The 144,179-nt window shown below is 36.2% G+C and overlaps 1 protein-coding gene and 1 long non-coding RNA gene across 13 annotated transcripts; one reads left to right on the top strand and one right to left on the bottom strand.

The window, feature by feature from the left end:
- The first annotated feature begins 63,097 nt into the window (after positions 1-63,097).
- On the top strand, positions 63,098-105,395 carry LOC146401783 (uncharacterized). Of its 12 annotated transcripts, XR_014809298.1 has the most exons (7): positions 63,098-63,353; positions 70,038-70,133; positions 72,259-72,375; positions 83,894-84,865; positions 93,053-93,527; positions 95,524-95,694; positions 101,020-102,399. XR_014809298.1 is itself a non-coding variant. In XM_084967026.1 (5 exons), the coding sequence occupies exons 2-5, from the start codon at positions 70,081-70,083 to the stop codon at positions 101,198-101,200; spliced, it is 477 nt and encodes a 158-aa protein (XP_084823152.1). In that variant the 5' UTR covers positions 63,098-63,353; positions 70,038-70,080; the 3' UTR covers positions 101,201-102,399. The 12 variants fall into 12 exon arrangements, 4 of the variants coding, with proteins under 4 accessions (XP_084823152.1, XP_084823153.1, XP_084823151.1 ...); XR_014809301.1 differs by lacking the exon at positions 70,038-70,133 and having other exon boundaries at positions 101,020-102,265; XR_014809299.1 differs by lacking the exons at positions 93,053-93,527; positions 95,524-95,694.
- LOC110261614 (uncharacterized) lies at positions 72,234-92,048 on the bottom strand. Its single transcript, XR_002345971.2, has 4 exons — positions 91,829-92,048; positions 85,960-86,049; positions 84,339-84,443; positions 72,234-72,357 (listed from the first exon to the last, which is right to left on the bottom strand). It is a non-coding gene; the product is annotated as an uncharacterized LOC110261614 (long non-coding RNA).
- Positions 105,396-144,179: the final 38,784 nt, after the last annotated feature.

The following is a 144,179-nucleotide window of genomic DNA, read 5'->3' as shown; positions in this document are numbered from 1 at the left end:
AGAGGGAGCAGGAAAGGAAAACAAATCCCAAAGCCAGAGTTTTGCAACAGAGAGTAACAATTGTCAGTTTCCACTGGGCACTCAGCTCCCACACAGTCCCTTCCGCTAACGCATGCTGCAAGTCTGCAATCATCTTTCTTCCTCCTATTGAGACTTGCAAGGTCATAAAAGAGGGGTATCACTCACTTTAATCTGGTAATTTCCCTGTTCCTTGAATTCACATCTTTTTTTTTTTTTTTAAGTGAAGCTTTGACACATTAGTATTTAATAGTCTTGCCCTTCCCTTTAGTATGTGGTTTTGTGGCTCCAGTGCAAGTACCCACACTACTCATTTTCTTCATCTCATGCCCCTAATCTTCCAGAACACTTTTATTTAAAACTTGCCGATAGTAACCGCAACTTTATTACAGAGGGAAACAAGTAGCAAGAAATCTGTATGTTGTTCATATTGTATTTCACTGGTGAGTCCATCTCTTCTTTTTTTAATCCTCAAAACATGAGAGGGAGGGAGTTAGCCCCCATTTGACAGAAGCAGTAACTGAGGTTCAGATAAACAGCAAGCTGTCCCAAATGCCACAGCAGTAAACAGAGCCTTTGCCCAAGTCCATGACTCACTGGCATCTAACTAAATTAGGTGCCTATATCCATTATATTACCTTTCAACTGCGTAACAATTTCAAGTTTAAAGGCACTTTTTTTTCCTTTCCTACGTCATGTCCTTTAATAAATAAATTCAAAGAACCCACCCATTTAAAAATAATTTTCAGTTCAGAAGCCCGGGAAGTAATGTTAATTTATTAATGAAGATAAACGAATAATGTAATACCAAGGTGGTTTTCCTTTTCTATAGAGTCTCTTACATATATGGCTATGAAATACACCTCTGAACACATGTTATTTTAATGATTACATGCCGTATCTCCCAATTTGTTCTCTTGAGGGAGAAAATAAACACAGATTTTCTTGAATATAATTACTGGGTTTAAAGCCCACACTTCACATTTTCCTGAATCCCTCAGCTCACTCAGTTTCAAGACCATGTCTCCTAAAGACAAAATAGCCTTTTAGGTAAGTCGTACTGAGGTTTTGTTTGTTTGTTTATTTGTGGGGGTGGGGGCGGAAATCAGTTTCTCTGGAAAGCTGGATTCTGTGTTCTCAAGGGTTATAAAAATGGGAATCATTTTTATTGGCAATCCACTGGAATAGTGCTGAGACAAATGGAAACTTGAAGATAAGGATCCTCAGAGGTGAGAACATACAGCTGTTGGGAATTGCGAGAGAATCTGACCAATAAAGGAAGTCACTATTTTTCCAGGCCTAAAGTGAGTTATAGGGCGAGACGGGTGTTGTATATTTATGTAAGCCAGCAGCAGGGAGTTTAAGCGGCTGTATATTGCTGAAAGAGCATCATTCACATTCAGGCTGAGACAAAACGTGGAAATGAAGTAACATCCTGGCTGAAGAAGGCCTCACGACAGAATAATAACATTTCAGAAAGGGGGGCCGTGTGCGAGGCTGTGGGTAGGCCTCAAAATGAGGAAATGATCAAGATGCCTTGTCAGGCTTTCAAAAACAGTTACACACACACACACACACACACACACACACACACACTCAGGATTAAGGCCTGGCCAAGCGTCCTTGGGAAGGAAGGTCATTTATCTTTCACAGAAACGCGTACACAATTACTTGCAAACTTCATCAGTATACTCAGCAAGATAGGTTTGCCAAAAACACTAAAAATAATATATATCAAAACACATATTACAGTCGGCCCCTGTTTGGTGTTTCTTATTATCATACACTCCTGCATTGGCATGGATACTAATTCAGGACAATATCTGAGGGACTAAAGTGGTTCTGGCTGCTCAGTTTCAAGGGAGAGGTTGAGTGGGGAGGGGGAGAAACTGCCTTATCTCCTGTGTTTATTTATTGTGTCCTTTTGTTTAGAGGAAGTCGCAAGTAGAAGAAAAGGGTCTTGAAATTACATTCCTCTAATGACAAATGGGGGGAAGGAAAGAGAGACCATCCATTGCAGAAAGATGATCAAAAGGAAAGGGAAAAGAAAGAGTTTTAACTTTCAAAAAATATCCACAGCTAGTCTGTGGGACTCTTTGAAATGTTGTGCTTCTGTTTAGTGGAGATGGTCTAGGCTCTGCCCAAATACTAATTAAGATGTCAGAAATGTTAATGGTGGATTGGGGTAAATACTTCAGGAACATTAGTCATTTTAGCAAAAAAAAAACAAAAAGACAAAACACAATGTAAAATAAGAATCGCCAGTCACACACTGAGCTTTTAGTTAGTACTAATTTAGAATGGTTATTAAAATTTGGAATCACTGGAATGAAAATAGTATATCTTGTCCTTGAGATTTGTTTATTTTTGAAACTGATATGACAATTATGATAAACTTGAGTAAAATCACAAGGTTTTCTGTAAAAATGTGCATGTCGTGTGCCGTGGACTAGATTCAAGAGTTTTCCTTATTAGGACAAAGTGCAATGAGATGTCAAAGTGATTTTATTCTAGGAAAACAAAATTTAAAACATAAAACATATATTTAAACTTTAGTTTGCTTAAGTTTTAAGGGAATAGTGGAGTTACAAAATGAATAGACTTGCCTCTTTATCCTCTGCCTTTTTACAACTGATATTAAATTTCCATTAAGAAAAAAAGTGATTGAAGTGATTGAAATGATTTAATTTCCTTCATTGACCAGTCTTTCAAAGTATTACTCCTTATTGTTTCAGTCATACCTGACAAGTTTGCACATTCAAATATTTATCAGGACACAATATTTAGCAAACTTTTCAGGAGCCAAAGGCCAGAGAGAACAAGAATGAGCATAGGGCTCTTCTCCCTATTAAATGATCAATTGCAAACAGTAACAGTTCACAGGATATTTGCAGGTAAACTCACCAGGTGCAGAACTGAAGGCAAAGATTTCTAGGAAAGACAACTTCAGCAAATCTGTATTATGATCCTACTTGCCAATTTCCTATTTTTCTATAGGGTACCTCTTAAGGGCTGGGGTCATGCGAATTCATTCCTGGCTTCTGAAGCATCAGGTAATAGCCACTGCCAAAAACAGGATTCCCAAACCGTCAGCTCACGGGGTCTGATTCTATATGGGAACACTTATATTTTGACCACATCTCCGGCATATTATTTGCCTGCATCTCCTGGCATGGCTGCCTAGTACTAAAAATGTATTGGTGGAGAACATACTGAAATCGGGGATCCCCTGAGCATATCCTACAAGTGCTTTAAGAAAAAAGTGCCATTTTCATAGAATTTGAGCTCCACTGAGAAAAATAGTATCTTAAATACAGATGGTTCAGGGTCTCCATTCCTGTGCTTTATATATATATATGTGTGTGTGTTTGTGTGTTATCTGTACAGAATTTCTTGAACTAAGAATTATTAGTCACACCTGCAGCAGCTCAAATAAAAAGCAATAGTGGCAGGGAAAAAAATTCTTCCTTTCTTCGGTTTCTCCCTTAAATGTTTGAGTAAGAAATCATCAGTACGGTGGCAGGCATCCATGTGTTGTGGTGTGTTGGAAAAAAAAAAAAAAAAAACTCCATTTAAACATGGATTTTAACCTTTCCACCTTAGCCTCTTACATTTTCTTTCCTTCTACTCAAAGCATTTAGGTAAATTAGGATGAGGTCCTCCATAAAAATGCAAGGGGATCAGTTAAACTTTCATCTCTAATTTATTCATGAAGGAGCGAGGTCTTGCCTGGTCGTGCTGTGCATCATCCTGTCAGAATGACTTTCTCTCTTGTTGAGAAGGGAGATGGAAGGACAGGAAAGCAGGGGCTTGGGCCTTGCTAGTAATTGCTGTGAGAATAAAAATGCTGTTGCCTTCTTGCTCGGTGAAGTGAGCTTGAGCCAGAGTTTCAATAAAGAAGACCAGAACTGCATGAGCATCTATATGAGTGTGAGTAGACCAATAAAAACATGTATATAATTAATAAATATTTCTATATTATAAATACATAATAAATGACATATGTATTTTATATAGTACATGTATAATCTAGACTACATCCTATCAGAACCTATTGATGTATCATGATTATATAGGTGCACCATCATTTCAATGTACAAGCGGATGCAAAGTATTCACAGCAATGGAAAATACACCTGAATTAAATTTCCTAAATTTCCTAAATTCCATTCCCTGCTCTTCTGGGTTGTTGTGCTTATAACTTCATTTAATCTTGGTACCGTGGACTGTCCACTTTGACTATTAGGGTTCTTATGCATAAAGATTAAGCTTTCCATTGCCCTCTGTGCGCAGGCAAATCCATGTGTACGTGACCTATGCACACTTGAATGTGTGCAAGTTCTGAAGACTTAGCAGTCTTTTGAGAAGCCTCTCATTTTCTCTTTCAAATTTAACCATAGCTTTAAACATTTAATGTTCTCATTGAAAAATTCATCTTTTTTTTCCTTCTTAAATCATTTCCTGTTTTCCCATTTGCTTGTTTCTTTTCTTTCTTCCACTTTCAAATATATTTCACATTTAGAGGCTTGGAGGAAAGGAGCCGAGTCTTATAATGTGAGAGACTTTATTCGAGTTGATGAATAGGTTTCTTGGCTTTGGCATTCCCACCCCAGCATTCAAAAATTATCATCTTTTATACATGTGAGAAAGGGAGGGGGCGGGATCTGGCATTAGTTCTTTTAGTCGTCAGGAAATTACAAAATGTACACTTGCGAAGTAAGCAATTTTTGCAGTCTGCCTGCACATCCATCTTTTTAATGAGCCTTGTTTATAACCTGACGCCATGTTTCTAGTCACCTACCCTGTTTACGTCTTTGGCCCCTTTAATTAAGAGAAGAACCAGTTAAAAGAAAGTAAGAAGAAATATTAATATGATCTGATTAATTCAGCTAGCAGGAGGTTATGGGGTACCAAGGTTATTATAACCTATAACGGCAATGTGAATAAAGCTGTATTCATTTGTAATTTTATTAGGCGGAGCAAATTAGTGAGTCTGCATAGCAGTGACAAAAGACCCATTCCTATTCTCCCTTACCCCCTACTGCAAGGGCCAGGTGCCCAAAGTTAGGCTCCATATTAGGCAAATGAGATCTGATAAATCTCGGCTGCACATCTAATGAGACCCTCCAGAGCTGGTGCAGTGCTAATTTGGAAAGATTAGCTGGGATGTTTGTGTATGGCTGGTTAAAGTCCAATGGAATAAAAGTAAGCTCAGAGAAGAGGAAGCAAAACCTAGAAAGGGTTAAAGACATTAAGCCAATGGTCCTCTGGAAAAAGTAAGGCCAGAATTGATAATGGACAAACTATTAGAAACAAACTACCAAGGACAGTCTGAGGGGTAACGTGAAAATTCTATCTTGAAAGAAATATCAGTGGTAACAAGTCCCTTTATAATGATAAAAGGCAGTAAGGTCCCCCTGTGTGGGTTGCACCTCACCTCCTGAAACACTCCTACTCCAACTCCTCTGACATCAGGAATTCACCTTTTGTCCACTACTGTGCAGTGAAAGAAAATTTCAGAGTTTGTTTCTGGCAAAGATGTGGGAGCCCTGAGAAGTTAAAGAGAATTCAAAGTAAAAGAAAGTAGGCATGGCTGGAGTTTTTAATTCAAGGTTTTAATTCAGTGCTGAAAAAGATTTCAGTATTCTTCAAAGGAACATTCTCCTAGGCTGGTCTGTGGATTTGGAAAAGAGGTTTAAATATTCTAGAATCCTGACTAGACAAATTTGCTTGGGCCTCCAATATACAAATTACGGTTTCCTTTGTCTTGCTTCACCTCATCAATTCTTCTAAACTCTAATTTCAGACTTGCTGCTAATATGGTGTTTGTTCTGACTTGACTTGGTGTCTCCTGCCCATGGATCTAATCTTTACCTTGGCCTTTGTCTGAGTTCTCTGTTCTGATTTTAACACTGAAAACTATGATCCAGAAATAGATGTCCATTTAGTCATGAGTAAATTTTATTCTATTCCAAAACCTGAAATATAGTGTGAAAAATTTTAGTCTATTATATATATATATATCCTAAAATCCTCAACGGCCCACCTGAGCTGATAACGAACTCCAAGTTAGAAAATTTAGTCTTTTACTATTAGTAGGTCATTCTATTGAGTGTAATCTTATAAGAAGAAAAATCATAAATATGTAGCAATGTAGTCAAAATAGATGATTTTAGAAACCCTATGGAAAAATGAAGAACACACGTCTTAAAAAGGCATTCTGATGGCCAAACTTATTTAAACGTTTTAAATTATATTAGGAACAAGCATAAAATACATTTAAAAATTAAAATAAAATAATAAAAAAATAAACCCTTCCTAGCTCAGGTTAGAAATGACTTCTCAAGATAAATAATAATTCTTATTGGAAATTAATGAGAAGACAAAGCATCATTTTGGACTTAAGTTTTCCCTTACCTCCACATAAAACATAACACTAAAAAATCTTGAAAATATGAAAAAATAAATCATGCATCCCAGCTCTACCACTGAATGCTGTGTGTCCTTAGGCAACTAACATAATCTCTTTTTGCTTTAGTTTCCTCATATGCACAGTAGGGAAAATAATAGCAGTGCTTACCTCTTGGAATTATTTTGCGAATTAAGTGACTTAGTACTTAATTCACTTAGAAAAGCATTTAGCATTTTCTAATGATCAATTTACCTTTTCTTCCAGGTAGGTTTTTATGGCAGTCTATCTCCACACATAAGCCCTTTGAAGGCAGGAATAGTTTTATCCAACTCCATGACACCTCATCACCAAGCACAAAAGCTCTACCTAAAAGAGGGACCACACTGCAACATCTGCACTGGCTGGAGATAGTCATAAGTGAAACAGCTCTGACTAGAACATTCCTTCCATGCGCAACTAAGTACTTTGGCTTTCTCTCTTAATCAACTGTTTTCATTTTCAACGGCAACAAGAAAGCATCAGATAACTATCACACAAAGTCACATGGAAATTTGAATGTTAAGACTCACACATTACAATAATGATAAAATGTTTACTTTATGTCATTATCTATTGGCTCAAATACAAGCCTATGAATATATATGACCTTATTACGTCTATCAAATAAAACATAGTCATGGGTATTAGGATACTCCAAGAAGCAAAGATTTTAGAAAACTGGCTCTGCTACCTTCTAATCTACTTTTTACATCTATTCAATGACAAAACCCACTTTGTAGGATTGTGGTAAGTCCTAGGAAAATAACATATGCAAAGTACCTGGTACTTAGTAAATGTTAGCTGTTGTTATAATCATTATTTGTAGAAAATTTCACCTCAAATTGTTCCCAGGGAAGGAAAGACCTAGAGCAGCCCTCAGTGGGTAATAGCTGTGTTTATAGTTGTTGATAGTGCTTTGATAAGGATTCTAAGTCTGAGCCCACACTTAGGGAAAAGGGTCTGTGATTCATAAGCAAGCCTGCCTTGTGCACTATACAGGGGGGGTTAGCACCATGCTGTGGAGATTCCAAGGCAATGTCTTTCCAAAACTATCTTCCTATGGATTCTTTGGAAAGGTTAGTGACACTTATGAACCTATTTTAGGGAAAAAAATGATCTTAAATATGATATAAAATGTATTTTAAAACAGAATCTTTAAAATGTTAAAAAGAAGGTCATCATAGCATATCCAACCCATCATGACAAACTCATCATACCACAATATATGTGCTTCTTTGTTAAGATCCTAAATAATGAGATCCAGTGACAGGTCTCAAACCTACCATCTACCATTGTTCAAAAATGTGCTGAGCATACATGATATTGTGAGTTATCTATGACACATGCAATGTAATAGGAGCATTTGTGTGACATCCCTTGGTGACAATTCATAGGTATTGTTACTACAGTTATGAGGTTGTCTCCACATTCTTAATGAAAGGGAATGCTACATTTCAATCAGAAATCAGTAAAAATAAAGATGCAACTTTTGTCTAGGCAATTTGTGGCCCCCTTGCTCTAGAACCCCAAATGAAGAGTGACTGTTCTTAGAACCCCGAGTTAAAACCCCTGGTCAAAAACCTAGAAATTTCTTTCACTTAATCAGCTTAGTGCACTGATTTTTTCCATAAATCACCTCCCTGTTTGCCCTTCAGCACATACACATCTATTTTATGAAGTTTATAAAGACCTAAGAATCCAAGTCTTAGGAATGTTTTGGATATTTAAATTGTTCTTTCTACCTAGACACAGGTTGATATAATTATTATAGTGTTTATGTTTCTAGCAGATTGGAGTAACTTTGTATAAATGCTGGGATTTAAATGATTGTGAAGTTTGAATATTTTAAGAAATGGAATGCTTTGAGGACAGTTACAAAACAGGATGTGCCTTACATCTTGAGAAACCTCATATCCAATTACGCAGGATGAAAATATTAAAATAAACTTTGGATAAACATGCAGACTGTGGGATACTTAATTCAACCTAAACCTTAAAGCATTTTGACCTCAACTCATATTCTTAGATAAATGAAATAATTCATTCTTCTAGATATGAAACAATTCTTCATTTTATTGGACTAAAAGCCCAGAGAGCATGCAAGTATATATAGCTGGGTATACCAAAACCATCTGCCACAGGCTGATGTGTATGTGTAAAACGGTGAACACAATCTAGATTAGGAATTCCTTGCAAAGATGGGACACGAGTCTAAATTGCTTTACATATTTACAAATATTTTGCATGTTATCAGGTCCCCGTGAAAGTAACATATGCAAGGGGATGGTATTAAAACATTTTTTTTATTCATTGCCTACACATATTAGTACTAAGGATGCGAGTCTGCTAATTTGACCTTTCATAAGCAGACACACTCTGGCTCTTCTTTGATTGTTTATATTTGTAGTACTAAAAAGATTAATTGATTGTTCAATAAATTATCACTTTACAGATCAGACTAGTCTCTTAAACAAACCACCAATCACCTTGTTAAGATGTAGATATAAATGAACTGTTTTCAATAGGATGAACATTATCCCCTATGTAGGTGTGGCAATTAGATTATTGATTTTAGGTAAATGCCTAGTTAATTATGCAATAGGCTTCATTTCTTCTGTTAATTAAGCCACTGCTCTTTGAAGTCAATAAACCATAGCCTCAGGAGAAATGAGAAGTTTCCCATTAAAAGAGCCCAAGTACTTCCCCCCAAAAGTGACAGAATAGAAACCTCTCTCTTTCCTTCAAAGTAGAGACTCAAATGAAGATCTTTTGAGAGTATATTGTATTTTCAGTTCATTCATGGTCCATTTCTAGAATCAAGGTAAAATGGAAATCTGAATCGAAATACGTGAAGAGAAACCACTAACGTCTTTTTAGTTACTTTTAGAACACTTACTGGAGTTCCTTTAGAGCTCTGCAAAAAGAAAATCAGCTATCTCTGTCTCACTTGGTATCACAGGATCAGCTTTAACCGGCCTTTCCTTTCCGCAATAACCGCCCAGGATCCAGCTCCTCTCAAATGCTGTCATTATCCTTGTCATTTAATTGTTAATCATTAACCTGACCTAGCAGGAAGAAAGGACTATTTCCAAATTATCCCGGGAACAGAGCCTCAGCACAACTCAGAGTATCCTCACCACCACTCCTCACCCTGCTTTCTTTCTTTTGACCAAAGGTTGATCCATAAATGTTGACTTTTGTCCTGCTCTACTTGGGAATTGTTACTTTTTAATCTGTTTTCATTTTGGGGGGAAATTTGGGGAAGTGTGGGAGTGGACCTCTTGCTGCTTTGCTTAGACACTTGGAATCTAAACTTGATCATGTTTTTCACCCTGATTTCATAACTTGGTAAGACTTCTCACAAGTTAATTGACCCCAAACTTTGCTGTGTCTACTCTGGCTTCAGTGTCAATATCACAAAGATGTCCTCTATTACAAATCTGATAATGTTTTGCACATAGTAGAGGTACGATACTAATTGAACAAGTGAATGGGAATGTGGAGATCAAATTGTATATTTGGAAAAAGCCCTGGTTAAATTCTATGCAGGAAAATCACTAGCTTCCAGACAATAATGAAATGATTTTTTTTTTCCTTAGACATTGACCTAACTATAGCCAACAGATATAATAAAGACAATTAAAATCATTAATATTTATTGAGTGCTTACTTATTATGCCTTCAGGACATCATTCTAAGATAAATACCACATATCATCTCAGTTCTCATAAGAGTACTTTTAAATACGTACTTTATGATCCTCATTTTACAGAGGGAGAAACTGAGGCATGGGACACAATGTCATCACTGAGTGAAGGAACCATGATTCAAACCTAGGAAATACAACTACAGGATCTGTATGTTTAACAGCTACCTAGGCACCAGTGATCACTCAGTAGACAAAAATCACTGACCAGAGTCAAAGGTTGAATAGTGTATCCAATGGGTATACTTGACCTGAAATCTCTTTGGTAAAAATAATGGCCAATATTTAATAAGAACTTACTGCATTGGCTCAGTTCCAAAATGACCAAGCTAGCTATCATTTTATCAGTCACAGCTTAACCAGTCAGGGAGGCATTGATGTTATATGAGGTAGATTGGGTGCTGGATGTAGGGACCCTTATGAATTCAAGATTAGCATCCCTCTTTCTGCTCATGGTTTGAGCACCAAATATGTGAAATTTCTTTTCTCCTGACCAAATTGCTTGCTCATAGCATAGAAGAGGCTACAGAGCAAGAACACATCATACTTTAATTTGAATATTCCCCAACTGGTTTACAATAAGGTTGGACTTGGTCCTACTGACCACAGAATGACTCTTGCTCCTTCTTCAAAACTGGGATATTTCCTTTTATGGTAAAAGTTATAATTAGCTGAGGAATCCTAAACTGTTCTTGTTAAAAATAATCCGCATATAAGAAACCTGGTAAAAGTTATGCTGGTGTTTGCACGAAGCCTGTTATACATAATTTTCTGAAGCTGTTTTCAATCATGCAAATGATTTTTTCCTTTGCAATATGCTAATGCAATCTGATTTATTTCAGTTGTAAAAGTTAATTACAATGTGTTTGTGAGTCCCTAAAGATGATGTATTAAATGTTTATAACCAGGATTATTAAAATGTCCTGTCTCGATTACAGAGCTTCTCTTTCAAACACTAGAACTAATTGTAGCCTTAAATCACAACAACCTCACCGTTAAAATTAACACAAGGGCAACATTGCATAATTTTAATTAATTTTAATTTGGCCAAAGCAAATTAATTTTTGTTTTTTAGAAGGACAGCTAAACTCTTTTGTAGCCTGCTTCCACAGAACATGGAGTTCATAAACTTCTTTTCTTCCCAGCATTTTCATTCCTTTGAGGATTGTATCATAGGATTGAATCCTTGTGTATGTTTTGGTTTCAATTTGCATATCTAGTTCTCCCCTTTCCTCTTGGCATTTCAGTAAGGAAAGGAAACCGGGGTAGAATGTATACAGTTCTATGATCAGGAGACACATTTTTCATTCTAAGTTTCAATTTTTTTTTTTTTTTTTTTTGTCTCTTTTTGTCTTTTCTAGGGCTGCACCCGTGGCATATAGAGGTTTCTAGGCTAGGGGTCTAATCAGAGCTGCAGCTGCCAACCTAGCCACAGCCACAGCAACGCGGGTCCGAGCCGCATCTGCGATCTACACTACAGCTCACGGCAACGCCGGATCCTTAACCCACTGAGCAAGGCCAGGAATCGAACCCGCAACCTCATGGTTCCTAGTCAGATTCATTAACCACTGTGCCACAATGGAAACTCCTAAGTTTCGAAATCTTAACCCAGGTTCTTGTAGATAATGACATTACCAGCCCAGGAGAGGTGTACTCTGACACTTCTATCTTTAAGACCTATTAAATAGCTGCCAACACCTCTTTCAAAGTTTGCAAGACAATTTTCTAAGGGATAGCTACTTAGAAGACCTTCTATCTGGATTATTTTCTCCTCTTCTTGTGCTTAATATGCATGCCAAAATCAATTATTTCATATGAATAGCTAAGACTAAAACTTCCATTGTTGTATCAGTCCGCGCTGGACTTGGAGAATAGAAACAACAGGCTAAAATTCTGTTTATTCCTTCCTGGCACAACCTTCCCTGGAAAGTTTCACCTCTAGTGCCCATTTCTTTGACTAGCATGGCCATTCTCGGCATTCGAATGAGAATTGTTTTAAAGTTAAAGATACCCATGATAGAGAACCTTGAAAATATATCTTAGAAAGTTACATGACCTCCTGAAATGTAGAAAATCAGTGATAAGTACTATGTAGGATCCTAGTGCTTTATCTTACTGGTAATAAGTTATAAACATTTTGAAGAAATGGATAAATTATGTCCTGCCTTGATTTACACATAGATATTTTTAATTAATGTGAATTTATAATTCTGCTAATGATCTAAATTTTATACTGTCTGCTCATACTTTTAGGCATTTCAAACACATTTGATAAACTAGAATCTCAGACACAATTATCACTTTATGGCCCCAAATTATAGCCAAAATGAACCATGGTCTTAGTATTAAAGTGTCAATTTATATCATATAAATAAACTCTAAACATATCAAATAATTCTTGTCCTCCAAACCAACACATTCTCTTTAACAGAGAGAGAGGGCACTGTTAGTAAGTATATGAGAATATTATGCCTAAAATTGGAATCTTCTGGGAAAAAGCAAAAGATTTATTTGCCTTCCTTAGAGGGAAATGAAGTTGTCTTTCTAGTTGTGTATTTAATTTATTACAATGTCTCCCCTCTTTTCCCTCTTTATAGGAATGGAACTCTGGCAATCATATCTCTACTGCATGATCCAAACCTGGATGTAGCTGCCTGGAGGGGAGGGCAGGGGCTTGGGCTGTTTGATTAAATTAGATCTACAGAAGTTTGACTTAATTTTATTTATTTATTTATTTATTGCTTTCTAGGGTCTCACCAATGGCATATGGAAGTTCCCAGAATAGGGGTTGAATTGGAGCTGCAGCTGCCAGCCTGTGCCACAACCACAGCAACGTGGCATCTGAGACACCTCTGTGACCTACACCACAGTTCATGGCAACACTGGATCCCCGATCCACTGAGCAAGACCAGGTATCAGATCCACATCCTTATGGATACTAGTCAGATTTGTTTCCTCTGTGCTGCAACACAAAGTTGTTGTGTTGTCTTGTGTTCTGTTGTTTCCAAGTTTGCCTTAATTTTAATTAGGCATGAGAAAATTGAGTTAAACTTCGGGTGTGGCTAAATCAGTCTTAGGCAAAACTGAGAGTTGCGGGGAGTCTTATTTTGGCCCATGTGATGAATACATCTATTGTAAACAATAAAATGTATGTTTCAGTTAAGGATGAGGTCCTAGAATATATGATCATATATGACTAGCTTCAATTTTTTAAAAATAAGATATGTATATAAAAGTAAAATTCTATTCATTAAACTAGGAAAGAAAATTTTAAGTTTTTGCTTGGTTATAAAAATGACCAAAATTATCTTGTTGCAACTTAAAAATATTCAGTACAAAGAATTTTCAGTTTAAATTCAATGACTTTTAAGACATATCTGGCAGAAAATATATAATCTTTTGATAAACAGATTATTTTTAAAATTGTAAATTTGCCAACCAGTAAATTTTATTTTTATCTTGAGTTGAAAGTGCACTGACAACACAGAAAATGTTATTTTTTTCCCTCATAAGTGAACATTTATGGTGAACTGTAGGGCCTTTTGTATTTTTACTTGCTTTTAGAATTATATAAGTGAGTGTGAGAAGGGGAGAATTTTATTGGTGATCCTAAGTGGCTACTTTTCTACTTGGATGTCTCTCATGCCTATTAATTCTGAGGGCAGAGAAATTATTTTATTCATATTTGTGTCTCCAAGTTTTTAACATAAATCTAAGAACATTTTATAGAGTCAACATGTGGATGTGAACAGAAATGACTGAGGAGAGGGTGTGTAGGCTGGAAATGAGATTAGACCAGAGCCATAGTATTCACATTCTAACTGGTAAAACAGGCAAATAAACAAAAGTAAAACAAACCTTAAAGCCTTAACCTAAAACCTAGAAACTCTTAGCTTGTCATTGGGGAAGTTTGTCTGATACTCCTAAATGAAAGCAAATCAGTCAGTAAGCATTAGTATGAGTGAGAGTAATAGAAGATGCTCAGGCCCATAAAAAAGCCTGAGCAGGGTGGTGGTGGGGATCTTTTATTACCTCATTTCTTTAATACCTAGATTTCACCATTTATTCTGAGAATTATGCTGAGAGAGAAAGTATAAATAATATTTTATATTTTTACAACATATCAATTTTATATTTTACTGTGTTTTTTGTTTGAAAACTATCATTTATAGGATGCACATCATATACAAGGAAGGCTTAGGGTATGAAGTGTCTGAGGGAATTTACTCACTAACTTTACAGATCACAGTCATGGGCATATGTGTCCCAAATACTAAATGGTTGCCATTTCTTAGTAAGAGACCTGAGCCTATTTTGAACTGAGTGTCTTTTGCTCTCTCTAGCGAAAGGATATAGGTAAGAAGAATGAATATAAGTCTTGATGCAGATACCTATGGATTGGAGAAATAAATCTCACTTCAGCTAAGTATGACAATAATAAGATAAAATTCTTTAAAATCTGATAGATTACTGAATTTCATCCAAAGGCTTCTGGTGAATGACTGATTTAGATTTTGATGACTTTACAGCATCAAAGGAAAGAATTCGTTGAGACCATAGAATTCGTCTTATCTTAGAAAAATGTTCTGGTTCATGAGAAGATGCCTCTTTAGAAGCAATTGCATTTTATTAGATGAGGTAAATATTTTCCTAATGGTATTTGATAATAGTTGTCAGAAGTTTAGGGTCAAAGACATTTGGTGGCTAAATGGATAGAAAAAAATATATATGACCCATCTACATCCATATACTGCCTACTCGTTTCATTAAGGACACACTGACTGGAAATGAGGAAAAAGATGTTTCATGAAAATGAAAGCCAAAATAAAACTGAGGTAGTTATACTTATTTAAGAAAAAAAAAACAGATTTTAAAACAAAGATTATAAAAAAAAGACAAAAAAGGAGCATCATATAGTGATAAAGGGGATAATCTAACAAGAGAATATAACATTGTAAATAGTTATGCACCCAACATAGAAGCACCTAAATGTATAAAATAAATATTAACAGACCCAAAAGGAAAAAAAAGATATAAGTATAAAAATATTAAGAGATTTTAATACCTCACATCAATGGATAGATCATCCAGACATAAAATCAATTAGGAAACATGTGCCTAACATTATAATAGAGTAACTTAATAGATATATACAGAACATTTCATCCAAAAATATCAGAATACATGTTCTCATGAATGCACATGGAACATTCTTCAAGATAGAACAGACGTTAGGCCGTGAAACAAGTCTTAATACATTTAAATATATCAAAGTCACATCAGGCATTTTTTCCTACAAAAATTGTATGAAACTAGAAATCAATTACAAGAAGAAAATTGGGAAAAATTCTCAAATATATGGAGGTTAAGCAACATGATACTGAACAAGAAGTGGTCAATGAAAATGTCAAACAAGAAATAGAAAATACCTTGATGCAAACAAAAATGGAAATACAATGCATCGATATTTATGGGATGCAGCAAAAGCAGTTCTAAAAGAGAAATTTGTATCAGTAAAAAAGAAATGAGTTAACTTTACACCTAAGGAACTAGAAAAAGAAGAACAACAACAAAAAAACCCAAAGCTAGTAGAAGGAAGGAAATAAAGATGGGAACAGAGACTAACAAGACAATAAAAAATATTGATGAAATTAAAGTTGGCTTTTAAAAAAATAAACAAAATTGACAAACTTTTAGCTAGACTCACAGAGAAAAAAGAGGGCTCAAATAAATAAAATCAGAAATGGAAGAAGAGATATTACGACTGACACCATGGAAGGACTGTCGTGGATCATAATACAAAGGATCATAATCCATGACTATGAACAATTATATGCTAACAAATTGAACAATTTAAAAGAGATGGATGAGTTCAAAGAAACATACAATCTAAGACTGAATCATGAAGAAATACAAAATCTGAATAGACCAATTATTAGTGAGGAAATTGAGTAAGTAAACCAAAATATTTCAAAAACGAAAGTCTAAGATAAAATGGCTTCACTGGTTAACTATAAAAAACACTCAAAGAAGAATTAATGCCTAAATAAATAAATAAACAAAGAGAGTCAATACTTCCAAACTCCTTTTACAGGGTTAGGATTTCCCTGATACCAAAACCAGCCAAGAATACCACTAGGAAAGAAAATCACAGGCCAATATCTCTGATATACATAAGCGTAAAAATCCTTTACAAAATATTGGCAAACAGAACTCAAAAGTATATTAAAGTATCATAAACTATGATCAAAAGGGAACTCCATGGATATGAGAATGATTCAAATCAAACATCATGATAAACCACATTAACGAAATGAGTGATAAAAATCATATGATCATCTCAACAGATGCAGAAAAAGCATCTGACAAATTCAATATCCATTTATGCTAAGAACATTCTTAACAAAGTATATATAGATGAATGAATCTCAAAATAATAAAGGCTATATGGGATGAGTCCACAGCTCATATCATACTCAACAATGAAAAGCTGAAATCTTTTCCTCTAAGATCAAAAATAAGAATACACACTTCTACCACTTTCATGCAACATGTATCTGAAATTCTCACCAGAGCAATTAGGCAAGAAAAAAAAAAAAAATAGAAGTTTTTCAGATTGAAAAGGAAAAAGCAAAGTTGTCACTATTTATAGATGAGATGGTACTATATATAGAAAACCCCAAGATGCCACCAAAAAATTCTTACAGTTAATAAACAAATTAAATATAATTGATGAATAAAAATCAATATACAAAAATCTGTTTTGTTTCTATATACTATCAGAAAGAGAGATTAAGAAAATAGCCCCATATACAATTGCATCCAAAAAAACACCACAAAATCCTAGAAATAAATTTAACCAAGGAGATGAAATGCCTTTACACAGAAAACTATAAGACATGATGAAAAGACTTTCTTTTTTCCATTTTATGTTATTGCCTCCTTTGTCCAAGATTAATTGACCATAGGTGTCAGGATTTATTTCTGGGTTCTCTGTTCTGTTCCATTGGTCTGTATATCTGTTTTTTGTACCAGTACCACACTGTTTTGATGACTGTGGCTTTGTATTATTGCTTTAAGTCTGGAAGAGTTATGCCTCCTGCTTGGTTTTTGTTTTTCAGGATTGCTTCGGCAATTCTGGGTCTTTTTTGGTTCCATATAAATTTTTGGATTGTTTGTTCTAGTTCTGTGAAAAATGTCCTGGGTAATTTGGTAGGGATTGCATTGAATCTGTAGTTTACAATATTCATTTTTCCAATCCAGGAACATGGAATATCTTTCCATTTCTTTTTTAATTTCCTTGATTAATGCTTTATAGTTCTTGGCATATAAGTCCTTTACCTCCTTGATCAGGTGTATTCCCAGGTATTTGATTTTTTTGGGTGCAGTTTTAAAAGTATGTATTTTTGTGTTCCTTTTCTAATCTAATATACAGCATAAATGAATGTTTCCACAGAAAAGAAAATCATAGACTTGGAGAATAGACTTGTGGCTGCCCAGGGGGAGAGAGAGGTGGGGAGAGGGAGGGTGTGAGAGGGATCAGAAGCTTGGAGTTAACAGATGCAAACTATTGCTCTTGGAATGGATTTACAATGAGATCCTACTGTGTAGCATTGAGAACTATGTCTAGATACTTACACTGCAACACAATAATGGGAGGAAAAAGTATGTATACATGTATGTGTAACTTGGTTCCCATGCTGTACAGTGGAAAAATAAAGAAATAAATAAAAAGAAAAAACATTTCAAAAAAAAAGACATGATGAAAGAAATTGAAGATGAACATAAATGGAGAGATGTTTTGTGCTCATGGATTGGAAGAATTAATAGTGTTAAAATGCCCATACTTCCCAAAGCGACACCCAAGTCCAATGCAGTTCACATCAAAATTCCAATGGCACCTTTTTTTTTTTTATTAACAGAAATAGAACAATCCTTTTTTTTTTCTTTTGTCTTTTTTAGGGCCACACCTGTGGCATATGGAAATTCCCATGCCAGGGGTTGAATCAGAGCTATAGCTGCTGGCCTATGCCACAGCCACTACAACACAGGTCCCAGACATGTCTGTGACCTACAACACAGCTCACAGCAAAGCCAGACCCTTAACCCATTGAGCAGGGACAGGGGTCAAATCCACATCCTCACAGATCTTAGTCAGGTTTGTTACTATTGAGCCACAAAAGGAACTCCCCTAAAGTTTTCATGGAATTAAAAAGTACACCAAATGACCAAAACAACCATGAGAAAGAAAAGCAAAGCTGGAGAACTTGCACTCCTTGATTTCAAACTATATTACAAAATTATAGTAATCAAAACACTGTGGCATTTACATAAAAACAGATACACATAGATCAATGAAACACAATTGATAACCTGGAAATAAACTCCCACATATAAGGTCAATTAATTTAAGAAAAAAATGGGCAAGAATATACAATGAAGAAGGATAGTCTGATGTCAAAACTGGACAATCACTTTCTAGGAATGAAACTATATTACTATCTTATACCATGCACAAAAATTAACTCAAATGGATTAAATATTTGAATATAATACCTGGAACCATATGACTTCTAGAAGAAAACATAGGCAGTAAGCTCCTTGATATCAATCTTCATGATGTTTTTTGGACCAGAATACAAAAGTAAAGGCATCAAAGGCAAAAATAAATGAAACTACATAAAACTGAAAAGCTCTTGCATAGCAAAGGAAATCATTGATGATATAAAAAGAAATCGACTGAATTGAAGAAAATATTTGAAAATCATATATATGAGTAAGAGGTTAATATCCAAAATACACAAACTCATATAACTCAAAAGTAAAAAAGTCAAACAGTTCAATTAAAAATGCACAGAGGATCTGAATACATGTTTTTTGTTTTTCCTTAAAGGAGAAAGATATGGCCAATAGGCACAATAGAAGATGTTCAACATCACTAACTATCAGGGAAATGCAAATCAAACCACAATGAGACATCACTGCACACCAGTTAGAATAGTGTCAAAAAGACAAGAAATAAAAAGTGTTGATGAGGATGTGAAAAAAAAAAAAGGAACACATACGTTGTTGGTCAGAACGTAAATTGATTTAGCCACTGTGGAAAACACTATAGATTTTTCTGAAGCAATTAAAAATGGAACTACCATAATGTCCAGCAAAAACTCTTCTAGATGTAAAACTAAATGAATGGTCTTAAATACTATCTTGAAGACATATCTGCACCTCATGTTTAATACAGCATTATTCACAACAGTCAAAATGTGGAAATAGCTCAAGAGTTCAACAGCAAATGAAAGGATATTGAAATCTAATATATGTATATACACACACACAAAAATATTATCCAGTCATATGAAGGAAGGAAATCCTACTATTTGCAAGAACATAGATTAACCATAAGTTTATGAGCCCTATGCTAAAGAAATGAGTCAAACAGAGAAAGATAAATACTGTTTGATCTTTCCTATATAGGGAATCTAAAAAAAAAAAACAAAAAAACTGATAGAAATTGAGAATAGAATGGGGGTTTCCATGGACTGGCAGCTGGGGAAAAAAGAAGATATATTGTTCAAAGGGTTCAAAATTAGTTCTGGTGAATGTAATGTAGAGCATGATGACTATAGCTAATAATACTGTATTACATACTTGAAAGTTACTAAGAAAGTAGATCATACATTTTCTCAATATATACACAAAAATACACACACGAATGTAACTGTGTGAGATGATGAATATGGTAACTTATTTTGGTCATCATTTCACAATATCTCTGTGTATTAAATGATCACTACACACATTTAAACTTACATAGTATTATATGACAATTATGTCACAATAAAGCTAGGGGAAAATGTATCATAGACCTACTTATAAAACCAAAAACTATAAAGCTTATACGGGAAAACACAGGAGATAATCTTTGTGACTTTGAGTTAGTCAAAGTATTCTTAGAACACAAAAAAGCAGGAAACAAGATATATTGATCAATTGTACTTCAAAATTAGAAACCTTTGCTTTTTAAAGAGGTGGTTACTAAAATGAAAAGATAAGTAATACTCTAAGATAAAATATTTACAACATGCATATCTAATAAATAACTACTATCCAAAGATTTATAAAGAACTCTTACACTTAACAAGAAAATAATCCAATATAACAAGGGTCAAAGATTTGAGCAAGCACTGTATGAGAGGAGATAAAGACAGCAAGGAAAGCTATTCAACATCATTAGCCATTAAGAAAATGTAAGTTAAATCCACGTTGAGATATTGCTAAACATTAATTATAATGGCTTTAAAAATGACGATACTGTGTGCTGGCAGGGATTGTGGCAATGCAGACTCTCATACGTTGTGGGAGCGCAAAATGAACCAGCTCTTTTGGCAAATACTTTGATGATGTCTTACCACATGATCCATGAATTTCCCAAACTAGGTTTTTACACATGAGAAATTAAAACGTGTATCCACACAACTGGCTGTACATGAATATTTATAACAATTTCGATTATGATTGCTCAAAACCAAAACAATCCATCTATTGGTGAATTAATCGACAAATTCTGGTATATCCACAGAATGAAATACTAGTCAATAATAGTAAGGTATGAACCATTGATACTGATAGTGTGAATGAATCTCAAAAGCTTTATACTAAGGAGAGAATATTTCTACTAAAAGACCCTCTAGTCATGTTGGCTGATAGTGCAAAGACAAAAACACAAACAAATGAACCCAAAACAAAACGAAAAAGGAGCCTAAATATCTATCAGCAGGATAAAGGATAACAAATTATGCTGTATTCATATGATGGATTTTTATATGAGAATAAACAGACGGATATACACAATACTATCCATGAATGTTAAAAACATCATGTTAAATAAAAGAAGCCAGAAACACAAAGCTGAAAACTCTGATTCCATTTAGATAAAATGTAAGAAATAGCACAGCTAAATCAGGTGATGGAAATTAGAATAGAAAGGGTTCATGCTTGAGAAAGGATTTGAGGGAACTTTCCAGAGTAATAAAATTGGTCTATATCTCAAACTGTGAAGTAGTTACAAGTGCATATATCAGCAAAAGAAAAATACATTGGAAAAACATAAGTATATTGAGCTATGCACTTAAGATCTGTTCACGTAAAGAAAATTTTGTCTCAATTAAAATAGATATAGAGTAACTTGGTGAAATTGATGTTTTTAGAGAGGGGAGAAAAAAACTCAGTTGATCCTGGAGCATCTTCTAATGTTAGAAAATAAGAAAATGCTTAAGAAGCAAAAGGAGCTAACCTGAGAGAGTTCGCAATGGCTGACCCTGGAATAATTTATTGTGTTAATAATTGTGTACAACATTTGTTACATGCAGAATTTTAATTGTTACTTAGATCATATTTTCTAATTGCCATTTTGTCTTTACTCAGAGCAAAGAAGTGTATTTCTTGGTATTAAACATATGGAAGTTTCAATGATTTTCTTTGTTGTTGTTCTATCTGAGAAGTAAGGTGAGCACAGTTAATCAAGATCATGAGATTAAGAGACTAATATGGTCTTACTTATATCTGTTAAACTATAGCTTGATTGTCATATCTGTATTGACCATTCACATTCCCCACTTACCCAGCTCAATAAATTATCTTTTCAGTGTAGATACTTTTAATTGGGTTTTGTCACTTCCAATTAAAAAAAATTCTCAATAATTTATTGAATTAATTCAAGCACGTGGAGGGGAGGTTTTGTTATAAGAAAGAGCTGAAGTTTGAACAAGAGTAAGAAGACAAGATAGAAGACTATTAATTTAAAAATAGTGAAATTCTAAACCAATGACAATGGAAATGAGATAGAAAGGGGATATGGATTTGAAAGATTTGTACCAGTAAGTGTAAAGAAGTGACATGTTGGTTGTGAAAACTCCCTGGTGATATTTTATCCATTACAGCATCTCTTTAAGTGAAGGATCACACATTTTTATGACTTACGCACTTGCTTGAAATCAGACTGTGTACAAATACACTAACTTAGTTCAAAGCATTTAACTGCTTTAGCAACTTTAGTTTTACCTTTTGCACAGTGTTTCATTTGGGTTATGAAATATGTGTTTTGCCCACTAAACAAAGAAACTTTCAATCCCAATCCCAGTAGATATAACAATTTCATTTATCTTAGTTTTTGCAAATGATGATATAAAAATCATTTGCATTGTTCTACAGAAACTATTTCAGCTAAAAAAAAAAAAAAATACAATCAGCTCCCTTCCTCTCCAGCTTAAGGTACGTGTGACCAGGGAGACCTTTCCAAAATAAGGCTGTAAAAGTACTTAGATAATAGATAAGGACTATTCTGCCCAAAACTGGAATATAGGCAAAGGAGGAGATGATAGACATCTTGCTGGAGCATAATGTCTCTAGATAAACATTTCTGGTCAGGATGATTTTAAAACACATATCTGCTTTCCTGTGTTTCTTCTATTCACTATTATTGTTGAATCCAATTCTAAAATTGGAATTTGTGGCAGAGTTGTGACTTGTTCTCCATGAAGGGTTATCAAGGCCATAATATGCAGTTTTCCTCTTTCCCGAGCCTTAATTGTGCTAGTAATCTCACAATTTATTTTGAATGGTGAGAAATAAGGAGGGGAAAAGAGCAACCAGAAAAGTGAGTTGGGTTGTGAAACATGGAATTGTTATGTCATAACTGCAAGATTTCTCATCGGAAAATCTCTTTCCCAGCTCTGGGAAAATAATAAAGATTACTTAGAAAAATCAGAAGGAATGAGACATTTCTCCCCTCATTCTCTCACACTTTGCAGTAGAAGAAGCAAAGAACTCCCATGTCAGGATGAATCACCCGACTGGAATTCACACATAACATAAGATGAGGGGGCTACAAGCTACAAATGCCAGAATCAAATGTTACAGTTATAGCACATTTCCTAAAAGGCAACTTAAAGTCAGTTCCATCCCACTCACTCTTTCCAAATCCTGGTTTGTGTCTTGTCACCTATACTATAAACAAAGCAGTAGCATTCATAGAGATAAATAGATGTGTGGGGACAAAGCCAGGGTACTGGTTGGGAAAAGACAAGACAGAGAAAGCCTGGGTGCTTGAAGCCAAGAATGAAATAAAATCTTGCATTCTGAGATGTGGGAATATTCCTCAAATCTTGTTAAAGACAGTTAAGTTCAAACGTAATTCTATCAACACTGATACTGAGAGAGTTCCCAAAGTCATATGGCTGACTCTACTGTGTGTTTCATCAATGGTTATGCTCTCTAGACTAGAAGGAGAAGTTGAAAATTATATCTGGCAAGAAGATAACAAATCCCCAGGGGTCTGTGTTAACGTACACATTTAACCAGAAGGTGTCTCCACATTTGCATTTAGTAACCCTTGACTGCAAGTGTTTTATGCTAAGAAAATATGTATGTAGATTTCATTACATGTTATAAATTGTTGACTGCCTGGTAATTGCTTCATTTTTAGAATTTTTTATTACAAATATGATAAATACATAAGTTTGAAAATTTAGAAAATGCAAATACAGACACAAACATATGCACTCTGGGAAATAGGAAGGTTACCTCAGTGATATTATTGCTTTTTGGTTTTTGTTTAATCTTTTTTTCTCTTTTTTCCTAAAATTGAATTCATTTTTGCAATATTCAAACTAAAATTGTTTTAAGTCTAGCTTTGGGAGAGGGATTGCCAAATGAAGTAATGAGTGTGAACCAAGCTCTAAAAAGAAGGAGAAAGGGAGAATGTAGTTTTAAAAGTTATCTGTTAAATGGGGGAAAATTAGTAAAAAGACTACAAGAAGCCAGGAGATTTTTTGGTTTCATACTATTAGATTATTGAAATCCTCAAAATAGCGCCAATAAATCTAGGGTTTCCTTTTATCTGATTTTTTTTCTTACATATTTAGAAATTTTATTAGCTTCTAATTAAGCCTATATTGCAAGTGGAAAAAAATATTTAAAAGTTAACACGAATCATCAAATACAACTGCCTGAATTGTAGAGCACTTGGGGAACTGGTGCGAGTTTAAACTGGAAAGGTAGAGAGCTGTGTTGAAATCCAAGGGGGCCTTGTAAATTATGCTAAAAGTATGGACACTACATTGAAGCTGATGGAGAGCTGTTGACAGGATTCAAGCGGAGGAGTGACCTGTTATTAAGAGCATATCCCGAGTGCCAAGTGAATAACTCACTAGAAGAATGGACCTAGTCAAGGGAGATTGATGTAATGGTCCAGACCACCCCTCCTCCACCATCAACACACACATCAAAGACGTGGACCTGAATCACAACAGTAGTAGGGATGAAAGTTAGGAGACCAACTCACAGGAAAGTTGATAATAGAAATAATAGGACTTGTTAACTTTTGGAAGATGAAGAGGAAAGATGTAAAAAAATCTCAGCCAACAGCCAGGCTCTGGCTTCGTATCTGGAAACAGTGACACAAAACTTTCAAAGAAAGCAGCCAGGGAAAAAGATTTTGTGGTGAGGAGATGATGAGTTCAGCCTTGGATAAGATTTTGAGGTACTCATGGGACATCTGGGGACAGTGGTGGTTTTAAATATAGAATTGGATTTCTGGAGAATTATTTAATAATAGATAACACTTACTGGATGTTTATTAAGTTCCAGAAATGTCTAAATGCTTTACATATTTTTAACTCATTTCATCCTCAAAACAACTGGACTCAGACTGTGCAAGTTCAAATATGGCCAATATAATTTCAGGTTATCTGACCCAGAGCAAGTTACATGACCTTTGTGGAACCTCCATTTCCTTGTCTGTAAAAGAGAAGTAGCATTAGTTGTTTGTATTTTACTTCAGAAGGTTTTGAAAATTAAATGAGATGGTTGATATAGAGCACACAGTTCAGTACAAGGTTTGCAGTAAATACGCAATTCATTTTAGCTATTTCTAGTTAAAAGCCTTCCTCAAGTTTTACACAATTCACACATCCATTTTAGCATCTTATCACATTGTAGACCAATTGTTCATTGGAACCTCTGCCTCTCTTTTAAGCTGGAAGCTCATTTTGGCACCTGGGATGCTCATCTGGAAAAAGCTACCACCTGCCACCTAGTAGTGCAGTTTGTGGAATAAATTAATGAACATACAAGAAGTTTTTTTGGTACTCAGATTAACGACATAATAATGTTAGTAGAAAGTGCTTTGCTTTCTCAGTCTGCCTCTTTAATCAAGAGTCTTATTTTCTAAGTCTTATTTTTTAATTTCTACAAGAGAACAGTAACAAACATATTTTGGAAATGTTCACTTAAAAAAACCTTAGATTTATAAATACTAAACTCAGTAATGGCTATTCATTTTATAGTTATACCACTTCACCATGAAGAATATAATCAGAGGCTATATCAATCATTGATTACTGTGGAACAGTGACCACAAAATCTTGGCAGATACAATAAGCATGTATTTCTTTTGTGTCAGAAATTCTGCCGAGGGTCAGCCAGGTGACTGCTTCAAGCTCCGGGTTCAGGTGGTCTTGGAGTCCCACAGTGTTATGGCTTGGGCTCTGCTCAGTTCCATATACAAACCTTATGAGGACCAGGAGGTAGGGGCAGAAACTGTGGAGGAAGCTCTTCTTATAGTGTATGGCAGAAATGCAAGCAAACAAACCCAAGGACAAAAACACATTTCAATCTCCTGCTTGTGTGGAATCTTCAAACTTGGAAGGAAGTCATGGGGCCAAGGTCAAAGTCAGCAGTGGAGAAGCACACTCTGCTTCTGTGGAAGTGACAGCACATTTACATGGCAAAGGGTGGGGACTAAAGTAGGGGAAAGGAATTGAGGCTAATCCCTCAATTTGTCCCAGAAACGGAGAGTGAGTTACTATTAAATGCTAGATTAGAAAAAAAAAAAAAAAAAAAGAAAACATTTTCTCTAATACAAGAGAATAAGAGAATAATATCTAACAATATTTAAAATCATAACTCATAAGTCAGAAGTAACCAAAGTTGAAATGCATTGTACCTCTTAACCCTCAAACCCCAGTGCAGAAAGATCAGATTCTTTTATTATTTATTTATTTATGTACTTATCTTTTAGGGCTGCACAAGCAGCACATGGAGGTTCCCAAGCTAGGGCAATGCTGGATTCTTAACCCAGTGAGTGAGGCCAGGGATTGAACCTGCGTTCTCATGGATACTAGTCAGATTCATTTCTGCTGAGCCACAACTGAAACTCCCAAGATTCTTAGCCCACACTGAACCCAACATGTTATCCTCAAAATTCCAAGTGATCAAAACAAATACCACTTGCAAAATATACTATTAACGTCCATGTAGCATATATAGTAAGTCAACCAAATTTACTTAGCACCTAACATGCTTTCTGAATTAAGGCGACAGACAGATATTTGAACAATCTGGCTTTATAAGGAAGTATTACACAATGAGAAGGAAGATGAGGCTTGGACCCCAAAAATACTGGCTGTAATATTTATCACTGTGCAACCCTGGACATTTATCATCTGACAAGGCAAGACACTTAAACTCTTTGATTTTTCTCATCTTTAAAATAAGGGATCAGCCCTGTTAAATGCTTTCTTTGTACAAGTCTGAATTACAAATAAATATAAATACATTTATTTACAAATAAGATGATTACAAATGAAATACAAATAAATAAAAAAATTAATAAAAGTGTTTTTATCACATGGAAATCATAATAATACATTTTATGGATCAGTTTTTAAAGTTTATATACATATAAACTTGGAGTCCAGCATATTGTGGGTATACCCAAAAAGGAATGCTTCCTTTTGACAGCCTTTCCCTTTAAATATGCAAGTGAAAAGCTAAAGCAGATGTGCCCTGACCAAAAACTACATTTTTCTCTCCTAATTATTCAGAGAAAAGGAAATTCCCTTTTTATATATTTATGTCTTTCCAAGTGCAAATTGGCAAAAACATATTCTCAAAAAAATAAAAATATGCATTTGTTTTTGCTTTTTAAGTGGCAAAAGACCGACAACTGAACCTCCCTCTAGGGAGGCAAATTTTTATCGTATCCATCCCCATTTGTCAGAACTGCTAGGATTTTTAGGGAAGTAGCAGGAATGAGCCTAGGGTGTTGTAAAGAGGCCCTGGAGAATGAGTGGGACAACTGCCACTCTAACCCAGAGGACAAGTTAGAACAGTTACTTTTGGCCTCCTTTGAAATGGGACATCCTAATGGCACTGGGTTGATTGATTTTTTTTGACAAGCTCCTTCCAATTTACTATAGGGTCCCTGTCTTTTGTCTATTGTTTTATGCAATGGAATAAAAATTAACTGCATTTTGTAAAAATTCTTAAAGTAGTCAACAACCATTTCTCTTTCTTTTCAAAGTTTACTCTTCTTCCACCACAAGAAAGTAAAATAATAACAAAACCATTTTACTAATGCCTACATTGTTTTAGGCACTATATGTTTATTATAACGTAGAGCTTAGTTTCCTCATCTATAAATAGGAGTCTGGAGACTCAGGTTCCCAGCTACATGCCCAAAATCAATCACTCAATAAGTAGGTATAGAGCTTTTATGTAAACCCGGGTAGGTGGACTGTAGAAGAGTTTTGTTTGTTTGTTTGTTTGTTTGTTTAGCTGCCCATGCTATGACTTGTTTGTGGATGGCATATTTATAAAACGAAGCGGCAAAATGAAGCAACTGTCCATGAAAAGGACACTAGTATTTCCATCTTATTCTAAACTATAAAATACAAAAAGTCTTTTTCTGAATGTCACTTTATTCTTAGCTATACTGAGGGTACTTAATTCACAATGTGGCTTGGAGACTTAATTGGTGTTATGGATGTAGGACCTAGCACAGTTCCTGGTACACAGTAGACAGCTGATACGAATGATGGTGATATTGATGTTGACAATGATGATGATGGTATAAACACTTTTCATAGAAGCGATTTCTATAATTCTGAATTGGGATCAGACTCAACTTTTGATACAAATGAACTAAGGAATTAAGTGGGTGGTGGAGTGGGCAAGATTTTCACTATTTTTGTTGTTGAATTAGTCAAATCATTGTTTCTATTCTCCACACCAAATGCACCATGTACATTATAGTCCATGATGTCTGTACTGGCAAACTCAACAGCAGATGGGGAAATTCAGCTAATTGGGTCTACCAGCTCTGAAATCATACTAGAACCAGCTGGATTGCCCAAGATTTCCAGCCTCAGGGCTAGAGACCAGCTGCTACGTTAACCTGGATTTTGAAGGAGTGTTACAATGAACCTGTTTCAGGTGTCACCTGGCTATTTAAATTTTTTAAATAAATTTAAACAGGTCTTTATGAATCCATACCCCCAATTTATTTTCTACATGTCATTTTTTTTCAAATAAAAGAGAGAAAGCGTATGGTTTGAATCATATTTTATAGGTATTTTATTTGAATTTTGAAATACATGCATGTTCATACAGTAGTATCTCAACAACTAGAAAATGTATATTAAGCATGATTATATGGAAAGTTCCTCAACTTAAATAAATCATTATGCATGAATGCTGGCTTGAACTAGCTTCTGCTATTATTCATCTACCTGGTAGAAAATATTCTCTCTAACACATTTTCATTTTATTTAATTGAAAAAGAAATGAGTGACTTTTTTCAGAAATTAAATAAATGAAATATTTGATTTATCTTTCCTTACAGAGAAATTAGATGACATCTTCTCATTATTCCAAATTAATTTTATCACCCATGCTATGAAAACTGGGACTGTTCCTACACTGAAGATGCCATTTCGTGTTCATTTTAGAATTTGTTAAAAATAAATAAGCTCCCAGGATTGCTTTTTATGAACATGATCATAGAGATTTTCTGGGGTTCCACACCAACCTGCCCCCATGCAGTATCAAGTGAAGGCTGCTGGGAATAAATAGTAATTGCAGCTCTTAGATCTTCTGGAATACCTTAGATTCTCTCTTTCACTTAAGTCTGCTATCTCAGTTCTGCCAAGCTTGATGCTGTAGTGTGTCAGAAGTTTATATCTAAATGAAAAAAAAAACTTATAATATTAATCACCTTATATTACTTAGAGTATCTATCATTTGTTGAATTTCTACCATTTGCAGGACCCTATACTAAATGTACCATGAATTTCTCCATTGAAGCCTTGAAAAAAGCATGGAGGAAATCTCACTGTCTTCATTTTATACACAGATTAGCTTAAGCTCAATGAGGAAAAACAGTTCTTTGTAGGACTTCATTTAGTTAGGACTGAAACCTTGAATGATCTGACCACCTAATTTTACCAATTCCATGTCTCTCTGAGTTTGGATAACTAGAATCTGACACATTGTGGCAAGTATATCCATGTGGAAAATGAAAGAAAATTTTCTCTCTTCTTTGCAAACAAAAATTTCATCAAGGACCAACACAATCTGATTGAATGAGATAACAGCTGAAACAGTGTTTCTCCTAATCAATGGTCTGATGATCCACCCACTTAATTAGAGTCAGTTCAGAGTTGACTTGGATGATGTAAGTCAGTGATCTCCATAGAAAGAAGATACAGTTGCTGAAAAATGCAAGTGGCCAGTTTAGTTAATGTATAGTAAGATGAACTGACTTTAAACTGAATTAAGACAATTCTATGATGCCACTATCACCCTAATTCCAAAATCAGACAAAGATACCACCAAAAAAGAAAACTATCAGCCGATATCTTTGATGAATATAGACCAAAAATTCTTAAAAAAATTTTAGCTAACTGAATCCAACAACCTATCAAAAAGATCTTACACAACGACCAGGTGGGATTCATCCCAGGTTCACAAGGATGGCTCGACACATGCAAATCAGTCAATGTCATACACCACATTAATAAAAGAAAAGTCAAAAACCACATAATCATCTCAATAGATGCAGGAAAAGCATTTGACAAAGTCCAACATCCCTTCATGGTAAAAACTCTAACCAAAGTGGGTATAGAGGGAACATTCCTTAATATAATTAAAGCCATTTATAACACAGCCACAGCAAATATAATACTCAATGGAGAAAAGCTGAAAGCCTTCCCACTAAAATCTGGAACAAAACAGGGATGCCCACTCTTACCATTGCAATTCAACATAGTATTGGAAGTCCTAGCCGCAGCAATCAGACAAACAAAAGAAATTGAATGCATCCAAATAGGAAGAAAAGAGGTAAAACTGTCACTGTATACAGAAGACATGATACTGTATATAGAAAACCCTAAGGACTCAACCCAGAAACTACTTGAATGGATCAATGAATTCAGCAAAGTAGTAGGATATAAGATTAATGTTCAGAAATCAGTCGCATTTCAGTCTACTAACAATGAAATATTACAAAAGGAATACAAAAATACAATACCTTTTAAAATTGTACCCCAAAAAATCAAATACCTGGGAATACACCTGATCAAGGAGGTAAAGGACTTATATGCCGAGAACTATAAAACATTAATCAAGAAAATTAAAGAAGATGTAAAGAAATGGAAAGATATTCCATGTTCCTGGGTTGGAAAAATTAATATTGTAAATATGGCCATACTACCTGAAGCAATCTACAGATTCAATGCAATCCCTATCAAATTACCCAGGACATTTTTTGATGAACTGGAACAAACAATCCAAAAATTTATATGGAACCACAAAAGACTCAGAATTTCCAAAACAATTCTGAGGAACAAAAACCAAGCGGGAGGCATTAATCTCCCAGATTTCAGGCAATATTACAAAGCCACAGTTATCATGACAGTGTGGTACTGGTACCGATGCAGACAGACAGACCAGTGGAACAGAATAGAGAACCGATAAATAAACCAAGACAATTATGGTCTATTAATCTTTGACAAAGGAGGCAAGAGCATAACATGGGAAAAAGACAGTCTTTCCAGCAAGCATTGCTGGGAAATCTGGACAGCTGCAGCAAATCAATGAAACTAGAACACACCCTCACACCATGCACAAAAATAAACTCAAAATGGCTGAAAGACTTAAATGTAAGACAGGACACTATCAAACTCCTGGAAGAGAACTCAGGCAAAATATTCTCTGACATCAACCTTATGAATATTTTCTCAGGTCAGTCTCCCAAAGCAACAGAAATAAGAGCAAAAATAAACCAGTGGGACCTAATCAAACTGACAAGTTTTGCACAGCAAAGGAAACAAAAAAGAAAACAAAAAGACAACTTATAGAATGGGAGAAAATAGTTTCAAATGATGCAACTGACAAGGGCTTAATCTCTAAAATATACAAGCGATTTATACAATTCAACAGCAAAAAAGCCTACAACCCAATGGAAAAATGGGCAAAAGACCTGAATAGACATTTCTCCAAGGAAGAGATACAGATGGCCAACAAGCACATGAAAAAATGTTCCACATCCCTGATTATTAGAGAAATGCAGATCAAAACTACCACGAGATACCACCTCACACCAGTCAGAATGGCCATCATTAAGTCCACAAATAACAAATGCTGGAGGGGGTGTGGAGTAAAGGGAACCCTCTTGCACTGTTGGTGGGAATGTAAGCTGGTACAACCACTATGGAGAACAGTGTGGAGGTAGCTTAGAAATCTATACCATATGACCCAGCAATCCCACTCTTGGGCATATATCCTGACAAAACTCTACTTAAAAAAGACACATGCACCTGCATGTTCATTGCAGCACTATTCACAATAGCCAAGACATGGAAACAACCCAAATGTCCATCAATAGACGACTGGATTAGGAAGATGTGGTATATATACACAATGGAATACTACAGCCATAAAAAAGAGCAAAATAATGCCATTTGCAGCAACATGGATGGAACTAGAGACTCTCATCCTGAGTGAAGTTAAGTCGGAAAGAGAAAGACAAATACCATATGCTATCACTTATATCTGGTATCTAATATAATGTGCAAATGAAACTTTCCACAGAAAAGAAAATCATGGACTTGGAGATTAGACTTGTGGTTGCCAAGGGGGAGGGGAGGGAGTGGGGCAGATTGCGAGCTTGGGGTAAACGGATGTAAACTATTGCCTTTGGAATTGATTAACAATGAGATCCCGCTGTGTAGCACTGGGAACTATGTCTAGTCACTTATGATGGAGCATGATAATGTGAGAAAATAGAACATGTACATGTCTGTGTAACTGGGTCACCATGCTGTACGGTAGAAAAAAAAATTGTATTGCTGAAATAATTAAAAAAAAAGTAATTTAAAAAATTAAAAAAAATAAACTGATTAAGGAGTCATTTTCTCTTCTGAAAACTTTGTTTTTATTCTCCAGCAGCGGACTATGAGAGAAATACTTCACTCTGTTTCAAGTTAGTTCTGAAATGGACACAAAAGTTACCTTCCATGTCAGGACTGTCTCAGTTTTCACTGTATGAGCGACAAAGTGACCATTTAAGAAGGCAGACACTTTGAATATATGTAGTAGAAAATTAGAAAATGTGCAAAGAAAAAGGAACTCAGGATCACTGTTGGATGACCTCTTGGCATCATGCCCAACTTCTCTGGAGTTTCAGCCTTGGTGGCCTCTGACATAGTTCTGAGTTTTAATTTGTCCCTTTGGGTACTGATTCACTAGGCTGGAATTCAGCCTCTCTTGAAAGAGAGAACAAGGGATTATAAAGGAGAAGTTAGCAAAGCAATCAACATGCAAGAGGATACTCATTAATAAATGCCAACTTTTATTTCTCTAATAGACCTAGAAAACAATTACCCAGTGGCTAGCTACCATTTGATTAAACTGCCTCTGATGATTCTGAGAGTGGTGATATGATTAAACAGCTAGTGGGTGATGGGCAACATGCCCTGTGGACCTGGTTGTCTACATATTTACTGATATATTGGCTTCAAGAAGGTGGGCTCGCTGACAGTTTGCAGCATCTCACTTCTGTGCCACCAAATTGGAAGCTAGGCTCTCTAAAATGCCTTTATCAAAACCAGGACATTTTAACACCTCCCTTCCAAATATTTATAAACAAGTGGGCCTGAAGGAAGAAATATTCAATTTACTTGAAGAACTTTACTGGTTGAAGACATTGAACACTCAAAAATTAAACCCGATGATTACTGTCAATTTCAGAACTGGAAGGGTCAAACTTGAAAGTGCAGAAGGAAAAGCTCTCAACAAGAAGTCTGTTCATATTTGCTAATGTAAATTGGATAAGCACATGGAGAAGTGAACCCCTGCACTGGGAATTACCCAGGTAGGCAAATATACCTGTATAGCTTTTATACACAGAGCTTTTATAATTAATCACAAAGTGTTTCAGTGAGAATGCATTATTTGATCATGATAAATAACTTGACCACCTACGGTTAACTAATCCATTCCCAGAGGTATATTTCCCAAAACACATTTATTTTCTCCATGGTGAAGAGAAAAGATATGAAGTCAGATATAAACTCAAGAGCTTGGAAATGTAGTCACTTTCTTGTACTCTGTTTATCATATAATACATGATTATGGTAAGTAACTTCCCCTCTTTAAATTTTGATTTTCTGATCTGTAAAATGGATCTGAAATGGTACCAATCAAGAGGTCAAAAAATACAGATTATAGTTCCAGCATTGCTAGCAACTTCTTTTATGAGTAAGGACAAATCTCAACTCTTCTATCCTTTATTTTTCTCATCTGTACAACTGAGGTGGTGGTAGGACTGGAACTCAAGGCTTCTCAGTCTGGACTTTTTGGACTCTGAGAAGAGAATCCAAGTGACCTTTGAACACATGACTTAACCCAGCAGTGCTCTGTCAAAGCTGTCTGATTGTGGCTGTGAGCATTTCTCCTTGGGAAGAAGGTCGATAGCTTTCATCAAGTTCTAAAAGGAATCATTATCCTCCCAAATGCATAGACCACTTAAATGTCTCTTTGATTTTTTTTCCCCAGTAACAGAATTTGATGATTCTGTAAATGCTAAGTAGCAAGACACTAGGATATGGCATTAAAAGTTTGCCACTATTTCTTTCTCTTTCAGATATTTTGAAGATGAGCCAATTATTTTTTAGGCTTTCTTAATCAAAAGACTCTACATAGCAAAAGCAACTATGGAAACACTGTCTTGGGGATCTGTACCTCCCTGATAATAAATGCAAATTTATCTCTGTGTATGGGTATTTTCTAGGAGAACCAGTAGCTTTTGTCATATTGCCATAATCTCGATCATAAAAAGATAAAGAACTGATGACTCAGTGATTGGAATTTGCTCAAAATATTTTCACTAAAAATGGATGATGGGTTAACCAGAAGATAAACCATTCTGACTCTGCTACTTTATTGATTATTTTGACTGGTGGGCAGACATGCAGCACTTCAGGAAGAGGGTCATTCACTGTAGGGTGAGTTGGCAAATATAAACACTTAAGAAATTCAAATACTTCGTTTCCTTCCTTCTTTCTTTTATCCTCCCATTTTCCCTTTCTTCAACAGTCCAAGCTCTAAAGAGTAGGGTATTTTGAATGTTTTCTTTACAGTTTCTCCCTGAAATAATTATTCTTAAAACTGAAATTATTTTATGGTTGAAAAAAAATTTAGTATTAATAACCAAAAGCCTTAAAAATCTCAATAGCCTTTAGCCAAATAATTACATTCTTAAGTGTCTATCCTAAATAATAATCTAAAATATAGATGGAAGGGATGTTATTTTTTTTTAATTTTTCTTGTAATATAATTTGTTAAATCAAATGAAAAAGAAATATATAGGACTATAAAATACTTATTAGGTAAATTGTGGCTTGTCCACATAATGCTACATTATGCAGTAATTAAATTGAAATGTTTAAGGGCCTATACAGTGATAGTGAATGTAAAAATTAAGAATCAAAAGTTTATAGTCTGAACAAAATAACTAAAAATAGAGGTTAGCATCAGGTACTGGAAAAATAATAATTTATTATATTTCTTATAATTTTATATTTTTATCTATTTTTACAATGATAATATGTACTACAAATATAAATTTATTTTTTTCTTGCGCTTTTACACTGCTAATATATCACACTTTTACAATGATAATGTACCATTATATATTATGTTATATGTTCTTATTTTTTATTCTGTACATAAATACAGAAATTTGTAAATGAAATATTCATATTAGAAACTCTGTTTCTATGTGTTTAAGTGATTTTGAAATGAAGGATACACTTTCAAGTAAGTGTATAACTGGTTGTCCTGGCTAAGTTCTAAGCTTACTTGACACAACCTTTTCCTTTCTTTTTTCCTTCTGTTTCTTAGGCAAAATGAAGTTCTGACACAGCTTATTTTGTACATAGAAACTGTGTATATTTCACATTATTTTAAATGTATATCTTTGAGGAAGGAGAAACAAAATGTATTACCTTAACCCCATCATGAGATCTGGAAGGGCAAAGTGTCTGCAAATATGGCAGGTCCAATTTTGCAGCCTGGTGGGCAGTAGTGATCTTGCAGATAGTGAAGAGCTATAATCAATCTTGTGGTCTCATCTGAGCCAAGTGCAAACTTAAAATCCTTTAAGCTGCTCTTGTAAAACTCCAGCTCTCTTGAACTGTCAATAGTAACTTACTGGTCTTTGAATATCATAGGCTCACGCTGTGAAATTTTGAAAGCCATTATTATATGTACAGCATTTAGGGGGAAATTAAATCCTGCCTTTGTGATTATACCATAGAGGGCAACTGCAAAGACATATGGCCTGATGAAGCACACATTCTGTGGACCTAGTGTTTTATCCCTTTGCAGTTTGTACCTCGGATAATAGAATATTCCCTTGTATTGTCACTGGGATATTTTCATTTCTCACTGGCTATTTCACGCCATCCTGAGCATTTAGCCTAACACCAATAGCAGAGTGTCAGATGAGGTATGTCTTCCTATCACCGAACGAAACTATGTGAGATTTGTTTGGGTTTAGGACAGGAGTAGACAGCTGGGAGGCATTTTGGTCAAGGAGAAAAATGACACATTTCTGAACCAGAATGTTAGATTGGGAATCTTGCTGATCTTTTTTCATAGTTCTTTTCTGGGAGGATGGAAAAAAAGGAAATACCAACCTATTGCCACAACTGGCTAAAAATGAAGCCGATGGTCTCCTTCCCAATATTCCCAACATTGAATTTACAGGGTAGTGATCATCCCAGTTAACTTTATACACACATTTAAAAATCCAGTTTCTCCATTCAAAGAGTTTGTATTGGTTGAGTATCAAAAGCTTTCTGATGTGTTAAGTACAAAATATATGATTGTAACAAAAGGCTTGTTCTAGGTTAACTACATAATATGCTAATAACTTTGGGTGACACAATCCATGAACATCACTGGCAGTCTTGATTTTGGCATATGTACAAAGGTTTTATTAATACATGCTGCCAATGGAACATGCCTTGCTTACTCAGGACCAGTCAGCCATGTGCATACATATTACATGTGCATATATATTACATGTACACACACACACACACACAGTCCAGATCCCTCCTTTGATTTCTTGCATTTTTTCTGATAATGATCTTTCAGATCATGAAATATTTCTCTCTTCCTCCCTCTCTCTCCTTCTTCCTCCTTCCTTCTCTCCCTCCTCTCTCTCTCTCTCTCTCTGTGTCTCTCTATTTTAGCCAGACTTTGAGTTCCCCTATGTGTCAAATAGAAACAACCACAAAACTTACTTCATTTTACTCTATTAAACATATGTATTCACAGAAATCGTCAGATTCTCTGAACCCCTCTGTAATCTCACACCACAGTTAAGTTGGAGTGACTACCAGATCAGAAACTACAGTGTGATGCAAATTTGACTAGCGACTTCAAGGAGCAGCAAAGAATATGCATCTTGAATTTTCTTGAGTGATCATCTCTCTGAAAGTAGAGCTTTCTGGAGGATGGCTTGTGCATCTCGGAACATACATGAGTATATAAGATGATCTTTTGCTGAATAAAATTATATTTTCTACTTATTTTTACTTCATCCTTTAAAAATGTATATACTTGGGTATGTTTTACGATATACATGTAAGTAATTTACAAATAAACATATTATGGGTAACATTTAAAAACTGATGTGGTCTCAATAAGAAGAGCCTAGATAATACTGCTTGTGAATTTTAAATTGTTTTATTTTCTTATCTCAATCCATGTTTATTGATTATCAATGTCAATAAATGATATTCCTTAATTTGTAATGTTTTCAAATGAGAATTTCTTCTTCCTATGTCAAGAGCATTGTGGTTGGCACAAATCAGGAGCCCCAGGTCGTCTTTTCTTAGAAGAAAGATTGTTTGTACCTATTGTAGTCAGGATCCATTTCTTCAAGCAGGAGAGCTGGTGGAACAGAAGATAAGAGTGGGCAGTATCATTGATCTCAACAAATATGCTAACTATCTGCTTTAGAAAAACTCGGCAGCAGCCAACATAAGGATGTCTGAGGGTGTGAATGGAGCTTGTCATTCCAGAATTTGAAAGCAGAGCTCCTAAATGTATAGTGATAAGCATGGAGTGTGGGCTACAGGTCCTGTGAATCCATTCAGGCAACAGGGCTTCTCTAAATGTCAAGGTAGAAAGCCAGTTCCTATTTCAGAAGGTGAGACGATTCAGAATACTAAGGCAGGGGCCCTGGCCAAAAATGAAAACCCAACTAGAAGTGGAGCACAGGCAAAATGTTAGTGTTCTTATCTTTATCCTTCATTCCTACATGTTGAAATATGTTTAGTGCTTCCTTGTTCCAGGAATAAAACTAGGTATGGACATAGTAGGGAACAAAAGTGAAGACAATCCTTCCTATGTCAGAATTAACTTCTTATGAGGAACTCAGGAACTTATAAAACATTAATGCTAATAAACTGAGGAAGGCTTGTAATAAAGGATATTGGTCCATAACTTTCTGTTGGGAAAGGGGTAGTGAGGTATCACATTACATCAGCATCTTAATATCATAGAATTTGTGAAATAGTGTGACACCAGTTGCAGAAATTGTGACTTTAAGTCATGGTACAAAATATTCTGTGATTCCATAATAATTGTGTGGTGTATGTGTGTATAAATTGAAAAAAAAATAAAGGACCTGAGAACTATTTAAAAGAACCCAACATCATTTTTTCAACAAGTGAAATATATTTCAGCATTGAAAAATGATGTATTTCCTCTTCTCAGGAAGTTTACCTTGTAGTGAGATAGACAAAAACCATACAACTATGACTCTCAATTATGATAAGTGTTCTGAAGAACATATAACTAGGTGATGTTGGTCAGTTGACCTGGGGTGTCAAAGCCTGCCTTGAATTAGGAGATCAGGAAAGGCCTTTCTAAAGAAGTTACATTTGACCTGAAACCTAGGAGATAGGAAGGACTGAGGTGGCCAAAATGTTAGGGAAAGGAGTTTCCAAGCAGAGCAATTACAGTTGACTAAGTAGGAATAATCTTGGCTTGAAGAATAAGTATCTAAGTGGTCTATACCTCTTCTCGGTAACACTTGTTCCCTTCACCTCTACTCTTTCTTTCCTAGGCTTCCAGGAATGACAAAAGTCAGAGAGGTAGAGACATCATTGCTGAGCAGCCTGGGGCTCCATCAACTCCCAGGAACAAGAAATGTGACTGGTTCATTTGCGTAGTCAAAACTGAACCTAGAAGTGGGTGATCAACTGGCTCTACTTTCAGAAAGTTAGAAAGTCAAGCAAAACATGACCAGACCTGAAAGCTGTTCTGACCAGTTGAAAAAGCCGTCTCTGGATTTATGCCTAGTCTGGATATTATGTATCATTTGATTGGGTGCAAGTCACAACAAGACTATTTAGGAGCCATCCCTTCCCAGGGAGAACAAATCCAATGATAGCACACTGCCAATCTAATAGCAGAATAAGCTAGTAGCTGATAGTTAATGTGTTGATGAAGGTACTCTGAGGAATAAGGCTAGAGGAATAGGGGAAATTCCATGTTAGCAGCTTTTGAACCCCATACAATCAGGCCTTCAATTTTTAAAAGCCCTCAATCTATCCCAGCATTTGCTACCTCAACTTGTGTAATTCCAAAGGATTCTACATCCATTACTATGAGAAAAGCTAGGTTTTGATAACTGGAGGATTGCTGATTTCTTCAAAGTGCAAAGCTGTGAAACCCCAAGGGTTATATTTATCTCTTTCAAATCCCTGCTGACAAGCAACATGGGGTGTGTCGAAATAGTGTTAAATGTTCATGTTGAGAAAACCTCATTCTGGAGTGATATACTTCACATACACAATTCAGTGAAAAGTTTTCTTTAAATTGCTCTTCTTCCTCCTAATCTCTTCCTAGTTAGCCAGTAATAGCTGAACTTTTCCCTTTTCTTTTCTCCATTTCCTTTATCCTCCCCTACCAGTAATTTGTAGGGAGAGATAAAATCGTTAATTTCTAAACAGCCCTGTTCTTTCTTCTTGTGTATGCACGTGTTCATAGGAACGTAGACATTAGAGAGATAGGTTCAGCCACATAATGAGTATTACAATTGGGATAAGTACTTAACTTTTATGATTTCTAGTTTCTCTTCAAATTAAAGAGTAAAAATAATACTCTTTCCAGAGCTTTGGGGAGTAAAGAAATTATCTATTTAAAGTAACATGGACCAAAACTCAACAACAGGGTAAGACATTCCAAGGCTTTGGCTATATTGTTTAATTCGACAATTAAAGGAGATGTCTCATCTAAAATTTCACATAAATGTGGGGTCATATCCTCCTTTTTTATCATTTTCCTTGATATCTAACATCCACATAACTGTTGAGACATCGAAGCCTCCCAGGGCCATAAAACTGGAAAGTTATACTCCTTAGGTTATATTCCTATGATAAAATTAAACCTGGGATTCCAGGAATATACAAAGATAGGACATTCTAATGCTCTATGTCATGCAAAAATTTTCCAACTTAGTTGTACAGGTGTCACACCCAGTTGCAATTGTTCTGGATTTAGAGAGTGCAATCATGACAGAGATGGATCCCAAAGCTGATCTTTGGGGGGCCCAGCATAAACATTCTTTGCCAGGCAGAAAGAGATTAACATTCATGTTCAGGCAAAGATATCTGCCTCAAATGATCCAATCTATTTTTAGAACCTTATTGACCCTGTATGAGAAGTTTGTGATACAGGGATTCAGAAAGGGATTTTAAGAACAAACGGGTTTCTCTTACTTTAAACCAGTCATTTCTCTTCTTGTTCACATCAGCTTCCTATCATTTTGCACACAAATTAGATAGCCATCTATCTATCTTTACCTATTTCTATACATCAATACCCAAAAATCTTTCCTTTCAGATATTCATCTGCCACAGGCAAAACTACATAAATCCAGGTCAGCTTAGGGTAGTAATATGGCTCTAATAAGAAGGGTGAAAAAGTTTCACTTTAATTCTGCTTACATGGAATGAGTATACCCTGCTCCTTGTAAGGACTAAGGTAGGCAGAACATGAATTGGAGGAAATAAATCCCAACTTTGGGGACACAGTGCAGTGAAAACTGGGGTATGGAGTTTTAGTCTTGCATTTAAATCCTGATGGGCTGCTCTGTCATTTGAAAGCTGACTAAGTTTCTACATCTCTCTGTGCCTCAGTTTCTTTACCTTCAAAGGGGGAAGATGAAAAATCCAATACTATTGAAGTGAAAGTCATGAGGAGTGGCAGTAGGTCTCTATCTCGCGATATGGGCAGGCCTAGTCCGATAGAGATTATCAGGGCAAGATGCAGCTGAGTGAAGCATTCATAACTCATAAGAAGAGCTGGTGGATTCTGTTCAAGATGGCACTGACAATGGTTTTCTCAGAGAACCCTCCCATGGCAATAACTTGACTATGCCTCAGCTCCTTTTATGCCTTCCTGAACTCTAGTTCACCAGACTTCCTCTCAAATTTTTGAAAGAATAATACCTCTTCTGTAAATTTCATTCTGCTCGAGTTAACTCAGATAAGTTTCTATTATTTGAAATCAAGAACCCCGACTAGTAGTCACATAACTACCTAAATATTGGATGCTTAACATTTTTCAGGCTCTGTTCCAAGTAGTTTACAAATATCATCTCAGGTAACCTTCATGACAACCTTATGAGAAGGCATCATCACTTCCTTGGCAGATGAGGAAGTAAGGCTTCAGTAAGGCTAACATGAATGGTCACTGAGAAAATAGATTGTAGAGAAAGGCTTGGAACCCAGGTATTTGACTCCAAAACCTGTGTGCTTAACCAATACTGTGCCCTTCCCTCAATGGTGTCATATGTGATTATCTGTGAGTCACATAATACAGCAGTAACATCTAGATTTGATGCCAGAATTATCCAGCATCAAATCTCATGGTTTCTTTCTTCTGTAACAAAAGTCAACCAAGGAGATCTTGGACTTATGGAGTCATATAATAACAGTCACAAGTTAGATCATAAATCCTTTTGATTAGAATGTATAAAAGTCACTTGTGGGAGTCATTCTTTAGATAACAATATACATTACAAATCTACTTAACTCTGAGAGATCATAATCACAATAATTTGACTTGGTGGGAAAAAAATAAAATCATAACGTTATATTCTCCAAGACAGTTTAAGAAATGCCAAGATGCTAATTAGTAGTCACCATCAATAAACAGAAACTCCCTAACACTTCATATGGAAACATTAGGGAGCAAGGGCATCAATTCTATGATGAAGAGTTGGCATAAAATGACCTCTGTGTTCCCTTTCATCGCTAATATTTCATTAATATACATGCACATTATTGTCTAAGTTTCAGACTGTCCTGGCCAATAGCAGCAATTTTCTCAAATTTAAGGGATGCCTCTTCAACCTAAAAATGTGATTGTGTGAACCAGAAGAAAAGCAAGGGTCCAGAGAAAACAAATTAATTCAGAATTTGCATTCTGCAGCATCCACTAATAACCTCCAGCAGTAGATTCCATTTTGTTCTCTTTGGTATCCTCAGTATCTATAAAAATCTCCTGTGCAAAATAGGTGATCAACGAGCATCTGATGAATGAATTAATAAAGCATTATTTCCACCCTCTCCTTTCCAATTTAATCCATGTGCTGAATCTCTCTCATTTAGTTCTTTCTTTCCTTGACCCCCTAGGGATTATTGAAACAATCTATTGAAAGTATCCTCATGGATGAGAGAGAAACAGAAAGGATTAAAGTAATGGAGAAACCAAACTCCCAGTTTTAGGTGAGCGATACAACAACCAAAAATCACTAACGGCTATTAATTGTATCAGAACCTTATATTGATATAGTACTTTGTTAACTGAATCATATTGCTGTACACCTGAAGTGAACACAATATGGTACATCAACTGTACTTCAATTTAAAGAAGGAGAAGGAGAAAACAAGGTGGTGTTCCAGTTTGAGGGTTTGTGCTGAAATGAACAGTTTGTATTACAAAAGTGAAGAAAATCTGCTTTCGTTTTGCAAAGCCTAGGCATGGCCCAGGCCCCCATCTGCGGGAAGTGAAACTACTAAACTTTCATCCTGGTAGTCTGCACCTTCTGCAGAGCGGCTGAGCTCCAAATGCGGAAGGAGAAAAATGCTTCCCCTTTCTGTGGTGACTAAATTCTCCACGTATCTCTGTCTGGCTTATAAATATCACAGGCAGCCAGCGAGTTACTGCCTGGTTGAATGATCCCCTTTACAAGCCTCTTTCTAGGTTTTTGAGTAAAGGTTTCCCTTATTAATTTTACCAGCCAGCATTCACTTAGCATTTGCTTTGAGGCATAATTGACAGGCAGGGTGACACCCGCCTGAGAGAGAGCCATAAATCAGAAATAATTTCCAAAATTGGCTGAGGGGCTGAAGTGTTGAATAGGCAAATACAGGTAAAAATCTCTTTATTAGGGCTGACAGGGACAGCAAATGTCAGCGAAGTGTTTCCTAATGTACCGGGCGAGATTAATTTGGGGGCCCTTCTGGAGCTGATGGTGTGTTGTGTGCTCTCTAACAAGTGTACCTCTCCGGGGCTCCCAGGGAGGGGAGTGGCGGGGTCGTAATTGAAGAAGGAGCCAGCCAGGTCCAGGAAGGCAGGGAGCTCCTCTCCTTGCAACATCGCCCTGCTTCTGTCTTACATTCTATTTGCATTTTGCATCTTTAGTGAAAACAAGCTATAAGTCATGATCCAAAGAACTTGGCAGGATAATGAAGCCAAACAACGTCTTCCCCAAAAGGGAAAAAATAATCCACTGCGTGGTAACTGAAGAAAACGTTTGTGAAAAATGGAGATTTGAGAAGGTTGGACGGAACATGTATATAATTTCCTCCATTCAAAAATGATAATAATATGAATTAGATTCACATCTTGGGAAAAAAGAAGAATGCCGTTCCCCCTCTTTCTATTCCAGTTTCATGGGATTCAGGCGTAGGCCTCTGCAATCCAATTCCATGGACCTTTGTTAAAAGCATAAAATTTGGTCATTTTGTGAACTGTGTAAAGAGATGCTTGTGCTGTAAATTTAAAAAAAGAACACACTGCTGTTTTTTATTCCTGATAGCTATTTAAAGATGTTTTCTAAGTTATAGCTGACAACAGCGAGATGAAAAAATAGAAAATAAGATGAAAATTATACCCTGGGAAAAATTACATAGCAGTTCATTCTGGGAAGTCTACACAGTAGCAAAATGTTAATCCCATCCTGGAAGGTTCCCCTCCTAACAGTTCATAAAAGAGATCAGGCTGGTGAATTTAATCCGTAGATGTAATTAAGAAGAGTTATTTTTAGAAAATTTGGGAATGAAGATATTTACTAGCCAACATCAGGAACATAATACTTTTGAGAGCCATCTTATTGGACAAGCCAAAATTATCCAGGAGTTCCCTGGTGGGTCCGTGGGCTAAGGATCTAGGTTGTGTGCTATGGCTCAGGTCACTGCTGTGGGGCAGGGTGAATTCCTGTCCCTGGGAATCCTGCTCCCAGGAACTTTGGCATGCTGGGGGAGAGGCCAAAAATAATTAATCTAGATAAGAAAATACTGAGCATCTGCTAACATTAGACACCAACTCTATGTCAGACACTGTATAAGGCACATTTCCTACTTAGTCTTCAAAAACCCTGCAAGGCAACAGAAGCTCAAATTTTAACAGTAATTTAAGTAAGACAAGATGGTATTTCTTTGAAACAAAGATATGTAAAGGTGAGCAGTTCAGGATTGCCACTGTGACCCTAATCCTCAAAGCCCACCAGATGAGCAGCCTTTCCAGTCATTTTTCTACTCCCCTGAGGGTATAGTCCTCTATTCAGGGTCCAAGATGGCAGGTCTAGCATCTCATGTGCATTCTGGCTACCAAGATGATGATAAGATGAAGGAAGGCAAGGATGTGCATTAACTCTCTTTTCAGAAAGTTTCTGGCGAGTATTGTCATGACATTTACATCTAATTCATCCAAAGTCAACTTCAGGAGAGTCTGGGAATTGTAGCTTTTATTCTGGACAGGCATGCACCTAGCTAAAATCAGGGCTCCTTTTATTATTTCAGAGGACATGAATGAATATAAGGAGACATTTAACAATCTCTGGCATAATAATATGCTCCCTGTTTTACAGATTAGAAAACAGAATCGAGGGAAGTAAAATAACTTTCCCTAAATTACAAGAAAAAAGCTCATGAGCAATTCCAAAGCCTGAATTCTTCTCATTTTGCCATAAGGCATAAAAAGGATAAAAACCAACCCAATTAAATTTTTTACGCTGTCAATTAAATTTGGTCCCATCCAAAAATTCTAAAAGCTCATGTCTTGTTCTTACCATAAGTAAGAAACTATTTTAGCACAGAGCACTGTGCTGGCAATGGGAGGTTATATGGAATAGAAATATGAATGAAAATATGGATATGACATTCTTGTTTAGTATGTCTGTGGATGGCAATGAAGGCAAAAACATAGATACAGTCAAAACCAGAGGCTGATTTCTTGGGGAAGCTGAGGAAGCTTACACCTCAGGATTTTTTCACTTACTTAAAATTAGTTTTCTTTTTAATAAAAAGCAAAACTATTTTTCAAATTTCTCTATAGAATGAGATACTGTGAAAATACTGCTACATAAAGAATCACTCAAAAGCATACATAGACAAGAATGTCAGGGAAAGATATTATAGACACGCCAGACTCTCAAATTTTTTTATGGTAATATTCTGGATTTTGTGATATTTGGGGCATTTGTTCAGCTTTTTACATTTTCAATTTGCTATACCTAATTTTTCATTTGAAATAAATGTTGCGCTTCATACCTGATGCTGCATTTTTTTTCTTTTTTTTCTTAAAGAGGACCCTCAAAATTGTGTACACTTCAAGGTCAATAATATCGGGCTACTTATGGGTATAATTACAAGTAAGAATGTGACCCCCAGGGCCTTCAATGGCTACCTAGTAGAATGAGGATTTGCAATTTTGCAGGAGTTGGGACAGTAATAATTTTTTCCCCCATGGGGATAATATAATATTGAAGAGAATGTTTGGAGAACACTGAAACTTGCAGACTGAGCTAAAGTAAGATGGGGAAGACCTGGGTTCTGCAAAGCTGAGAGAAAAAAAATCAGGAAAAGATATTGTGAAGGAATCTAAGGACAATAATTTCTTGCTTAATATAAAGCTCTTCTCCATCTTTCTTGCAGTTCTTCATTAAAAGAAGAAAAAATGTGGCCAAAGCTGTAATGCAAGTGGATGCTTTGGTGAATACAAGAAGAAGAAGGGGGAAAAAAAAAGCAGAGTCTTCAATTTAGCCCCTTGATAAAAGGATAGGGAGCCTTAGGGAATGCAGAATCAAAATTCATGTTATAAAAACAGAAATGAGGGAAATTTGAGAGACATGGAATAAGCTATACAGAGGAGATGGTATTTCTCTCCTCTAAAACTATCTTTTAGAAATAAAGACTCAAACAAACCAAGGGAGATTATATGAGGATGCAAGAAATGTTTATTTCTATAGGCTGTTTCCATTTTTAGTAAGACATAAATTTTAGTATTTAAATCTGTCAATATGACCTCTCTACTTAGGTTTCAATCAGTATTATAGTTTACTTTGACATTTTTGTATGTAGCTACATCTTTAAATTTTATTTTCCTATTACTTGGAAAATCTTGCTGTTATATAAAAATGTCATTAGTGTTTCTATATTAACTGGGGATCCTGTAATATTAATTAATTAATTCTAGATTTGGGGTTTTATTTTTTGTAGTTTACTTAGGATTTTCTATGTAGTAATTTTGTTTCCTATGAATAATGACAGCTTTTAAATATTTATGCCATTTATTCTTTTTAATTGCACTGGCTCAAGCTCTAGTAAAAATGAAATTAAGTGAGACTCCATTATTGATGTCTCATCTTAGATGAAAACATGAAATGGGAGTTCCCATCATGGAGCAGAGGAAACAAATCCAACTGGGAACAATGAAGTTGTGGGTTTGATCCCTGGCCTCGCTCAGTGGGTTAAGGATCTGGCATTGTGGTGAGCTGTGGTGTAGGTCGCAGACATGGCTCAGATCTGGCATTGCTGTGGCTCTAGAGTAGGCTGGCAGCTGTAGCTCCTATTAGACCCCTAGTCTGGGAACCTGCACATGCCACAGGTGTGGCCCTAAAAAGACAAGAAGACAAAAGAAAAAAAAATCATGAAATGTATTACAATTAAATAAAAACTTTTTATATCCCTTTATTAGATTGAGAGTATTCCTAATTTCCTGAGTTTTTATCATGAATAACTGTTGAATTTTGACAAATGATTTTCATTGCATCTGTTGAGATAGGCATGTGATTTTTCTCCTTTATGCTATTAATATTGTGAATTTAATTTTGAATGTTGAACCAACCTTGCCTTCCTGGGAAAAATCATTTTTAGACAGAAAATATTTTTATGTACTGTTGTATTCTATTTCTTAATATTTTGGAGTCAAGTTTATGCAGAATTCACCAAATTAGCATGTCTTCCCTCCTTCCTATTTTATGAAAGATATTTTGTGACAGTGGTATTGATTTTTCCTTAAATGTTTGAAAGCAATTTCCCTTGAAGGCATCTGACTCTGGAGAGCTTTTTTTGTTTATCTCTTTGTTCTCTTTGGGGGTAGAATTGGATGAGAAACTTTTCAATTTTTTATTTAACATTTTAATAAATATAAAGTTTTATGGGCTGAATGCTTGTGTTCTTTAAATTACATGTTGAAGTCTTAGCTTTCATTGTGACTGTATTTAAAGATGATCCTCTAGAAAGTAATTAAGATTAAATGAGGTCTTATAAATGGGATCTTGACCTGATAGCATTAGTGCCCTATGAAGGATACCAGAGAGCCTAGGAAGGCCATGTGATGCCACCACAGGGAGACAGTCAGCTGCAAGGAAGGAAGATAACTCTCATCAGAAACTAAATTAGCTGGCATTTTGATCATGGACTTTTAGCCTCCAGGACTATAAGGAAATACATATCTATTGTTTAAGCCAAAAAGTCAGTGGGATTTTGATATGGACACTTGAGGTGTCTAATACATAGGACAATGCAAATGTACAGTTTCTTCCTATTAGCCGTTTGGAAGGTTGTATATTTTCAAATAAATTGCCTATTTGGTTTATGCTGTTGAAATTATTAGCAAAAGATTCCAGAATACCCTATTATTATCTTTAAATTTCTGTAGGATCTGTACTGATTCCTCTCTCTCTTTTCTTGATAATTTGTATTGCTTCTCTTTTTCTTGATCAATATAGTAAGAAGTTATCAATTTTATTCTTTTTGAAGAGCTATTTTTCATTTTGATGATTTTCTTTATTGCTCCTCTGTTTTCTATTTCATTGATTTCTGCTTTGATCTTTTATGGCTTTACTTCTTCTGTCTTGAGATTTACTTTTTTTTTTTTCTAGTTTCTTAAAATGGAAGTTTATTTTTTAATTTCTTTTTTTAATTATAATATAGTTGATTTACAATGTTGTGCCAATTTCTGCTGTATAGCAAAATTACTCAGTCGTGAAGAAATATACATTCTTTTTTTTAATACTCTTTTCCATCATGGTCTATCCCAGGAGATTAGACATAGTTTCCTGTGCTATACAGCAGGACATTGTTGTTGATCCATTCTAAATGTAATAATTTGCACCTACTACTCCAAACTCCCAGTCCATTCTACTTCCCCCCATCTCCCCTTAAGCTGGAAATTTATATTATACACTTTTTTAATTTATTCTTTTCACTTTAAAGCACTGAAACTAATCAATGTCTCCTAGGAGCTGCTTCATTAATCCCACAAATTTTTATATATGTATTTTTATTTATTATTTAGTTCAAATAATTTTAAATTACAAATGACTCATTAATTAGAAATCTATTGCTTAATTTTCATGTTTTAAGTTGTCTTAACTATTTTATTGTTTGTGACTTCTAATGTAATTTCATCAATGTCAAAGAAAATAGTTTACAATATTTCAACATTTTTAATTTATTCAAATTTTACTTCATAGCCCAGCATTAGGTATAACTTATTGAACAGTCTCTTTATAAAGGAAAAAAGTATGTATTCAGAGTTGTTGGTGTAATGTTCTATAAGTTTTAATTAGGTCAAGTTTTTGATGGTGTTATTCAAATCATTCATATTTTTATGATTCTTTTTTCAGTTTTTCTATCAATTACTGATAGAGAGGTATTGAAATATGACTTCATTTATTTAGTCTTCATTTTAGGTCTTTTTTTTTCTCTATTTACTTTGATTATATGAGTATATACTCAGCAGTGTTTTATCTTTATGAATATCTTTATCAATATGAATCAATATTTTTTTCATTATGAAGTGACCCAATTTATTTCTGGTAACAATATTCTTTTTTTCCAGTTGACTATATTTGATATTAATATAAGTACACAAGCTTTCTCATAATTAATCTTCCCATTGCTTGTTTTTCCCCAACTCTTTTACTTTCAATCCATCTGTGATTTTATATTTAAAGTGCATCTCTCGCAAAGAGTATATACTTGAGTTTTAGTTTATATCTATTCTGAAAATTTATTTTTTTCTTCTTCTTTTTTTTTTGGCTACACCTGGCAGCGTATGGAAATTCCTGGCCAGGGATCAAATCTGAGCCACAGCTGTGACCTATGCCACAGTGGCAGGAACCCCAGATCCTTAAACTCTGCTTTGGGCCAGGGATTGAACTAACCCGTGCCATCAGAGAGACAGTGATAGATCCTTAACTCACTGTGCCACAGTGGAAACTCTTGAAATTTTTATTTCTTTACAAAGTGTGTGTAAATTCATTTACACTTAGTACACTTATTTAAGTCAAATATTTTTGCTGCTGTTTTCCTGATACTTCTATTTTTTTGTTTTTTTTTCCTCTTATTTGGATTAACATATAAATTTTAAATATTCCACTATTTTTTTAAGCTATACTTCTTTGTATTATTTTTTTTATGATTGCACTTGAGTTTACAGTGTGCATTCTTAATTTATCACAATCAATCTTGAATTAACTTTATACCATTCGCTATATAATGAAATAATCTGATAACTGTATTATTTCATTTATACTTTCTCCTAACTTTTGTGCCATTTTTATCATACTCTAATTTTTATTTTTTGACCACTTCCTTGGCATATGGAAGTTCCTGGGCCAGAGATTGAATTTGAGCCACAACTGCAATCTACATCACAGCTGTGGCAATGCTGAATCCTAAACCCACTGTGCTGGGCCAGGGATCAAACCCCATGCTTCCACAGTGACCTGAGTCATTGCTGTTGGACGCTTAACCCACTGCACCACAGTGGGAACCCCAAACTCTAATATTAAATATTAAAACCCCATAATACATGTTATCATTTTTTTCTTTACCTAATCTTTTAAAGAGTTTTTGAATTTTAAAGAATTTAAGAAAACAATCTTTATATTTACCACTTCTCCTCAGTCCAGAGGGCTGTGAGATGACAGATGATGAGGATACATCATGCTAAGTTCCCAGTTAGATATCAGGAACCTGGGATCCTGACAAATGTGACACTATGAGTCAGTGAAATCCTTTCGCTTTTATACCTAACTTCTTAATTATCTACATTCCCCCCTAAGGGAAAACTTGACTGAGAGAATTATCTCTGCATTTCAGGCTTCTCCAGATCAGTCTCCTATAGGAGCCAATAGAGTCATTAAAAAATCTGGTTTGATTTCTTCTCGTCTGAGTAAATACTGTCTCTACCTTCAGCAATGGACCCCAATCTTGAGTTTATCCTATATTTTTCATTTACAAAGGGAAAAAACTTGTCTTTCCAGGGTTTAGTTCTTCGAATTTCTTTGTGACCACAAATCTATGATGATATTTTTAAACTATGTATTGTTGCTGTCTTGTAATCGTTCAGTTGATAATTTCTTGTTATTTTCTTTGGAATTAAAGATTTCATTTTTTTCTAGATCCCAAGCCAAAGGAGAAAACTTTAGATTTTCTTTTTTTTTTTTCTTTCTTTCTTTTTTCTCTTTTTTTTAGGGCTACACCAGCCGCATATGGAAGTTCCTGGCCTAGGGTCAGATTGCAGCAGCAGCTGAGGTTTACACCACAGCCACAGACCTGAGCTGCATCTATGAACTACACGGAGCTCACAGAAACATTGTATCCTTAACCCACATCTTCACCGACACTAGTGAAGTTCTTAACCCACTGAGCCACAATGGGAACTTCCACAGGAGGAGGAATCCTCCTGTGGAATTTTCTCACACTTTTTTCTTCCTTCCTTCTTCCTTCCTCCCTCCCGCCTTTCTTTCCTTCCTTCCATCCTTCCTTCTTCTTCTTCCTTCCTTCCTCTCCTCCTTTCTTTCTTCCTTTCCTTCTTAATATATGTTTTTTCGTCAAACCATCTTTCCACAATCTGAGATTAACCAACACTTTTAAACTCAGATTAAGATTCCTCCTCCTGTGAAAGTCTTAAAGTCTTTCCCAAATACACACTACATGTCAAACTCTGACAGAATCTTATTTACCAGCTCTATCATCCCTTTGGAATTTTCAAATACTATTTTGCATTTTTTTGTCTTTTTTTTTTTTTTTTTTTTTTTTAGGGCTGCACCCTGGGCATATGGAATTTCTCAGGCTAGAAGTCAGAGCTGCAGCTAATGACCTACCCCACAGCCACAGCAATGCCAGATCCAAGCCGAGTCTGCAACCTACGCCATAGCTCATGCAAAACGAGATACATTGAGCAAGGCTAGGGATCAAACCCTCATCCTCAGGGATCAAATCAGTTGGATTTGCTACTGTTGAGCCATAATGGGAACTCCCCACATTTTTTTTTTTAATGTACGAAGTACATGTACATTAAGAATTTTTAATCCAAGAAGAGTTTCTGTCCAAGAAGACTTCTACCTCCTTGAATGTAGGAACCATGTTTTCTGTTTGTTCGTTGTCATTTTATTTTTTTAAAATTCACTTCAGCTCAAGAGCCAGCAGAGTAACTATGAATTTGTTTGAAGATAAGTGAACATAATTATGGCAACAGTTCTCTTGTTTGAGATTGCAGGAAATAAGAGATAAGAGGTTGTCTTTTCTACAAAATAAATCTTCATTGGCACCATAAAAAAATGTAATAATGCACTCTCTAAACATATGCTTACTGTTTATCCATTATTATAACTTAAACATAAGTCAGGATGCCTGACTCTGACAAACATAAATATACTCAAATGTATTGATAACCTTATGTGCTATGACAATTTATTTTATTCTGTGTTGGGTACAGTTTTTAATATAGACTTTAACAATTTACAGATTAAGATACAAAAAACAAAATTATGGTGAAAAAACATAATTTAATTCAGTATATTTAATTATAGATGTATGACCTACTAAAGAAATTTTTAAGGATGAAAATATATTTTCAGAATACAACTCAATGTGTCTTTCTATGAAAGCAAATCTCTTTTGCTTCTCCGATGACCCTCCTTTTAGTGTTCATTATACTTGTACTGATCTTTCTTCAGATTCAGAAGTATTTTGCACATTTTTTATGAGAATGATGTTTATGAATGATAGTAAACTAGAGTATTATGTTCATTTCACATGTATATATAGTTATATAAGTTTTACTTGAGATCTATAAAGTATACTTTGTGAGTTAAGAGATAGTATTCTATAGAGAATTATCTACAAGTACAATATAAAAATTATCTAGCACAATAGAGAGGGCAAAACACAAGAGAAAATTATTTAGTGTACCTATAATCAAAGGTCATTAACTAGGATTTGTATCCCGGTAAAATTTTGACAGTTAAAATTCATAACCTATGTTCAGGTGATCACTTTCCTTGTCATGATTCAAAATTGGAATATATCACCTTATGGTGGAGTAGTTTCATGACTCAGTTTTCCTTCAAAGTTTTAGCAGGCCCTAGATCTTGTCCATTTTCCCTATAGTCTAGAGTTTTCCTGGATCTGTTCCCCTATAGGCAATGCCCTACTTCATTCTCTTTCTCTGAAATCTCTCTATTTGGTTCATTAAGGTCAAAAAAGCGCAGAATGATGTGAGGGGTTCCCGCTGTGGCACAGTGGGTTAAGGATGCTACTGAAGAAGCTTGGGTTGCTGCAGAGGTTCAGGTTTGATCCTGGCCCTGTGTGAGTTATAGATCTAGTGTTGCCACACCTATGATGCAGGTCACAGCTGCAGCTTGAATTCAATCCCTGGCCCAGGAAATTCTGTCTGCTGCCAGGTGCAGCAATTAAAAAAAAAAAAAAGGCGAGAGAGGCAGAGAGAGAGAGAAAGCAGAAATATGTGAGACTGATAAAGAACTTAAGAAGCGAAATTTATTGGTTAAATATTAGGCATTAAGGGTCTGTTCCTAAAGAAAGTTAAAGAATTTTAATTACAGTTTGGATATTAAACCTGAGAAATTCACCTGTCCCACTGAAAATAAGTAAAAGTAATATTTTTCATTGATGTCTTCTCCCATTACATTGCACAATATTACATAAGGATACAGGAAATATCTTACTCATGCTAGTGTCTCTAGCAACTCACCAAAGTCTTAATTAAATACTGGCTAAGTTAATACTCCCCCCAAAAAAGAGGAAAGAACACGAAGTAAATTTAATGACAAATTAAACAGTTTGAACTTCGAAATTGTTTTAGTCTGAATTCTTGAGCAAAACAATTACATATTTAATTCCAAGTGTTTCTTAATTTTTTTTCAAAGTTTATCACTCACTCTCTCACAAAGCTTTTCAGGTCTCGGCTGAATCTCTCATTGATTTGACTTGGCTCATATATGAATTTTTCTGTTCCTTTTTTCTTTTTTCCTGGCTGCATCCACAGCAGATAGAAGTCCCCAGGCCAGGGATAGAATCCAAGATGGATTTGTGACCTACGCCACTGCTGCAGCAATGACAGATCCTTAACCCACTGCACTGGGCCAGGAATGGAATTGGCACTGGAATTGAGCCTCTGTTGCCACAGAGACAAGCCAGATCATTAACTCACTGCATCACAGCGGGAACTCCTGTACTCTTTAGACACAAATCTGCAAATACTATATGGATCGAATACTAACTGGCATTTTGTGGGACAATTTATCTAATTTTTTCCTCCTTGGGAGTTCCTGCTGTGGCTCAGTGGGTTAAGAACCAGACTAGAATCAATGAGGATGTGGGTTCCATCCCTGGCCTCATTAAGTGGGTTAAGGATTCAGCCTTGCCATGAGCTGTGGTATAGATTGCAGATGCAACTCAGATCTGCCCTTGCTGTGGCTGTTGTATAGGCCTGCAGCTAAGTCTCCAATTTGACTCCTAGCCTGAGAACTTCTATATGCCGTGGGTGGGGCCCTAAAAAGACATAAAAAAAATAAAATAAAATAAAAAATTTCCTCCTTAGAGGCTTCCAGTCAGTAGCTGCCCAGATATTCCCTCCTTCCAAGGAATCCATCTTCATCCATGGGCTCTCCCATATACATCCATATTCTAGGAAACAGAAACCTCATCCAAACTGGTTAAATGACAACAGAAACATTAAAAGTGGAGTAGGCTTTAAGTTAGTTTGTTAGAAACCTCAGTGATGTCACTATGGGCCCTCTTCTCTGTTTGCTCTGATTTATGTAGAATCAGCTTCCTCCATGATTTCAAGACGGTACTCAACAACCCTAAGAGGAACATAGCTTTTCATTTCCAGTGTAGGGAAGGGAGAAACCTGAACTTGAGTTGATTCAAAAACAAGAGAGAAGTTAGGAAGTGGAAAGAGTGAGTATGGACAAAACTTTCAAAGAGTTTTCTCTAAAAGGAAAAGAGTAAGAGAGTGCTAATTGGAGGGAAATGTGGAATCAAGGAGAATAAGAGAGCGAGTGGGATATTAAAATGATGATGGTGGTGGTGATAATTTTTTAGAGAATTGGGCAAAAAAATAACAGCATATTTTCCTATGTTCACTCACCATTTTTAACTCTTTTTCTGTGAAATACCTCTTCTATTTTATTGGTATGTGTATTTTCATATATTCTTGATATGAAGTCTTTTTTTATCTACATATACTGCAAATATTTCCCCAATAAATGACTTAATCTTAAATTGGTATCTTATTGCAGATGAGGTGCAAGGATGAAATCAAAACATTATCCTCTGAGAGGATTCAAACCTGGTCTAAAATCTATAATGATTTTTAAGATATTAAGATACTAAAACTTAGAAGTGCATCATGTCGTGCACAACACCGTTCTAATGATATCTTAAGTCAAAGAACACTATAATACTAGCTATTATTTGTTGAGTATATCTAGCACTAGGAACTATATCTAAAAGTTACATACATCACCTTATTTAATTTTCACAATCAGATGAATTAAATACTATATATTTCATAGATGAAAAAAGGGGCTTCGGAGAGTTTAAGCTCATCACCCAAGATTACACCTTAATGACAGATAAGGGTACAGATTTGAATACTGGTCTGACTCTAGATCACTCTTCTAAACTTCCAAAATAAGTAATCATTAGAATTTAAAGCGACCTTTAAGATCTCCTAGGGCAACTAACCTAAGAGGCAGTATACAGTAGTTGTTGAAAGTGTTGAGCTGACTCTTGGCTATGCTTTTTATTTTATTTTATTTTTTTTAATTTTTTTTTTGTCTTTTTTGTCTTTTGAGGGCTGCCCCTGCGGCATATGTAGGTTCACAGGCTAGCGGTCCAAATGGAGCTGTTGCCACCACCCTACGCCAGAGACACAGCAACTCCAGATCCAAGTCGTGTCTGCAACCTATACCACAGCTCACGGCAATGCCGGATCTTTAACCCACTGAGCAAGGCCAGGGATCAAACCTGCAACCTCGTGGATCCTAGTTGCATTCTTAACCTGAGCCAAAATGGGAACTCTCTATGACTATTATTATTATTAGCTTTTCTCTCCACCTGACACTCAAATCTTTTTGTCGATGGGTGCAACATATGATTCCCTAGTGCTGAGATGAATACCTCCTGCTCAAGGTAATTCATTACCTCTTATGGAGGTCCATTCTATCTTTGGAAAGTTCTAGTTACTAAAATGTTCTTTCTTTCTTTTTTGCCTTTTTGCTATTTCTTGGGCCTCTCCCGCGGCATATGGAGGTTCCCAGGCTAGGGGTCAATCGGAGCTGCAGCTGCCAGCCTACGCCAGAGCCACAGCAACGCGGGATCCGAGCCGCGTCTGCGACCTACACCACAGCTCACGGCAACGCCGGATTGTTAACCCACTGAGCAAGGCCAGGGATTGAACCTGCAACCTCATATTTCCTAGTCAGATTCGTTAATCACTGCACCACGACGGGAACTCCGAATGTTCTTTCTTATAGTCAGATGAAAGTGTCCTTCTTGAAATTGTTTTAATAAAACTTTCTAGGATTGAATACAACAGAGAACTACCTTTCTGAAAATTGTTATTATTAGGTCTTCATAAGCTGTCTACTAACCCAAAAGAAAATCATAATGGTTACCTCTGCTCAAGGTCATCAGTGTTCTTCTTTGAACAGAATCCTCTTCTGTAGGTGTGACTGGGACAGCTCTCAGGTAGGCGGCCCACTTCAAGTCATCTGTTTGTGGCCATGTCCGCTTTCCTTATTTATGCAGTCATATTATGCAGCATATACATGAATTATATGCTACATATAAAGTGAATCATACAGTCCTCATTTAACTGAGGTTTTAGACTCAAATATGGAGTTCATATTTGACTGACAAACTCAAGTACCTGAAATAAGTGACTGTTTCCAAGACATTATTGTACCCCTATTCTTATACTATAATTAATTTCTCAAATACAATCAAAGTCAAATGTTTAAACTGGCTTTTAATAATAAATACCATGGAATAATTTCTTAATAGCTTTGAAAAAAGGGTTTTAATTAATTCCATCTACTTCTTTAGACTCATCTCCTGTGCTCACACTACATATGCAACTGCAATATCCTTTGCTTGTGTCTACAAACTGCCATGTTTCAGGAAACGGCTTGATTTCATTTCTTATTTCTTCCCATTAACCTCATAAATAATCATGAACCATCCTTCCTCCTCCAGCCATTCCTCCTATGCCTTACATTTGCCCTAAAATTCATTCCATTTGTTCTTGCCATGTAAGGAGCTGCTTGACTCCTTCTTCTAATTTCCTCTCTCCTCCCTCCCATATTTCCTTCCCTTCCCCTTCCCTTGCTTCCTTCCTGCTTTCCTTCCTTCCTTCATTCCTTCAATTTTTTTTTCTATAAATCTTGGTTTAAATGAGGATAGAAAAATTCTGTTATATGGGGCAATTAGCATATGAGAGAGGAAAATGTAGAGGGTGCTGGCACATGACGTTGTAGCAAGTTCAAGCCAAGCCATCACACCACATTGATGTGCTATCCATCACCCTCCTGATACTACTTAATGAACTGTATCTTCTAAGTACAAGGTGATAGTCATTCATGCATTCCTATATCTTAATACCATTTTTATTTTTTCAGTATTCTTATAGTATTCCTCTTCAAACAAACACACTTTTAGATGCTTACAGTAAAAGAATAAGGCAATCACATTGAGCAATAGTCATGGAATAAACATAAATTCAGGGAGTTCCCATTGTAGCTCAGTGCGTTATGAACCTGACTAATATCCATGAGGATGTGGGTTCAATCCCTGGCCTCATTCAATGGGTTAAGGATCCTGCCTTGCTGTGGCTGTGTCTGACAGCTGCAGCTCCATTTGACCCCTAGTCTGGAAACCTCCATATGCCACAGGTGTGGCCCTAAAAAGCAAAATATATATAAATATATATATTACACACATATATATATACACACACACATATATATAATCAAGTGATAGAGAAAGAAGTTATTCAAAGATACATGCACAATTGCATTAATAACATCAATGGCTGCTTTTCCTTCTTCTTCAAATGCTTCCATTTATCCTACTAGAATTCCTGTTCTGTGTTCATAACATTCCCCTCTATCTCTGCTTGTCAGAAAACTTTCCCCTTCCTATACTCTACTCCGTAGTTTTCAACTGAGGATTTATATGACTCATAGCTAGAGTTTGGAAAAAACTGATGTCCTAGAATCCACCTCAATCCAATTGAATCAGAATTTGTAGAAAGGTGCTGGACCTTGAGAGTACTCCTCCCTCTGCAGCCTCCAAAAGGAGAGGATGATTTCTATTTATTTCCCAAATTCTTGAAAGTTGGTATCATTGTTACTGTTCCTGATCCCCAGAATCGCTTTTGACTGTAATTTCCCTGTGCTCTTATGAAAACTCCTCCACTGACTCTCCACTCTCTTCTTGTATCTACGGATGCCCTTATCTTGCCCTCTAATTCACTAAAGATTTTGGAATCTGGCTCATGGTTTCACTTTCCATCCGTATTCTTATTATCATTCTCAAAAATATAGTGTGGTTAATACAAGAACAGGTTCTGGAAACTGGGTTTGAGTTCCCCTCTGCCAGTACTAATAATCTGCCACAGGAAGATTATTTAGACCCTCTATGCCATGTGATAGAGAAGGTACTAGGTGTTAGTGGGAGGATTAAATGAAGCACCATGTTTGTTTCCATGGGTCATTCACCCATATTATGCTTTGCTTGGACTATTGCTCACTGACACCCTATCAGAATTCTCAAACCTCCTCTAATCAATTACCTTTCAGTTATCTTTTAAAAATTAAAATCTTGGGGAGTTCCCATCATGGCTCAGTGGTTAACGAATCTGACTAGGAACCATGAGGTTGCAGGTTTGATCCCTGGCCTTGCTCAGTGGGTTAAGGATCCAGCGTTGCCATGAGCTGTGGTGTAGGTTGCAGACACTGCTCGGATCCCGCGTTGCTGTGGCTCTGGTGTAGGCTGGTGGCTACAGCTCCGATTGGTTCCTTAGCCTGGGAACCTCCATATGCCACCGGAGCAGCCCTAGAAAAGGCAAAAAGACAAAAAAAAAAAAATTAAAATCTTATCATTGGACATCCCTGCTTAAACCCCCCTGCCTTACTCTTGCCTATAGGATACAATATGATATTACTATGAGTACCACATAAACCATTCACTGAGCTGAATTACCACACATCTTCCTGTTTTGTCTTCCTTCACACAACACCTTCAATTTTCCTTCTTCCTTACTCTGGCCTTGAATATTATGGATCCCATAAATATAACCGCATGTTTTTTATCCAATAGACTCTGATTAAATTTTATAAATATGTGAATATGTTTCCCTGGATAAGTCTTGCAAACTCTCTAAGCTTTAATATCCTCAGCTATAATTTAGAATTAATATAATACTTACCTTGAGAGATTGTCTGAGCATTAGGTATGTTTACAGATCTGTATATGTTTACACACATACATATATATTTCACAGAAACAGATCCAGTTATGTTTATAGGAGACACACGCCCATAATAGGGGGCTTAAAAAATATCAGTAGCTGCTCTGAATTTGGTCATCAAAATTGTTGCTTTTCTTGTTATTAGCAGTATCATCCTCATTATCTCTCCTCTGTAAAGTCTGTCCGGTGTGCCCTTCTACTTCTTCTCTGGGACCCCCTAGCCCCCTGTGTCTATGGCTGTGATAATACGATTCATAATCATAACCCTGGTCGTGATTGCTGGCTTTTATAACCACCACCCCACTAACATAAGATCATTTTGAGGACACACCCCTTCTGGGGTCTGCTCCTTGAAAGAAAACTTTCCCTTGGTCAGATTCACCAAGTGCTCACATCAAAGCAGTGTATACACTTCAAGGTCATCAGGAAGGGTGTGAATTACCCGACCCTGGAGGAGCTGACACTGACAGGCTTTCTGCTGTGGCTCAGCTTTCTGTAAAAACAGGAAAAATGCCTCCTGAATAGGTCAGTCCCCCTCCCCGCACAGCCCTCCCTCTCCATGCAACCCTCCTTAGGTTGGTCATATCCCTGAGCTGCCTTTCTTTGAAGCTCCCCCCAAGGTGTGTTTATTTCTCATTAAAAACCTCCCTCCATGCTCCTCTTTGTCTCTCTCTCTTTCTCTTTCTATCTCTGTGTCTGTCCACTTTTTCTCTCTTTTTGTCCTCCCTTCTTCCCCCCTCACTTGCATCAGTTTTAGCCTTTTCTATATCTTCATCTAAACACTTAGAGGGGCCCCATCTCCTCATCTCCTCTCCATCCTGCACTGTGAGTCTGGTCACTTTCTCTCACTCAGTCTCTGACTGAACAGAGTCTGGCCGTAAAGATCTGATTTAGAATCTATACATTAGAAGGCAGTGGGGGCAAAAATGTAAGGATCCTCCTTCTCCTCCCACCCCGACCCCTGGCATATCACAATTACAGCAAGTTATTTCTGTGAAGAGTATAGAGTATAGAAGAAAGGCAAGCAGTTTAGCTCGGGAAAGCCGGTATCCACACAGCTTTGAGAGGCCAGTTTTCCCAACGTGCCTCGAGGTTTTATCAGGTTGCTTGACCAGACTCATGAAAGGGCAATTTCTTTTTCTTCGTGTTAACCCTCAATTGGAAGTTAGCACAGGGAAAGCCTTGCTCTTCACAAACACTCCAGGATAAGGTGATAAGAAGATTACAAGTAAAGCCTCTCTTTAGCTATTCCACATCTCCTGTCAGACGGAGCATGTTAAATTACAGCGCGGGCCACAAATGCATTGATCATCCACTCAGCTTGTACTACCAGGGTTTTAAAGATCCATGCCAAGGATAAGTGAAATCATCTCAGCCAAGTTTATTTTAGCAAGGAAGGTTAACCAAGTTCAGAGGTGAGGTCCTGGGAGGGGGGTTCTATCTCCCCAAAGCTGAACTCAACTTATGCATGATCTTCATCAGTGAATAATACCTTATGGCCCAGGAGAAGTGTTGAGAGGGCTCAGGAACCATGGCATAGCCCCTGCTCTTAAATACCTCATGTGTGTCTTTACCAACCCCCAGCCCCTCCCCTGACTTGTAAACCCAGGCTTGAAACACAAAGAACATTGCTAAAAATGACATTAATCCCAATTAGAGTTACTCTGTCAGTGTTCAAAGATGCAACACCAGGTAAATCATATTATGTTTTAGGGGACCCATGCTGATATATGCATAAGATATTAAGTTAGTTTTTATTTGTTTACTTGGATAAGATGCTCTCCTGTGAGAGGCTACAATTACCTTCCTTCAGCTTATAAAGTAGTTTAACAAAGATGTGAATACTTTGAATGGTTTTGAGAGTCCAGCCTTCATAAGAATATCACAGGCCATTTTTGTTGGAATTTGGGCTCTATCTGCCTGTACCAAACTGAAACACAGAGACAGAATTTTGGATGAAGGAAAAAAAATATAGCTTTATTGATTTGCCAGCCAAAGGGGGATCTAAAGAACACCCCAAAAGTTCTTTGACTGTGCCCCCATTAGAAAGAATTGTGAGGAGTTTTATAGTAAAAAGGAGAAAAACAGGTTTTCAGATGGGAATCAGGATTGGGACAAACACGTATTCTTCTTTCTCTGGGGGGATCTTAGCCGTCAAATCTGGAGTCAGGAGATCTCCGTATAATCATGGTGGTGGTCTTCTGGGTTACTGCCTAGAGTAACAGTACTTATGAAAAGGGCGTATTGATCAGAGATTAGAACAAACTAGGAAAGTTCCAAAAAAAAATCATGTGCTGATAATCTTTAACCAACAGGCAATTGTGCTCAGGGTGCCTAAACTTTAGCTTATGGGTGATTGTGTTTAGAGTGCAATTAAGCCAGGGAGAAGGACAAGGAAGGACTCTAAGCTGTCCTTGACTGTTCCTCCCTTCCCTGATCAGCAACTGTCTAGACCTGTCCCTAGGGACTCAGGGAAGGTCATGGTGGCTGAAGGAGGCTCATTTCCTAAAAACAAGAAATGGGGGACACAGAAAGGTTTTGCGCCCAGGAGCCCCACAGGGCCATGTCCAGTTTCACCATGGTGAGGCTAAAATAGGGGAAAAAAAAATAAATTATTAGAAACACTTAAAAATTCTGTGCATGACACTCTTCTTTATTAAAAAGACCCATTGCAAATTGGAAAGTTCCGAAGTCTTTGTGGTGAGGGAGAATGAATTATAGTGACATCACTGGGTCATGAACTAGGCCCACTGGCTACTTTCCAGGATGAAATTGACTAGGAGAGATCAGATGAGCCTATTCGTAGCACTAGACATCTGGGAGGCAGCCAGGGAATGGAGGTTCAAGCCCCCTATTTAGGACATACTTCCTCTTCCTCTTCATCATCAAATACAATCGCGATTTCCCAGGCAAGGCGTCTAGCCTAACAGTGCATTTCAATTCATATTCTAAAGAACACCCCAAAAGTTCTTTGTACTCATTCCTCAGTGAAAGGCCTCATGAAAAATATTAGCATGTCAACATCTGGCTGACACCTTTGGTGCATTTTCATCATGTTGCTGATGGGAAGCATTTTGCCTTCAAATAAGCATAATTTTCCAGTCTTTTCCATCTCCTTTTTTGTCTCTCTCCCAGGGTAATAAATGGTGTCTGAAGCCCAAGAAAAACTCATTTCTGTTAACAGATCATTTGTAAACCTTTAAGGGCAGCTGGTGAGAAAGGGCCATTTTTTTCTTCTGTCTTAACTTTCCTGGTTGTCTCTCTAAATGCAAAATGACACCTCATTCAAAGCTTTCTGGTGTCATCTTAATCTCCCTTATTTTACACTTTCTACCTTTTTGATATTGCTATAGACTTCATGGAGGCTTTTTACCTAATACTGTAATACCTATTATCTGAGGCATTTAGGTATATAGGTTCTTGCCAGCTAAGAATAATGCAGATCAATTGGATGTCAGCAGCCCAATAAAGTCAGATAGTATATTTTTTTTTTTTCAGGATAGAAAAAAAAAAAAAAAAAGTCTCCCTACCTGACCTCAAAGCCAGCACATTTCAATATTAATATATTTTATGCATGCATGTGATAACATTTTACCTTTCTTATGGATGTGTAGGGAAGTCTCACTTTTCTCTGTGGAAGATTATTACCTACTCCGAGGGGGCTATGATTATAGATACTTACTAAGACAAGAATAATTGATCATAAAAATCCTTTTATATTCCCACAATTATTTTTGCATTGACTAAAAGTGTCAAGAAAATCTGATTTTATTAGCCAGCTCCTAATTTTGACTCCATTTAATTTTTTATCTGGCTTTTTCCCCCAATATGTTTTTAGTCTGAGAGAGTTGGCAATTGTACAAAAGAACAATTTGTTACAGAACCTTTACTGAATGGAAGTTCTATAATCCAAGCATAACATCAAGTATCAAATAAAATAAAAATGTATGAGATCAGCAAAGGGGACATGCTCCAAGGTAAGGAACTGATCTAGGGCCTAGGAAAAAAGAAGTTTAAATCAAAATTTGACTGCTCAGCTATGAAGTAAGGCTGTGGAACAAAGGGTCAAATGCAGCTTTGACCCTTCATTCCCCTCCACCCTCCAAGAGATCAGATCCCGTCAGCACTGAGCCTATTTCCCGTAAGAAGCAAGGAGCAGAATTGTGCTTGATAAGAAGCAGTGTGGACAACTCTAAAGGACACTGGAAGGGAAGAGGAAGGAAGTACATTGGTTCTTCAGGAGGCGGGGGATGCAATGGACAGGAGAAGTAGCAGTGACATGGTACCGTCTTGACTCTTGCAAACAAAATCTACCCTGGTTACCACAAATGCTTTTCTCCATGCCTTTGCTTTTGAAAGTATTAGCTACAAGGATGAGTCTGGGATCCCAAGTGGACACTGTGGTGAAAAGCATGGCTGCTTCTGGAAAGAACTCAGATGAAGAGAAGGAGGGTAAGCGTTCCAGTTTCATGGCTAGTGGGTGGAAGATACTTGGCAACTCCCTTCTAGGACTAGCATTCTGATTTTGGAGATCCCATATACACTGGCTTTTCAGGTAGTATAGGATGCAATGGACAGGACAAGTTGAAGTGATATGGCGTCCATTTTACCTTGCAACCAGACCCATTGTGGGTTCCATAACCCATATATGTGTGTGTGTGTGTGTGTGTGTGTGTGTGTGTGTGTGTGTAGATTTGTCTTTATTTTATGGCTAATTTAACTCTATGAAACAAGTTTTTATATTTTCTTGAAATCAGTAAAAATTATATACAACTGAAAATGAGATTGATAGATACCCCATACTCTCAATTCATCAGTTCTCCAACTATAGTTGCGGTAAGACGTTTCTCCCAGGTGACGTAAATGGAGGCTGCTACCACCAACTATATTTCATTCAGTTCAACATCACACCTCATTCTCAGTCTACCTATGGAATACATCATGGAGGAGAAAATCTCAGGTCTATGAGGACTGCAGTTTCATGGGGAGAGGCTATTTCATCCCATTCTCAAGATAATTGGTTGCAGAATAAGATTTCAGAGAATAGCTTGTAGAGCCTGGAGGTGTCTGTAAGAAAGAGAACTGACTTCTTACTCTTTATCTGGGTATTTTCTGGAACCAAGAAACTATAGCATATCCTAGTGCTGCCATGGTAGAGCAAAACACAGAGAGGGAGATTCTGTGTGATCTTAACTGGTGCCTTCTTGTATTTTTGGGAAAAAATTCTCAGGGACGCTGGGACCAAGGTTGGTCAAAAGAGGTCCTTAAAGGGAGGAAGTCTACTAGGAAGGAGGTTAAAGACACCTATGAGAGTAGTCCCTGCTGGGACTGTGAAGTACTGTGCCTGGAAAAAGGCAGAGCCACTACCCCACCCTAAATGGCCTTCCTTCCCTCAGAGCATACAAAGAGGACTCAGTGGTTTTATCTCCAAATGAAGAAGCATTAAAGCCAAAGAAGGGTCAGGGGACTTAAGGCTGCCCAGGTGTTCTCTTGGCCAATAGAGAAGTAGGCCAAGGACTTTTGGGGACATCATGGGAACAGGCAAGTTCTCAGAAAGATGTTCTGAAGGTTAAACTACACATCACAGGGACAAAGAGTACGTCATGAGTGGTGTTACCAGTTGCAAAGAGAATCAGTGAAGTCAAGGACCAGGCCCAACCAGACTTTCCTACCAATTTTGACAAACCCTTCCTCTTTTGCCTTCTCACCCAACACCAGAAAGTCAAAGATAGGAGAAACCAATTGTGACTTCAGATCTTCCTGATCAGAGCCAGACAAGGAAGGCCAGAAGAGCTTGACTAAGAAGAGGAAGACTCCTGACAATATCAAGGATAACTTTCTCCTCCTTTTTCCAATCCAAGCAGCCATGTCAAATCTGTCCCGTGGACAACTGGGGGAAAGAGGGGAAGAAATTTGAATCCAATTTGAGATTTTAGTTTTAAAATAGGCTAAGCTGAGTTTGAGTATCTTAGAAGGGCTGGAAGGTTATAGAACCCTGCTGAGTTATTTTTTTAAGGATGGAAAAGGGAGATTTTGACATAGCATGTTTGAAGAACAGGAATGGAAAACAAAGGGAAACAACAATCAAAAGAAACTGCTTTTGTTTCTCACCCAATTTGCTAGGCCTCTTTTCAAACAAGTTTTACTGTTAAGGAGTTCATTGTACGATCTGTCAATGTGACCAAAATAATCACCTTCTGATCTATCAGTTTAGTAATTTAATGTAAGCAATAGGAATAACTAAAGAGACTGTTAAAGGGTTATTTGTCATATAACTTGCTATTGGTGATTCCAAAGCAAAATGCGGCAGCTTTGTCAAGTTCAGTTACATATGTGGAAAGAGAGTTCCTTGCTTCCACAGACCCTTACTTATTTGGGAGCACCCACTGACATTTCTTACAGCCACTCCCAATTATCAGATTTCATTTAAGAAGGACAACTGTAGGCATCATCTATAAATAAACACATAACACTAATTTCATCCTCATAATAGATAAGAAACACCTTACTTTATGCACCCTGCTAAATCTCTTTTGCTATTTCAGGGAATTAAATGAAAACCTGGCTATTTCGTCATGTGTGATTAAAGGAAAGAAACATAAAATAGATACTTCAGGTCAATCAGCAGAAGTTTGCTGTAGTGATCAAATTCATCAGTCCATGTTCAAGGCTCCATGAAACTTGATGTGTAGAAACACAATGAACAGGGGGCTGTCCATTTAAGATTCCATTGCATTGGGTTACACTGGTAGCAATGAATCAACCACTTTTATTTTCTATGTATTTCCTATGGAACTCATCCTGAGCTAACAATCCAGAGAAGCCATCTTTTTCACTTTTCTGCAGAGGGCTCTACTTACTTTGGCTGGTGTGTTCGGGCTTCTAGACCAGCCTTGATTCCTGGCATGAAGGCATGTTTGGCTTCTCTGGTCTCTGCCTTGTATCCCTTCAGAATTTCAAAAAATGAACATGATTTTGATGTACTGTGCCCTCTATATTTACCCTTTGGGATATTTCCTTCCCACTCTTTGGCCCAGATTTTTGACTCTGTTTGTCCTAAACCACAGCCTCAAGTTTGGACCATTGCAAAATATAATAAGGTGACTGCAGTTTTCACTGTAGAGGATAGTGAGGTAAGACATCTTCAATGGATACTATAGGAAGCATTCCTAATAACTCAAATATCCTGAAATTAATTCGCTCGTAGAGTCATTAAATCTCTTTCAATTGACCTCATTGATGACTCTACTACTTTCAAAGTCACATTGTTCACTTCTCCTTCACCCTAGGAAACAATCATGAGATAGATAGTAGAAGGTAGTGTTAAAGGGTGTTATACAAACCTTGATGAAGGGTGAGAATCAGAGTTCCAGACTCAGACTTTAGAACTGGATGGACTGGACTGCATATCCTGGCTCTACTATTTTCCAATGTACAGAATTAGGCAAGTCATTTAAAGTCCTTGCACAATCTTTGTAAAATGGAGACAATAATATTTCCTCAAGTAAGTGGATCAGTGAGGTGACATAGCAGACAAAAGGCCAGGCAAGAGAGCAAATTTCTCTTGGTTCATGTCCCGGGTCACCACTTATCAGGTGTGAATACATAGGCAAAGTACAAATATTTAAGTTCTCTGTGCTTTGGTTTCATCATCTATTTAATGAGGATACTAATAGCAACCAAGTCAATGAATTGCTTGGATGTGAATTTAGTTAGTATTGACAAAGTATTTAGAAAGTGCCTGGCCATAGTTAATGCTCGATAAGTGTAAGGCACTATGAATGATATTTCTGTAATATAGTATTACTTCTATTACTACCCATAATAATCAAGATAATGAGGTGAATATTAACAGTCTTCTTGGCAGGTTTGACTCAGAGCCAACCATAGTTCCAATTAGTTGATTGAAAAGGGTCTAAACCCAAAAGACTGAAAAAGAAAATATCCTTGAATTGGCCCCACAAAGACCCAGGATCCCAGCTACTCTCTACCTCTTCTGGGAACTTAGCAAATCACATCTTCTGGGGGTTTCTTGTGAGGCTCAAGCCTGAGAAGCTCTAAGTTGGATAGTTATTTTTTCTACTCTAGAAGAATCAATGATGCTAGAAGAAAACCATTTCTTTAATAGCAGTAGCAAAACCAGCTCAGCCAAGTTCCATGAGTGATGAGGAAGGTGCTACACAGCTATCAATGCTTACTAGGCAACAAGCTGTATAACAAAAAGACAAGCCTCTTTGCACCCTTGTAAAGTCCATAAATAAAATGACCAAGAACCCCAATGTGATGGAGTGAGTGAATGTGACATATACTGGCTTTCGTTCAAAAAATTTAAAAAGAGCATATACAGATATAATTTTAAGTTGAAGGCACTGTGGGGAGTATGAGGATAAAACAGGCTCTGGGTTCTCTAGTGTATAATGAAAGTAAAATATGTCCACAAATAGCTCTAATGCAAAGCAGGAAGTAGTAAATGTCAAAGAAATCCACAGATGTGGTGCAATTAAAGCGCTAAGACGGTAGAGAGGGTTTCCTGTATAAGGGATCAGAGGGAGCTCTGCAGCGGAAGTGGCATTTGAATAACTTTTAGCATCTGTTAAGGACTCATATGCCAACTACCAACCTTCTCCCCACCACCCATGGACCAAGCATTTAGCCCATGCTAATAATGCCCCCATCCTCCTTTACTTGGCAAATATTTACTCATTTTGGAAGACTCACCTTAAGGGTTATTCTTCTAAGGCTCCCTCCTGGAATAGATCTGGCCATATCTTATTGGGGAACACACACAATTTTGTATCCACTTCTCTCCCTTTGACATTTTAACTCATTACTATGTTACCTTTCCTGTCTTTTTCACTGAATGGTGATCCCCATAAAGGTGTATGGGTAATGATCCTCCAAACCCAGGGGTACAAAACTTTGTGGAATGATTGAGCTCTACTTTTTACAATGCAGACATCTCCTGAAGAAAAATTTACTACCATTTGTGAAAAGGAAAAACTTGAAAGAAAAGGAGAAGGGTGCTCCTTGTATGTGATTGTCTGATAATGGTGATCTGGTTTAATTGTCATGATCCAAATATTCCCAGTTGGCGTTATTATCTCCTTTCACTCCTGTGGAAATTGAGGTTCAAAGATTAAAGAACTTGTCCAAAATCACAGAGCTTTTAAACTAGGTATCTGGGATTTGAATCCAAGTGGTTTTCTTCACTGAGTAATGTTCCTGAATGAGGAGATACATCGGCAAAGTGATGTAGATGCACACCTCTGAGGGTTAGTCAGTATTAAATAGCCAATAAACACTTCGACCAAATCTAAAATGAGTGCTTCTCACCACCCCTCAAGACCACAATGGAATTCACTCTTTGCCTTCCTGGAGAAAATGCATCTCTTCCTGAGAAAGGGAAACCAGTGTTCTTCTTCCTCCCTTTCTTTCTAACTTCTTCCTCAATCTCGTCTTTAATCTCTCTTTCTTTCTCTTCATGAATGGAGTGAAAGATTAACAACCTCCAGTGAAGATGATGGTGATGATGATGGCTGGGCCAATATTATGCTAGGATATTTGTTCATCCCCTAAATGGCTTTAGTATGTACAATGACACAAGATTGAAGTTTAATTTTAATTTTTGATATTATAGGAAACAAGGTAAAAGCTGAATTTTTTGTTTAAAAATTGTTTCATACGGAAAAACCAGAAGAGAATAAAATGATTTACATGCAAATCAGACATCATTTATAATTGAAAAACCATAAAAACAAATTTAAAAGCCTGAAAAAATTCAATGTTCAATAATAATAAATTATTATAATCTATACATATGGAATATTCCACATTCATTTAAATATGTTTACAAAGAATGTGAGATAAAATATTGTGATGTGTTATTAATTTGGACATCAGATAACAAAAATATGAAAAGTGAAAGTCTAATTTCATAAACACTATATATACATATACATACATAAGTATATACGTATTAAAGAGAAAAGAAAGACATGGGAAAATATTGACAGTAGCTAGCTCTGGCTGATTCTATAGCTGGTGATTCTATAGTTTCCTAATTCTACCAGTAGCATGGTATTCCTTTGTAATCAGGAAATAAATTCAGATTTGATAAATGCATATCAAGTACATGGAATTTCATCTTGCAATTCTTCTTAGCCAAAAAAAAAAAGGTGTGTTTTTGTTTGGTGTTTGTTGCTTCATCCCAACCACTGTTTCCAGGAAGGAAGCTCTGTCATCCTGAAGCTTGTGTTTATTTATACCTCTTCACTCTTTCTCTCATCAGTCTGCCTTCCAGAAAACATTCTTAGTATAGTTCAGTGTATTAAAAACAACATAATCTTAAGGGTGAGGCAGATCTGAGTCTGAATTCATTTTTCCATATTTCTCATCTGCACTGTCTTCAAAAAACTACTTTCTCTGAGTTTCAACTTCGTGATCTAGCGAGAATTAAATGGGACTGCATATGCGGAGCAACCAACAGAGCCCCTGGGACACAATGCATTAATCGCTAACACAGGTCATTACTTCTTCCTGCTTCTTTTCTCTGCACCCCTCCAAACATACTGATTTTTCAAGTTCCAACTCCCATTCTCGCTCAAAGTCTTTCATGATTCTCTCTGGGCAGCTGAGGTGTCAATCTCTAACGATGTTTTCTGGACAACTCAGCTCTTCTACACAGCTTCATATATTTAGTCAGTGCATAGTTGGCCCCCTTCAAAATAAAAGCAATAACCTATCCATAGCATCCAAGACTTTCATTTATTATAAGCATTCAATCAGCAGTTTATATGCAGAGCTGAGTCTTATCAAGTTGTGTTCTGAAGGCTAAAGTAAACTTATGAGTTGTAATATAGAGTAGTGAAAACTGCAGTCTGCAGTCTTGTTTCCTCTTGTTTTACCTGGAACATGCTGAAAAGCTATCAGTGGCCCGTGGGTGGTACCTAGTGGCTGGATCTGAGTTGTCAAGATAGAATGTCACCATCCAGAGAGACAAGAGACTTAAAAAGCCCCAGAATAGTCCTGATCCTTGTCAGACTGAGGAAAAGTGCTAAGAACATAAATTGGTGAGTGCATTTGATAAGGTGAAGTAAAGTAGTTGGGTCCTACAGCTATAATTTCTTCTCTTACAAGTCCGTCAGTCAAGTAGATTACTTGGGAGTTCAGTTTCTATGGGATGGAAGCAGGAAAAGACAGAGAAGAGCAGAGGCACTCAATCACCTCCTTCAGGTATGTTTCTATTAGTACTTTCAGTTTAAAATTATGACATGCCAAATCAAATGATTAAATCCCAAGTTTTAGGCCACAATGTACTAAATGTCTGGAATGCCATTATTTTACTTCTAAGATGCCACTGGTTCTTTTATTTTCATAATTTACTTTCCTTCCAAGCAGTGAACAATATAAACAAGGCTTTTCTGATATTTGATAATTTAAAATCATCTTTAATATATCCTCAATATGACATTCTTCTCTGAGATCCTTTCAAAATCTTTAATTTTTTTTATGTTCAGGAGAAAACAAACTATACAACCTCTTCCTGATGGTGTCTAGGATGTAAATCAGAATAACTATATAGGTGGGAATCATGTGTCATGCTGTCAGTTGAGATTGAGTTTTTTCTTCCAAAAGTTGAAATAAAAACACACTAAACAAGGCATGGAAGAATTCTTTTTTCTTATGTTGCCTCCATGGAGGAAAGTTTGATTGCTTGGCTTAGGTCAATTCTTTTAGGAAATTTACAAATGAAGAGGAAGGCTTTTAAGAAAATTTTGGTCATAAATATAAATAAGATTTTGATGCCAGAGAGTAATTAGTGCTTTGTTCCTCTTTTGAACAGCAAGGGAGGAAGGGTTTTTTTGGCTCTCTCTCATTCAGTTCTATTGACCTGCCAAAATTTTACACAATTTGGTAACATCTATTATTTCTTTTTACATATAGTTATTGCTGTCCCTTTTATGAAATCTTACTTGTGTTATCTCTTGTTTCTTCCTTTCTTTTATTTATTTGCATGTCATAAAAATGCTGAATTTGTGCAACTTTCAGGTAATTATTTTTATGAGCTCACTGGAGGTTATCTTCAATGCTATCACAAAGCCTTCCAGTGGTCAATGAATCATGCAGAATATTTCATGATTTCTCATCAGGATTGCTACAAAAACATAGACCAGTCCATAGAAATACTTTTAAAAGATGGGAGCAAAGAGTATTCTGAAAACATTGTTTTTCTAATTATAAACACACTATACACACTGTGAAATATTTAGAAAATATTAAAAGAAAGTGTAAAGAAATAAACTTCCTCATAAATATTTTTAATATTTTATTTATCTTCTTGTTACATATGCAATCACAATGCAAATGTAGAGCTTTGTACTCTGATTTCTTTTTGTATATCAGAAAGAGAATATTTTCCTTTGCCACCAAAGAGTTTCCAAAATTATTTAATAATTATTTTATGTTATTGTGTGAATAAACTAAACTGAATTCAATTGACTTTATACTATTTTGGATTTTTATCTGGAAAAACAAAACAAGACCTAACATAGAAATATATAAAGACATGGTTTTATGTAGTTTAATTTGGTCTGGTTATGGAATCCCAAGCCCTACCTCCAAAAAAAAAAAAAAAAAAAAAAAAAAAAAAACCTCCATGCCTGAGTCACACATAATTAAGATTCTCTTCTAAATTCAATGAGTTTAAAAAGTTTAATGAGCCTTTTCTGAAATAACAAAAGGTAAGATTCAAGTTAAAGAAAAGCACCTTTATTCACAGGAGATGATAGTTAAATGGTAAACAACAGCTGTCATTAAACTGAGAGCAGCCAGGGAGGATCTGTCTTTCTGTAAGATCTGATTTACAGATTTGAACTAGAACTTCAGAACTCCAGAACAGGGATTCTCTGGCCTGAGGGTCAAATCCAGTCCAATGGCTGCTTTTGCATTACCTGTAAGCCAAGAATAGTTTTTTAATTTTGAAATGGTTGAAAAAAATCTAAAGAAGAATGAAATTTTGGAAAGCATGAAAATTATATAAAACTCATATTTTGAGGTCCATAAGAAAGTTTTATTGGCATCCGGGCAACATTCCTTTGTTTTAATATTTCATTGGCTCTTTTACACAATGTAACAGCAAAGTTCAATAGCTGCTGAAGAGATGTTATGTAGTACACAAAACACAAAACTATTTACTATCTGGTCTTTTACAAAAAAAGTTTTACAGAAAAAGAGTCCTGCTCTAGATGACGAGCAGGTTTTGAGGAAAAGAGCATTAGAAAATTCTAGGTTCATTTTCTTTCAGGTCTCACTCTGATTCACTTTCCTTTAACTTAGCACTGTACTTTGTGCCCATCAGGGAAAGGAGGATTGTCAGTCTTCATTTGGTATCAGAGATGCCTTTGAACTTCAGGAAAGCCGCCATTTTGTTTTTGTTCACTTCTCTAATGCTTTGTGTCTGCAACATGAAACACAAGTAAGTTCTTTAAACTTCTTGTTATCTTGAGACAGGGCAAGACCTTTATCCAATTTATTTAGTTATGGAGGAGGAGGAGGATGAAAGATTGGGTCCTAAGTGTTATTCAATGGCATGACATGGTTTGCCCTGGAAGGCAGCCAGAACTGATGCTTATGAGGTGTTTGTCTGATGAACTATACCCTTGTGACACTAAGCAGAGCCCAGAGGAGGTGGCAGTCCATCTTTCTAACTCAGGTTTGATTTACAAATCAGAAAAATGTGCAAAGTCCATGGAAGCCAGACCCACCCCTAAGACAGTATAATAAGGAAATAATAACCTCTGCTTGTTGAATAGCTGTTTGGAAGGTGGGATGATTCTGATTATAGTTGAAGTATATTATGGTATAGTATTTTCATGAGAGCAAAATAGATAACTGCTGACTGTAGTGTTTGCTTTAGTAACTGGAAGTATGGGAAGTAGTTATTAGCCAATGTCTATAGGATACAGTGAACTTTTCCACACAAGGCAAACTATATATTGAATGTATGGAAACATATCACAAAAACAGGAAGAAATAAGAAAAATTGGGGAGGTCAGGAAGAGGGGAACTCTGTGTCAAAATGCCTCCAGGATTAAATTCCACATTCAGAAAAATTAGACCGAAATATTTGACAATGAAATTCTCTTGTAATAGCATTCATCATTTCAGAAATCTAGGTGTACCATGAGTTACTTCCCGCTACCTTACCATCCTCAACTTCGTTTCTAGTCAGATTGAAATTGTACATGTTCTGTACACTTTCATGAGGCTCTAAGAACTGATTTTAGTTCTAGCCTGAAAATAAATTCAACAAGAGTGTTTCACAATGTTTACAAAAAGTAAAATTCTGGTTACCCGAGGTCAGTATAAAATTTGCAAAGACCCAATTGCATTCGTTGCGTTACTGCATTACATTTAAGTCATGTTTTAGTTTTTCAAATTAAACAAGTAGTATGTTATTATAGAACATTTTGAAAATAACAAAATTTGAAATGAAGTCCCAAATAACCTCCATAATCTCTCTACCCAAAGACAACATTATTTAAGGTTTGCTTCCTTTCAGTCTTTGGCTGTGGTATTTTTTCATAGTCCTAATTTTATACTCAAAGTTCAGTGCAGTCTCCTTTTTTACTTAACTGTATAAGGTAACTTCCAGATAAGATGTTCACCATTATCTTGACAAAGCCTTAGAGATGGGTAGGTAACCCATAAGAATGTTTTGATAATAAGATGAAAAGTAAATTTAAAACCCAATTCTGAAGCCACAGAAGAAGCTAAACTTCTGTAACTCTCTTTTTTATCTCATGACTTCTTTTTTGGCTATGATCTTACAGTCTGGGTGAAGAACAAAACACAACACAACAAAACAAAAAAAGGAGAGATGAGAGAAGGACTAAAAAAGAAAGAAAGAAAGAGAAAAAGAGAAAGAAAGAAAGAAAGAAAGAAAGAAAGAAAGAAAGAAAGAAAGAAAGAACGAAAGAAAGAAAGAAAGAAAGGGAGAGAGAGAGAGAAAGAGAGAAAGAAAGAAAGAAAGAAAGAAAGAAAGAAAGAAAGAAAGAAAGAAAGAAAGAAAGAAAGAAAGAAAGGTCAAGAAAAAGTCAGAAGGAAGAGCCAGAGCATTGAAAAGAAAATACACCATGCTTGAAATACATCTGGTCCTGCTGAGAGTAATTGCATTTGCGCAATGTGTAGACAAGTCCCCCAAGCTGAATTTTTTTTAAAAAGCCCATCTCTTTGATACTTACTGCATTAATCCCCTAATACATGCAACTGACAATGAAGAAAAATAGATCCAGAACAGAATTCATTTTTTAAAATACTTTTTTAAGTGAATATTTCATTTCACTTCTTATTTTAAAATAGGCACATTAGGGGTGGAGACAGGGCCATGCCAGGATGGCTGTGGAACTGGGGGGAGCTGTCTCCTTGCAGTGGGTCACACAGCCTAGCTGTGGCCCATCTCAGGAGCAGTCTAACACAGCATGAAAGGCATAGTGTCTGATGCTAAAAGAGAGCATTTGTTTCTCTCTTGTGTGTTTCACTACTCAAAACAAGTTTTTCCTTGACATCTTCATTTCTGTGAAATCTATGTACCAGAGCTATGTGTGTCCATGATACAAAACCCCAAATGCCACTTGCCTTCTTCATGGGAACCAGGCAAGAATGTAATCTGAGCTTTTTTTGGTCTATCTCTACACTGAGACATCATAACATTCAAGTGTAGATTTATAGCAGGCTTTATGTATATTTTCTTAGTCCCAGGGCCCCCCTTTTCACAGATACATACACAACATGTCATGTAGAAAATATAAATCGTTGATGGTATAGGCACTTTCTTCCTTTTTAAACCTTTCCAAAGGTCTTTTTGTTAAATACACCCAGATGCCGTTTGACAGATGAGGGGCTAATTGCTCTGTGAATTACCTCTATCGATTCCTGTTTCATGTTGAGCCAAACAAACAAAAGATATTAATGCTTTGAAAAAAATGAATGATGACCTTTCTCTGCAAACACAGCTTGCGGTCTCTGATTATTGGTGATTCCAGAGAGCAGCGGTCAATCGCAATAGCTGTAACGCTATGATCACTATAATAAGCTTGCCTGACCTTCTCTGCCATGTTAAGTGGTTTAAATTTATTTGCCCAACAACAGAAGAGCTTTCATTTAAAGTCACAGAACATTCAATTCAATTTAAAGATGTAGTGTCTTCTTTCCTCCTTCTCCTTTTCCTGTCCATTTCCACACTTCAAACACCTCCATCCCAAGTTTGCTAATAGATATCTGCCATTGTAAAAATAATCATCTTACCTGTGAAACCCAATCCTTCAGTTCTTTTTGGAATCATGGGTTCCATTTTCTCTTTGACTTATTCTTTCTTATTTTAAGACCCTGGAACATTATGTTTCTACAAGTTTTATTTGTGGATCAGGTTGGGTGTTCTAGATAATATGAGTTGTATAAGGTTGTAGTTCTAAAGCATGCTAGCTTGGGGGCCAGGAGCTCCAGTTTTGTATTGGTCCTGAATTAATGAGACCTTGAACTTGTCTTTTTTAAAAATTTTTCTCCCAGAACAACAGCCCATCCAACTTGGTAAAAAGAGAGGAGTGGGCCCAATGACTTCCGAGTTTCTTTCCAATTGGAACATACTAATTTTCAAGATATCTCTACTAAAAAAACCCAAAACAACAACAACAAAAAACAAAACAAAAAAACCTGTTTCATGTAACTAGCAGAGTTATAACTTGGCAGTTAAGAAAACATAGTTGTGGAGCCTTTAAGGACTTCCTGACTTTTTCTCAACAAAGCTTCATGATAGTGAACATGAGTAAACCACAAAAGGTTAAAGCCTTGAATGGTTAGGAAGTGGATGCAACCCCCCTTGGCTAAAGTGGAAATCTCTTGAAAAAGGTACCCCTGACACTTCCACCAGTTTCCTGGTAAAAGACATGCCAAAAATACCAAGGAAGTAGTTCCCCTGAGAATAGTTTGGTCCCTGTGCTGTAAGATTAAAGCAGGAAGTGAAGAGAAAAACACCAAAATAATCAAAAGGCTTCCTGCCTGAGTTTGACATTCTTTAGAAGTTAGGTCCAAATTTAGATAGAGAGCTGGGCAATTCGAAGGTGACTTTCCTTAAACATTTTCTCTAGTTTCTCCTCAAGACAGTGACCTGTAACATCACCAAGCCATTCTTGAGCTATACCTGTGATTGTCATGTTAAGAACCACGTGAAGTTTAAGAAAATTCGAGATATGGTTCCTGATTCTGTCAGATTCCTTGCCCTGCCCTCAAAGCACCAGCTTTTTTCCAACAATAGGATATTTGCAAATTCATGCTTTCTTAGCAGAGAATGTCTTCCCATCCTTTTCCCCTTCAAAATCCAAATTTAGGGCCTTCCTAATCCCTACTTACTCTTTAAATTTTTTCTAGGTTTATCTCTCCTCTTCCATACTGCCTTCTGTAGCACCCTATGGCAGTCATCACAGCGCCAAGTTTACATGCATCTGACCACTTTGCAAATCCATTGCATTTTTTTGTCTTTTGTGTGTGTGTGTGCCTTTTCTAGGGCCGCACCCACGGCATATGGAGATTCCCAGGCCAGGGGTCTAATCCGAGCTGTAGCCGATGGCCTATGCCAGATACACAGCAATGCTGCATCCGAGCCACATCTTCGACCTGCACCACAGCTCAAGGCAACGCCGGATCCCCAACCCACTGAGCAAGGCCAGGGATCGAACCCTCAACCTCATGGCTCCTAGTCGGATTCATTAACCACTGAGCCATGATGGGAACTCTGCAAATCCATTTTATTTACTGCTCCATTTATCTCTTTCCTCTGGAAGTTCCAACTTTGTATATAAGGCTGTTGTCACAGAACTTGGGTCTTTATTAGACATCCAACTGAAAGAATGTTGGAGGATAAATAAGTGAATGAATGAATGAGTCTTACTGTATTAGATAACTGTTGCTGTACAATAATACAGTTGTTTAAAAGGCGCTGTTTGTTATTGCTTGTGCAACTGTAAGTCAGCTGGAGCTTTGCTGATTAACTCTGAGCTTGGCTGGGGTGATTCATTTGGGATGACTGCCTTTTCCATGTTCTTCATTTTCCTCTTGGAACCAGACATGTGTTCCTCAAGGGCACAGCAGAAGCACAAGAAGGAAAGCAGAAATGTTGAAAGCCTGTTAAGGCATACTATCATGGCCACCTTATTCGTTTGACCACATAGGGCATCTAAGTCAAGGGACAGGTCAATATATTCTTCTCCTTTAGTCACATGACAAAATTACATATCAAAGGGTGAAGACACAAGGAGAGAGAGAAAATCAGTCTCAGTCATGAATCCAACCAGTTAAGAAGGAAATACTGACAACCATATCAAGATAGAAATAGAAAATTGGTTGCTTACCATAAATACCATTTGGCCAAACTCCATATCATCTCTTTTATCCTCATATCAGCAAGTCAGGCCATTACTGACTTAATGGCCTATGTGATCTATAAATATTTACCAAATTAGATTGGATTACAGATAGCAAATAGATTAGTCAGAACATGAAGAATCTTGATATCTTCATTTTTATTTTTTTTAAATTAAAGACAATAGATATGGAGGGTAGATGAGTTAGGAATGCAAAATGAAAAGCTTTGAACACAAAATATTTGTACTTTATGAATGAAGACACTTTTACTTAAATTTACATACTTCATGTTGGAAGTTGGTTTAAACAATGTTCAAGGTCCTAATAGTAGCTCATACAATGACCTTTTCAATTTTAAATGAGCTTGGAATGGGTCATGTAGGTTTTTCTGGGGCTGCTTCTTCAGAGTTTCTGCTCAGTTCACTGAGATGGTGTTAAATCTCCAATGTCCAGGCGTTGATTTACCAGAAAGAGTATAGTTCACTTAAAAGCAGAAAAAGCCCTGGCAATTATCAAGCCCTATGAATTCCTGGCCCTCTTCCTTGAAGGCCCAGTGGGGCCTACTCAACTGGGCCAACCCCACACCATGCACACTGGACTGGTGGTCCTCTTATCATAGAAAATTCCACCAGTGCAGCCAAAAAATACAAAAGGAAGCACACAAGAAAAAAATGTGAATATAATATACAGGCCTGTGGATTGAGTTTTATGAAAAGAAAAAAATAAAGGAGGGGAATTTTTCTTAGCTCTTTTTCTAAGTCCATTGCAGTAGAAATAATGGGACAAGTGGTTTACCAAAAGTAAACAGTTTTACTATTTTTAATGACACTGAGAGGATAGCTTTAAAATGTCTCTCCTAATTTTGCCCTATAATTGGATCATTTAAATTTGACTCCCTGATAAATAGAATCATACTTTTTCTCATGATTTGCTATGCTAAAGAGTTTGTATTTATTAAAGACATGCAGATCCAGATATTCCCACCACATCTTTCTGGCTTGACTTTAGTTCCTAATAAAGTGTAATATCAGAGCTCTGCCCCATAGCTAAGAAACATTAAGTTCCTGGAGGAAACAGGATTCTTCTGGTTGTTTTTTAAACCCACTAACATTGCTGAATCTTGTCCTTCTGGTTTCAGAAAATATAAGTAAAAGATGGGAACATGCGTTCCTCCTTTGCCCAGTTCTGTCTCCCAGGTTTGTCTATTTCAGTGTGAAGAGTCATCCTTAAATGGACAAACTCCAGTGTTTTAATTTCTCTCCATTTTCTGCTGAGAGAACTTTTAAATAATTAGCTGAGTGTGTAAATGTTGAATCCTGATACTATTTGAGCAAAAGAGCTATGACAGAGTTCTCACAGCCATCAGTAAAATTCCTTCTAATGGGATTCTGGACCAAGGAAATGCAAAAATCCCTAATAAATGTCAGGCAGTGCTCAACTTCTAATCCATTGCCTACAAAACCTTAGGAAAGAAATTCATTTATTGCTAGGAATTGCTACCATCCAAAGTTCTCATTCATTCTTTCCTATTCTATCATTTACTTGAAACCTGGGTAAGACACGCCTTGGAGAAGGGGGCAGGGGAGAAAGAACTGCCACAGATGGGAAACTGAGCTGCTTTACAAATATTCACAGCTGCCGCTTTCTGTAGCCATGCCCCATGTTCCACTGGACTCTCAAAAGGCAAGTTCATAAGTTATTTTGCCATAAAAGGGAATCAGCGCTTAAATCCAGCTTCCCAAAGACCTCGGACACGAAATTACCACAGCACTCCCTAAGGTCCAGAGCACAGATTTTGCTCTCCTCCCACATGCCTATCCCTAAGAAAAGAGTTTTCCCACTAGATAAAGTAATTAAAAGCATTCTCAGAATAGAAAACAATACATTTGTGGCTTGAACATGAGCCTATTTTCAGAAATACTCAATTTATTGCATATTTACAGTTTGATATTCCAACAGCTGTGAAACTCTCATATGAGGAATTTAATTGCTTATAAGAAGAAATAAAGCATACAGGAGTAGTTGTGTGTGTGTGTGTGCTTGTGTGTGCCCAAGTTGTTGTTCTGCCTACCTCTGATTTGTTAACTAACTTCAGGGAGAATTCCTAAAAGACCTGATACACCAGCCCATGTGAAGTCACTGGTTATCTCTAAATGGGAACCACGATTTTTAAATCCTGTCTAGGTAAATTACCTTTCCAGTGCAGGGTATTTCCTTTTAGAAGATTCCTTGGGAAGGGCCTCTAGGGAACTGACTAACTTTTTAATGGTTCACTCAGATTAAGAGGAAGGAAATGTGAACTCCTCTGGGGGGAGGCACCACTCTAGGCCGTCTGCATCCTGTAATTCTTCCCAAGTCCGTGAATCATACTTTTAAGACGCCTTTTCAAGGGCATTTGTCTTCCTTTAAGAGAAGGCCAACGCAGAAAAGACAAGGTTTAAAATAGGTCTCAATCAAGCCTTAGCCATAAAAACAATTGCCTGATTCTCCCCCTGTCTATCTGGAGAAGGTCTCTGAGTGTCCTTTACCTGCACGCCTGCCTCGCTCACCTTGCACAGTACTTGACTTGGGTTGCTTTCATACTTATTTTGCTTTCAGAATTAAGATGATTTCTAATATCATCCAAGCATCTTTAAGCTATAATTCTGGATTGTGTTGTCCATTGCAACCAGCTTCTGAGACTGATTTCATGTATGCAGTAAAAATATAAAGAAATGAGCTACCATAAGAAGCCTTTTCCAAGCCCTTTTAGATAGCAATCTTACTTTTAAAACCATGTCTTTATTTAATAAAAATAGTTTTCTGTAGGCAAATATAGACTATGTTTTTACCTTTCCCCAAAAGGTCTGAACACTTTTGAAAATAGTTTTGGTAGTAGACAGAAGTGAACAAGGTAAATTTCTGTACAAGAATGAAGTAACAATAGCATATTTCTAAAATGCAATATCAATTTCTAAAAGTAATATCGATTGTATTGAATCTTTAACTGTATCACAATATCAGTTTGTCAATGAATAAAGTATATTTGATTGATCATCTACCAAATGGCAGCTTGTAATTTTTTTAAGCTACTAACAAGAGTGGAAATGTTCTATAAAAATGCAAAAGGACAAATGCAAACAACAAGGCATACCTGTGTGAACCCTAATGTAAGCCAGAAATTTTGGATCATTATGAAGTGCCAATGTAGGCTCATCAGTTGTGACAAATATTCCACTCTGGTGGGGATTTTGATAATAAGAAAGGCTAGGCTTATGTGGAAAATCTCTGTAAATTCCACTCAATGTTGCTGTGAACCTAAAAATGCTCTAAAAAAATGAAAACTTTTTAAAACATGTCCAAAAGTAAATTTAAATTGTATTTAAATTAACAGAATGCTCAGGGTTGGTTTCTACAGATCTGCAAACAATCCCTTCTTTGTGATTCCTTAATCTGAGTCTCCAGAAAAATCAGCATTTATTTATGTGTGCTTGTATGTGTGCGTGTTGGGGGACCTCTATGGCCACCATTCCATATTGACCTCAATTCACATGTAGCAAAATGTGATTCAGGCTGATGTAGAGTATACGTAGTTTTTATCCCCATTTGGAGTGAGTAGTCATACCCACTGATGATGGTGGGTAATGTATGGATATATTTGTCATATTACTTTTCAAAATCTTAAGAATTCTGAATTATAAAACACACTTTACCCTAAGCATTTTGAACGGGAGATTGTGTACCAAACACGATGAATGATAGAAAATAGCAAAGGAAGAAAACAACAGAAAGGGAAATAGTGAAGTTCTATTTTATCCCTTCCCTGATTTCTTGGGAGGTTTGGTTCCTAGGTGTCCATGTAGAGCCCCATGATTATAATGGTCACTTTTTATTGAAATTTACCATCAGTAATAAAGTGCAAAACCCTAGAAACATAATTATGATTTTTACTCACATATATATATCTTAGAGGTTTTATATGAATGCCTATAGACCATATTTTGTTTCTTTAAGTCTATTGCAAGTGAGTACCCAGAAACATGTCTTTCCTTCCTCTTAACCACTGGTGACTATGATTGCATGGTTCATTGCTTTAGAACAAAAGGACAACAAAAATATTGGAAAGCCAAGTGTACATTCAGTTTTAGCAAACTTAGTTTCAAGGAAATAGTCCAAATAATATCCTCCAGGTTTAAATTTTTAAATGTAAGGTTTTTTTTAAAAAACCTTACATTTATGCTCCTATGAATGTCCCTCAACATGGTAAGGCCTTATTAAAATAAAGAAATCAAGACACTTAATTGTGTCAGTTGAATGTTTCTGAGCCATACTATTGACAACAGATAAAGATTTAAGTGACTTTATACCTTTGACTCTGAGATAAGATCCTAGATAAGTAGTCATTCAAACATACAGTGTGACTACTTACATTTAAGTTTAGAAAAAAAAAATAAGTTTAGAGATATTTTCTTTTCCCTCTTGTTGGTTCCCTTATCCTAGTCTTCAATTTGAATATTTCCTGTACTTTCTCTGCATACTACTGAATTCTTCCATATACTTGCATACACTTCATATACATTGAGCAATGCTTGAGCAGGTGAGGCAGATGCCTTAACTATTCAATGCTTATCCAATGCAATGCAAAGACCATTTTGCTTTTAACAATATTCTGAAAAAAATATATATGTATATTTAAAAATACTCAGTTTTTACCAATCTTTTTAAAATATTTTAAAGAAAATTTGTATCTAATTTTGCTAAATATTATGATTATAGAATTTTTTCAAACATAAGAATCACAGTGATATGAGCACAGATATTGAAAGATGCAGTGGTAGATTCTATTTCTTTGGAGCAGTAGTTGTTTGAGATGGCAAAACTGAATTAGTTTTGTTCAGTGGTAACTTCTGTGTTATGGTTTTATGGGGAGACATGACTTAGACCAGTTCCAGATCATCCTGAACCTCAGTGTCCTTCTCTGTAGGGTGGCAGTGACTGTAGCTACCAGGCTAATGGGAAGATGGTAGGAAATTAGTCAGGCACAGTTCCTGGAGATCCCCATCTCTGGAAGCCTCTGCACAATAGAAATTGCAAGGTTAGCAGAGGCCAAATTTCCTAACAGTCAATTTCATCAAATGTTGCTATGTTAATTTTCTTTCCAAATACCATTATTGACATCTTGATTCCTTCGGAGGGCCTAAATCAGGTGCTGGGGAGACAGGGTTGAATAAAGCATTGCTGGAGGCTTTGAGATGTTTTGGTGTAGGAAAATTTCTTTCCTCATAAAATGTTTAATGTTTAATTCTGTGTGAAAAAGTAAAAAAAATGTGAGGCCAAGGATTGAAAGCATATGTCCGGAGTTTGTTGATGGAAAAAAAGGAGAGAAGAATGAAGGAAGAAAGGAAGGGGGGATAGAGGAAAGGAGAGAGGGAGGGAGGGAGAGAGGGAGAAAGACAAAGAAAAGATGGTCCAGTCTGCAGGATCCATATTAAAATATTTCCTGATGCTTGAGCATTGAAAGAAAAAACATCATAGATGGATTCTAATACTCTAAACCTGCAATCCAATTGTATAAAAGCATAAATTTAAGTCTACATCATTTTGGAGAAAATAGTTAAATATCTTTTATTTTTATTTAGAGCTGATATCTATAAAAATCTGTTCAGCTACACAGATCCATATTATAGAGATTATATATACAAATATTTTATTACTTATGCATAAAACATGATTTGTTGGGGGATATAAACTATAGCTTTCTCAGGTATCACAGCTACTTGATTGTTCTGAGTATTGGCTTTCTGACAGGGTTTGGAATGAAGCCATTTTTATTAATTTAGTTATTTTTGCTGATATAAAAGGCCGTCTATCATGTTAATGATGTATCGGTCTGCGGTCCCACCGAACAATAATTACAGAATGTTCCTAATAGTAAATCATTTGTCACAATCACAGCTCAGTACAACAACCTTTGGTTGAGCAGTGGAAGACATTATCTGAATAGCAATACACCTTTATGTGGACCCATTAGAGGAAGCTAACACCCAGTGCCCTGCAAAAACCTGAGATTCAAGTCTGAAATGACCTCCTTAAAAATCTCAGCTCAGGGATGTGTACCTGCCCTGCTGAATTTTCTGCAGTGTTAAACTTATCTGATTGGCTGGAACCAAAACATTCTGGCAAGGAGTTCCCGTCGTGGCTCAGTGGTTAACAAATCCGACTAGGAACCATGAGGTTGCAGGTTCAATCCCTGGCCTTGCTCATTGGGTTAAGGATCTGGCATTGCCGTGAGCTGTAGCGTAGGTCACAGTCGTGGCTTGGATCCCGTGTTGCTGTTGTGGCTCTGTCATAGGCCGGCGGCTACAGCTTAAATTAGACCTCTAGCCTGGGAACCTCCATATGCAGTGGGAGCAGCCCTAGAAAAGGCAAAAAGAAAAAAAAAAAATTCTGTTGAGAATAAAATAGGCTAGGCTCTACAAGAATCTGAAAAATAAAAAAAGAAAAAAAAAAAAAGAAAAAACAAAACCCTCTTGTCTAAAAAGATGATCTGTAAAGGAAATATGTTAAAGGTTTAACTAAATTATCTTTATTTTTAGTGACAACTGGACAAAGAAAAGATGCAATACCCCATCCCCACTCCCAAATTGTGATGGTTAAGAAGACATCAATAGCTAAGTTAAGTGAAAGTCCCATTAGAAGAAAGATCACACTCTGTTTCGTAAAGAGTCAAAACTTGATTTCAGTTATTCTTAAACAGTATTTGCAAATAGTGAAAGCAAACACTATTGAGTACTTCTGAGTATTTCTATGTGCAGGGATTCTTGGTTCTGTTGTTATTCATCTCTCTTTTTTTTAAATCTTCTAAACTTTGTTTTTTACAGTTTTAATTGAGAGGAAGGTACAGAGAGTTCTTGTACACTCCACTCCACACAAGCACAGCCTCTCCCACTCTTAACATCCTCCACGTTTGTTACAAGTGATGAACCTACACTGACATATCATTGTCACCCTGACTGTCCCATTCATATCAGAAACTCTTACCCATTTAATGTGCATTCATTCCTTTCACAGTTTCGAAAACTTTGAGATGAGCTCCACTTTAGAAACAAGGACACTGAAGCATGGAAGAGTTAAGTCAGCTGTACACTGTGGAGAAAAAAGGGAGATTTCTAGGGTTTTGCCAATTTCGAGTCCCATCACAGCTGATTAACTACTACTCATTATTGAGGTACCTCAGTGAAATAAATGGACATCGGTCATCCAGCACCCATACATTTATTGATTTTTGCCCAGGTAACATCAGCCATGCTTATTGGGCAACAGTATCTTCATTTCATAGACAAAATAACCAAACCTCAGAAGAGGGAAAGCCAAGATTTCAATCAAGTTTCTTTGCCTGAACCAGCACTAGGTCATACTACCTTTGTCCCCATATTCTGCAGGATATGTTGCCATGGAGCTGCTGATGAGTCACTGAGTCATGGCTTGCTTTGCTCAAGTGACTGTGGTTTTTATAACACTGATACTCAAATCAGACACCCGTGGATTCTACTTTTAAAAACTTCAAGGTAAATTCCTATTTTGAAATTTTCTAAAGATGTGGACTCTTTATTGAGGATGGAATGGAATGGGTGTATACATGGGAAATGATTCCGAAGTACTTGTTCACTAAACCCAGTGATTTGAAAATAGCCTGAAGATCAATTAAAATGTAAAGGATGGGGGGAGGCATAGTCGGCATATGCTTTTCTAAAAGACCACATAGCAGAATAAGGAGGTTTTCTTTAAGCATCAACAATGGAAATTGTTCTAGAAGTATATGCACAAGAAGATGGTGAAGGATGCGAAGCTAACACTTTCCAATTTTCGTTGTTTTAAAGAGCTTCAAATGGAGTTCCTTGTCCCAAAAGTGAACTTGTGAGCCTCAAATTAGCATTAAATAAAATAGTTTGTATATGCCTTTTCCCTTCAGAAATTCACCCTATCTTTTAATATCTAAAGTTCTGATAAAGACATCCAAGGACTCAACAGACATGTCATGCTTGTACTTATAGTATCAAATCTCATTTACAATTAAATAGTATAGTAAAATCTATATTTCTGTAGATTTTTGACAGCCACTGATAACAACAAGGATGCCCTTGGGCAGAGCTCAAAAGCAGGTATCCGAGGACACCAGGGGACCATAAGTTGGTTTTGACCAAGTCTTTGCACCCCTTTTTTTTCTCCTATTACCAGACAGCCTACATGCAGAACGTGCAGCTTCTATTCCAAGGAACCCGGTTCAAACCCACAGGCATCCTTGACATGGGTACTGCTTTTCTAAAGGGGAGAGAGTCCCTTAAAAAAAAAAAAAAAATCAGATGGCTTCCTCTTGCCCAACCCTGCTGTCCCCTACCCCTGTGTTCTGTCCAGAAGAAAAATCCCTCAGCCGCAATGGTTGTTTTTATTAAATTCTCCTCAATAAAAAGCTCAGGCAGGATTTATTAGGTACTCAGGGCGGACGTTTAGTATTTCGCCAGTTATTAAGTGAAAATCAATAGAAAGCAAAGAAAATGGAAGTCACTGCACTGTTAGCGCACCGTTGTCGCCCAGATATTATGTCGGCTGTCTCGTAGATTCATGACAGACAAAAGAGGCCGGGAGAGAACTTTCTGCTTACATTGCACGCGCCAAAGTGGGGTTATTCATTAGAGCCGGCAGCCAGCCAGATGGATTTCCAGTTCAGTTTTACCATTTATCTTTAAAACGCCTGTATCGAGTGAGAAAGAACACTGATATTATGTGATATCAATGGCAGGTTTATGTATCTAAATCAGGATTTATTGTTATTTTGTTCCAAAGACCTTTTTTTCTCAAGAAATACCATTTCACTGGAAGAAAATAATAGCTAAAACCTTGTCAAAGATAACCTTTCATGCTGTCCGTGCACCACTAGCTGTAAAACAAATAGAACCCGGTATATAAATAGTTTTAACCACATCCTTACAAATCATTTTTTTGGAATCTGTTTCCCCCATTTCAATATATATATATATATATTTTTTTTTTTTAAACACCACAAACATGATTTTTGGTCATTGGATGTTTTCGTTGCCAAGAATTTAACTTTAAATAATGTTAGCAATTGTTTGAATCATGTTTAAAAGGTCTAGCTGTTTTATGTCCTGTGGAATGCTACTTTTTCCAAAATCATTTTTTTTTTTTTTTTGAAAAGCAAAGTGATCTGCTGTTATTCTTTTCTTCCCCTGCCTTAGAATAAGCTTTAGAGTCAAAAATACTGATCACCTTTTTTTTTCTTTCTTTCTTTCTTTTTTTTTTTTTTTCTCCCCCAACTGCTTCAGGGTCTTCAAACACAGGGATGTTTTCCTTTCACTTGAATGGACTTTTTGGATAGCTTCTGGGTTTTCTCTTCCTTCTCATCCAAAGGCCAGATTACAGCTGACCTGATCCGGTCAGATCTTCCCTCAGTCCTGCTAAGTAACTGAGATGGCCAAATGCCAGGGTGAACCACTGCAGCCTCTTTATAAATTACTCTGAGAAAAAGAATACAATCCATGCATTTGTAAAATGCCATTAGTGGCACTTCATGATGAGGAGGAAGAACTTACTATACCTGGGTTTTGATTGAAGCAGTTGCTAATATGAACTTGCGAAATACATTTTTAAATTTTCTTATTTTTTCTATTTCTTTCTTTATGTTTGGGAAAAAAGAGTGTAATTTAGCTTTGTGTGCACCAGCAGTAAACAGCAGCCAAATACTGAGGGTTATTTAAAATCAAAATTCACTTAAATGACACGAACTTAGAACAATTCTTTAAACATCAACTAAAGCTTTTTGCTCCCCTTGAGCAAAACCTCCCAGTGAGGTTATGCGGCAGAGTTGTAAAAAAAAAGAAAAGAAAAGGAAAGAAAGAAATATAAAATAGATTATGAAACACTTATTGACTGATCTCCTTCATTATGAAACCAGATAAATTCATCACATTTTACTAGAAATTTCCTTTTGCATTTCCTTTTTTTTTTTCTTTTAGTCTTTTTAGGGCCACACCCATGGCATATGGAAGTTCCCAGGCTAGGAGTCAAATTGGAGCTACAGCTGCTGGCCTACTCCACAACTCACGCCAGAGCAGTACCAGATCTGAGCCACGTCTGTGACCTACACCACAGCTCACAGCAATACCAGATCCTGTAACCTACTGAGTGAGGCCAGGAATTAAACCTGCATCCTCTTGGATACTAGTCGGGTTCGTTACCACTGAGACATGATGGGAACTCCATATTTTCTTATTTAGACGTGGGCACCAGTATTTTTTTTTTTTTTTGTATTTAAATGTATAGATAGTCCAAATAACATTTGACACATAAGTGCTATCCTCAAATAAAAATGTGGGAGGATCTTTCTACTTTTCTTTTTTCTTTGAAAAGGTCATTCTTTTTTTTTAAATTTCAATAATAAATTTATTTTAGCAAAGCCAATTTGTCCAAATTATTAACATTTCAATATGTAATCAATGTAAAAATTGTTGAGATATTTTATATTTTTCCACATTAAGTCTTTGAAATCTGGTGTATAATTTTATACTCATAGCATATCTCGGTTTACCTTGCTAGCTTTTTGTCAGAAATACTTCATCTGTCTTTAGATTGAATAAAATTCACAGTTGAAAAAATAGTTTCACATATTAAGTTGTTCTAAACATACTTGAAATTTTTTCAAACATAACTTAAAATTTCATTTTCCCTGTAAGTCAGTGACAAATGTTTCATCTTTTTTTTTTTTTTTTGAAAAGTTCATTCTTAACTTTTCCTGTGTGTATAAACTTTTGTATGTGTTTATATGTATGTGACTGGACCTGTTGATGGAGAGGTGATAAACGGCAAGGTGATTCTAGAGCAACATTACCTAAGTTCAAATGCTAGCTCAGTTATTCACTGGCTGAATGATTTGGGAAAATTACTATGGTTCTGTGCCTTAATTTTCTCATTTATTATATAACGAGTATAGTAATCTTATAGATTTCTAACCTGGAATAAATGGGTTAATATATATAAATTTCATAGAGGATTGCTAGACTAATATGAAATCCTCTGAATGTACAAATCCAGAACATGAAGTTTCCTATTTTAATACTTTAGTTTTTTTTTTTTTTTTTAAAGGTAGAAGATAATCTCACTGGGGGGACTCGATCAATCACTCATTTTCCTATTTACCCATGTATTTGTACTCTGCAAAAAGATCTAAAGTCTTAAGTTTCCATCATAATGAGAAACACATTTAACCAAAATTTTACTAAACACATTTGCTTTAAAATAAGATTTTTTGTGGCATCAACATTCACTAATACAACAGCAATAATAATAATAGTCAATAAGGGTAACCAAGTATTGATCTACTAGTAGCTATTGTGATACAGTCTTCATGAGGCTTAATGTTGAGTGGGGCCCTATTTATAGACACCATCTTAATTTGTTGAAAGCAATGTCTAGTTATTTCATTATCTAACAATTAGCATCAATAACACATGCAGCTATGAGAAAGAAAGAATATTGCTCATTAATGTGACTGGGGAAGTCAGAAAATGAAAACATTAGAGCCAAGAAAAATCAAAGTGGGTGACTTGGACCCCTGACTCACATGCAACAAGTCAATTGAATATTTGCCATGATTGCTTTATTTTGACTTTCCAGAATTAGCTCACTAGCCTTTCAGCTTGCTTCCCCTCTCTGAACTGTATGTTTCTTAACATTACAGCCTGTACACTATGCCTTCTTTATTCCCACTCCATCTAGTCGAGAGCTGAAGGAAGACAGCGGAAAGCACTTATTAAAAGAAAACAACACTTTATATAGTCAGGCTGGTGGGAAAATTGGTACAATTAGAAAACACAGTGGGTTATGAGAGAGTAACTTTTGTCTATTTTCATGCCTGTCCCTGGGTACTCCACATTCTTTCAACAAAATTGTGTGGGTGTTAACAACAGGGAGGTTCAGAGTCTAAGTGCTGCAATCAGGCTGCCTGGCCTTGCACCCGCTCTTCCTCTTAATATTTCCAAGACTTGAGCTCGGGATTTATCTCTCTGTGCCTCAGGCTCTTCATGTGCTGCATCGAGTCCCCACTTACCTACTATGTGAGATAAATAGTACTTACTTATGTATTAAGTGAGATCATATACCTAAGGTATGTAGAGTGTTACCTAGTAAATACTCAATGAATACTTTTGTTAAGATTTGCTCTCTAAGGGGGCAGTAAGATGTTGGTTAATACTCTCACAAGTCCATGACCTCACTGAGCTTATGGTGGATCAGGAAATTCAGAGAAGCACCCAGGCAACTTCTACATGGTTAAGATACTGATTAGGACAATCTACCTGCTCTTTAAGGCATGACATGGGGGTAGGGAAGACTTCCTTGTGGAAGTGATATCTAAGTGGAGTGGTTAATGAAGTCACAAGGTAGTGACCATCTGATCACTGTAGACCCATGATGTCCATGGAAACACCTGCTGGGATGTGTACCATATGGTGCCACTACCCATAAATGGGTGCTTGAAATGTGGCTAGTGCATATAAGAAACTACATTTCTAATGTTATTTAATTTTTAATTTTTAGTTTCAGTGTATATAGCCACTGGAACTGGGCAGATAATGTACCAGGCAGCATAGTTTTAGATAGAGAGAAAAACATATGATGGTCCAGAGCTGAGAGGATTCTTATAACACTGAAAAATTGATATTTTGAAGAGCAGGTTCATGAAGAGTGCAACTTTGGCAAATTAATAAAAGCAATGCATGGCTTACTGAAAAGTTCAGGCTTTTACTGAGGGCCATGGGAAGTCACTGATTGAGTAAGAAGGAGAGAGGCATAACTAGATTTGCATTTTAGTAAAACCACTTCCACTGCGATTGTAATAACAGCTAGAACTATTAGCATTTCACAGTTTTACAAACTCATCTGATAACCTGACCTCATTTAATCTTCTAATCAGTTTTATAAGACATATCTATAACTATATCTCCTTTCATAGATCTTTGCTTACTTTGTCTTCAACTCATCAACTTTTGTGCAGACCGCAACATCCTCACAGGAGTCAGACGTGCTAAAATTAACACACTCACATGATCTTTGTGGGCAATTTCAGGCATGAGGATGCTTCATGAGTCAATTTGGAAATGGTTCCAGGTTACTTCCAAAAAATGTTTAAGAATCTTTTTACTAAATGTGACCTCCTTTGGAGGTGCACATCCACCCAGCCATGTTCCCACAGGCTGCCCACTACTCCTGGCACATGAGTTATCTCCTCCAGCAGAAGGTAGTGATGAGAGGGCTCAGCTTTCCTGTGCATAGGGGAGCAGTGAGGAGGATGAACAGCCTTGTCCTGCTTCAAAAGTACTTCTTTTTACTCACACATCCATCTCCATGCTTTCCTCCCATACCTGCTGAAAAGAGAACCTGGCCTAGACAAGACTGTCCAGGGCCATATGCTGACAGCCTGTCTGTCATTGCTGACCTGACTCTCCATGTCAGGTCTGAGAAAATAAAAGATGGCACCCTTCCAAGTGGAAGTGAGGAAGGAGCATGGCCACCACAGGCTGAAGCCATCTTCTTCCCACCATCACACACACACACACACACACACACACACACACACACACACGAAACCTTTCATTCAGGAATTCTCTCTGTTAAAATCTTCCAGAAAAACATTCATGTCTAATTTTAATTTTATTCGATCAAATCATTTTCTCTCTCTCTCTCTTTTTTTTTTTTAAGGAGGATTATTCATAAAATCACACTTCCTTTAAAAAAAAAACAGGAATGTAAATGCTGCACTAATTTAATTACACACTGGCTCTGTAAGACACTAATGTAAATATTCTGGTGAGGAGGCCTAAGACACTTGAAGTAATTACTTAAGGACTCCCTTTCAAAGAATCTCTCCCATTTTTATTAAATGCCTTTTAACATTAGCACTTTCTTCCTGACAAATTAAATGAAATTTCATTACTCTCCCTGACTTAATGGCATGAGGCTCCTGCCGAGGTGTGAGTTAACCCTCCCCGGACAGCTGACAAGGGCTCCTCCATTCAGTCAAAACGCCACTGTCCTAACACACAGAGAAAGGAGGCTCCGAAGAATCCTTTGTGTTTTTACCAGAGTGTCCAGAATCCTTCATTGCTTTGATGTTTTTTCAGCTATGAGCCTTACAAAAATCTAAAAACCTGGTAATATTGCTCTTTCCCAGACTCCTCAAATTCATGGCAAAAAATAAATAAATAAAAAAATAAAATAAAAATAGTATCATCAACTGAGACCCTATCAAGGACAATAACAATTACAGTTATAGGTTACATATTAAATACCTTCCTCCAAGCAATTTACTTCTTTTAATGCATTTAAACTCTTACAAAAACACGCTAAAGTGAATATAGGATCCCCTCCACCCCACCCTCCACCCCCGCTATCTGAAAGTAAAGCATCCCTATGAAACCCTTGTAAACCGTAGTGGCCTAAACTGAAAAAGCAATTACCTTAGGATACATCTTGCCGAAGGACGCACAAAATAAACCGAGGTAAACCACAGATGCTCGCAGGCAGTTCAAAGCTATGGTGGCTTGATGCTGAGATGCTGAGTATAGTTCCTGGGTAAAGAGCTTGGCGGAATGGCTCTCTCTAATTGGGGTACAGGCTACCTCTATAAGGCTCTCTGCAAAACAAATGCTGAATGCTAGTTTCACTCTTTGCTTTTTTTTCCTAAAAGCAAAAAGTCTCTTTGGGTTTCTTTTGGTTAGCAAGGACATATAACTAATGTGAGGTCTTTCATAAAAGTGAAATGGCGTTAAAGCAAACCTTCAAAAATCGGGGAATACCAGAACTATTAATATTCCCACTCTAAACTGAGGAATTTAATGTACAGAGTGGTTAAGCAATTGACCCAGGGTCACATAGCTAATCAGCAGCAGAACTCGGATTCAACCCAACTCTGCAGCTATGATCACACTGCACAAACGGTTACTGAATCTTTCACCTTGGACAGACACAGAATTACTTCCATATCCCTTTTTACACTGGTGCAAATAGAGAATCGAATATTGTACCACAGGCCCAACATCCTTCATCTCATCTCTCTCCAGGATCTCATCCCAGCCATATCTTTAAAAACACTGAGCTTCCAAAGTAATCTTCCAAAAAGTGGGCCTTGAAAAAACTCATTTCTAGACCTCCTTTATTAAACCTATTCAGGAAAAAAGTGCAGTGATTTAATTTTGAAAGAGAATAAAGGGAACATTACTGATAAGATTAAATTTATTAGTAGGATCTTAGGGATCAAGTTATTAACGTATAAGAAAATTACAGAATAGCTACTCAGGAGCTGTGGTGCTGAGGTCTGGTCCTGTGGTTTTCCATATGAACCAAGAGGACATTCATGTTCATCTTTGTTAAAAGTCATGAAACCTTTTACGAAACAAACCCAAAATTGTTCTGTTTTGAGAGAGAAGGTATAGTTGAGAATATGGCAGAGAGAGAATATCGAGATGAGCTTTACACTAAGGAGGATGGTGTGGGAATGGGCGCCCTAACCAATGTCTCTGGCATTTTTAATTTTATTATCTTTTCCAGAATAAATGGTCTCATTTTCTGCCTAAGTTTTGCCTTTAATATTTTTGAAGTCTACTTGTCATCCTTGCTTAGGCTTATTTTTTCTTCTCACTCTTATTTGGGGTTTAATTTTATCCCTGTCTTCCACATTTTAGGTACATTCCACGGGACTGAACAGATTCATGACAAAAGAACATTCTATTTGGTCAAATTTGAATTTCAAGAGATGGCCAACTTTTAATGAGAAGGCATTACGGTTTTGTTTCCCTTTTCTTTATGTGACTCAGTGATATTTCTCTTTGGCTGGAACTGTTTTCTCTAAGCACACGCTGTTTTCCTGTCCATGTCACCAGTAGCTCAAACTTCCTGATGTCATGTCCCATCTTTACCCAAAGGGTGTCCTTTTGAAGACCTCAGGCCATGTGGAAGAAAAATAATCAGCGCCAAGTTCAGAAGACAAATGTTGCAAGGGGGATTTTTTTTCCCTCTCCTCTTGGTTATTCTTAAACATGTGTAGTTTTAGAGATCAGTATGTCAGTGTTTTGAAAGAAGCAAAGACTTGAATTTATTTTGGTGCAGCTATCAGATTTTGAGGAGCTGGATCATTTGTTTTCCTCTTGTGAGGTCCAGGTAAAAGTTCATTCCCTCCATGGCCGGGTGCTTCTGACAAACAAAAATCAAGGACCCAAAATAAGTATTTTATCTAAAAAATGTGAACTATCCCAAAACAAACATGAAAAAGCACAGCTGCCAAATTCCACAAGTAAAAAAGAGTTGAAGGTTGAGACAGCTCAGGATCTCACTGGGGAGTAACGGGTAAAGTTTGGCCAGCTGCCCTTAAGGCCTTGAGGGACACTCAATCCAATTGCCATGTCTTAGCGGATGTGAATTTCAAGGTTACACCTGGGTGTTCAAGGGCAGGGCCAAGTGTAATCGGCACTTAGATCATAGATTAATCTTATTTGCCATCTATTAGGTTTGATTCCTCTTCCCTCTCTCCCTCCCTAAAGCCAGGATTATTGTGATAGTTTAAGATAATGGATTCTAACAGAAGAAAGGTCACGCAGGCATGGAGATTTGGAACCTTAAGATAATATGATTAATCTAAAAGCTTCTTTCTCAAAGGGGAGGGCCGCACTTTTCATATGTCTAATTGAGAGAGGAGAGCTGAAAGACTGAGAAAGAGCAACAGAAATAGGAGTGCAAAGGAACTGAGTCCTTGTCAACAACTGCAATTAATTATCATTGTCAGGATGATCTTTCATTAGTTTTCACACTAATAAGATAGATTTGCCTCATGCCCGAAGCTGATAAAACCTTATTGGCAATGTTGATAAGACTGTGTCAGTATGGAGAGGCATTCATGGACATCTTCATCTTATTTTATTTTTATTTTTTGCCAAAACTAAATAACTCAGTGGGTATTGCTAAAAGTAACAATATCTGGGTGGTTGGGACCCTCAGTTACAGGAAAAAATCCTTAACATAGCAGTTGGCATAATCAAAGCAATAAGTAAATATTAACCAGATTATAAATGCTACAAACACATGAGTGCATGTTATGTATTTTAAAGTATACAGTTTATTCCTATCCTCTGTAGATATTCCTAGATAGCCCTAACTAACCAACATGGATAAATCCATAGAAAGAAATTAAGAATGATAATTTTTCCTAATTAATCATAATTTAGATTCTAGGCTTCTAAAAAAATTAGTCTCCGTCCATATGCAAAATGAAAAAAAGAACTTAAATATGGTTTCTCTAGTCATATATATATATTTCCCCATTCCTCTAGGAAAGAATATCTTTTGTTTTACTGTTATACTGTTATATAACTGCTAAATAGTTTTTTTTTTTTTTTTTTTTTTGGCTTTTTAGAGCCACACCCAAGGCATATGGAGGTTCCCAGGCTAGGGGCTGAATCGGAGCTATAGCCTCTAGCCTACGCCACAGCCACAGCAAAGCGGGATCTGAGCCGCATCTGCAACTTACATCACAGCTCATGGCAACACCGGATCCTAAAGCCCACTGAGTGGGGCCAGAGATTGAACCTGCATCCTCATGGATGCTACTCGGATTATTTTCCACTGAGCCATGAGGGGAACTCCATATAACTCCAAATAGTTTTTACCATTATGGCTCACTGTTGTTTTGGGGTTGTTTAAATGTATAGAAATATTTGTATTTTGTTCTATATGAAATTTGCTTGATATACATGTAGTATAGTGTTTGAGACACACACATATATATATGTAGACACACACACACACACACATATATGTAAGACTCAAAACCAAACCATTTCCATTAAATTCAACTTTCCCTGCTTTCCTTTCCTTCCTTATTTATTTACTTATTTATTTTGTTGGCCACTGCATGTGTTTAAGTTCCCTGGCCAGGGATCAAACCTAAGTCACAGCAGTTACAATTCTGAGTCCTTAACCTCTAGAGCACCAGGGAACTCCATCACTTCTTTTAGCTAAATAAAACTGTGCTGTTGGATTGTTTAAGGCAAACAACAGAGGACAAGGTGACCCCTCTAGTATAGCTGACTATCTCCAAAGGCTCCGATTTGTAGCCTTAGGGGAAGTAACATGAGATTTTAATTCGTAATTTCATAAACAGATCCTTCCCTTTAACAAATGGAGCTCCCCTGATTCGTTCCCAAGGAGTAAAAGCAGGTCATGTGGTGTCTCCTTAACCAAGATGACAGGCAGCCTAGAGAGGAGGCCATTCCTGGAGCATCTAGGGGACCCAGCACAAGGAAGGCATGCAGGAGGGCCATCCACTTAGCAGGTGAGCTATGGTTCCTTCATACAACATGTGAGATAATAATAGATGTCCATCGGCATCCACTGAGATTCTCAAGACTCTGCACAGTATTAAAGCTGTAGGAAATAATTACTTCTCAATACAAATCCTGCAGCCCCTCATGAGAACTAACTGCAACATGAGTGGAAAAGCTTGTGATCAAATCAGAGGAACAGACAATGGCTTCAAGGTGAAGTACAGAGAAACTAGAACAGATTGATGTTGAACATACCGAAGAGTAAAACATATCCCTCTGGGTGAAACTTCCTTTTTTTGAAATATTAAAACTTCTCACTGAGGGTGGAAGGAGAGCCAAATTAGGAGTTTGGGATTAACATATACACACAACTATATATAAAATAGGTAAACATCAAAGACCTACTAAATAGAATAGGAAACTATACTCAATATCTTATAATGGAAAAGAATCTGAAAAATAATTATATACACATATTTATAGATATACGTATAACCGAATTACTTTGCTGTTCATGTGAAACTCGCAGGACAATGTAAATTAACTATTTTAAAAAACTTAATAATGCTATAATTAATAAAACTAAATAATGCTATAATTAATTGATTTCTCAACTTGAAAATGTAGTAGTCATTAAATCATTCTGTAACTAAAAGCATAGAGAAAATATTACTTGCAATTTCTGGAACAACAAAAAGTATTTTCCTATCCTCTAAAACCAAATTTTGATTCTCTAAAAAATATCTACTTTCAAAAATGTGTAAAATGGAGCACTTGGAAGTATAAAAAGGCAACATGTGTGGATTCAAATGCTGACTCAGAGAAATTAGTCAATGTTGTGACCATTTGTTTAAACTCGTTGAAACTGAAATGTTCCAGGTTTGCTTGTGATGTGATATCAGTTCTTCAATGTTTTGCTTTATTTCAGTGTGTAATAACTGGAACGAGAAACAAATGATGCGGGCCCTATCCTGTTCCTTTTTGTAGAGCAACCACCACAGAATATGTCCAAACAGAAATGAAATGAATACTGGCTTTGCCTGCTCAGTTGATTCTGAAATGGGGCAGAGGTGGGGCTGGGGGGTGGGCAGGTTCCAAGAGGACTGTCTGGATTCTGGTCTGTAATACTCCTTCCCACCCTAAGCTCACTCCCACGTTCTGATCTTCCTTATCCTCAGAAAGAGGTGTTGGTGTTCAACAACCCCCATACATCTCAGCTTTACCTAATATATGATGTGTTTATTCTTCCCAGGCTGCAGACCATATCACTCTCAAATGACTGACAACAACTCTGAAATGAAGTGGGCCCAAAGTGAGCTCTAATAGGTGTGGGAAGCCTCTCTAGTCAAACATAAAGCAAATTAATGTGAGCCCCTCCTGCACCTTTAGTCTGGAAATGTCATAAAGTAATAAACAGGGAGCCCTAGAAACGTGGAGGGATGGATTTCAGTCGATTTACATATTAAAGGGACAGGCAACTTTTCATTGGCTCTAATATTAAATGTCTAAGTTTCTAAATTCTCAGGTCTGTATTTTCTAAAATAATTCTTATCATAGGCTGAATATATGGATGGTAATGAGATAAATGCAATTATATATCTATCTCATTCACCATAGTTTAGTTGTAAGGATTGAAATCAAACAAAAGAATAATTCCTATGGCTATGTGTTCCCAGTTTTTATATGTCAGAATGTATGTGTGCTTATGTGTGTGTGTGTCTTAAGAGACCAGGGTAGGGAAATAGACTAACAAAGAAAATGCAGAGAGCTACAGCATGAACTGACAATAGATTTTAAATTTTTCTTGCAATTCTGATTTTATCCCATTCCACGATGTTTGGGGAAAATACTTGAAAACAACAACAACAAAAAAAACCCAGTGTGACAGAGTTAATGATTGATGTGCTCTGAGAGACTGACCAAAACCAAACAAAACAAAAAACAAAAAACCACACACACACAATTTTTATCAATCTTTAAACCTCTAATATCCTAAAATATCTGGTCTGGAAATGTATCGCACATGTAAACGGTGAATGTAAAAACTTTTTACAAATGATTTCCAACTTGCTGTGGTAAATTCCTTTGTTTTTTATTTATGTTTGAAATGACTGTCCTATGTTGTTAGTCATCTGACTAAACAGGTCCAGGTAAGTTATTAGTATATGAAAAGAAGACATGGATACATACATTCCCTCTCTGTCTTTGTTTTCCTCAGAGAAACATGTATGCAGGCGTGCATGCACACACCACACACACACACACACACACACACACACTGCAATTTTTGGTTATCTCTTTTGAAAGCAAAAAATATACCTGAGCATCCAACTTAAAATTGATAATACAAATGAGCACACAACAGAATTTGTTGTTTTCTTATTTTTCAGTTGCTGCTGAGTTGTCCTAGAATTATTTCTTTCAAATATTTTGAGTTGGTTTATAAATAGAGTACAATGAAAGCTTTCTTCTGCGTGAAAATAAAACAGTTTATCTCTTATTAAAGAAACTAAGAAGGATTTTTTCAAACTCTGATCATTTTAAGAAAGGAAAAAAAAAACCTATGAAATATATTCTTTTAAAAGTTTTTAAAAGCTTAGTAACTTATCTCTGGAAGGTCTCATTATTTGGGATTTTTTTTTTTTTTCCCTCACTCTTTCTTTCATTAACCCCCTCACCACCCCCAGTTAGTTCCAAGTAAATGAAATTAAAATGCAGTTTCTTTCTTTCTTTCTTTTCTTTCTTTCTTTTTTTTTTTTTAATCTTTTAGGGCTGCACTCACAGCATACGGAAGTTTCCAGGCTATGGGTTGAATCAGAGCTGTAGCTGCTGGCCTACGCCACAGCCAAGTGGGACCTACACCACAGTTCACGGCAATACTGGATCCTTTAACCCATTGAGCAAGCCATGGATGGAACTTGCATCCTCATGGATGTTAGTCAAATTCGTTTCTGCTGAGCCACGACGGGAACTCTTAAAATGCAATTTCTAAGAAAAACGTCAAAACCCACAGCCAAACAGTCACATCAAAATATGAAAGCAAAAAAAGAACTGAACCTGGCATAGAACATATTTTATTAAAGGATTACTCATACTTTCTTAATTTTCCTTTTCTTTTAGATTATAACCTTTACAGGTACATTTAAAAGTTTATGTGATTAGTATTTGTAAAATTCAAAGCAAATCTCTTCTTTTTTTGACATCTTAGAAACTAAGAGATTTTATTATTATTTGGTTGTGTTCATTTTATGTGTGTGAGTGTATGTGTGTTTAGATAAGAAATCATTTTGATTCCTGAAACCCAGGACATTCTTTCTTGTGTAAGAAGATAATTCAATATCCTGCTAATTACAGAGCCAAGACTGAAAATAGATACTTAAAATATATTGCATTCTATAAAATAGATCCTGATTTTCTTTATAAAAAATAAAATAGAAAATAGTTTTCTTCCATATGCCTTAATAAGTAAACTCTTCCATCGTATCTTGGGTTATAATTTTTGTGTTTTCATTACTTTTATTAATTTTGTATTTGTTTCAGAGAGCATTGCTGCTTTTATGTTTAATAAGAACTTTCCATGTAAAAGGAGCATTTATTTAAGATCTTAATAAAAACTTGGCCTGACAAAGGGAACATGTGTTAAATGTTTATGCTTTAAAAAAAAAAAAATCGTCTTGCTTGTGAATACTCTTAAAACTTTAGAACACCAAGAGGGTTAAACAAAATAAAATCTTTTCAGTACAACAAATTGTTTAATGCAGCATTACTGAAGCTTATCTACAACAATAGTTTATGATATGCATGGTCATTAAGCTCATGCATTATATACATATAGTTCCAAAAAGTTCTATTAAATGGAATCCTTTTAATGATATTTGAAAAGAAACTAATAGGAATTTGCCTGTTAATAGAAATAAGAGCCTGAAGCTGGAACCAAGAAACTTTAAAAGTCAAAAGATCTTTCTACCTTCAAGCCTTACAAGGAGAAAAAAGATCAGAATCCAAGATGACCTTTCATAAAGGAAAAAAAAAAATGTATATGTTACAGAACATCTCATTTTCAATGCATTTTAAACTGAAGTATATTAAAAATTCAATCAGAAAGTGTAGATGAGTTGATGTGTATTATATGGGGGACAGCCAGGAGGTTTTTTCATGGGGGGCGGAATTATACCTATCATTATTTCTGTGGACACACAAAATAGAAGATGAACTTTTAATAAGGAGATACAACATTTTAAGTGTATATCTTTTTAAAATCAGTCTCTCTTTGCAAGTAAAGCTTTATTACTTCTGAATTCTTGACAGGCACTTGAAGAAAGGTCACATAATAAACTGTGCTTATTTCTCATTGCAGAAAAACAATAAGTCATGTCTGCATCCATTATTTACCAAATTGTCTTCATTTTTCTTCACCTGCTGGGTTTTCAGCAATAAAGATAAATAATATTATAAAAGTAGCCTAGATATTTTCACAATTATCCAGAATTTGATAGCAAGCTAGTCTTCTGGAGTCGAAGAGAGGAAAGGAAAGAATTTGCTATCCAAGTCATTTACTAGAAATACATTAAAGGCTATTTACACAGAATGATACTTCTAAAATCACAAATAGATGTACTGGAAGAAATCTTTAAAATATAAAGTGAGGACAAAAATTTATACTCTTTTCTTTCAAAGAAATTATATTTTTAAACACTAAGTACCTTGTTTTTCAATGTTTTTCTCCCTTCCCTGCTCTGTCATTGATAGTTCTGACCTGAGTAAACTCATTAGAGCAAAGAAATTTTTTTTTTGGCTGTACCTTCTGCATATAAATGTTCTGGGGTCAGGGCTAAAACCCACCCACAGCAGCACCCCAAGCCACTGGAGAGACAATTCTGGATCCTTAACCTGCTGAGACACTGGGGAACTTTAAGAACTATTCTTAAGTATTTAAATAATCTGAGCAAAGTAAACCAAATTATTTAAATGTGTTTCCTTAACAACTGGAATATTTTAGTGTGTAGGAGCCTGTCCTTAAGGGCCAGACTGCAAATCCTTGCTCTGACATATGCATGCACTAAACTGGTTATTTAATTTCTCTGTGCCTCCATGGTCTTATCCAAAAATATTGGTGGTAATGTGGTTTATAATATCTGCCCTTAAGTAAATTGCCTATCGGATTACATAATAAGGAAGTCGAACCTGGGATATGAACATAGACAAGTTAGACTCAGTATCTATGCTCTGAACCAAAAATCTAGCCTTCTCCACATTCCTTCAGCTACAGGAAGGAGTTTCGGAAGACAACCTTGTGCCAGGCCCTCCCACACTAATGTTATTTTATTCCACAGGCCCATCCTAACTCAGAGTACCTCATCACAAATTGGATTGCAGAGAACTCAAATGAAGAGGACAAGCAAACTCAGGAATGTGGAGCACCCATCATCTGCCATGGTCAAGGAGATAATCTGTGGAGAGAGAGAGAAAACAGATGGAGAGAGCTGCACACGCAGAGATCCACGAGGCTCCTGAGAATAAACAAGAATCTCTTGGCTTCTCAAGAGCCTTCCAGACTTTCCTCCTTATGTTTGGGAGTTTTCCTGACTGCCCTCCTTGACCTTGGTCAGCAAGGACACTTATAAACTTGGCGGTGTGGGGTGTGTGTGTGTGTGTGTGTGTGTGTAGTGGGGAAGGTCATGAGATTTAAGCCAGTTTCTATTATTTTTTTTTTGTCTTTTGTCTTTTTATGGCCACACCCATGGCATATGGAGGTTCCCAGGCTAGGGGTCTAATTGGAGCTGTAGCTGCTGGCCTACGCCACAGCCACAGCAACACGGGATCTGAGCTGTGTCTGTGACCTACAGCACAGCTCACAGCAACACTGGATGCTTAACCCACTGAGCAAGGCCAGGGATTGAACCCGCAACTTCATGGTTCCTAGTCGGATTCATTAACCATTGAGCCACAATGGGAACTCCTGAGTTTCTACTCTTCATATACATAAAGTTCCTAAAGCATATTGGTAATACTTTTCTATTTTAATTGAACTTTGGTATTTACTCTATCATTTTCCAATGGATGTGGCATCAACTTAACATTCTCTAGCCTCTCCTTTCATTATTACCTGGCCCCTAAATAACTTTTGCCCCCACTTCTTGTCCCTCTTCCTCCTTTTGGGGCTCCACCATCTTTGCCTCTGCTCAGCTATTTCTTCAACTTCATCCTTATTCCTAGATGTTCTAGGCAATCTCCTACTCAACTCAAAGCTCAACAAAATATCTCTTCCTCTGTAATGTCTTTCTGAATAATTCAGGAAAGATGAATCATTTTGCTGTTTATATTCACACAGTATTTTATTTGCCTTTAATATATTATGTTATCATTAGTGGTTAAAGTGTTTCCCTCAAGGGTAGAGACTGGGTATCCCTCTCTATTACTTATCTTTTATCACCATTATGTAGGACGGCACCAGGAGGGGAATAATAAGTGCTCAGAAAAAAAAAATATATGTTTTGTATGAATGGACTCAGGAAATATCACAGCAATATGTGTATGTGATGTTTTGTGAATTCTAGAAATAAAGTATGTCATCCAAGAGTGGTATAAATACATATATATTATAAGAATTCCATATAGCATAAGGTACTAAGGATAATCAGCAAATATAGTGGTTAATGAAAAATACCACCATTAAGGAATACATTAAAATGAAGTTTTGTAAGAACCAAAAATCAGACTAAAGTTTTCCTTCCTTTTTTTCTTATAAAAGTAAAATATTGAAGATAAACAGCATAAAAGATTAATTTTTTGGACTAGACCTATTTATTTAAGATAGAAGAAAGATTCATTGATCATACTATTAAGAAATATGCATATTTTCATGTGCATGTGTGTAGTAAGGTTTTAAAATACAATGTACCCATTATTTTCCTCAAATTCAGGCAAAAGTGTTCTTAAGGACTTACTTTCACTTGTTTTATTATTAGGAACATAGTACATTTGGTGATTATATATAGTTCCATTATTAAAATATATTATATAATACATAATAAAATAAAAACATACAGTGGTTTTAATCATTAGATACGTATTCTAGGAAAAAACTCAATTCTATTAATGCTTTCTCGCTCTGCCTATTCCTGGCAAGCAGGAACATCACAGAACATTCCACACTGGTAGCCAGGTGATCTAGGCCTGGCCCATCAGCCTACTTCAATTTGCAACTCAGGCTTCTTCTTAACTCTTTCCTACTTAAGTCTGAAGGTTGTTGTGAAGATAAAATAGGATAATGCTCATGCTAGTTCTTTGAAAAGTATAAAGCACTATATAAATGGAAGACGTTATTGTAAAAGGGAGTTTAAAACTATAGCATAAAAAGACGTTATAAAAATAAAATAAAAGTGACTCTAGTCACTTATTTTTATGAGGTACTTTTCTCTCTTTGGAAAAATATAATTTACTAATTCAAGAGAGAGCTATTAATTTCTCAGTCCTTCACAGCCATTAAAGCAGGGATGATGACTTCAATTCAGTTTACAAATGGAGTGGGCATACTGCAGGGGAATGCTACTCTCAGGTTACATATAAATGGAATTAAATTAAATTAATGAAAAGAGAAGAAAAGCATGTGTATATAAACAACTAACTCATCCCCTATGAGGCCCAATCATTGTCTGAAATGAGGCATCAGTTAAAATATCTTCACTTTTGCACATCTCTTTCCTGTACTTCTCCAGATTTCATTTGGAAATTATTTCTAAAATATTATTAATAAAAATAATATCCGTATGACACTTTGAACACTTCGAATAAAATTATCATCAGGTTTTAAATTCAGTGGGGTATAGTGAGCCTCTATGTACCTGCAATGATATGTCCATGAGAGTACTTAACAATTTTGTATGTCTCCAGAATTCATAGGGCAAATCACCCAATGTCAGAAAATCATCTTGGTAAATGCGGAAAACTGAACTCATGGCCATAGATACTTTTAATTAGATAAGAATTGTCTCTATACTTTGATTTTTGACTATTATATCAAATCTCTTTGGGCTTTTTAATAATTTCCAAAATACAATGATAGATCAAAATGTAGAGTATAAGAAAAGGAAAACAATTTTTTAAACGGCATGAAGCTTCATTTGTTTGTTCTGTAAGTTATCATCTGATGCAACCTTCCTGATGATTAGTGATAATCTGCTGCTGACAATAAATCTTGCTGGGTTAGAGATGAGGGATATCTCTGAATGACCTTAGGGAAATCTATGAACATTTCTAAGACCCAGGTTCTTTACTGGCAGAATGAAGGAATTGATACTTAATTTTCAAGCTCTTTGTAATTCTTGAGAGGGTCAATAGTTAAAAATCAAATGACATAAATGTTCATAAATGTAGTTATTATTAATATGCCTTGACATTGTATAAATATATGTGAAATGGCATATTCCTTGTGGGGGGCAGACGGGGCATAACATAGGCTCTCTATACATAGCAGTCTTTGTCATGTTTTTATTGATAATTTGTATGAAGATAAAGAATTCATTAATAGAATCTGCTAATGGCAAAAAAATAAGAGTATCAGAAATGAGATACCTGAATCGATTCCCCAAATGAATTCAAATTAAGGAGATGAAACTTACAAAGTTGTAGGGCTCTATATTTAAGTTTCAAAATCCAAATTCTGAGAAATAGGTTAGAGAAAACTGTGGCTTAGCAGTAGTAAGTCTATCTATGTCATTAGTCTGTTTACTTTTCTATCTATAAGCTAAAAGAGAGACACACTTAAGGTCTTAAGTTATGAGTAAGCATTATTTAGATCATTGGAAATATGTGGTTACAAAGGTACTAAGATTTGGGCAGAACACAATGAAGTATTTATATTTGCAATAGTCCCATTGTACCCAAAACTGATCAGACAAATCTGGGAATATTTTGTACAATTCTGGGTACCAGGTTTTTGGAAGAAAAGAGACAAATTAGAATATTAGACAAGAGTAAGAACATCAGTAACAAATGTCATTAAATATGGATCAAATCTGTGGTAAGCTTTAATGAAGATTACAGCCCACTGTGGATGGTATCACTCTTACCTCAGGTTAGGAGATACAAATAACATCCTCATAACCATATGAAGAAGAAGTACTGGTACAGGATTTGAGTCTAGAAGTCTAAACTAACTCCAGAACTGATGCTGTTAGTTTCACACCATTCTTATTCTTTTTGTATGTGACATATATTATAGAGATTCACCTGTGAGGGTAGCTGAGAAATGAGGGGCTTTTTAGCTTAGAATAGAAAAGACACAGGGGAAAAGCTGACAGGCACCATCAAATTTGTGAAGGTCTTTTAAGGTCAATGGGATGAAACTGCAGATAGATTACTGTTAAATAAAAGTGGCCAGTCACAGGTGAGAGAGAGAGAGAAAATTTCTATCACAGTGGAGAAATAGCATCAGGTCTGCAGCATAATTTAAAGATTATCAGCCTGGGCTTTTGCATCAAGTGACACACTATATCTACTATATTATAATTTACTAGCCTTGCAATCTTGTCAAGAGATTTTAAGTATTTAAGCCAATTTTTCTTCTCTAAAATAAGTAAAATACTATATGTCTGAGATAATTACACACAAAATTCCCTCAAATCATGAAAAGTTCAATAAGTGTTAATCCAACAGTAGCATTTGAATTTGAAAGTCCATAATAAATGAGAGATTTTATTACACCTCAGAAGAAGTGACAGTGTCTTCTTTCCTTAAAATTAATTCATTTAAACCTATTGGATATAAAACTTTGATTCTCCTCAGCTGCATGGAGAAGGTTGTAGTGTTGTCCTGGCATGGCTGACAGGTTAAAAAGAATGGGTGCCTCCAGGTTTCTGAATGAGTAATTTATTGGCATGTGTTAAATGCACTAGGAAGAGTCTCTTGATTATATAACATGTTTATGACTAGTATAGTTTCCTGATATTAATATAATATCTAGCTTATGCTGAGGGGTCAACTGACATATAAAGTCCTACTTATCTTTTCTGAAGATAATCCTGATTTCTTAAAATGAACTATTTCTTCCTAACTTTCATATAATGTGTTTCAACACCTACTGAACATATTCATTTGTGTATAAATTATAGATTTTTGGTTTGCAGTTATTCTGAAGTTTTGATATAATAGTCTCTCTCTCTCTCTCTCTCTCTATATATATATATATATATATATATATATATATATATATGAGATTGTTTTAAGTTGTTGGTCTCTTAATTGCAAGTGCATCTCCATTGTCCTGCATTTGTACCCTTCTTGTCTCATGATTTCTGATTTTGGTGGCATAATTGTGCATGGATGATTTCATATCTTTACTGTATATATACCTTTACTGGTGAGCCTTGTCATTTGTGGTATTTTTGTTTCCTATTGCTGTCTTTTCTTTTCTGCCTAGAGAAGTTCCTTTAGTATTTTTTGTAAAGCTGGTTTAGTGTTGCTGAATTCTCTTAGCTTTTGCTTATCTGTGAAGTTTTTGATTTCTCCTTCAAATCTGAATGAGAGCCTTGCTGGGTAAAGTAATCTTGGTTGGAGGCTTTTTCCTTTCATCACCTTAAGTATATCATGCCACTCCCTTCTGGCCTGCAGAGTTTCTGCTGAAAAATCTGCCAATAACCATATTAGGGTTCCCTTGTATGTTATTTGTTTCTTTTCCCTAGCTGGTTTCAATAGTTTCTCTTTGTTTTTAATTTTGGTCAGTTTGATTAATATGTGTCTCGGTGTATTCCTCCTTGGGTTTATTTTACATGGTACTCATTGCACTTCCTGGATTTGAGCGAGTGGTTCCTTTCCCATGTTAGGGAAGTTTTTAGCTGTTATCTTTTGGAATATTTTTTCTGTCCCCTTCTCTCTCTTCTCCTTCTGGCACCCCTATAATATGGATGTTGGTGTGTTTAACTTTGTCCCAGAGTTCTCTGAGACTCTCTTCGTTTTCAATCTTTTTTCTCTTTTCTTTTCTCTTTTCTAATTTCCACTAAAGTCTCCTACTGAAAATAGTCTCTGAGCAAAAGTAGTTGATTACCATCTTAGAAGTAAGTGAAAAAAATATGACTGAGTAAACCTTTACTTTTCAATAAAATTCATGTATTTAAGTTGTCCATATTTCTTTTTATTTCTAATAATTTTATTACAGAAATTGAAACATCTCCCTTTATAAAACCAGGCAGGTCATGTGACTGAGAAAGACTCTAAGTCTCTACATTGTTCAGTTTTAACGTGAGAAAAATCGGTTGGTTTAGTGGTTTGATTTTCAAATCTTATGTCATTTCGAATCTCTTGTAACTTGGTTTTTGTTTCATTTAATTTAGTATACTGCCTTGTTGACCCATTTGTCTAAGGCTTTCAGAAATGTAGCAGCTTAAAAATACATATAGGAAACAAAATGGTTCACTAGAAATCTCCAAGCTTTTTTCCCCCCAAAAGAAACATTAAAAACAAACAAACAAAAATCAACAACAAAAAAACCAACAAGCAGAAACTGTCTGAATCAACTTTGTCAGTGCACTATAAAGCAATCACAGCATTAGAGTAATTGCATCAAAAAGTCAGTCAAGAAAAAGGAGTTCCATTGTGGCTCAATGGTAACGAACCTGACTGATATCCATGATAAAGATGTGGGTTCGATACCCGGCTTTGCTCAGTGGGTTAAGGATCTGGTGTTGCTGTGAGCTGCAGTGTAGTTTGCCGATGCTGCTTGGATCTGGTGTTGCTGTGGCTGTGGTGTAGGGCTGCAGCTGTAGCTCTGATTTGACCCCTAGCCTGGGAATTTCCATATGCTACAAGTGCGGCCTTAAAAAACAAAGCAAAGAAAAAGAAAAAGAGAAAAGGCTGACAACTTAAGAAACTTGTGTAAATGTATGAATCTGTACATCTAAGAAACTCAATGAACTCCAAGTGAAATAAACTCAATAGACCTACACAGAAACACATTATAATCAAACTGTCAAAAGACAAAAGACAAAAAAAAATCTTGAAAACAAAAAGTAGTATCTGACTACTTATCAGATACTATATCCAGCAAAACACTTCTACAAAAATGAGGGGGAAAGTGAGACATTTTGTGATTGAACAAAAGGTGTGGGGGGTTATTACCACTTAGACCTGCCCTATAAGAAATTCTAAAGGGAGCCCTTCAGGTTGAAGGAAAGTGAGTCCAGACAGTAACTCGAAGTTCTATGAAGATATAAAGATTATGGATAAAATAATTACCTGAGCCAATATTAAAATAAACAGTATTATAACTCTTGGTTTGTAACATCACTTTTTATTTACCACAGGCAGTAAGAGGTAAATACATGAAAATATAAATCTTACGTTATTGGCTACATAATATATAAAGATGTAATGTTTGTGATGTCAGTAACATAGAGGGGGCAGGAAGCTGTATTAGAACAGATTTTTTTTGCAATGAAAGTTAAATTTATATCAATTAAAATTAGATTGTCATAACTTTAAAATAGTATGGGTAATCCCCATGCTAACTGCAAATAAACTATATATAGAATATATACACACACTCAAAATGTGAAGGGTATCAAAACATGTCATTACAAAAAACAAAAACAAAACAAACAAAAAACTAACCACAAAAGAAAGTAATAATAGAGAAAAAGGGACAAAAAGCTATACAACATTTGGAAAACAAACACAAGGCAAAATTCTAAGTCCTTTCTTGTCTAATTTAAATGTAAATCATTTAAACTCTCCATTCAACTAGCAAAAATTGGCAGAATGGATAAAAAAATCCAATTACCTATTGTTTAAAAGTGAGTCATATCTAAAGACACAAAAAAATATAAAAGCAAAAAGATAGAAAAGATTTTCCAGGCATATAGTAACAAAAAAGAGCTGGAGTAGCTATCCTATCAGATAGAAGAGACTTTAATACAAAAACTATTCTAAGAGACAAGGAAGAAAATTACAAATGGATAAGAAGCCCAGGTTATCATGAAGATATATCAAGTATAAGCATTAATCATGGAGCCCCAAAAGATATGATACAAACAGTGGCAGAATTGAAGGGAGATATAAGTCTAAAATAATTGTTTGAGACTTCTTTACTCTACATTCAGTAGTCCTCTTTTCCCAACTGCTGATTATATAAAATCACTACATTTTCCATTCCTATCCTTACTTCTTAACTACTCTTATCATTGATAAGTGTTCCCTTCTCTTTTCACATATTTGTGAATTGTCCAGTTGTCCTTTTCTATTGATTTCTAGTTTCATTCCACTGTGATTGGAAAAGATACTTTGTATTATATCAGTCTCTTTAAATGTACTAAGATTTGTTTTGTGGCCTCAACTATGGTCTACAGCGTAGAATGGTCCATGTACACTGAGAAAAATGTGTATTCTTTTCTCTCTGGGTCAAGAGTACTTTATATGTCTTAATTTGTTTATAATGTTGCCCAAGGCCTCTATTTCCTTATAGATTTCTGCTGGAAAAATATAATAAAATCAAAATCAAAATATAATAAAATCAAAATCACATTTCACATCCTCCTCCAGATTCCCTTCCCTTTAATTCCAAACCATTAATGGACAAAAGTGAAAAATATAATTGAGTTTAGAGAATTGGTAATGAGGAAAAGAAGACATTTCTTCGTAAAGCTCATTTTTTTAAATAAGAAATTTCTGAAGTTATCTGTTGTAGGTGAGAAAGATATTGGGGTGCTATAGCTGTTACAGGAGGGAGGAAAAGGTCTGGAAGAATTGTGGAGTGTGTGAAAATAAAATTTGACCAATGCTGAGAGTAATGGAGGTTAAGATGGGTTGCCTTGATTTTAATAGGTCAGAACTCAATCTAATGTGCTGTAGGCCCCTAATACATCACTTAGAGGAAATTCCCCTAGTGAATTATGGCACTCTATCCAATTTATGGCTTGTTACTTATTTTATACTTTCATAAACTTCTAAAAAACTTCAGACAGCGTAAAATATCAAGCACTTTAAAAAATTTGTCTAAAAGCCCAAAGTTAAATTTTAGTAACAAAGGTTTAAACATTATTAAGAACATAAAGAAAATATAATTTCATATATATGGAATCATGTAGTTAACTAATACATTTAAACTAGGGGTTTCCTGGAAGACAAAGCAAAAGGGATGCATATTGACACACAAGTTTCTTATCACAATGTAAAGGAAATCACCTGATAAAATCACTTTTTTGGTGCTAAATGTCCAGCACAAAAAAAGTATGATATAAATCTTCATCTAAGGGACATTAGGTAAGATAGTGAGCAATATCTTCAACTTTGAACTTCCAAAAGCATGGAACATTCTTCAAAAGGACATTTCCTATAATATCCTTCAATGAAAGCTGAGAGAATAATGCTAAATCTCAACTCAGAGAAGGCATTGCTTTGGAAAGTTAAGATGATTTTGCCCTTAATTGTGATCTGATGGTTTCCTTTAATTTGCGAATAAAATGTTTGAAATCTAGAGGAGAGGAAGGATGGCTTATTTGTGTTGGGGAGAGGGAGATTTTTTGTGTCTTCAGTAGGTACTCTGAAACATCTCATGTCTCAAGCTAGTCTTTAGCAAGAGTTACTGTATGATTAATTCTTAGTTTAATATTGGGATGTTGGCATATGTAAATATTAAGCAGTCTTTCAGATCACCAAATTTGTTCTTTATCTGTGCTTATTTTGCTATTTTCTCATTGGATCAAAATTGAATTACTATAATAATAATGATGATCATAATAATAAACATTAATTTTTATGATTGGAATTTTCACTTCCAAAATCTTGAATTGCATTTTTAGTGGATTACATAGCTTCTTACATCTCTTTAGGATTTTAACAGTGCTTATTTTAATATGTTGACTTATTTGCTGTATTAATTTTCTTTGTTTCCCAAAGTATACTTTGTGGAGGTAGAAAACCTTCTTGTCTTTGCTCAGGTGTGTTCTTGGACTTTTGCACACATGTATGTATCTTCCTCCAGTGATGATGTAGACACATAGCATGAGTTGCCTGGTGACGGGAAACAGTAATGCTTTGTCTTCTGAGTGTGAAGCTGTCTCTTTCAGCCTGGGTGTCACCATACTCTGTTTCTTGATACCTTCAGAAATGTTGAGAGTTGGAGTAGTCTTGGTTCCTTGAATCTTCCTGATGTGGTAACCAAAGTGTCACTATGGAGTGTCTGTCCCTTTTGCCATCTCTCTTCAGAGTTCCCTAGAAGGAAATTCCACCTTTATAGCAGTTACTTCCTGATAGATTTCTGGTTCCCATTTCCTTTTTAATCCAATTTCACATGCCTTTCATCTTTTTAATTTCTGATGTAATATGTCTCCTTTCTTTTTTTAGGTGGAATTTTCTTTAAAAAATAATTATTTTCTGTAATTACTATTTGGGACAGGATAGGATGAGAATATTGCCTCAAATGCTCAGTCTGCCATCTTGTTTAAATCCTTCATGATTCCAGCGGGGTTTAGAATACTAAACAAATAAACACTTAATTAAATGGCTCCCTGAAAAGATATTTCTGATGAGTGGTAATACCAATATCTGATTTTAAACATGACCAGATTTTACTTACAGAATAATATAAAGGACTTACTCTATTGATTCATGAAGCTGAAAATGAACAAACCTAACATTTAAATTATGATTTTCTGCAGCTGAGATGTCTCTTTCATAGCTCATTGAGTATTTTGTAGAGTATAACTGTCTGCACAGAAAAATCCTCATTCAGTGATTTTTATATGGATCTTTCCGTTTAGAAAAACTGTTGTCAACTGTTTTTATATTCAAACCTTCTGACAATTAAGTTTTATTTTTCAGATAATCTAAATTCTTTTTCTCTTTTACAGTACTTCTCATAACAATAATGCTTACAGTAATTTAACAGGGCTTTTACATTTGTAAACTGTAAAATGCTGTTAAGAGATGACACGCCATTTTAGTTTCATGGCCCACAATCACAAAATTTGATCAAATTGTTGTTTGATCAATTCCAGTGCTTAAGAAAAAATAGGAAAGTTCTTTCCTTTTACAGATAATAGAGAAATTCTCATTAAGAGACCAGCAATTTTCAAACATTTCCAGGAGCATCTGGGTCACCACACTCACAGTATAAAACAAGAAGCTATAGAGTGACTCTCTTCCTATCCACTATCCTAGGGGTCTGTAACTTGGTTTCATTCATTTTCCCTCTAATCTTTCCCTAATAACTTCATTTTAAACACAGGTACATTCACATGCACATTAAGAAAGATGATGTCAATCACTTTAATGCCATTTTCTTTTCTTTCTTTTTTTTTCTGGTTAAAAAAAAGGATCAGAGGCCTGAATAAAGATTATTCATAAGACAGATATCATGTTAAACAGGAATGTATGCTTTCACTATGAATAATGATCTCTAAAGCTGAAAAAAAGTGCCTGCTTTTAAACACAGGTGACCTAGTCAGCACTTTATAAATGACTAGGAGAACTCAGTTTCTTCTTCTGGAAAATGGAATTGATAATATTAAATATTTGGTGAAGGGCTATTTGGATGTGGAACTGCATAAATTATATCTGTGATATTGGTATCTGATAATTGCATTTCCAATAGGAATTACAATTTAAGACCCTTGCAATATGACATACTTTTGATCATTTTAATTTCCTTTGTGATTGCAGAGAATGATAATTCTTTGGGGGACTTGACTCCAATTTTCACATTACAAAAGAAAAGTATGGATAATGGAATAATACAGAGATGAAGGAAGTCTTGATCTCCAATCTCTTATTTCTCCCATTCCCATTTCTGCAGTGGGGATGCCACCTGTGTTCTGCTCATTATAAAACTTTTAGCAAGAGGCTAATGAAATGCAAAGCTTTCTATAAGACCAGCACTAGCCTTCCTATCAAATCATCTGAAATATTTATTTGCCCTCTTGAATAATTGATAGGGGCATCAGCTCTCCCGGTCAATTGATTTATTAAGGGACTGTTTGGAATTAAACAGCTTAAAGATATTAGATTTAGCAGTGATCTTGCTTGTTAGCATATTCATTTACCTACGGGAGCCCCCATTAGATATTGTTAATACATGACGTTTCCAGTCACGGCCTGGATCTCCTCAAATTGCATTAACGCCAGGCTGTTTAGCCACAGAATAACAGGTTTGATTGAGTGCTTGGGTTTGGTGTAATTAGATTTTCCTAGAAAAGGGGGGACTACTTTAATGCCATGTGCATTAAAGTAGATATGTCATCAGCATTACTGTAATTGGCTAACAGGAACGCCGGAGACCCGGCTGTGTCTGAATGTTTGTGTTTATGGCTCACCCGTCCATTCTCATAGATAGTACATAATAGCTGTGCTTACTTACATATGCATGACCCCGAAAAAAAAAAGGAACCGACCTCTTTAATAAGCATCTCTTTTGAAAAAGGTGGAAAATTTTATTTTGAGTAATGGGATCGATTTTTTGTTTGCTAAAACTGCCAATTATTTCTCTTACGGAAGAGGTCATGTTGCTGGTTAATCAATGATGAAAATAGTATGTGAATATATCTGGGTATATTCATGTATTTGATTTGCATTTCACTCTGAAACTATTTGCTTCAGTTTCAAACGGTTATTCTGATGAAGGGCCACAACTACACTGGAAGAATTCTCAATCATCAATGCTTTTCTCTAATAATTAATCTTCTTATAAAGAGAGGTACATATAGGAAATAAAATTATTTCTGATCATTTTTTCTTAATAGAGTTGATTGATCTTGGGTACAAACAGCACTAAATTTGCACCTCAAGGAACAATGAGCCCCCATAGGATAATCTATGTAGTGGGATAATTTAGGCATGTTGGATAAAGTTGGTGCTATCAGCTGAGAAGTAACCAAACTTTCTTTTCCATTTCCGTCTACTTTCTCTCTTCTCCAAGGTTAAAGTGCCCTTGGATTACATTTTAGTAGTCCACAATATAACCTGGAATGCTTCATTTGGTCTTGCCTTCCTTTTTCTCTGAATCACATCTTAAATTTATAAAGAATATCCTTGATTTCTCCATTTCCTTGGGTTTTTGAAAACATCAGAAACAGAAAAAAAATCACAATTTCACTTTATTTTATATATTAATAAGTAATAAAAATGTATATGTCACTTTGTAATTTATAAGGCATAGACATGTAGGTTATCTCATTTATTGCTACCGCTTCTACGTTTGGTTAAATAAGCTGAGCATTGGGGAGATCAGTCTGATTCTCTAAGTTTACTCAGCTAATAGGATCAGAATCAGCATTTGAATAATTTCAATTTTCATGCTCTTTCCACTGTAATATACTGTCTCCTTAATGACATTGGCAGTTAGGGAGTATATTCTGAAGATGACTCCTTAATACAAAGGAAGGACTCAGATTAGTTTACTTTTGGGGGGAAAAGATTGGCTGATATTAAGTGGCTACTCTATAAGGTTGATTTTGAGGATAAATGGGAATTGAGAGATGGGATCATTGCAAGTTGGTTCTTTTACTATTTGGAGGAAGGGTGTTACTTAGAAAACTTAGTAAATCTCCCAGTGTCCTCTCCATTCTGTATTAGCAATGGCAATTCTCTTAACACCAGAAGTTGTTGATGGGGATGAACAAAATGTCTATATGGGAGGGAATTAGAGTATCACTCATTAGAAGGAGTCTTGTTTTGAAGCTATGTTTACGTAAGAAGCACCTACTTTTAGTTGGGTTGGGGACCATGCAAATTACATAGCAGAGTAATGCTGCTCCCACCCCTGATCATGTCTATACTTTGAGAGAGAAAGTTCATCAAAATGGAAAAAGTCTTCTCAATTCACTTCCATTGACCATTTGTAGAACTGACAGTATCCTGCCTGGTTGTAAACAGCATTAATAGCAACATATTTGCAAACAACATCTTCAGTAAATTTGTGATGACGTCCTAGATCTCCAAATGAACTTCTCAAAGATAAAATACTTCCTAAAATGTTTATAAAAGCTTATAAACAATAAGTTACATCAGCAATTATCCATGATTAAAGGCCAGTTGGAGTAAGGAGGATTTTGAGGCTACTTTACTCCATTATGTTATCACCTTATGATAGTTTCAAACTTATTTACCAATTTTTTAAAAAATAATCTAAACGGGACACATTCTTTCTAATAATGGCTGGGTAGTGAGTTTGTTAATAGAGGCCAATGGAGATATCACTTCTTGGAAAGACAGTTTGGGGGGATGCAAACTCAGAATTGGTATAATCTATTTCATTTTCTTTTTTTATACATAATTACTGGAAAACAAGATGATAAATAAAATGTCTTAAAATGGCAATAAATACGGATCAGTTATTACCTTAAATGTCAATGGACTCAGTGCTCCAATCAAAAGACACAGAGTAGCAGATGGGATGAAAAAACCAAAAACCTACAATCTGCTCTCTACAGGAGACTCACCTTAGGGCAAATGGCACAGATAGATTGAAAGTGAGGGGATGGGAAAAGATATTTCATGCCAATGGACAAGACAGAAAAGCAGGAGTTGCAGTACTCATATCAAACAAAATAGACTTTAAAATGAACGTCATAAAGAAAGACAAAGAAGGACACTATATAATGGTAAAAGGATCCTTTTAAGAAGAGGATATTACAATTGTCAATACATATGCCCCTAATATAGGAGTACCCAGGAACCTCCAACAAATGCTAACAGACATAAAAGGAGAAATTGATGGGAATACAATAATAGTAGGAGACTTTAACACCCCATTCATATCAATGGACAGATCCTCTAGACAGAAAATCAATAAGGCAACAGAGATCTTAAATGACACAATAGAAAAGTTAGACTTAATCGACATTTTCAGGACATTACATACAAAAAAAAAAATCAGAATACACATTCTTCTCAAGTGCACATGGAACATTCTCAAGGATTGATCACATACTGGTGCACAAAGCTAATCTCAACAAATTTAAGAGTATAGAAATTATTTCAAGTGTCTTCTCTAACCACAATGGCATGAAAGTAGAATTCAACCACAGGAAAAGAAATGAGAAAAAACTAATTACGTGGAGACTAAACAACATGCTACTAAAAAACCAATGGGTCAATGAGGAGACCAAGAAGGAAATTAAATAATCTACTTCATTTTCTCAAAAAAATACATATACACATTATAAATGTATAAACATGTAATATATACCATGCCATAATATGGTAAAGTATAATATATATGATATACTACACATAACATAATGCTATTATTGTATGTAAAGGAAAGCAATGACTTACAGTATGAGACAGTAAACTGGCTTCCAAACGTCAATAAGAGTCAGCCTTGAACTATTGTGAGTATTGTTGGAAAGAGGGTTGTATTTATTTGGGACAATGTTTATTTTATGTAAATATAAAGCTATTTCAAAAATTCTATAGAAATGTTATATCATCTCTCCCTCTGTCTTTCTTCCTTTCTCTATCTCTCTCCCTCTTTCTCTCACACAGATAGTCAGTTGGTTTCAAGAGCTGCAACTAGAGGAGGTCCCTTCCCACCATAGCTTTTGACCTCACGCCCACAGGGAATTGGTGCAGGTTTAGGGAAGGGCCGGAACAGGTGCTCACCTCTGTACTGGCTGAAGGAATGTTCATCCAGCTGGCAGATCATCTGGGGCCTGTTCCGACACTGAGCATGCTCCAGCATGAAGGTTGCAATCCACTGGGGGTGGGGTGAGAGTGGGGGCCTTCTTCATGTGTTAGGTCATTGCAACCTTGGGTAGGAGACTTCTGGGTCCTCAGTTAAACCCTGTAGTTTCAATTTTCCCTGGATCCAGCCAATTAAATACCCAGTCCCACACAGTCATGCTCTCACAAAAGCAAGAAAGCAATGGTTGCCTTTGAACACTGGCCTCACTGGCTCCAAATACTTCATATGATTGATACTCTGACCACCTCTTCCAACAGAAAGCATTGATACTCTGACCACCTCTTCCAACAGAAAGCATATTTCAGGCTCGGGAATAATACACTTTATAATGGTTCAGTGATTTGCCTACGTATAGAGAATTTTCTTAATACTTTCACTGTTAACAAGGAAGTGATTAAATGCTTGTCAAAAATCCTTAGAGAGAGTGGGTTAGTAAGTTAATTAAACAGTTTTTAGGACTCCATTTCCTCATGACCAAAATGGGGATACCAGTGATTGTTAATGACCTGGAAAAAGTTTAATATTTCTGTGAATACTATTCCTCCCCCCTCCCCAGCCCTCCCCAGGTCCTCTTCCTCCTTTCGCCCTCCTCTTCTTCTTACGGTTGCTATCATTGCACTTACTATTATGATTACTCACTCTGATGGTTCTGGATTAAATAAAAGAAATCAGGATCCCTGCATCCATTCATATCTCCACTGCCCACATCACCCCTGCCTATATTGTGGCTGACTATCCATAAATGCACTTACTCTTCTTCTTCTTTTTTCCCATCTTGGGCTTTCTTTCCCATCTCTTCATTCCCACCCCCCCCAACCCCGGCCCGTCTGCTTTCTTGCACTCAGAGCCACCTCTGGACACTGTTAGCATGGCTTTAGGGACCACAAAGGCGACGATTTTGACAGTTCCTGCAAAAGGAACTTGAATGGCTATTAATAAAACTCCTGTTTTAAGAGGCTGTTGGGAGAGAGTCTATGGTACTTTGCTTTCAGTATTGATATCAACCTATGTGAAAATATTAAGTCTTTGAGGGATTTTTTTTTCCTTTAGATTAAAAGTCCTACTTCCTTGACTCTTCATGAGTAAACTTGCACTATCCCACTCTGAAACAAGTTAAAAGTCACACCCAGTTGGGTGGTCTAGGGCTAGTTATAGTCTCCCCCAAGGGCCTGCCTGGGTGCCTTAACTTCTCCTGAATCCACCAACCTACCCAGATTCACATCTCTGGTTCATGGTCAGCTTGTCAGCCACTATGAGCCCTAGATTCCATGTTTGTGGAGTTCACTGCTTTTTCTTCTTTGACATGTGACCCTGCACTCAGAAGACCTCATTCTGCTTGTTTCTGACCATTTCTCCCAAGTTGTCAGAGTCTTTTTGAATTATACTCCTGTATTCTAGAGTTCCAGTCAGCCATCTCTCTCTGGTTCAAAGCACAGGTACAAAGAGTCTGCTCCATGTAAAAACATTTTTATGTTTTTGTTTTTTTTTTTACCTTTTATTGTTATTTTTTGTACTGTACAGCCTGGTAGTTTTTGTATTTTTAAATGAAAACCAAACATATTTTCAATTACTTGGATTATGGTGCTGTAAAAAGATTGAAAATTGAATAAAGAGAGAAAGATAGATAGATAGATAGATGTTGTGTACACATAATATCTATATCTTTAAGTACATTAATCGATAGGCATGTATACTTGAGCACGTGGAATTACTTCTTCTGCTTTAAGAAAAGAACTCAGTGAAGTGACATGCTTCTACTAAACAGCACACACCAAGGTTTGTTATGCGTCTTCTAATTTATCCCACTTCTTCCAGGAATTGAGCTTATGTTATGCATATTATCCAGCCAGATAAATAAGGAGTGAATGTGATCAAACTACTGCTTACATTCATGGTTTGCTGTTTTACTTAGGAAGGTGATTCTCATCACACATCCAAAGAGGGGGAAAAAAAAAAAGTGAGGGAAATGAAGATCTTAAAATATTTATTTCATTTTTCAGGAAAAGGAAGCCTCTCACCTTCAAGGAACATGAATCCTTCTCTGTAACTTCACACTCTACTCCCTCTAGATCTCGGCTTTGGCTATACTGAGATTTTTTGCCTTGGTTTCTGTGTGTGTGTGTGTGTGTGTGTGTGTGTGTGTGTGGTGGGAGGAGCAGCCATGTGTCTGAGGTGGTGACAACAGTCAGCAGAGCCAGAGCCTTAATCACTGTTTACTGATTTAGTCCATTTTACTAGCAGGCAGTGCTTTTCCTGAGAGCTGTTTTCCTGGCGGGGTGCAAAGACTGCTTTCAGGGGCAAAAGTGCGTGTCTCCGTGCTGCCTGGCTCACCATCCCTGGCACTATCTTGCCACCACTGGCAGGGCCACTGCACCGAGGCAATGGGCCGGCATGTCAGCCTCTGCTTCTGACGGAGCTCATCTGGTGGTGCTGTTAATGAGGGCTGGAGAAAAGCAGGAGGGAGGGCACAAAAGACCCAACAGGGCAGCAAAACAATACCTATGGCAGCCAGAGCCAACACATTTCACACTGCGTCTCCACTCATGGGGTGAAAAGAATTGAAAATGACAGATCGAGGATTTTTACCTTCCCCTCTGATAGGCTTTTTTTGTTCGGTTTGTTTACAGGGCTCTGGGGTTGCCTGGCTATTATTGTTGTTGCTATTTTTTCTGCTATGCGTTTTCTTACAATTGTGGACGTGTTACACTTAAAATAACGGGTGAGACGTGAAAAAGAAAGAGGTTCTCATTAGCAATTGCTGGCATTTCTTGAATAGTTTTTCGTCACCTTCAATATTTCTCCTCCCTGTCCCCCTGTTTGTTGTGATCAACTCCTGAATTCTACCATCGATTGGCAAATCTGGATAATTGTGGAGGTGAAATTAGAGCTGCAGGTAAAAACAGAAGTGGAAGTGGATGGTAGGAGCTTCGAAAACACACTGCTGCTATTTACCATGGTATTTAGTGGTATGGTATTCAGTTCACAGGCATGTGGACTCAAAGGTGTCCCTGAGCTCTTGTAGGAAACTAATCCCAGTACCAACCAAATGGCTTCGAGTCATCCTCATTCACACATGTCATCTTAGAATCTGTTCAGGATGAGAGGAACAATCAATGGTTAGAGCCTGAGCCTGGGAAATTTCAAGGGCACACATTTAAGCCAGGGTTGTGACCAGGGCTTTATCTAAAGAGGGGCATGCCCGCCCCCTGAAGATCAATGTCACAATAATCTCCCTGAATGAAAATGCCCTCTCCTTCTCAGGCTCTTTGCTCTTCTGCTGTCGAATCCAGATCCTTTGGCGGTGGTTTTCCGTCCTGCGCTTCCTGTATTTATTTATATATGGAGTTTTTTACTCATTTCAAATAAAATGTTCAGCAGTAGGTTGAAAAGCCACTGGTGGGGGTTAGCAATAGGACTGACGTAAGATTCTGAGGGCTTCGGAACTTCCTAACCCAGAATCTTCCAAACCTAGAATTTACTCCTGTACAGGTGGCCTTTTCACACAAGCACTGAACCTCTCTGTCACACTGGTTCCCCAGCCATTTGCGTTCTTTTTCCCAAAGTGAAGGAGGCCCATTTCCCTTTTCCAGTGAATGGCCTTCTTGACCACCTGAGAATTATCTCTACAATCCCTTCGTCTTCTGTTAACTCACGGACCCAATGACGAGATTTGGGAATGATATGAACATCTATGAAGCATCTTGAAAACTTTTGTTGTAAATTGCACTTGCTCTCTTAAAACACTTTTGCACTCTTTTTTTTGTTGTTGTTGTTGTTGTTGTTGTTTTGCCTTTTTGCCTTTTCTAGGGCCACTCTCACAGCATATGGAGGTTCCCAGGCTAGAGGTCGAATCGGAGCTATAGCTGCGACCCACACCACAGCTCAGGGCAATGCAGGATCCTTAACCCACTGAGCAAGGCCCGGGATCGAACCCGAAAACTCATGGTTCCTAGTCAGATTCGTTAACCACTGCACCACGACGGGAACTCCAAAACACATCTTGCATTCTTAAAACATCATTTTTAAGACAGCATGCCACTTTTAACTCATTAGTATTTATCTCAACCTATGCTACTGATGTACTCCTTCCCAACCTCAATAAACGACCCTCTGATTTCTATCTTACCATCATTATCCATATTAATTATGATATAAATCAAATATTCCTAATGCTTTTATAAATAGCCATCAAGTGATGCTATTTCTAAGGACTACATTTTGGAGAATCAGAAAAATATCTGACAAAAGAAGGTCTCTAGTATTGCTTTAGCCAGACTAATCGCTACCTTTGCTACTTTCTGCCACCTTTGCCTGTGTAACATGTTAATATCATGTGCAGTTGAACAGCTACCAAATGTCTATGGTTAGAGCCTTCATAGGCCGAGCAGACCCTGGAACACCATTTCTGCTCTCCTTGATTTGCAGGTGACACCGACACCACATAACAGGCTCTGACTCACCAGGGACTATGTTACAGATGTTAGCTGCTTTGCTTGAAAATTCAAAGCAATAGCTGATCTACAACAAATTAGAAATACCTCTCAAAAATATACTCATTTCTCCAAATGAAGCTCAACAGTGACATGACACCACTCTAGATTTTTGTAGGACTGAATTATCACAAAGACATTGTCCTGGTCTTCACAAATATCCACACAACTGTCTCAGGTTTAAAGTTTGCATTTTCTCCATTTCTACTGAAGGTAGATAATCATACTGGAAGTGGAGGGGAGAGAGAGGGGATGGTGGAGAGAGGGAGAGAGAGAGAGAGAAGGAATAAAAATAAAGTGAGAAAAAGAAAGGGGGAGATCACCTTTAAGTCTTTTCTTTTCTCTTTCTTTCAAATGACACAATAGAATTTTTTTTTTCCTAAAGTTGTATTAGGGATTCACTTAAGCAGAAATGAACTGTAATATGCAAATAGTTCTAATTGGACTGCTAATAGAGCGTGTCTCTGTTGTTTTTTTGTAGGGAGTTTTATGCCTATGTAATCAGTGCAGACAGCCGTTAAGTAAATGAAGAGGCAACTAACAATGTCAGAAAAGAGACCGGGCGGTTCCGGCTGACACTACCCTAATCTTCCAGGACCCATTAAATGGCAGTTTCAACGCATTACCTACCATAACATCCTTGAATATCACTGATTTTATTTGCAGTATCAAACATTCCATTTCATGCCCCATTAACAGTGGGAGCCTGAGCTTTTTGACGCAGCTAAACATTTTACTAACTACCTGGACTAAGTAACCAATTAACTTTTGGAGACAATACGGCCAATTAAGCGCGAAAAGGTAAGGCTGTCATCCCCCACGAAAATTGAATTTCCTTTTCCTGATGGCACTTATTGTCGCCGCTCAATTGTTAATGGGGATTCGGTCCCTATTAAAGTATGAAGGCAAAGCGGAATGGAAAAGTTCAGAGGACTTAGTTCCTAAAGAGTAGGTCACCAAGTGTCCCAATTGGCCACTAATTCAGTTAACTTTTCTTCATGCCAGATTACTTATTGGATGTGACTGGAGCAGGGCTCTAGTATGACATTCCGTGATAGTACATTGCACAATCTGGTAGCTTCTGAGGAACCCACAGGCCCAGGGCTGTAGTTTGGGATCTTATATGGGACGTATAGGGGAAAACAAAACAAAACAAAACCAGAAAAACAGGGTTTTTTTTTGTTTTTGTTTTTGGTTTCTGTTTTTTAGCAGAAATATTCCTGTCAGAAAAGATATTGCCCTGGTTATCACCAGTTTGGACATTTTGGAGATAAAAACAAACCCTTGTAAGGAAAGGTGTGTTCCCAATTAACCCTCTGTGGTTTGGGAAGTCATTTTCTAAATGGCAGACAAGGTTGAGGGGGGTGCTTCTGCTTGGTGGATTTGACTCCAGTTGACTGGAATGGTGCACGAGTAATGAACTTGGATATCACATTTTGAAAGCTTGAGGCCAATTTTATCCCTCTGGTAGGAATCTTTCATCTTGGAAGGTGCAGAAAAAATTTATCCTGAAGGGCATCTGCCATAGACCATGTAGGAGTGAAAAACATGAAGCTTCCATAAGAGTTATAGCCCAAATGTTAGACTGAGATTCAAGTATCTTTTTTAAGAGCCAGATTACATCACCTTTGTGAAAATGCAATTGTTCTAAATGTGAAGAAAAATCAAGGATTTTGAAAAATCAGAAAAGAAGAGAATTCCAATGACAATTATTTGAACCTGACTGTGTTATGAAAAAGTTAAGGTTCGAATATTCCATGTTGTCACATCATTCCTAAAGCAATGTGATTCTGTGACATTTGTTTGAAGCCTGTTCACTTACATTTAAAATAGGATTTGAGTCTGAAAACTCATAAGTAAAGCAGTGATCTCAATTGTGCTCCGAATTATTAATTCCCTGTATAGTTTCAATAGTTAAAGGTGCCTAGTCCCCATAGAACAGCTATTGAAATGCCATGGGGGAAAATACATAGATTCCATTGTTATATTAGTATTCTAGATTCATAAGTTTTATGTTGCTTCTGCCAGTGATAGAAACATAAGCAAAAAGGATTAATGTTATATCCCTTCTAGTTTAAGGGCCTTTTAAAGAATTTGATAAGAATGTGGCTTCCAAAGAAGATTTGTGGGATGATGCTCCTATATTATCATGGATTAATTAATAACATTGATCAAAATTTCCTTTTGAACTTTTTCTTGGATTTTAATGATTTTTTTTCTCAAGAGATACCATTTTCTCTACAGAAGAGATTGCTGTGGGGTGTTTATTTTAGCCATTTTCCCATGACAGTGGATCATTTTAAAATGATTACAACAGTTTGAACTTCCTGTTATTTAAGAGAGAGGAGTAAAACCAGAGGAGTAAAATCTCCAGTGATTCCCACCCCCATCCTCCAACATCGTCATATGAGAAGAATGAAAAACAAACAAGCAAAGACAAAATTAAGTCAGCAGCTCTCAAACGGTGGAAAGGGGTGGTGGCCAGAAGCACCTAATAATTTGAATCACTAAGTGAAGGTGGCAGGAAACACTGTAGGAAGGACCAAAGCTTCCCAGGATGCTGGACCTGCACTGGAGCAAGGAGGCACCACAGAGCTTCATACAGAGAGGCATTGTGGGAGACTCCAGTGCTGGTCCTTCCAACCCTCTTCATGGCTAAGGGGGAAGCTGAAATCTTTCATTTCTTGGGTTTATGAGGAGCCAAAAATTAAGAGATAAGTAAACAACCCATGCTTTCTCTGATGCAAATATATTTTCAGGGCTCCAGTCTGTGTCTCTCCCACTAAAGGAAAGCACATCATTGAGACACTGACCTTGACATTGGACCTTAACAAGCAGAGAGGGCAGATACCAGGTACAGCAAGAAAGGGTACACAGAGATTCCATCCCCAATCCTCAGGCCACAGAAAATCCACTTCTCAAATTGTATCTCTTAGGAGAGGATGTGTGGAGTGTTGAGGGCAAGGTGTGTGAGTAGATAAGGTGAGAGCTAGGAGACAGGGTGATTACATAGAAAAGTAAAAACAGAAAGATAGACAAAACCAAGATTCCTGGACCTTGCCTTTCTTTTTTGTTTTGTTTTGTTTTGTTTTTACTTTTTAGGGATGCAGGTGTGACTATGGAAGTTCCCAGGCCAGGGGTCGAATCGGAGCTGCATCTGATGGCCTATGCCACAGCCATAGCAATGTGGGATCTGAGCCATGCCTGTATACCAGAGCTCATGGCAATGATGGATCCTTAACGCACTGAGCAAGGGCAGGGATCAAACCTTCACCCTCATGGATACCAGTCAGGTACATTACCACTGAGGCACAACAGGAACTCCCCTGACCTTGCCTTTCTACATACAAATATATATTTACATATGTATATGTATACAAATGTATACCTAGAATATTTTATATATTTTATATATATTTATATAAAAGACAAAGTTTTAAAATCAAGATGCATCAATCAATAAACCATTTAGAAGAAAGCATAGGTAAATTCGTTTTTCATCTTGGAGTGGGTAAACCTCCCAATTAAACACAAAATTATAGGATATGGTAGGTATATGTGATTGAAAACATTCTGGACAACAACAAAAACAAATGCCATGACTTTTAAAAGGGTAAATATCAAAGCCAACCAAATGTGTTCATCATTTGATGAAGGTCTATATTTTTTAATTAATAAAAGCTCAAAACAAATCAATTAAACAAGAGAAAATCAACAATTTACAGATAAATATATTCAAAGAATCAAAATATATAGTTTCTTAGTTTTACTTAGAGTTTTAAAAATTGCAAATCAAAATGACAACAGGTTGCCATTTTTCATCTCTTTGATGAAACAAATGCCCAAGTTTGATTTCTCCCCAGACTACCACCTCCTCCAAACTTCTGGAGAAAAATTTATTGATGCATCTCCAGTTCAAAATAAATACTTTTCTAGGAGCTACGCAAGTTACACACATACACACTTATCATCTTCCGTGCGCAATTTGAATATGTGTGTTATATAAATATAACTTTTTAAAAAGTGTTTTTTAAAAATAATTTTGACAACAGTCAAGAGTATTTGTCAATGTGAAAGTGTTAAATTATGGATACAAAGATCCCTAGATATATTGTTAAAAAAATCAAAGGCAATGCAATTGATAAAATTTCTTATGCGTATATAATATTTCTCATTAGGTATACATATAAACATATTCCCATATATTTCATATATATTTTATTTCTATTATTATTTATAAACATAAACACATATATAAGTATACATATGCTAGTATTGTATAAACTAGTACATCCATTAATGTTTATGTTTTCTAAAAGAAATCATAAGAAATTATATACATCGGTTGCATTTAAGTTTTGATGCGGTTTGTTGAGAGACGGGCTTTTACTTTTTACTTTGATAGTTTGAGTTTTTAAATTATACACATATTCTTTTATATTATAAGTTAATCTAAACTTTGTAAATGAGAGTAATAACCTTACGGGGACATTGGACTTCTTTGCTTCTTTTTTTATGCTTCTTACTAGAAACTATCAAAGTTTGTTTTCTTTTTCTTTTTTTTAATGGCCCAACCCAAGGTGTATGAAAGTTTGCAGGCTGGGGCTGTGACCTATGCTGCAGCAATGCCTGATCCTTTAACCCCTTCGCCAGTCCAGGGATCAAACCCACGCCTCAGCACTGACCCTAGCCACCGCGGTTGGATTCTTAACTCATTGTGCCACAGTGGGTACTCCCAAAGTTGCTCTTTTAAAATAACATCTTCTTTTTCCCCCTTGCCACCTATGTGGTTATGCATTGTGGAAAATTAGGAAATATAGCCTTTTCCTACCATCAAACCCCAAGATAATTTGTCCCTATGGATGCTCTTTGAAGGCCTATTGTGCCCAATACAGCAGTGAAACACAAACACAGCTCTTCCCTCAAGAAACTTATATTTTAATAAGGGATATGTATTCTAGTAAAGTGCACATGTGACAAAGACAGGGTACAATTAATAATCCCTTAAGGGCACTTGCAAGTTTGAAATGATAAGATATAAATGAGATGTCTAATCATGTTTTGGACTTAGATTAATATTTAGCTTTTTGAAATAATAGTTTTCTGATTTATAAAATGTACAGTATTAATTTACAAAATTTTGAAAGCATTCAAGTCAAAAGATGACCAGTGTGTTTTTTTTTTCTAAAGTTTTTTTAGGGCCGCACCTGCAGCATATGGAGGTTCCCAGGCCAGGAGTCTAATCAGTGCTACAGCAGCTGGCCAACACCACAGCCACAGCAATGCCAGCTCCAAGCAGCATCTGCAACCTAGACCACAGTTCATGGCAATGCCAGATCCTTAACCCACTGAATGAGGCCAGGTATTGAACCTGCAACCTCATGGTTCCTAGTCGGATTCGTTTCCACTGTGTCACAACGTGAACTTCAAAAGATGTCCAGTTTTAAACAGTTTTCTATCTTGCTTTTGCTGTGAATGTTTAAAAAAGGAATGTAGGTAAAGGGCTGATGAATCAGTGAAGTCTCAGTACTAATATGGCAATTACAATTAATTTCATTTTTAACACATTATATCATGAACATTTTCTCATAGCAGTAAATCACCCTTGAAAGCATAATATACATGATTCGGTGAAAAAAATGTGACTTATTTGAACAGCTCCTGGTTGCTAGACAATCATTTTGAACCCCATTTTTTTTTTACATGCATGAGACATTTTTTTTAGCTGTGGCTTGCAACTGGATAGTTAAAGAAATCTTATGTAATGCCTCCTTAATGAAGCTGTACTCCTTCTAAGAAGGGAGCTTGTGTAATGGAGGTGGTTAAGAGCAGAATTAGAAGAGTCTGCCCTGGCAGACCTTGAGGTCTGGTTCAAACATTTCCCCTTGACTTTCCAAACAAGCCTGCCCCACTTGTGGCATTCGGACTCTCTTACGCATACTTTGCAAGTGGGAAAACCTGCATTATAAAAATAATATCAGAAAATGCTGTTAAACCTGAATGCTTTAAACCTCAGATTTCTTTTCTTTTTGCTTTCTTTCCTTTTTTTTTTTTTTTTTTTTGCCAGACCTGGGGCACATGGAAGTTCCCAGGGCAGGAACTGAACCCACACCTCAGCAGCAACCCAAGCCAAAAAGACTATGCCAGATCCTGACTTAACTCATGGTGCCACACTGGGAATCCTTTTTTCTAGGAAGTTTGGACTGGCAACAGTATGCAAGTAAGAGATGAGAGATGAGTCAGAAAGGCCATTCCAGAAATGACTATCGTCACCTAGTCGTAAAGTGCTGCAGACATGAAGACATAGTGAGCATGAAAAAGCAGGAGTCCGTGTGAAGGAACACCACGTGAGACTCTGTGAATGACTGGCTTGGGCATGAAGGCAAAGTTCAAAGGGGACACTTGGATTTTAGGTGGAAGTAAGTTTCTAACATAATTATAACATGATTATGAAGAAATGGGAGAGGCGAGACGGGTCCACAAAGCATGTAATGACAAACACGGAGTTAACTGCTTTTTCAGAAAAGCTGATGTCCTTAACAGTTTGATGTAAGAGGTCATTGATTCTCTAGGATTTTTTATCCTCCAAATTAAAGAAATATGATGATTGTGATGGAAAACTAAAGAGCACAGGGTCTGCAATCTTAGATGCTGACCAATGGGCTTCTAGTCTCCATCAGGAGCAAATAGACTAAGCTTACAGCATGTCTAACTGTGAAACTGGATAGAAAGGAATTGATATAAAAGGAGCCTATAGGAGTGCTGAGGGCTCCCTGGACAAGAATGGAATACAGGGTAACTCCAAGTTCTGAAGATGGGCGTACGGTTATAGGACCACAGAAAAATGGGGAAAATGGAAAGAGAGACAGACCTTTTCTGCTAAAGGGATTGAATTCATTCGAAGTCACTTAGATTGTAATAAAGAGGTTCATTTAAGACATGGGACTTGCTGAAATAATATGATTAAAGCCATGAAACATTAAGATTGTACTTGCCATAACAGAACCCGTTTGGGCTATTATTAATCTAATCTCATAAGTGCACATAATACCCAAGTAAGCAAACCAAAGCTTTGAATTTGGTTTACACTAATAGTAAGACTATCTTGTGGGCTTTTCACCGGGATTCTCTGTACCATTAAGCAATTACTAGTGGCTAGAATACTAGCCCACATGTCGCTATTTCTGGTTAAGGGATTTTCTTGCCTGCCTGACTAAATCTTCCAATTAAATGCAATGGTACTACATTTCATTTCAGTCCTTCATTTACAATGCACAGTGGAAAGTATTGTTACTTTAAGTAAATAGTTTTAGGAGCTGTTGAACCACACACGTAGCATTGCTGAGTTTCAACATTCCACCAGTGATAGGCTATTGCTGTGTAATAAGTAAAAAGTAAGACCTGGAGAAAATGAAAAGTTTTTTCTATTGATATAATAGTGACATCTTTAGTAACAGAATTACTCCACCGATAACACTTTCCAACTATATCTTTGTATTCATTTCTATTAATTTCATCAACGGGGTTCTATTTAACTTTGTTCTATTTAAAGTTTTATTTAAATAGCTCAACACTGACTGGAAAAGGGAGCATAGTTATAGTTCCTTCTATAGGATTCATCACAGATAAATTTAAAAATTCTAAACAAAGTCATGACAGTGATGACGATGATGGTGATAACATAATTAATTTTTGGTGGAGATAAAAATAGAAAAAAACTGGATTTTTTTTTTCAAAGCTAGATTCATGCCTGAAAATGAATGTATTTAGTGGTAGAGCCAATTCTCGAATCATGTTTAATTATTTACTGTGAGGATATTCATAAAATCATAATGATATATAAGATCAATACATAACCTTTTCTCAGATATCAGAAAACCAGTACTGAGAGATTATCTCTGAAACACAGAGTAGTAATTAAACATGCAGGCTATTAAAATCATAACATCTGAAATCATGACATAATTCTAACATCAACTAGCATTATAACCCTGGGAAATTTACTTATCTTGTCAGTGCCTCAGATTTATCTAGAAAAGGAGAACAGTAAGAGTACTTACCACACAGTTACTGTGAGCATTAAATGAGATCCTAAATTAAAGCACTTAACATATTAATTTAATCATTTATAAGCAAGTACATTTTTTGAACCCTAGGGACTATAATAATGGTATAAGATAATGAATATATAAATATTCAAGAGGATTTAGATAACATCATAGATAATAGAAGCGCCTCATTGTTTTACTAAAATGGAATCAAGGATATATGGGATATATTTCTAGATTTTAATGATATGATCATGGAAACTACTGGAGTGCCCAAGAAAATGCCTCTTGGTGCTATAATTTAGGGGGAACAATCCATTTAAAGACCCACTGATCTGTCTTAGATATTTGCAGAAATATTTATTCATCACCATTTGAATTAGATGAGTAAGTTGCTCATATATGCAAAACATCCTCCTTGCCCTTATACTAAGAATGCTAGATGTCTCCAAAACTCTCCTTACTGTAAACAGACAGAATACTTTGTCTTTTAACTTGACAATTTAATAATATTAAGAGTGTCTAGGTAAAATGTGTGGTATTTTCAAATTTTGCTAATGTATGTGATATCCTTGCTCAAATTAAATATAATCCAAATAGTTCTTTATTGTTGTTTATCTAACTCCTCTAGAATTCTATATTGAGCTACCACTTTCTTTATTAGAATACTTCTGAAAGTCACAGTTTTAGCTGTTTAGGTGGCGTCAAGGAGGGTTGGGAGAGAGTGAGAAAGAGAGAGAGAGAAAGGAAGAGAGAGAGATTTAACCAAAAATATTTCTTGAGCATCCAGATAGTTTTTCTTACAGTTAACTATTCTATTCTGACACACCAAATTAAAGCAATTAACCACAATGAATTCATAATTTTATTCTTCTTTCTTTTTTAGGGAGATTTTTAGTATCTGAAGATACAAGTTTTCAGACACTTTTTTCCCTAGCCCTTTTTTTTTTTAATTTAATTTTACTGTTCAAAGTCAAGAGTGATGTTCAGTGATAAAAGTTTTGAGAGTTTAATAAAAGGAATGCTATTTCCCATTATGAAATTTTATAACTGTTTCTTCCTACTTCTTTCCCAAACTAAAAGCCTTATTCTTTTCCTTAGAGCCTGGCCAGTATGGGAAACTGCCAGACCCAAACCCCTGCATACAGAAGCATTAGGCCTTGACCCCATGGCTTCCTAATAGATCTGCAAAGTGCTTTGTTCCTGGAAATCATCCGATGAGTAGTTCAGTGCTATTGTATATCTTGTTAGAACAGCAGAAGTGCCACAAAATGAACTAAAATCTCCCTGCAGAGTTGCTGCATCATATGCTTCGAACATTCTGAACTTTCAACAAATTCATGTTATGATCCTGGATAGGCATGGTTAAGTCTGCACAGGGGTTAAATGAGAAATATGGGTCTGCTGTTAAGTGTCTTTGGAGAGTGACAAAGCTTTGGGCATAAGAGGGTGGAAGAGGAAAAATTTGCTCTCAGGCCTTTCCAGTTGTATCACAGAAGGAATACGGCAAAGAAGCTCAGGTACTGATCTCTGCAACCTCACAGCCTCAGGCAAGGCTGTTGACCCTCTCCACCTAGGCGCTGCCTCCTCTGTAAAATGAGAACCCTTCCATATTATGGAGTTTACTGTGATCTCTAACTAGCTAAGAAGGAAGACTGCTCATTTGTTGTAACTATATAGTCTCATATCTATCTATCTAATCTGTCATCAAAGTCAATACATTTCTTTCCTGAGTTAAAATACTTAAATGATAGTCTCCATACTCTTTTTCCTTCCTTTTTTTCTTTTTTGAAGGAGGAGAGGTTGTAAGAGTTTGGATTTCATCCCAAGACAAATACATTCAAGGTCCCATGCATATCTCTAAAATCATCATCTTTTTTTTTTTTTTTTTGGCTGCACCTATGGCATATAGAAGATGCCACTTCAGGGATCGAACCTGTGCCACAGCAGCCACCTGAGACACTGCAGTAACAATGCCAGATCCTTAACCCACTGCATCCCAAGGGAACTCTAAAATTATAATTCTTAAAACTATTCTGAGAAATAAAATGCCCATAATTAAGTGAACATTTTGATAAATTTTAACATACGTATACAATTTGTGAAAATATCACAATAGTCATTGTAGTATATATATCCATCACCCCAAAAGTTTACTTGTACCCCAATACTCAAGCAACCGTTCATTTATTTTCTGTCATTGTAGTTTAATTTATACTTTCTAGGGATAAATATGAATAAAATTATTTAATATGTGTCCTTTTTCTCTGGATTATTTCACTTAGAACAATTACTTTGAAGTTTATCCATGCTGTTGCTTGTATTAATAGTTCATTCTTTTTTGTTGCTGAGTACTGATACATCTTATAGATAAATCAAATGTATTTATGCAATTTCATATTGATAGGCATTTGGGTTATTTCCACATTTGTACTATTTATTGCAAATAAATATATTATGGACATTTATAAAGTGGTCTTTTTATGGACATACACTTTTATTTCTCCTGGGTAAACACCTAGGAATGGAATAGCTAGATCATATGGTAGATGAATATTTACATTTTTAAAATGATGTTAAACTATTTTACAAAGTGTTTTTGCCATTATATATTCCCACTGGGAATGATGAGAATTCCAGTTCCTCCATATCTTTGCAAACACTTCATATGATCTCTTTTTTTTTTCCTCAGTTTTTGATATTTGAATTGGTATATAGTGGTGGTATTTCATTGTTGTTTTAATTTTATCTTCCTAATGACTAATATTGTCAAATACCTACTATGTTCATTTTCCAATTCTACTTTCTTTGAAGAGTTGGTTCACCTCTTTTGCTCATTTGTATTTATTTTTATTTTATTTATTTATTTATTTTTTGCCCTTTCTTGGGCTGCTCCCGTGGCATATGGAGGTTCCCAGGCTAGGGGTCTAATTGGATCTGTAGCCACTGGCCTATGCCAGAGCCACAGCAACATGGGATCCGAGCAGTGTCTGTGACCCATACCACAGCTCACAGCAATGCCAGATCCTTAACCCACTGAGCAAGGCCAGGAATCGAACCCGCAACCTCATGGTTCCTAGTCGGATTTGTTAACCACTGTGCCACGATAGGAACTCCCTCTTTTGCTCATTTTTAGATGAGGTTTGTTTGTTTGTTTGTTTGGTTTGGTTTTTTGAGTTTTGTTTTGTTTTTGTTTTGGTTTTTGGTTTTTTTTTGCTTTTTAGGGCTGCAACTGTGGCATCTGGAAGTTGCCAGACTAGGGATTGAATCTGAGCTGCAGCTGCCAACCTACCCCACAGCCACAGCAACACCAGATCCGAGCTGCATCTGCAACCTAGGTCACAACTCATGGCAATGCCAGATCCTTAACCCACTGAGCGAGTCCAGGAATCAAACTGGAGTCCTCAGGGTTACTAGTCGGGTTCGTTACCACTGAGCCACAATGGGAACTCCAAAAAATTTGTTTTATGTTTTATGAACAAGTCCTTTACTAGTCTGTGGGTTATCTTTTGAGTTTTTAATAGTATGTTTGTAAGAATAGAAATTTTAAATTTTGTTGCAGGTAAATTATCCTTTTCCCTCTTTACGGATCATGTTTTTGGTATCATTCCTAAGAAATCATTTCTAACCCAAGGTCTCAAAGTTATTTTCTCTCTTCTCTTTCAGGCCTCCCAAAGATTCTGAAGCACAATAATGGCCATAAGTTGCTTAAGGGCATCTGATACAAGAAACTCTGTCTGCTGGTTTCATGCAATACACCATTAAAATAATAATAGCTGGCTTTGTACTGGGCTCTTCTAGAAATAAAAGCTGTCATAGACCTTAAGCCTGTGACCCTTCTTATTCAGTTGCCCATTACGCTTTGGATAATGGAAATACCACCCCACACACTTGACATGGCTATTAAGTCCCCTTCAAGACAGGAAGGAGCCACTTGTGGGTTCTCTGGCATATTCCACCTGCAGGAACAGGTGTCTTCCCCTGTCCTCAATCCCTTGCCAGATGCCCTGGTGTTGAGGAATTCACTGCTCCCCAGATTCCTTGGCTACCAGAGAGGTATTCCCTTGGGAATAACTGAGCTAACTGCAGCAGGTGTTCTTTGTACTGTTGGCCCTACTAGCCATTGTTTGTGGTGGAGGACAATGAGATGTTGCTTCTTTCCCTTGCTTGGCCCAGATATCCCAGGATGGGACCCAAGGGTCAATGTAATTAGTCAGATTCAAGCAACCATCTTCACACTGGATACCCTGGCCAATAAACAGCTCTGTCTTTACATTTAAAAAAAATTTTTTTTATTTTCCAACTGTACAGCAAGGGGGTCAGGTTATCCTTACATGTATACGTTACAATTATATTTTTCCCCCCACCCTTTGTTCTGCTGCAACATGAGTATCTAGACAAAGTTCTCAATGCTATTTAGCAGGATCTCCTTGTATATCTATTCTAAGTTGTGTCTGACTAGAGGAACATTACCTAATAACTGTCCCTTGTAAGGGAAAGGACTTTGGAAATTGTGCCTCAAAAAATCCCCAAATATACAAGAAAGTTACACATATAGAATCATAATACAAGACCTCATTAGGATACTCCTTATTCCCTTTGGTGTTACAAATATCACTGACAGTAACAAAGACCCTTACTGCACTTTTCAGAATACACAATGTTGGGCTCTTGGAAAAGTCATTCAGAACTTTTATGTCTTATTAAGTTTCCAAATAACTGGTTTAACTAAGGGACATAATAGCGTCCTCAAAAACTTTTTTCAAACGCAAGTCCAAGAGATACATCCTTAAACAAGTCTTTATGTTGCCCCAATCTTTACCTAAGCTTTACACATTTTGGATCATACTCCCATTCCATAAAGGCTGGAGGTCAGACTGAGGGCATATACTCTGCTGGGACCCATTAGTTATAGATTGTCACATGCATCAAGCAGATGGTCATTTGATGTGAGACCCATTTGAAACTAAACTTCCACCGAAAAACTCAAAAGCACTAATCAAGTGCCGCTACATATCATTCTGGTGACTCCTGGTCTGGGTGTTTCATTGGTTTCCAATCTGGACTCCCTATTTCTCCGAACTGATTATTATTTCAACTAAGCATGGCAAATGCTGAGACTCCCCTTAATGCAAGAGCATATCCATTTTAAAAAGGATACTCTAGTCCCATATCCCAAATGGAATCTTCCTTGCCCAAAAGCTCATCACTGCAGATCACATTTCTTCAGTTGACATCATCCCAACCCAAGATCTCATTGCTGGGGATAACTTTGTCCTCCACACTTCATCCTGAATGCTAAAACCACTGTCCCTGAGATTCTCATCAGCTGCCTCTTCTAAGGCACGAATTGAACACAGGACATTTTTGCTTTTCTTTCTTTGATATTTGGGATTCTCTTATATTTCTGAGCTTGTTATCTGCTTAGCCCATAATCCTGGATATGCCCTGCTCTCTACAAAAATGTGCATACCTACACTCCCAAGTCTAAAGGAGACTCTAGTGGAGGTTACACTATCTGTACCATTCTAAAAATTAACAGAGATTTTTGCTTTCTCTAGAAGGTATTCGACTTACATCAAATTTTCAACATCCTAGGAGAAGTCCACTCACTCCACTATGCCTCCTCGTGTCCTCCTTTATCAAGGCTTCCTGTCCTGCATCTTCAACCATCTTTTCCTTCCCCTAAGTTACATGCCAATATCACTCATTTTTACATGTACTTTACTAATTTATCCATTCATACCCTCTAAGAATATAACCACCAGACCTGCCACCTTGGCCTAAGTATATTCTAACACACTTTTCAAATCCACCAAAAAAAAAAAAAAATTAGAGACAAAATTTTCAAGACAATTTTCTTGGCTACTGCCATATTAATGGAAAACTTAGTTATAGGCTAGCCTAGAGGGACTCTATTCTTCTACTTGTGTTTCTTCTTTCTATGCTCACAGTAAAATGTTTTCTATGCTGTTTAGGGCAATACTTATTGCCCTCACCTCTAAAAGTCTCCATTAGTATAAGCCCAAAAATTCCTTATCATGATATAAAAATATCAGAGGACCAATAATGTTAAACATATATACATTATACATATATATATATAGTCTTTTTTGCCTTTTCTAGGGCTGTTCCCATGGCATATGGAGGTTTCCAGGCTAGGGGTCCAATCGGAGCTGTAGCCACCGGCCTACGCCAGAGCCACAGCAACGAAGGATCTGAGCCGCGTCTGTGACCTACACCACAGCTCATGGCAACACTGGATCCTTAACCCACTGAGCGAGGCCAGGGATTGAACCTGAAACCTCATGGTTCCTAGTCGGATTCGTTAACCACTGCGCCACAATGGTAACTCCAATGTTAATTATATTTTTAATTTTCTATATTTCATGATGTTTTGACATCTTTTAGGGGGGAGGTTCTTACTGCGGGAAAGAGCCACCCAGGCCTTGCTAATTATTAGTGCCTTTCATATGCCAACCAACCAATCTTGAGTCCATATCCTTAGTCACCTCCTTTTCTAATGCACATATCAAGCAGCTCTTTCCCCTGCCCTAAATCAGCCCAGATAACTACATAGCCCCAAAGTCTCAAAGACTAGCAGAATTATTCAAACTAGTGAATCCTAAGACGTTTGCCCGGCTCTGCCTTACCTTTCCCATTAAAAATACAATAAGGGCTCTGACTCTAGACTTTCCAGTTGCTCCTTTCTGCCTTCTGACTTATACTGGGTCCTTCCCCTTATGGCCCTGCATGACAATTGTATTGCTTCTGTGATATTACTTAGTCACTTTTATAAATTTGACCCAGGCATAAATCACTGAAAGACTTCTTTTAAGTGTATCAGCTTTCATGCTTCTGTCTTTACTTCACCTTCCTTTTTACAAATATAATTTCCATGTATATATAATTCAAGATTGACAAGTCCTTTTTTTTTAATTTCAGTACTTTATAGTTGTTATTCCACTGATATCTTTCTTGCAGTGTTACAAAAGGACTCTGCTGTCATACTTATCTTTGCTGCTTTGTATGTTACATTTTCTTTTTTTTTCTTTCCTTTTTTTTAACCTCTGGCTGCTTTTAAGACTATTAGTTTTGATTAAAATTTGATCACTAATATGTGTCAATGTAATTTTCTTCATTTTTTCTTGTAGACAAGAAAAAAATGGGTTTTATGGGTTTTATTGAATGTTTTAGACGTGGAAGTTTACAGTTTTCATCAAATTTGGAAAATCGATGGCAATTTTTAACTCAAATATTTTTTATCCCATTTCCCTATTTCCTTCAAGAACTCCAGTTACGTGTGATTTGTGTCACTTGAGGTTATCATTTAGCTCATTAACCCTTTTTTTTTTAAAAAAAAACTAAAATTTTAGATTCCTTTTCTGGGATTAAAGGAATTTTCTTCTCTCTGTGTTTAACTTTGTTATATTTCTATTGCTATGCATTAAAATTCACTAATTTTTGCTTCTACAATGTCTAATCTGATGTTAATTTCACTGCTAATGACTGAATGTTAGTCAAATGTTTATATGTTAAAATCCCAAACTCCCCAATGTGATGGTGTTAGGAGGCTGGACCTTTGGGAGGTAATTAGATTTAGATAAAGTCATGATGGTAGCTTTCTTATGATGCAATTAGTGCCCTTATAAGAGAAGACCAGAGATCTAGTTCTCTCCCTCCATCATGTGAGGATGAAGCTAGAAGACTGATGTTTGCAAACCAGAAAGAGGACACTTGCAAGATACTAAATCTGCTGACACTTTGATTTCTGTCTTGCCAACCTCCAGAACTTTGAAAAAAATACATGTTAAGTCACCTAATCTGTGATAATTTTTATAGCAACCTAAATTAAGACACTCATCCAGTGTGAATTTTATCTCAGACACTGCAAAATTATTCTTTAAAATTCAGATTTTTTGAATATCTCTGTTAATACTTATGATGTGAATATATTAGAATATGCATAATTGCTTTCATTATAGTTGTTATATTTAATTTCTATTACAGTATATTTAATTATAATCTAAGTATAATTGTTTTAATGTGTATGTTTGAAAATTCTAAAATCTATATCAGTTCTGGGTTAGTTTTAATTGATTGATTTTTCTTATGAAAAAGGTTCCTATCTTCCAGCTTGCTTGCATTTCTTGTAATCTTTGATTAAATGCTAGACATGTGAATTTTACCTTATTGAGTGTTGGATAATTTTGTATTCCTATAACTATTCTCAAGCTCTGTTATAGGATGCAATTAAGTTACTTGAAAACAAGTTTGCTCTTTTTATGTCTTTCTTTTCATATTTGTCAGGCAAGGCCAGAGCATGGTATAAGACCAATTAATCCCCATTATGCAACTCTTCTAAGTACTCTATCTAATAATTAATGAATTATGAAGTTTCCCTGCTTGACAAGATGAAGCAAGCACTATTTCCAGTCCTGTGTGATACTGGATAATGTTCCCTATAATCCTTTCAGATGATCCTTTTCCTAGCATTGGGTAGTTTCTTCACGCACATGTGATGATCAGTATTCTGCTCTGTGCTCAAAGGGAGCACTTCACAGGACTCTTGAATTCTCTTTTTTAGCTTTCTACTTTGTGGTTCTTATCCTGTGAATTCTCTAAAAATTAATCTGTCCAGATCTTTATCTCTTTGTCCTCTGCTCAGGAAGTTGGCCATGTTCTGTCTGGCTTCCTCAAACCACACCACAGCCTGGAAACATCCTTGAGGCAGCAAGCTGAGGCAGTAGGATTCACCCTATTTGTTTCCTATCTCTTAGGCATTATTGTTCTTCTGTCTGACATCCAATACCATGGAAAACTTTTTTTTTTTTTTCTTTTCCCTAGTGTGTCTGGATTTTTGAGGTGTTTTAAATGAAAAGTGAATCTGTTTTCTGTAATTTCCTCTTGGTTAGAAGCAGAAGTCTTCTTGTACCTTCTTTGTAGCATAATTCATACTAATGTCCATTTTAGATACAGTTGCCCTGTTATCTCTTTATTTTCCTCTGGCTTTAATTATAGCAACACCTTCTTTTATGGAATTCTATCAAGTACAATATTCTATATTTAATTTCCATAAACCAATTTACTCTTTTCTTTCCTTGTCATTTGTGTTTTTAGCTTCCACAGTAAAATTCTTATTATCTAATTCCAATTCTCTACTTTTCTTATTATTACCCAGCTGAAAAGTTAATGCGTCAATTAAGGAAGTCCTTTCTTCCTTTATTCTCTGTGTGCATGAACAACAAAGAAGAACATATATGTGCTTGATGTAAAGTTATGTGATCCAACATAAATTCCTATTATTTCTACTAAGTTTAGCATACTACCTAAGATGGTACCATCTCTTAAAGAATTGAGAGTCATATGAAGAGTGACAATTCTTCACATATCTTTGTATTTCTGGCACAATGTTAATTTTTTTGTAATTCCTATAGTAATTATATACACAAAATAGTAATTTAATATAGTAAGTAAATATAGTATTATAATATAGTTGCATGAGGTAGGAGAGTTACTTTTAAAATTGGAGATTTCTAGAATTAAATGACATAATTTAAAAGCACCTAGTAAGTCAGTTAAATGGTGTGGTAATATATCCATAACATGGAAAGGTTTAGAGATTTATAATAATATTAGAGAAAAAAAAATTAAAGACATGGAAGTGCTCATGATACTGTTGAGTAAAAAATGTGGTTAAATTGCTTACATCATATGATTAATATATATAGCTACGTCATTGTCATGGAAAATTCTGGAAGAAATGCCATAGATAAAATTCTAGCAGTGTTTAACAGGTAGTAAATTCAAAGGAGATTTTTGTTTCTTTTATTTTCATATGCATTTTGTCTACTTTAACATATGTAACAGAAAATATTTTTATTATTATTTTTTGGCAGAAAAACATAATGACAAAATTTTAGTTAAAAGTTTAGTGTAAGTCTGCTACGGAGTAAGCATTGAATAATTTTAATTGTCTTATCTATTTTAATATCCTTCTCCCTTCCACTATGTAAGTTAATTCTTTATTACATGCTGCCTTTACTTTTCAGTGTCTGCTATGTACATATCTTGAATAATGAAGAAGATTATAACTACTTGAGTACCAGATCATAGTCTCCCTACTATTTTTGACTGTAATGTAGTGCTGGACTTCTCATATAAGTTAAGTATATATTCTTTGATTATTTGGGGGCAGTTTATCTTATTTTGTCTTTCCTTCTTTTACATTAGGCATTGTGAATCAAAGAAGAAATAATTTATTTAATTCTATTTCATAATTATAGAAAGATGGGAAATATCTTTTTTAATTGAACCACATTTTCAGAAAGTTGCAAAAAACCCTCTCAGTTGAGAGTGAATTACTTTTAGTCATATGTGATTATTTATTTCTTTTTCTTTCTTTTTTACACAAGTCATTGGTTTTGTGTCTGAAGTTATTCCAGGGACAAGGTTTTTTTTTTTTTTTTTTTTTTTATTCTATTGACAAAATTTAATTTCTGCATGCCATAATCCAGAAGAAGGAAGAGAAAACATACAAGTAGCCTGCCACTTCATGAAATGATTTCATTCTGCAGCCTAAAATTATTACTAACCTCTGCAACACTTAATTAATTGAAATGACTTCAGCAGTGGGATTCTGTGATAAAGAGATTCCTAGTAGTTACATGTGATTCAATCTTAAATTTAGTTAAAACTGAAGGATACTTAAACATATATCAATGAAAGTAAAGTGAAGACCCTGTTGAATTTAGTCGATCACTTGCCTCTTTTCTCTTCTATAAATTGTTTTTCCTTTGAGATTTTATTTATTTATTTATTTATGCTAAATGAACATTCTAAATACTTTTGGTTAGTAGACACAAAGTACCAAATGTTGATGAATCTTTGCTATAAGACAATCTTTTTTCAGCTAAAAAAAACAAAAAAACAAAAAAAACAAAGTGCATATGCAATTCATTTCATTAAAATTATATTATTTACATCAACACCAAACTGGTCTGAAAAATAAGGCTATTGAGGGGACATCCCCATCACCGATGCAAATTTCCTGTTTAACTAGCTCTGGCCACTAAAGAATAAATCTATATACTAGTTAAATCCATATCTAGTTAATCAAGTCCTCTAGAACTTAGGCTAGATCTAGTGCAACAAAAGTTAAGAAAGTAGTCTTAACCCTTAAAATCTCACCATAGAACCTGAGATAAGAAGACTAAAGATGGAACCAGAGTGGTATTTTTGTATGTTTTTTGTAATTTCTCTTCTCAATTTTTATTTCTACATCCACAGGTGCAGTTGAGGCCCCTACTAACTTGCACGATAATTCCTGGCTTCTTGCCTTTTCTAGGATTCATACTGCTTTCCTAAGGATTAGTCTTTCTAAAATACCCTTTATACAAACTTCAAAAAAAAATTATTGCTTTGGGATAAAGTCTGAAGAATTTAACCATCTAGTTAAGGTCTTAATCTCCCCAATCTTTTGTTTATACACAGCACTTTTCATTGCAATCAATTTGGTCAACTGTCTCTTTTGTGCAGATATTCTTCAAATGCTTAAAATCAGTTGGAAATTATGCTGGGTCCTGGAGTATTATGCTTGGGAAAAAAAAAAAGGAAAGGTCTTTTTCTTCAAGGAACTTAGATAAGAAGTAAAACAGTGGATTTTTTCAGCACAGGTGTTAAGTTCTATGGCTGAGGAATGTGTGCAGACTGCTGTCAAAGCATAGAAAAGGGACAAATAAGTAAGATTTTGGCAGTGGCAAGACATAAAATCTGACAAGATTTTGTCATTTTGGTTGATCAATGAAAGCAGTTACAACAAGTATATGAAGACTGTTGTAAACTCTTAGCTATGAAGGCAGACATGACTCTTCAAGCATGTAGCAGATGTCATAGCTTGTAAGCTCATAAACATGAAACACAGCTTTTTTGTGTTCCCTTCTAATTGTGATTATTTTGTTGAATCTAAAGGGTAAATTGGGATCATAGGATTCTTATGGATTCCTCTTCCTGACCTCAGAAACTCTAAAAGAGTGGCATATTACTAAAAAATTATCAAAAGAAAAAAAATGAAGAAAAAGCAATGAGGGAAAAGAAACAGTGGGGAAAAAAAAAGAAAATAATATTCCATCTTCTTGAATTCAGGAAGGAAAGTGATTGCTTACATCTTTTTCTCATACTTTTTAGTTTGCTTCCCCCACTATAATTTCAAATGAGTACATAAAATGGGCAAGTCTTTACAATCCATTTTGTACATGAAGAAACAGTGTAATCAGAGTAATCAGTATTTGGTCAAATACACCCAGTATGAATATCGAAACAAGCTTCACATTCAAATCTTCTGGTCATGAACCCAGTATTTTTCTATTGCATCTACAGGTATGATTGGAGAGACTGGACTAGACAGCATCAGCTACAAATTTCCAAGATTCTGTGGTCCTACTTTCATTAACATAACGTTCAACCCATATTTAAGATGCAAAATAAATGCCATATGGGACATAGATTCAAAATGTTTATAACTGACTGAATTTATATAATTAATGTGATCATGATTTGAGATATGATTCAGTTGACTAGAAAGATCTGAATATCAAGATTGATCATCTCAGTGGGTTTAAAATCTAGTTCTGCATTTCTCTCTCTGTATACATTTAACAAGCATTAATGAAAAGTACAACTGTGTTCCATTTTATTCAGTCTCTAATATGTGGTTGCATTAAGCCAAGAGAACAGAAGCTGAAGCCAATAATAGCTCTTGCTTTTCAGCAATAGTTGTCCAGGACAATGCATTCAAATAATGGTGCTTGTTGTGGTCCGTGTTAAGTGCCATGCAGTGGCTGAGCCTCTCAGCAGGAAGGCAACTAAAGAAGGGAACTAACAGAGCAAAGGAAGAGTACTTCTAAAAGAGCTCGGAGTTTTTTGTTTTTAATTCAAATAATATTCACATATATCAGATGAAGTGGTGAACAATTATAATAAAGATACAATCATATATTCCAACCATTCTGATACTAGGGACATTTTGAATGGTTTAAGTTTTTTTAATTGTAAAAGTAATATGACAGCATTACAGAAATTTCGAGAAACCAAAAAATAATTTATTGGACTACTAACCCACCAGTCACTATTCATTTGTGTTTATCATCTGAAATATTTTTTATCATAGGCATATGTGTTTTATAATTGCAATCACAGCATATATACAACTTCATGTTTTGCTTTTTTGTACATTTAATTGTATAAGTACTATTTCAAAATGCTGAATTGTTTTTCCTAATTATGTATTTAAATGATGCATGATATTTACTTTATTCAGCCTACTTTTTGAGTTTAGGATTGTAGGCATCCGTTTTTGTTTTTGTCACTTTTTTTTTTTTGGTTTTAAAAATAATACTGTTGTGTTGTACACACAGGTTTTATCCAAATTTGTGGGTAGTTCCTCAGGATAGATTCTCATAAATATATGTTTTCTTCCAAAGGGTCTGAATATTTTACAAACATTTCTAGTATATGTTGCCAAAATGATTCCTGAACGAAGTTGCCGGTTTAGAATGCATTTATATGTGTGTTGTTTACTTATGGTACAAATGTTTCATAGTAAAATTCTTCAAAAATTGAAATTAAAACCATTATCAAAGCAAACATACTATAGAAGCAAAGAGAGAAAAGAGAAGAAATATATTGCAACAAAACAAAAACAAAGTTGGTTTAGCAGAAAGCAAGAAAATGATCGTAGACTACTATAGTTGTGTCAAAAGACTCAAAGATCTATCCTGAAGAGGCTAAAGACGGGACAATTTGAGCATTGAGAAAAGTGCAATTTTTTCTGTCCTTTCTTGGATCAAGATCCAGTCTAGGGTCACCCACTTCATTTCTTTATAATGTCTCCTTTTGATCTCTGACACTTTGTTTTGTTTATTTGTTTTTGTCTTTTTAGGGCCGCATCTGCAGCATACGGAGGTTCCCATGCTAGGGGTCTAATAGGAGCTGTTGCTGATGGCCTATACCAGAGCCAAAGCAATGCCAGATCCAAGCTGCTTCTGCAACCTATACCAGAGCTCACGGCAATGCTGGATCCCCAACCCATTGAGCAAGACCAAGGATCCATCCCACAATCCCATGATTCCTAGTTGGATTTGTTTCCACTGTGCCACAACGGGAACTCCATCTGACATTTTTGAGGTGAGCTGACCAGTCATTGCATGCCTTATCTTATAATAAAAATAAATTGATTTAAAAATATTTTGAGAAATTTGGTGCATAAAAGTCCTTATAGAAATTTGAAAATGTAGCCCCAGGAAATAGCTATCCTGGGAAGAGATATCTTTTTATCATCTGAGACAAATACCATTGGTTGCCTTAGATCATTTCTCCTGATAAAACTGATCATAGAACTTTATTTTGTTGCATCACATAATAAAGAATTATGCTTAACAGTATGATATCAGTATCTTCTCCTAAGGATCTCAAATTGTGCTAGACTTATCCTAGTGACATTGAAGATGTAAACAGTATTATTGCCAGGTCTTCCACTCTGTGATGTACCCCTAATTTGTATACCTAGATCTCAGAGGGAAGATTGAAAAGTATAAGACCTGCAAAGCTAGCATGTGTGGTTCTCAAACTTTAGTGTGATCAGAATCAGCTATAGGTCTTATTAGAACATGTGCTGTTGCACCTTATACCCAGAGAATATGATTCAGTAGATCTGTGATGATCTAGGAAGCCTGTTGGGGATAGTGTAGTTTCTTAACAAGATGAGGCTATTTGGCGCATACTTGGGCAAAGCCTCCCGTATAGGAATGAGTTTTTTTAACAAGTTCTCAGGAGATGCTGATGCTATCGGTCCTAGGTTCACACTCTAATTACCAACAATGGGGTGGAACAAATAGCCTTAAGTCAAATGAGACTGAGTTCGCTCTTACAGTCCACCATTTACAACTGACATGAGCTGAACTTCCAATTCCCAAGTTCAAAGGGGTACAGACTTTGTTGAGAATATCATGAAGATTCAATGGAGCTAAGTTTCTAAATCTCATGGCTGTCTGAGAGTAATCAATACTTCTGCCTGCTTGTTGACCTTGCAGCTAACCAAGGGCTATAGTGAATATGATCTGCTGAATTTAGTCTGAAATTCAAACATTTGACATGATCTTACATTATAATGTGAGTTTGATTTGGTTTTCCAAAAATTGACAGTCTAGAAGTGGAGCCAGCTCCTCATTCCAGACAAATATCCAGGGCCACCTCATTCCAAGATCTCACCTCCTGAAAGTAAG

This window comes from Sus scrofa, chromosome 7 (genome assembly GCF_054392235.1).
Source record: "Sus scrofa isolate SSC_HxYL_T2T_F1_AM1 chromosome 7, Sscrofa_HxYL_maternal_Yorkshire_Landrace_v2.0, whole genome shotgun sequence".
Classification (NCBI taxonomy): domain Eukaryota; kingdom Metazoa; phylum Chordata; class Mammalia; order Artiodactyla; family Suidae; genus Sus; species Sus scrofa.
This window is presented reverse-complemented; position numbering and strand designations above follow the sequence as displayed.

Excerpts from the sequence above, each read along its gene's own strand:
- LOC146401783 (XM_084967025.1), top strand. Across the intron at positions 70,134-72,258 it reads CACTCAATCACCTCCTTCAG|GGAAAGGAGGATTGTCAGTC; the intron begins GTATGTTTCTAT and ends TGTGCCCATCAG. Across the intron at positions 72,376-101,019 it reads GTCTGCAACATGAAACACAA|GCCCATCCTAACTCAGAGTA; the intron begins GTAAGTTCTTTA and ends TTTATTCCACAG.